This window comes from Accipiter gentilis, chromosome 4, assembly GCF_929443795.1.
Source record: "Accipiter gentilis chromosome 4, bAccGen1.1, whole genome shotgun sequence".
Lineage (NCBI taxonomy): Eukaryota > Metazoa > Chordata > Aves > Accipitriformes > Accipitridae > Astur > Astur gentilis.
The window spans coordinates 2,274,450-2,418,628 of NC_064883.1; the positions used below are offsets into that span (position 1 = coordinate 2,274,450).

The 144,179-nt window shown below is 41.2% G+C and overlaps 2 protein-coding genes across 4 annotated transcripts in view; one reads left to right on the forward strand and one right to left on the reverse strand.

Moving 5' to 3' along the window:
* Window positions 1–515: 515 nt before the first annotated feature.
* On the reverse strand, window positions 516–66,797 carry TGFBR2 (transforming growth factor beta receptor 2). Of its 2 annotated transcripts, none has more exons than XM_049798696.1 (7): window positions 66,644–66,797; window positions 39,080–39,251; window positions 37,214–37,404; window positions 18,203–19,002; window positions 13,794–13,935; window positions 6,453–6,580; window positions 516–2,912 (listed from the first exon to the last, which is right to left on the reverse strand). In XM_049798696.1, exons 1-7 carry the CDS (start codon window positions 66,735–66,737, stop codon window positions 2,733–2,735), a joined length of 1,707 nt encoding a protein of 568 aa, XP_049654653.1. In that variant the 5' UTR covers window positions 66,738–66,797; the 3' UTR covers window positions 516–2,732. The 2 variants fall into 2 exon arrangements, with proteins under 2 accessions (XP_049654653.1, XP_049654654.1); XM_049798697.1 differs by lacking the exon at window positions 66,644–66,797 and adding an exon at window positions 66,449–66,475.
* A 25,892-nt stretch (window positions 66,798–92,689) lies between these two features.
* Window positions 92,690–144,179, forward strand: part of AZI2 (5-azacytidine induced 2) — a 1,028,525-nt gene continuing 977,035 nt past the window's right edge. Inside the window, exon 1 of one of the 2 annotated variants that reach the window (XM_049799290.1) lies at window positions 92,690–92,693. The gene's annotated coding sequence lies outside the window, so the exon portion shown is untranslated. Of the gene's footprint in view, window positions 92,694–132,726; window positions 132,736–144,179 lie in introns of those variants that run through there. The other variant, XM_049799287.1, reaches the window with a different exon arrangement.

Consider the following 144,179-nt stretch of genomic DNA (forward strand, 5'->3'; position numbering starts at 1 on the left):
TTTAGTGGGCTGTCTTCTGGCTCACTTTAATACCTGCACCAAAATGACTGAGGTTTAACTAAAGCCTTATCTTAGAATCACAGAATCATTTAGGTTGGAAAAGACCTTTAAGATCATTGGGTCCAGCCATTAACATAACACTGCCAAGTCTACCACTTAACCATGTCCCTAAGTGCCACATCTACACTGAAAACTGTGTCACCTAAAAGTATGAGAGCTTCAGCTGTGAACCCTCTTCTCCCTTCCCTCCCCTGAGATGCGTGAAGGTTTCGCACTGCATGGGCTAATGGCCCAGCAAGTTTGGGTATCTGCTAGTGCTGTTCTGCTGAAGGGCAGGATGGAGGCTGGAGAAGGAGTCATTAGCAAAGAAGGACACATGCAAAGGCCATTGGCCACATTGAGCATGATGTTCAGGCCTCTGGTGGGAAGGAATGGGCCTGAAACATTTTAGGATAGGGTTCACTTGAGGAAGAGCCCTCTCCCTATTCTGGATGCTCCAGAGATGAAAGACAAACTTGAATGGGTGTTATTTTATTTGCTCCAGTAAACATTTGTTTTATACAAAACAAACCAAAAAAACCCCAAACTGTTTACAAAGCAAGTTAAGTGCTTGAAACTTTTGATATACAAGAGTATATATTGTTCACATTCCTATTTCATACATGATGTACAGGTGAAATATTCCTTAGAAGAATAAAAATTTTCCTTTACATGTAGTAGTAAACCTCCCCGCCCCCCCCCAACCATAAAAATGTCAGTATTGTCAGGAACTACCGGACGTCATTCCTTATCCTTCAGCTCCTGCTCCCCCCGCTCCTGCTCCTGGTCCTGCCACTCCTGCTCCCACCACCCGCAGCTCCTCAGCTCCCACTCCCACTGCCCGCTTTCCTCTTTTTTTTACAGAAAACAAATCCCCCCCTATAAAATTTGGCATAGTAGCCTCTGAATTCCACTATAGTTGTTGAGGTTTTGCCCCACTCTGTTTAAATATTTCTGAGCAGTTTGGTTAAAATTAAAAAAAAAAAATATAAAAGCAGATAGAAAACCATTTCAAATAAAATATTTGTCATCATAAATCTTAACTCCTATTTGAATAAGCATGACTCCTATTGACGTACACGGCAATGCCTTCTAGAGAAATATCGATGTTTATGTGTCAAAGGTGCTTAATAAATTGTACCAGATACATCTGTACAGGACTGGTTTGTGCTTGCTGAATTTCTAATTTCCAAGGCCTGCTCACGTGCCACGGGGAAGAAAAATAGTGGAAAAAATTCACTGCAAAACTCCTGAAGACAAAATTGTTAGCACTTGTTAAACACACTGCTGTCATTTATATAGGCCTAATGTGATGTCAACTGTCTTAAACATTTTGGAGAACTGAAAACATGTAAGCAATGTCTGAGGGATCCTTTTGGCATAAATCATCTTTCTTGGTTTTGGGTTTTTTTTCAGTTAATTGCTGACTTGCTGAGGGCAGCCCTATATGCAAGCAGTGATGAGGGCAGGATATGCCATTAACCTAATGCTACGGAGCTTTCCCTCACCTCCAAGGTCCTTTTGCAAAAGTAAAGGCACCAGCTGTTGTTTCTTACTTTTCTCTAGAAAGTGTGGAACAGAGTCAAACTGTGGTGTGTCAAGCAATTAGACATGCTATACAGGGAAAAAAATGTTTGTTCTTACAGTAACACAATCAAGGTAAAAGGAAGACAGAAAAATAGTACTGCCTGCACTCAGAATGCAGAGCAAATATAAAACATCTGCTTGAACTATTGGTGGCCCTGTCTTGTTTTGTATGGTTTGGGGGTGGGTATGGGAGGAGGGGAAAACTCATCCTGCTATACTTCACAACCTGCTTGCAAGCAGCATGAATTCAAAGCAATAAACAAACATATAACATTAATGACCTCTATACTGAAACACACGTGTGGGAGGGACCAAACCTCCTCGCGCTCCTGTTCTGGGGCACTGTGAGGATGTTGAGGTTAAAGGTGAGAGGGCAAAGGCATCCCTGAACCTTCCAAAATATGCTGCAGACAAGACTGCATAGGTACAACTGCAAAGCTGAATTGGTCTGTCTGCTGTGAGACTGCTCCTGCAACTGTGAACTGCCAAGCCACAGCCGGGTGGTTACAGCATATGCTTTGAAAGCCATATTCTTATTGCATATTATTCCTATCTTTTTGGCAGAGCATTTAGTGCACAATTGCTGGTGTCATGCTATGCCAGTCTCCCCAGGCTCCTTCCCTAAAGGGGAGGGATCTCTCATGCACCGGTAATTTTCTGGAAGCATTTTTTTTTTTAAACTCTTTTTCAGAGCATGGCTGTTTATAGATACATAGATAGATATATATACACATACACACACATTATATATATATATATGCATATATATATATATAAAAAAATAGCAATTTAATAGTCATATACAGGCATTAATAAAGTGCATAATGTTATTGGCTATTTTCAAATCTCATTTCCTGAGGAAGTGCTAACATACATAGCTCCTCCTATGACATGATGCTGGCAGCCAACGCTAGGGTATGACACCTACTCCCTGGCTTTTAATTCCCATGAATACATCTCCCTGTCCAGAACCGGAGCCTAAAGGGAGTGGTGACAGCCTCAGTCCTCCAGGAAGCAAGTCAAGGCACTGATCGAGACTTCTTCCTTTGCCAAGGTGAATGCATCTAGGAGCGACTTTCCTCCATTTTGGAGCTCTTGGGTGCACGCTACTTGGCAGTGGTCATGGAGCTGTCTTCGGGGATCTTCTCCTCTGAACAGCTTCTTCCCGAGAGCTTGTCGTGGTGCTTGAGCTCGCTAAAACGCTCTGCAACGCACTGTGCCGTGAGCCGGGCCTCAGGGTCGTGGTCCCAGCACTCAATAAGAGTTTCGCACACCATCTGGATGCCCTGCAGAGAGCACAGAGAGAGCAGCCATGATGGGGCCAGTCACCACCAAAACCCATGTGTCAGAGTTGCTTTAGTGCCCTCTGAAGTTCAGGGGTATATTCATGTGTTTCCTGGAGGTGCTTCATGGGCTCTGCTGCTACTGTTGGGGGGGTGCATGCTTTTCTTTTCTTTTTTTTTTTTAAAGAAACCCTACTACAATATTTTCAGCACTTTAATTGTTACTGTCATTTCTGAGCATGTGTTCTGATACCTTATAACAAGAAAAAGGATGCTTTGGACTACAGAATCAAGTAGTGGGTTTTTTTTAAGAAATATGATCGGAATTCCTGGATAACATGGCTTCCTGCTCAACCCATGCCTTTGCATGCCTGAATTCTGTTTGGGTTTTTTCGAACAAAACTCTGATTGCCACCAATATCAGGCCCTATATCAGCCCTTTATGGATTCCTTGCAGACTAACTAAACCTATGTGCAAATATCGGCCACAGACCCACAAACACTTAAACACATGTCACTCACAGTTATAACTAGTTAATCTTCATTTCAATGCTGATGCACATGTTTACAGGACAAAAAAACAGTTGCATCTCTGTAAAGCATTTTATAAACATGAGGTATTTGCCAGGAAATTGTGTGCTTTGCTTTATGACACTAAAAGCCCATTAAGTAGGATTTATCTTAAACTTCTTATTTAAAAAAATAACATTTCACAACACTGCATTAATTGCATAATTTACCTAATTGGTGATGTTGACTGATGTCAATGTTAATAGCAGAATCTCATTGTCTGTATACAAGTAACACTACTTTTCTGCTGGCATTGAAATTACAAGCAGTAAATTAAATTAAATATTAAACATTAACTTGAAATCAATAGTGCAACAAATCTCATTGGGGGGGGGGGGGGGGATTGTAATATGTAAATCCATTCCAGAATTTTATCACGATGAATAATGAGTTCATTCCAAAAACACGACTGCAGAGGAAGGAAATGAATATGGAACAGCCTTTACAGTAAGAGCAACTTCTATGGAGTTCAAAGCAGATCCTCAGCTGCTGCAAACTGTCACAGCCCCATGGAAGCTGATGCATCACTGCATTTTAGATAGCACAATGTGAAATGCTGAAGGGATTCAGATGAGGGGAATTAAATCCACCTTCATTAAATGTCCTGTGAGTGTGTTATCAGGCATCCATTTCCTGCCCTAGACTCTTAGCCGAACCCTGCTGGAGCCAGCTGTGCTCGTCCAGGTGACACACAAGCGCAGATGCATGGTCCTCCCAGTCAGTGGGGTGACCCGTACTGGGGGCAGACTGGGCAGACAGAAGTCTGGGTTTTACATAGGGAAGAAAACTGAAGTCAAATGCAGGACACCTAGGTCCAAATCTGCAATCATTCTACCTGCTACATAAACCCAGGTGACAAAATTCAGTGTATCTTAAAGCTCTACACCAGTACCTCGAGCTGCAGCCCTCCACACACTCAGGCTTGCTGCCATGAGAGCAGCTGTGGGCCTGCCCCATGCCTGAGCACCGCGGGGATCCCGAGCCTGGTGCTTCCTTGCCCAGGCACCCTGGGCATGCTGGCACACCTATGCTTGCCGCTATGCCTGGCTGTGCATGAAACAAGCTCCTGGACACCCCTCTCCAAGGCATAACCGTCAGTACTGCCCATTTCTACTGCCACATAGTGCAATGTTTTGCTGCAGTGCCTGTAGGACTAACCCTGTTCTGAAGGCAGACAAGTCTCAGGGCCACCTAACACTGCCCCAGGCCTACTTTAAGTGCCAATGACTCTTGCTTTATAGGAGCTTTCATCACCTTCTATTACATGTACATCATCTGACTCTTCCCAAATGCAGAACAGAAATATTTGCTGACCATGTCTGCTTTTGCATTAGCATAAGCAGTATCTTTCTTTCATAATGAGCAACAGATTGGTACTAAGTTAGATTTCCTTTTGCTCTTGAGAAAACTGTGATTATCCTCAAGCTTGCTGACCACAGATCTTCCTGTTGTTCTGTTTCCTTAATCAGTTCTCTACCCTTCTTTACTTTCATTTTTTTCACACATGAGATCATGACTTTTGAATATCCCAAGAAATGTTCTCACACTGTTCCTAATTTTAACCATTTTCTACTATTTAATTTTTACCTCCCAAATGATCTGGCTCAGGATTCTTTTCTACATTGTTAATTGGGCTGTTCTAAAGTACCACATATGTGTTACCAGTTTGGGCTTCATTTTGGCTTCATGGAAAACAAACAACTGCAGTCAACTCATGATTCCTTTTCCCAGGTCCTCCACAATTTTAATAAAATTTCTGCAACCAGTTCTTTTCTAGAAAGATGAGCATTAGTATAATCCCTCCATCCCAGCTCAACTTGTCATTTAGAAGATGATTGTATCTATGCCTCCTAGAAATGTCAAGGGCTTTTTAGTACTCGTTACATCAGCTATCTAGGCGCCCCTCAAAATACAGCTTGCCTCCCCAGTTAAAGCACCCCTCTTCAATTACCCTACTCATCACAGTTGACTACATAAGGAGCAAGTCCCTGTGGTCCAGAAAGGTGCTACACTCTGTCATAGTCATCAGGCAGCAGATGCGTCGCTCTTGGTTGGAAAGATGATTGATTTTGGCCACTCATTTGGCCTTTCCTAAGTAGGTGTTGGACTGTGATTTTAACATCTCTACTGGAATGAAAAAGGGAGTGTTACATTGCTCCTGATGGAAATACTAGCTGACCTTGGTTGCGTGGGCTTTTATAAATGTTTACAATGCTTTCCTGTCTGTAAAGACCGCTCAACATATTTCATTGACAAGTGGAATGACCAAGCCTCACTTTGTCTCTGATACGATTCTCATTTTATCTCTACTGATAAAACTACTCAGAACAAAGGTGAAGAAATGCATGCCTTTGGCTTGTTCCCATTCAGTTTCATCTACTGAGAAATCTACTATCGCCTAGGAAGGGCAACCATGGTGTCTGTGAATGGGGAAAGCTGACAGAGTGCTTCACGACATGCAAGGGAAACAGACTGCTAACGTGCAACCTGAATAAAACCAGACTGGCTTGCTGAAGACTCATTTCCTATTTTCTTAAACCTGTCAACAGCTGGGATACAACTATGACTGGTCTCCATGATAAAGTACTGAGATTTGTTTTCTCTGCTGAAGGGGCCCATGTGCGAAGTTGTTCTCTTCGACCTTTCAGAGCCTGCACACAGTGCGCTTTAAGGCCCTTATTATTCTGTGGCTGTCTGAATGATTGTTGGATCTCAGGTTTCCAATATTTTTGTTTTGATGACTTCTAGATTACACTCATAGGCAGCAGAAATCCCAGGGCTTTGGGGTAGGCATGGTACAGAGCACTGTGGTGTCTGAACCACGGCAGCACTGGTGTCACCATGTGACAGAGCTCTAATCTGTGCAAAAGAGAGGTCCAGCCTGTTGGACAGGACACTGCATTAAGGCTCAGGCTCCAGGCAGCAGCTAAATGTATAGTGCAGCTCCCTGCTGCTCACATTTGGTGCTCTTACCTGATGGTTAAGCCAGGAGCTGGGGATCTCGGGTCTCCCTCTGTCTCTTAGGACATTGTCCTTCATGCTTTCCACGCAGGGGTGTTCTCGCACTTTAGAGCCGAATGGGGGCTCGTACTCTTTCACTTCTGCCAAGAGAATAAGCAAACACAAGGGTATTCAGCTGGGCTGTGCTGGTGCCAAGTGTGAAGGGAGCTTACTGTTCTCTGGAGGAGTAGGAGCCACTGATTAGCTGCTCAGTGCCACTCTTCTGCTTGACCAGCTCCAAACAAAGCAAAGCCAGTTGGCATTTTCAAAAATGTTTCAAATGTGTTTCTCCCACACGCCCCCTCCATCCCCTTCTCTTTCCTAGCCAAACAAACAATTCTCATTTAAACTCTTTAGTACATAATCATATTAGCAACAGTCAGAGCAGCAAAGTAACCTATTATGGTTTGTAAGCCTTTCAATCTGTGCTGAGGGAAAACACACAGGAGCTTCAATGTGAGTTTTGCTTGAGCCAGGCCTGCAAGAACTGATCACCTTTAAGTCCCCTCGAGTCCCCACACACTTACTGGGTGAAATATAACCCAAAATCTATCATCTAGGTCACAACAGATGTTAATATGCCAGATTGCTAGGAGGAAACAGTTGCTTGAAAAGGACAAAGATACAGTAAGGAGCAGTGCTGGAAGCTGCCATGCTGTCCTTGTTTATTACTGAGCCACATTCCTTTGAAGAAAGTAGTAGTCTGCTCTTCTTTTAGGCCTCTTTCCCACAATGGGTCAGTTTTGGCCCATGATGCACAAGGACACAGCTTCCTGAAGGGGCTGCTGCCATTCTAGTTTTTGTTTGCATGTTGCATATTTTTCTTTGCTTTTCTTTGGAGCAAGAAATGAAGAGGCAGACATATGGAACCTTTGGAGAAAACTCAAGAAATCTCTGAGAGCGGAAATATTATAGTAGATGCTGACACAGTGTAGAAAATGCTGTGGTTTCTTTGGGAACAGATGGAGACTTTACTCACAGGCCTAATGAGTTGCTAGTATTAGATAAAGATTTATGAAGTTGGCCTGTTCTGCCTCTTATTTCTTTCTAGGAATTAATTGAGGGCAAGAAAAACTGAAGTGTAATCCACAAGGCAGTCTGAAGAATGCATGTGAGTGCCCAGAAGATGTGTGAAGAGAGATGAATGAGACAGGAGACACAGTACTATCGTGTAATATTACAACCTAAGTTCAAACGCAGTGTCCAGTGCTACTCCTCTCAAGGGGTAAAAAGAAGCTCCAAGAAGGGTGATAACAATGATTAAAGGCCCAGAAAAAATGGGAAGAACCTGTAAAGCTTGGCTTTGTTTCCTTTGGAGAGAAAGGTAAGAGTTCATATGGTAAAATACAAAAAGTAACTAATGATCAAGATAACACGTCAGATCCTTGTGATTGTCATGTCTCATGATAAAAACAAGGTAGTATTGAACATAACTAAAAGGTGGACTTTTATCCAAAACCTTAGAGTCAGGCTGTAGATCTCATTTCTAGGTGATGGCCAGCAGATGAAGACTATAGACTACAGAAAAAGAGAGGGAATTTCTAATGCTTAAAAAGAACAGCCAAGATAGATACAATAACAAACATTTTGGAAGGGATATTAAACCTTGTGCTTCAAAGTTCAGCGTTTAGAGATCCAGCTGCAAACAACTGTGTGTGCAATGCAGCACATCACCTTACAGATGCCTCCTGCAGAGCTCGCTCTCCTTCTCCTGAACCAGCTGGTGCTGGCCACTGTCCACACAATGCTCTGGAGAGTGGTTATAGTCCCAAAACACAACTCCTATCTTCTCATACATAAATAACTTTCTTTAAGACTCAAGGGCTTAAGCCTGCTTTGCTTTCTTTCCTCTGCAAGAAGTCATACCAGTTTCACCCGCATTAATCTGAGTTAGAGATTACTCAGCCAAAGTAAATTTACAAGACTTCAGCCTTAGGAGTTAGTTGGGAAGTTGCCATCTTGCTGGTCAGACCTGGATTCCTGTGCAGCAGATGCAGATGCACAATGATTACAAAGCAGATACCTCTACTTTCAAAGCAAACAAAAATATTGAAGTTCGCTGGGAAAATTTAAATAGCATGACCTAGACAGCCATTTCCTACACCATCTCCATCAGTCATGGTTTGATTACGGTAGTAGTCATGGACACCAGCCAAGGCTCTGAGACCTTCTTGCAGTATGAGGAGTCAGAGGAGCCTGAATGTCCAACAGAGGGAAGCTGGTGCTGTGGCGCTGACCTGTTCCCTCTCACTGAGCTTAATCTGAAGGCCATTCAGGTTCATGAGATGGTCCGAAGGGAAAGCCTTCCTGGGGAATTGATAGGTCTTTCTACGCTGTGAGCATGCTTCCAAATATAAAGACTGAATAGGTTTTTCAGGTTTGGGGTTTTGGTGGGGGCAAGGGGTTAATATTTATTTTTTTTTTAATGGGAAAGAAAGAGAAATTGAAGTCAGATGCCAATTTGCTGTAATAACTGCTGTAATATTTGCTGTAATAACTGTATAGTAGTGCCTTCCCTCAGTTTGAAAAGCATGCAACATCTTGTTATTTATTATCTTGCTTCTCTTTCCCTTAGAAAGAAAAGCCCACCGAATCCTCTTGCAGTAAATCATCCTTATACTGTGGAATCTCAGGTGTCAGGCACATTTTGCAGTGGGGTTATTCATGGATCATGTTGACGTGCTACAGGAGATGTAACAGATGTCAATTTGAGGCAGGTTAAGATGTTTGTGCCTGGCTGCTTGTGCATGGCTGTATACAAATGCTGAATCTTTTTCATGCCTTATATTTTTTTTTTATTGTTTTTAGACCAGTTATGCACTAAAAATGACAACTGACTGAAGTACCATAAATACCTAAGGTACCATGAACTACAGCACCTTTAGCATTCAGTAATGGCAGTGTTCCTTCAACTTTAACCTCCAGCATTTAATCTTCATGGTTGTGAGCTACCTTGCGCTAATAATCGCTGTACCTCTGGTTCCCTTTGACACTGGCCTGGCCAGAACTCTCAGAAAGGCTGGGACTAGAGTTTTAGCCCCAGAGATATTACTGAAAATCTATTTGCTGTTCCTAATGAATGATTTGGAAAGTTTGGCCGTGGGTTCCTCAAGAAAAATATGCCTTGCTCATGTGATCTTTTTCTACTCTAAGCTCTTTGCAGTGAGATTCTCTTCCTTTGGGTCACAACAGCATACCCGCAAACCCTGTCGACCCTCTCTCATGATCTTGAGGTGGGAAAATAGAGGAACACAGAGCACATGTGTACATCAGCACCCAGCATGGAGTGTAGTGCAGCGATCTTATCTACTGCTACCTGGGCTTGTTGAAGGAAAGCACTTGCTACCTTACATGTAGTACTGTGGTGATACACAGAGAATTTCTAGACATGAGTTACTGTCACAGGGTGACGCTGCACCATGTGGATGTACCAGCTCAGCGTTATATGCCACCACAAGCCGGTGAAGTGCAGATGTGTCTTAACTGGGCTCCGCTCCACGGAGGGAGAAGCTTAAATCAGGCCCCAGCTGCAGCCACCTCAGGGGCCAATGCACAGGCACAACCCCACTGTACAGGCTATCAAAATGCTCCCTGCTGCCAGAAACTGTCACCTCTCCATGACAACATGGTGAAAGCTGAGCATTTCACAAGGGAGGTACAAGATGCACAAATGTTTAGTTACCAAACTGTGGCTCTTGGCTGACTCTTTCCAAGTAAGCGTAAGATTAATTAGTGATTTTATTCACATTAAACACAGCTCTGGTAAAGCAAGGCTGCCATTTCAAAGCTCTGCTGCTATACCAAAGCCAGCCACCACTCCAGGCAGTACAATACTGCACAAGCAACGTCGCCATTTTCTGAGGGGTTTCTCTTCTCCCTCTTCACCAACCCCATGTATCCAGAAGTTCCCCTTCCTCTCCTTCTCCCCTGCCCCCCCCCAACAGTCCCCCACCCGTAGCAGCCCTGATACAAGATAGATGGTTTTCTTTTCTTTCTAGGAGGCTGTCAGAGAAATTACACTTGCCTCAGTCGACAAAGCTGTGTCGCTCTGAAAGCAAGTGGTTGAGATGAAAATTATATTTCTTGCAACGTGCAGCATCTGGTGCACAGCTGTTGCACTGAATGAAATACCAAGTTAACGGCAGCATGGAGCAGTTGAAGTTCTCCCCAAAGTAATATTGCTGAGTTTCTAAATATGCCTCTTAAATTATACTCCGGTGAAAAATCAGTCAAACTCGATCTCTGCCTCTGTCTCCCTTTCCCTTGTGCCCCATTTCTGCTTCTCCATATTTAGCACAACAAAGTAAGAATGAACAGCATGGCCTTTCTCAAAAGCAGATCCCCACCTGCTTATTTACTACGGCAACTTCACAGTATGGATTATGCTGCTGGGTATTTTTGTTTAAATGTCTGCTGACTGAAAAGGCCTGGCATAGCGTGGAGACTGTGTTTGATAAAGCTGCTGTAGTGAAAGGACCTGCCTCCATTGCCTCCCACAGTTGCTGAACACCTGCATGCTCACAAATGAATCCTGAGAGCTCCCTTCGTAAAAGAAATAAGTCACTGTACCTTTACACAGCTGAATGGCAATTAGCCCCTCCCCCCATGCTTCCCTCCCTAATTAAAGTTGCTAATGTGATGCCTCAGCTTAGACTACCACTCCTGCCCTCTAAACTGGCACAGGTTTCTCTAGCGACAGGGAGCTGACACCACAGTCAAGCCTGACCTGCAAAGACATTGCCTACGTCTTAGGCTCCTTTGGAAAGGCTGGCTGCAATCAGGTCAGCCTACTCCAGCTTATGCAGGAGGTCATTTCTCTTGGCACCTAACAGTTTAGGAAGAAAAGAGGGATTTGTGTGAGTGGAGGCAGCTCCTCGGGAAGGCTGCAAGGAGAGGAGGGAGTCTCACGAGTGACAGATGGAAAGAGAAAGCAGAGGGGGAGCTGTAGTCGTGAATCACTGTAAGGGTATTTCACCAGCTGGTTGCAAAGATAGCCAGACTGCACAAACCAGGGGAACATCTAAGAAGGAAATGAGAGCAACCGTGCAATGCTGCTGCAGCTCAGTACCCGTAACAAGTTAAGGGAGCTATGTCCTGGAAGTTTTATTTAACTGCTCTGGGTGAAGACACTAAGCCCAAGCTCCAACCCCCCCAAATCTGCCCAAGTACTCCTGTGATTTTGCTGGGGATTTCAGGCCCTGGAAAGATGACTGAAATAGGTAGACAAAATTCAAGGAAAGAGTTTCTGGAGATGAGGATGTCTGAGGGATGAAATTAATAGGGAAAATTAGGGTGTGGGTGGGATTAAGCTCCACCTTGAAAGCAAAGGTGATGCTGGGCCAGAGAAATCTTTCCTTTTCCTAAAATGACTTCAGCTCTTCTTCTCAAGGTTATTATGGGTCAGTCTCTTCTAGTTAAACACGCTGGTGATTTTCCTTCCCTATGAAACTCTTTATATCCTCTTTTAGGAAGTTGCCGTCTGAGAACAGCAGCAATAAAGTTTGCTCTTGCCACAATCTCCATTTCACTGTACTCAGCAAATATGAACAGGAAGGGACTCGGGCATCAGCAAAGATGAAAGACTCCACAGTGAACAGCTCATATTTATATTAATAAGGTGAGTTCCTAAATGCAAGAAACAGAGAGAGCTCAAGAGACGGGGCAAAGATCCTTTTTCTTGGGTTTTAAATCTCCTCAGCCACATTTACAAAGTGCTAATGAAAGGCTGAGGTTGTGCCAATTCATTTAGAAACAAGCATGACCACGACAGTTAAATGTGGATAGGTTTGCCTTGGAATATGCCAGACTGAGGTTTAGTTCCTGAAGCACCAAATGTTTTTTCCCTGAAATGTTTGACTAGAAAAGAATTTTTTTTCATGATTTTATGCTAGTACTAGCTGTTTGCACACATATTTGCTTTGTAGCTTTCCTGGCAGGGTGCAAACAGGGGCAAATCTGTTGCCTACAGTCCGGCCCACCCAGCCAGACTAAATGTTGGTCAGACATAGGAGAAGACTGAGGTGGAGGCATTCCTCCTGCCTGCACATGGACACCGTGATGCAGCCATACAGCCACTGTGTAGAGCAGCTTCAAAGGCCTCCATGGACACCCTTGTGGTATCCCACTGATGTTAGTAGAGAAACAAGGAGCAGCTATGCACATCTTCCCATGGAACATTCGTTTCCCTCCTGGACACTATGTTCCCCATACTGTAGTGCTCTGGCCTGCAAGATTGTCCTGTCTCTGTGGCAGCCCTTTGAGATGCAACCATGCAAAGTCTGATGAAAAGGGAGCCTCTTGGTTTTGGAAGAAGGGTAACAGATCAAATCATATTCACATATCTACTATAATATCCACATTAGTGATATCTTTTACAGCCCCACTCCTTAGACTGCCTGTGAGAGCCCTGGACTCTGCAGCAGTTTTTATTAGAATGAATGTTAGACAATACCAGTGGACTGAAGAATTTTATACATAACTTAGTCTCATTTTAGTCCCTGAAGTAAGGTGAGAATCTTCAAACATGGCAATATGTAATGGAGATATCTCAGCAGCAACTTTTCTGATTTTTAGCATATACCAGTGCTGCACACTGGGAATTCTGGGGCAGCTTTAAGCAAAGCAGAAATGGAGATTTTGTTTCAGTGAACAAACTCTGAATATGAACAAGCACAGCAGCTCTTCCTGGAGCTGTTCTGACAGTCAGTTCCGATCATATTTTTTTTTGTTACTGCACTTCATACAACAAACACCCCTTGATTTCGCATATGGATGATCTCTTGCAACATCACAAAAAATGGTGAGCCACAGCTGGGGATTTTGGGAAAGCAGGAAGGTTTCTGTATCACTATGATGGCTCTTACTGAAACGATCAATTAGTAATTGTGACACTTAACTAGCCCTTATTAGGTTTCAGAATTAACATTCCTTGAAAGTAAATGGGAGACAGTTATCACTTCTTGGTCTTAATATTTCAAATTGTCTTATGTTTCCAATCATTTTTGGGTGAGGTCAACCAGACTGAGTCAATCCATGGCTGCTCAAGATGTTACAGGAAAAAAAAGACATTAATTATCTTTAAAAGTGGTCCACCTAACAGCAGATTTATCCTTACACCATTCGAGAACCAATTTTCTTGTGCTCTTAGGTGCTTGCCCTTGAAGCCTGCTCATGCACATGTGCATCTCATACTACTAAAGGCCTGTTAATTCACAGCATCCAGGTACACTAGAACAACTGGTGAAAGTTAAAAAGAATCATCCCCTCCCCAGACAACCACAAGAGCATAGAGAGAAGAAAACTGATGGCACCTACCTCCAACACCGTTACAGCGAGATGTCATTTCCCAGAGGACCAAAGCCATGGAGTACACATCTGTTTGTTTGAAGGACTCCACGTTCTCCAGGTTCATCCTGGACTCCAGAACCTCAGGGGCCATGTACCTTGCTGTGCCAACCTACAGGAGAGGAGATTGGGGAGACCTCAGGAGCTGCAATTGTAATTCATGTTTTGGATTCTGCTGTGATTTAACTTCAGCTGTCACAGAAATGGTGCCATTTGACATGTATCCAAAAATTCAGGCCATACTTGGCACAGGTTGTATTTTCTGCCACCAGGGGAATCTGGCATTGTCCTGACTACCAATTTACTTGCACCTCCCTTGGTAAAAAAAAAAAAAAAGAAGCCCTTTTTTGTTCCTTAAGCAAATAATTTTGACACTAACAAGCTTTCTCACTCTTTGGCTGTTCACAGATAAACTCTGCCCTTTGGGCCTGAAGCAATTGCCACTAGCAAGAAACACATTGTATTCTTTTGCTCTGCATATTACAGTGTTAGCTGTTTCTTTTCATGCATGGTAGGCTTAAAAGGAAAGTGGTAAATGCAGGCCTGGCAGAAGAAAGCAAATACACAAATACTGAATGCAGAAGCACACATTTGAATTGAAACCAAAAATTGGCCCCTTTGTTTGAAAAGCCGTTCTCATAAACTTTATTCATGCTGAGCAATTTTCAGCAATGATTTTAGCAGCTTTGCTGAGATCTAGATTATGACCTTGCATTACAGAAGGCAAAGTTTAAATGTCTGGTTTTATCACAAGAAAGGATTTAAGGAAGAATTTTTGGATCACTCAGCAGTTGCTTTCAAATGACAAACTCTTCACAGGGTAGGTATTAAAAAATTATCCCCCTTGAAAAGCTGCAAACATAATAAGTCTTTGATCAGACACAGACAGTTTCAAATTGGAGACTGGTTAGTCACAGAGATGAACGAGCACAAGTGGGTGATGCAGTAGGATCTGTGATTCAAATGAGCAATTTCTAGACTGCACTACAGCAATCACTCCAGATCCCAGCGGCAAGCAGGACTGCAAAAGATCATTTCAGTTACTGGGTCTGCAACTGCAGGCAGCCACATAGTAAATGCACAGTTCCTGAGAGAGCCCTATGACATCCCTTTTACAAGCTTCTGTAAACATGTCTTATCACCCTGGGCTCAGGGCAAATGGGAAGAAGTTCCACAAAAAGTGCAATACACTGTAAGAAGACAGCAGGAAAGATCAGGGACATAGCTTTGTCATAGGACCCTGTAACAGCAGAGGATTTCTGTGTCAAAAATATCCAAATGGTTGTAGGATCAAAGCCTTTATAAATAGAGGACAGAAAAAACCCTGTGCTAACAGTCCCAAAGTTAAACTCCCTATTACGTGGACTGTATGATGAATTTAAGGCTAAGCATGACAGCCATATACTGAACAGGTATGTGGGGTAATCATGTCTCAGCACCACTGAGTTGACCAGCATCTCCCTCCCCTACAGAACATGAACGTACGGTAACTCCGCAGCAGAGGCTGTTCCTACCTCCCATCCCTTCCCCTACAAACAACTTCTTCCCCAAGCAGATCCCATCCAAAGCTTAAGAAGGGTTACCTGTAAACTATGGCACACAGGCCCACACTCCCAAATCCTGCTGATTTTAACAAGGCACAGTGGTGCCTAAATACAGATGCTTAACATTGTCACAAAGTGCTGTTCTGGTCTAGCATTTCATACCCTCTTTGCAGCAGTGAAAATTATTCTGCAACTTTGCTCAAGAATGGAGGATCAAACCCTATAACTAAAAAGTACAGTGGGAAATGCAGAGAAAATTCAAAATAATTTGAAGAATAGTATCAAATCAATCCCATTTCCGTCCTGCTTAGGATTTATCATGTGTTCCACACTGCTTGTGTCCTTTTATCTGCATTTAGATGTCTTTGGGTCAAAGATACTTTTCCTGTATCTCACAGAAACCTGCATCCTGAGTCTCAAAGGTGTTTTAGGTATCTAAACTCCAGCATTTCAGAGTTGGCTGTCCCTCTGGAGTCTGGACATGCTTTCTCTTTGCCAAAACCAGTCTGCTTTCAGTTCTTGCTTCTCCAAAGCTTCTAAGTGAGGGACCATCTCTCTTTCTGTGGTACATTATAATTTTTGTGACTTTTGGATTTTTTTTACTGGAGACCTTACATTTCTTTCAAGCTGTTGGGGGATGTTTTGTGCCCTGAGGTATGTCATTCAGAGGGGCAGTAGCTATCCCTCTTTATCTGATTAGGGAGACCATCTATTACAAGGTTGCTGATGCTGCTGAGGTGAGGAACTGCTGGCCTTGCTGGCACCTACTGCTCCTTTGAACACAATGGGACAAAGGTCCAGATTTATGTACTCATATTAAGTAATGTCTGCAAATATCAACCACTGTGGATGGCCAAACTGAAAAGACTGCAAAGATTCTAATGGGGAAAAAGATGGTTTCCAGCCAGTCACTAAGGGCACTGGTACTTTATGATCAAAAAATGGCTACATTTGCATATGGAAGATAGTTGGGTAGATGGAAAAGAAGATGGCTTTGTAACCCCAACAACTTGCTTGAATATTACTGTCTAAGGCTGAACAGAAAAAATCGTGAAACACTTAACACTCTTTTATTTATTTCACAGGAAGCTAGAGCTTTTCTTGAATTAAAATTTGGGTCAGCTCCATCATATACTTTAAAAAATTGGATCTCCTGGTTAGAAGGGTTTGAGTCAAAGGGTAAAGCTTAGAAATTATGCATAAGGCAAACCCTAGTGCAAGACCCTTTTAGCAAAAGCTACAGCACTAAAGTTGGCATGTTGGGGAATTTAAGTGGGTGGTGCTTGTGTCCCTAGAAGAATCAAGGTGGAGGCTGAAGTGCAGTCACTTCACACCATCATACTCCTTGTCACAGAGAAGAATGACACTAGCTGGGTCACCCTCAAACAGATTCACTGAAGCTAAACAAAATAAAACAGTGGGTTTCAACACCAGTGCCCAAGGACACTGACTCCAAAGCAGTAACCTGCTCTGGGTAGCAATGTACTTTGTCATCAGTGTTGGTGAGGGTTGTGGAAGTGGCAGTATCAACGCTATCCTTCTACTTCCAAGTGTCTGTGAGCAATGCCAGAGAAATCAGCTTGAAATAAGGGTCAGCTGCAAGCAATCAAAGTGTCTGTGGCATTCAGTTTCAGAACCCCTGCCTTACACTGCCAAATACTCTGTTTTGACTTTATTCCAAATGGGACCAGTCTTATGACTTGACAATATGGTATGACTTCACCGAAGTCCAAAAAGGTCTGGCGTGCTGGAGAGAAATGATATGTAACTGTGAGTGGTGTTTGTATTATTTTAAATACGGCTCCACTGGTTATCATTCACTTCCAGCTCTGGTTAATAAACCTTCTCAAAATGAGATCAGGACAGTTGCCTCTCACAGATCTTCATTAGATAAACAACAGAAAATCTCCCGTGAACTCAACAGAACACTACTGACTGAAGAGCTGTCCCTGAAAATGTTCTAAACCAAAACATTAGTTCCATGTGAAGTAAAAGTCAGTGTAAATGGACAGGCTTTGATGGGACCTATGTATAAAAATGTAAATTTAAAAATATACATGTAAATATATGTATAATTAAATAACTAGGAATTAATTAACTTAACAAATGGTCTGAATTTATACTAACGGAGTTTTAATTAGAAGAGCCAATATTTAGAGATGTACTTGAAAAATTTCATCTTGAAAGCATTCAGAAACATCCTCCTGGCATCCCTGTGAAGTAGATGAATATTATCCATGCTATTTAGTTGAGAAAGCACAACAGGGCAATTATTTTTATTTGACATTCTTTTATTTGCTTGCATGTGCAGAAGGTACCATAATCTTAAACAAGTTTATTTTTGGCCTTTTAAAGTTATTATTATCTATCACTCTAGCTATTTGCTTACACCTCTTGAGGACAGAAGATGGACTTCACATATGCTGGGGTACACCAGGAGTGGGTCTACTCACACAAAACTGTAATGTCATCAGGCATGACAACTGTGGCACAACCTCACAATGTGAAGCACCTCCTTATCATATGTGTGTGTCTGCATTGCAGCAGCACCACAAATGGTTGCTAACAAGCTGGTACATGCTTAGTATAAGTGTTTAGAGAGGATGGTTGCATCATATAGATATGCAGCTCTCCAATCATAAAAACTTATGTTGCACTTCTCTCACTGTTGCTTTAATATGAAGTTTAGAGCCTCTTTGTTTATGAACACTTCTATATTATTTTTAATGATTTTAAGTAAATATAGCAGCATAAGGTTTTTTTTCCTCTTAACACCCCTGGAACTGACACACCAACTAGTACAATACCACCCCGCCTTTCAAACTTTTCACTTACCTGTCCACTGTTAGCCAAGTCATCCACAGACAGAGAAGGGTCCAGCCTCAGGGACAGCCCAAAGTCACAGAGACAGCAGGTTAAATCATTTTTCACCAGGATGTTGGAACTCTTTAGGTCTCTGTGCACGATAGGTGTTTTGGGGCGACCACAGGGTGTGTGATCGCTGTGCAGATGGGCAATCCCTCGGGCCAAGGACCCACCCAGTTTCCAGAGGTCCTCCCAGCTGATAATGTGCCGTGTGAGATATTCCTGCAAGTTTCCTCTAGCATGGAAGGCAGTGATCAACCAGTACTGTTTACCAAGATCTGTCTTACGCTCCTCTGCTGTCAAGAATTGGAGGATGTTCTCGTGCTTGAGGTTTACATCTGAAAAAATGTCTTTCTCAGTTTTCCAGGATGCATATTCTTCATAGGGGAAAATCTTGACTGCCACAGTTTCATACTGCTCTGATGTGTTTTGCTTCAGTTTGGCTTTATACACTTCAGCAAACCTTCCTTTGCCAACAACAATGTCCAACTCAATGGGCAGCAATTCTGTGTTGTGGTTGATATTGTTGGCACAGGTAGAGCTGATGTCTGAGCGGTCATCATCTAACATAATGGCACAAACATCACTGCAGTCTTTATGTTTCCTGGGCTTAACATTCTTCTCCCATGCCTTGTTGAGCTTCCTCTTCTTATGAGTACGGTAGGCATAAAAGATAACAATCACAGCAACAGAAATCACCAGTAATGGGACAAGACTTATGATCGTGACTTTGTAAATTTCATCTTTCTCCTCCGGCTTATGAGGGTCATCTGTAGAGAAGAACAGAGGGAAGGCATGCATTAAATGATATCATAGTTTTATGTATACAGGAGGCTGTCAATAATTATAATTTTTATCCAGACTGCAATACATCATCTCCTCCACTAACAGTAAATAATAAAAATTGCCACTGCTTTCTTACTTCAAAATGTTGTTTGGCATATAGGCCTCCAATTACCAGGACTTCTCTGGCTGCTTATTTTACAAAAAGCCAGAACTGAATAATCAAGAACCTAATGTAATTTAATAGCTTTGTTCTTCTCTCAGGCTCTTAATACATTATGGATGAAAGCTTCATTTTCCTGAATACAATAGCCAAAGTCTCCTGCACTTACTTTGTCGATGTATTCTTGACAGATCTGCCCCTTTAACCAGAAATTACTAGAACACATTAATTTTTCTAAAATAAATAAATAGACAATGCAGCATGTGAACTCCCACTTGCCCAGTTATCACTCCAGATCCAGTATATTTCAGTGGGATCCATGTAAAGATATCTTCAGGAAGTCTGTCCACACACAACTACTGCATGTTAATATTCATGCACAATATGTATGCCTGCATACACCTGAAAAACAAAGCTCGCTCTCATACTTTGATGTATGTGAAAGTGTTGCTAGAACAAATTCAAATACCTGCATGTACACAGGTGTTTGAATCCTGCAGGCATAATCAGGCATGTATGACACATCAGAATTGTCCCCCCCACCCCCATGTACTTTTTGCATCCATTTATGTATCTGAAAACTTCCTCTATGTGTCACGTGCTAGCTGTACACTAGCTGTCCTGTTGTAAAGCAGTGGATGGTTCACTCCAAACTCCATAGCTGGTGCAGTCCACACACTAACACATTCTTAGGTGGAACGTATAGGGAACAGAAAAACAACAGGGACATACTCTAGAATAGGAGATGTTCTGGGAAGAATACAGATCATTATTCTAGAGGCGAGAGCTGCCCTGTCACCTCTAGAAGTGGCCTTCTAGTTCAGTATTTCTTAGGGAAGATAAACAGTTTAAAAGGGAACAGTTTTATTCTGAAAATAGATTAAAGAAGGAGGGTCAGAGTTTATCTGAACCTGATTTGATCGGACACATGGAAAGATATTATCTTTCCATGAGGGAAGGGATTGGTTGGAAGAAGCCCTGGGAGTCTAACCTGAATGGACTAAAACAACTGAAGCTGCAACCACACTTAAGCAAGTGGCTTGCGTTGGCAGCACGATGGTCTGGTGGATGCTTACAGAAATGTCACTGACTCAGGTTCTGTGTATCAGGCCAAATAAGTCAATATGGAAAGTTTAATAAGCTCTGAAGGGAAGTTGCCACTAACTACATTAGAGACAAGCCTCTGTTTCCCCTACTCTGTGCCTCTCAAGATGAAGGTGAGCAATGCTGAAAGGGGTGGCGGAACATAGTTTACTGTTAGAACAAGTAAGAACAACCCCTCTGACCCTCCAATTTCACTTGTAGTCACTTTTCTGTTGGAAACACAGTTAGTTGGCAAGCAGCAGGAGCCATCAGCTATTCAAAGGCAGGTGACAGAACATCTGAAGATTATATTTTTCTTTATTTGGAAGAAGGCCTGAATCCTGAACCAGGATGTGCTTCCTCTGTTTGAAAGGTTCACCAATCAGGTGTAGAGCAAGTAATTCAATCCTAGCCTCTCTCATAGAGTTTCAAGGAAGAGGAAGTACCTTTCCAGCACTGACACTCCCAGCTAGCACACAGTCAGTGGCATTCACTAGCAGCACCTACAAAGAACGTAATTCCTTCATTTATGCAAAAGAACGTTTTAAGCCAATCCCTTCTTCTACACCTATGCAAACCACAAATTGTTATTCTCAAGTGATTTCCCTTGGCGACAAAATGTTAGTAAGAGTTAACCTTTCTAAATTTTAAATAAAAAACATACTTAAAAGTTCATCACAGATTTACAGGTACCCCTTCTGCTTCTTAAGATGTTGAAAAGGGGAAAACCCCTCAATTTTTTTAATGACCCTTACTGGAGGAATATATTTAGAAAGTCCAATGTCACTGTCAGTAAATAGAAGATTTGCATTGCTTATGCCCATGTGCATTCTTCGATCTCAGAAAATCCGCTTTATAAAGAAACTTGGGAAACACCCTGGTGGAGGAGAACTGACTACATTGTGGGATGGCTGTTTCAGAGTTTTGGCTGCGAGCAGGCCACAACAGAATGAACGCAACTATGATCTGTAACAATCAGATAAAATAGTTTTGATGAATGTTTGGGCTTCTGTTTTGTTTTGTTTTGTTTTGTTTTGTTTTCTTGACCACAGAAAAGCATGCTTGAAGTTTGGACTCTGCTCTTGGAACTGAGTAGTATGTCATCTATATCATATGGTATACTTTTTAACAAAGAGGAACATGCCTCTTTAGAGCCCTTTTTCTTTACCACAGGGTTTTAATATGTAGCCCAGATATTTGAAATACAAATGTCTTTCTAAATGAGGAACAAAAATCCCAAGATGTATTAGTTCTCTGTGAAATTTCTCCCCATGAGTCCAAGCAATTGGAGGTAGCTGGGTGCATGTTCAGCTCTGAGAAAAAACTCACGCAAAGCCGCCACTCCTTGACTGTTATGGCTACCTGTGTGAGGGTCTCTGATCATTCCTATAGTGCCCTAGAGCAGGCTGTATTATTTTGGGCTATTGCCTCCAGCAGACTTCACAGCCCCTTTGGCTCTTCCTCTTTTTGCACAAGAGATTTCTGGGTGGAAGGGAGAAGCTGTTGGTGTTCCAAATGTCACTTGAAAAAGAATGAAAAAAAAATTTAATCAAAGCAGAAGCTGAGCAATTTGGCCACTTCCCCTGAGGGCTGTATGGTCCTGCCCCCCTGCTGCAAAGTGACACATCCGCTTTGGCACCGTCCCTTGGAGGAAGTAGAGAGGCAACGGGTGAAAAATATACAGCTGCACAGCCCCCCCCCTAATGCAGCACGGATGAAGGGTATGCTCATTTTCAGTTTTTAAGACACTAGACAAGTCCCACTCAAGGCTTGCGAGTGCAAGAATGGGCACCCAACAGGGAGAACTGAGTGTCAGGACTGACAAGGCTGAACCCTGAGCTTAGGAGGGCACTGAGCTGCCTGCCAGCAGAATCAAAGGGGACAGCAGCAGCAAAGAGCTGGTGGCCCTGAGGGCTGGTCCAAGCAAGGCAATTCTGGAACTGCCTTTGATTTTGACTGCTGATACGAGCAGAACAAAATCAGCCCTTCCAGCACAAGCTGAGGTTGGGGTACCTCTCTGCTGATTTTGTGTACAAAGTCAGGGCAGGATCAAAATTCAGAGCATATCTGTATGTTTGCATAGTGGCTAGCCAACATCTTCTGGCTTGACTACAGGAATCTAAGAATAAATATGTTCATTTGCGTATAAATAAATACCTATGACTCAAACCCCACAATTTCAAAAATGGGAGTGCTGCTTCCTCTTTCTGAGCACTGCAATGAGCAAAACCTGGCAGCACAGGCAGGCAAGGAAATGGTTAAATGAAACAGCCTTTCAGGTTTTGCAAACGTGCTTCTAAATAACTTTCCCCACCCAGAACTATTATTTAGGTGGATTAGTCCTTTCTTAAGCTTCAAAAGAGCCTATTAATATAGCATAACAATAGAGAAGTTGAGCTAAAAGAAACCTTCCTGTATGTGGTTTGAACTAAGCACAAGCCATCTGCACAACTCTTAACACCACCTAAGCCCTTAGGGAATAGGGCTCAGGTGCCAAGGAAAATGGAAACCCTGTACAGCCTCTGTTCTGTCAGGAAGCTTCAAATCACAACATTGCTTTGCGTGCAAATCCTTTAGGTTGGATCGGGTGCCTTTGATTGAACTTCAGTGTCACTGAACTTTGGAAACAAGAAATAAAACAATGGCAATAAAATTAGGACCCGCACTTTAACGCCCAGGGTAGCAGAAATGCCCAGCCAGTACCAGCAGAACTACTTTGGAGCTGTTTGCTGCTTGTGCAAGTTCTAAAGTTACTGTCTATTCAACTGCTAGTCAAAGCCACACAGCAGGGCAAGAATATATTTGATATTGGCAGAACTCAGGTTAAACGTATCGATGTGGATGTACTGTAAGCTTGTCTAATGTCTTAAAAACCCCCAGAAACACACAGTGACTAAATATGGGCCCAGACCTGGGACAGTGATCCAGTTATTTTGCAAGCTCTTGAAATACAAAGCAGCCCTTTGAGCTGACTGGAGGACAACTCCATTTTGCAGCAATTCTGAGGTTTCAAAGTTTGGTTTTAATTCCACACTGGAATGAAAACTAACACTTTTTGAATGTTTTTGCATAAACAGAGTTCTGTTCAAATGTTTCAATTTGCCAAGACATGTGAGTGCTGAATCCCCACCAGTGAGGGGACTAGTCTGGGGTATGGGAGCTCCAAGTTCCAGTTCTGCTCTGTTTGATTCAGGGAAGAGCTTTTCATCTCCGATTATTCTGAATCAAGAAAAATGTGAGTTTGAGCCTTACATATGTACCGATTTCTGGGGAAGACACTAGGCAATAAAATAAGGAAAAGTCTGCTCATCTCTTTAGCGCTACTTTCTGGATGAAAACTAATTCCATAAAATGCTTCATTTTCAGTGGAATGAAGTTTCACTCTGAGCAGCTGTTTGGGGTAATTTAGTTTATCTCTGTTGAAGAATCTTCAAGTGAAAATGAAATTCAGTAGATCAGTGTCTCATGTACCTTCCTGATTTTGGTCTTTTTAGAATTAAAATGGCTTGGAAATCTTCAGCAAAACATTTTTAGATGGGAAATGCTGATTTTCAAAACAGAAACTCTGCTCCTGACATTCCTCTACTTTTCCCTGAAACCCCTATCTTTAGGACAAAAGTGGTCTGAAAGTTGGTCCAACTTTTGTGTTTAAAAACTTCTGTTAATTTTACAGGCATTGTTTTTTGGTTTTTTGGGGGGCTTTGTGGATGGGTGTGAGGGAGATTTTTATATTGGGGGGAGGGGTCCGTATGACAATGGTTGATCCTGACACAAAATACTTGGAAATAATCAAACTCAAATGCTGCACCTCAGACTAACCTTCATTTTTTTAATCCTGACAGTTTCTTGGAAATATTTTAGTTTTCCATCCTTGCTGGAGATGAAGAATTTTTTTTCACCTTAATAGTTTTGTGGGGCAGGAAATCAGTTCCACCCCTCTACCCCTCCCTCTGTGCTGAACCATCTGATGGCAGAAGACAGAGATTACTAGATTTTAAAACCAGAGTGGACTCTGTCTTGCTATCCAGTGGAAAAAAAACCCTGACATTTCTTGTAGACTTTCCTGAAAGTTAAATTCCTGCAGCCAGTTCCTGAATTTGACAAGAGTTTTTTTGGACTAGGTAGACTGAGTCTGTCAAGGCCAGTAACTTGTGTTTGAGTTGTATGTCTTCATCTTTCAGTCTAAAGAGGATATTGCCAGGGTATCCAATACATAGTATGTGCTGAAGCAGCCTCCTGAAGAGACACTAGCTCTGGTAGTTGGCAGGTCTGCCTGGCCTGCTACAGGGGCTCAAATAGTAGAAGTAACAAGGTAAAGCCATCTCTAGAGCCTGTTTCTAAAGCTGTCTTTCTAAAGCACTGCCATCTGCATGGCTCAGAATTTGGGCCCTAAGGATGTTTGCTCAAATGTGTGGGAACTCAGTCACTTGACCTTTTGGTTATTTGCCAGCCTGAATGTTGCTCTGCAGTCAACATACAGCTGGCAAACCAGACCCAGCCCTCAGAGCACTTAATGCAGGCCATTGCCCGGTGCCACCACTTACCGCTTCTCCTGACAGGTAGTAAAGGCAAAAATATGAGCAGGTTTGGAGACCTGTGGCATACTCACTGCTGCTTTCCCCTGGGGACCAACAGTTTTGCCCTTGGCACATGACTACCCACAGTCTAGTGATCAGGACTCTGTTATGCCCAGGGGAAATCCCCAGTTACATGACTCAGTTATATGTGTTACATATTGGAAGAGTCATGCCTATGCATCCATGACCCAACGGGAATGGCTGCATCTTAGTCACGGGAGCAAGAAGCAGGCAATTTGATAGCCTCTGGGTGGCTTACTTCAGTGAAAAGGCTGGGCAGCAATGATGTAATGGATATTTTACCTATTGTAAGCAGAATTTCATTTTTCAACTGATTGCCAAGTATGCTATTCAGCGCCTAGAAGGTTTAAGAAACTCTTAAGCTCAAAGACAGAACAAATAGTTTGTCGCTGTTTTATTCCCTCACTGCTGGCTAGAAAGTGTAATTCCTTGGTTTGCTGGCACAGCACCCATTTGTTTAAAATCTCCCACCCCTGGATGCATTCCCTTCTTATCTCTCCCATTCTAACAGGTCACTTCACTGTGCGTACATGGCATATTTTACACATTTTGACTTTTATAGCTGAACTTCCTACTCAGCGATATGAAAGCCAACATATTCTAACTTTACATGATGTGGCTGTGTTTCTGTGATACATGCCTCAGTTATACAACTCAGCGTCTGCTGCTGTTTGCTGGTGGTTTTCTGGAACAAATCAATCTCTCTAGTTTCAGTATGTTCCAACAGATGCCACACATTAACCACTATTTTTATTCTCAGCCTGAGTTTCACCCCTCCAACCTTTCCCAAAATATTATGTTGCCAGTGTTAGTTACAGTTTGTTTCTGTCTGTAATTATTAAAGTCTCTTCCATGACAACCTGATAAAAGGTTGGCCACATTCCCACACTTATTAAGCTCTCAAGTGATGCAAATTGTAACAAATATGCCAACCAGACTGGAAGAGCTCTGCCTAGTTTGTTTTTACACAAATCTGTAACTGAGCTCTGCATGGCTATTTTCCTAGGAAGCAAACAATATAAATAATACAGAGCAAAACAAAATTTTGGCTTCTTTTGCCTCTTTCCATTCTATTTCCTTTCTATCCCACTGAGTGAATCAGACATTCAGTATTAGACAGCCTCTCCTTTGGTTACATACAGCTGCAGGCACTGGGTGGGACTCTGTGGCTGCAAATACCTAAGAGGAAACCATGAGAACAATGCCAATATACAAGCAGTGAGAGGCTCTGTGCAACGTTATGTAATGCTACTGACCTCTTTTATGGGGCAGCTGGAAGACAGTTACCTTCTGAACATGTTAGTTGGATAACAGAAAAACAGATTAATGAAAGCTTTTGTTAAAATCCACTTGGAAGCAGTCCAGCTGTAATGATCTCCCTTCTGCTGTTCCTTGAGCACTGGACAACTCATCACATGAGTATTTATGGCCTGGCGGCTGTTTGTGCACAGATCTTAAGTTTGCTCTTAAGTCTGAGATCCTCCTATGTAGGCAAGTAAAATCACTAACGCTTTGACTCTAGTAAGGAGAGGAAGAGGAGAGAAAGAAAGGAAAAGACAGGGGCAACATGTTAGAGACAAGTGAGAGATACCAAGTTAAGGAAACTCTAAAACATTATCCATATCTCCTACGATCTGGGCACAGGACAAGGCACCACACAGGCATGCTTTTGGTGGTTCAGGCAGCAGAATAATACCAGGTCTCCCAGGTAACAACCGTACACAGTGAGCAATCACAGCACTTGACACATTGCAATCCATAGGCTGTAATTCATTCAGGCAAATGACTCAGCCACAATCGATTAATCAAATACTTACGTCTCTTATGCTCTCAATTAGCAAACTCAGTAAAACCATGATCAATGTGAAGATTATTAGCAGCACAACACCCTCCCCTTCTCTGACACACTTCCCCAATTAGCTTCATTACTCTCATGAACCCTTGTTGACCTGTCAGTCATCTCTGTCACTGAATGATTCAGATAATCATTAAAATTTGTATACATTGTTGCTGCTAAAGGTTTCTCCCATATTATGACCGGGTGTGGTGGGAATGCCCAAAGTAATGACCTCATCTTGCACTACAGGAGTAGTAAACACAGTTAACCTGAACAATCCCGCAGCCACCTTGGTTGCAAGCTGCTTGGAGATCTGCATAGCATGGCAAGACAGGTGAGGATGAAAGATGATCACCATGTAAGTTATCAGAATGAAACAACTCTAAACCAAACAATAGAGCTGTGCTACAGGTCTGCAAATCCTACTTCCAAATGCTGAGATCTTTGCATTTCTGCTTGGATTTGAACTTGATGTCCACGATAACAACTGCATACATAACAACAGTACTTAAAGGATTTGTTTTCCTTGTCTGCAGTCTCCAGTGCTGGGGTCACCCTTTTGCACACTGCTGAATGAATGTGTCTGAATGAGCCTGCACAACAGGAAGAGGTTGCACTGCATAGCAGGTAGGTCGTGCACTGCGTAACATGCAGGTATCCCATTTCCTCAGCTACGATGAGTGTGTGGTCATCTCTGTGCACGGAGAATGGGTCAGACGTGAGGCTGCAAAGAACACAGTCCTACTTGGTCCCTTTGGGTAAACAAGCCGTGATCTTAGCCAAATAGCTTAGGATTCTTAATAAAGAAGAACTTTGTTAGGCATTTGTCATCCTCGCACTGACTGATGAATAGAGGCTGGGAGATGGTGTGGCAAATGGAAGGCTGAGGAACAAAGCTGCCCAAACACCAAGGGAGGCCTGGAACTGTACAAACAGCTACAGACAGACCTGGTTCATCACAACAGGTCAAATAAGAAGGCAAAGCAAGGTGCAGAAGATCCACCAGACACATCTAGACATCAGGGAGGAAAAACTCCTGATAGTCCAGTCCTGCACTCATCTTTTCCATGACAGCCGGACCAGGCCTCTGTCTGCCACCTAGCCAACTGCTAACCAGCCAGAGCCTTTTTTCCCCCAATTTTGTTTAATCTTTTCCAGTGTTTTTGCTCCCTGGCTTTGCCTTTTGGTAACACTGACATTAGACATTTGAATAAATAATAATTAAAACAGACTGGCATTGAGTTTTGCTGTGAGAAGCATTTTTCCACCACAGGGGTGTAAGCTGCTTGCCAGTCACCCACAACTTTGTTTGGCAGAAAAGAGAGGGAATAAAAAATAAACACGGAGTAGTCAGATTTGCAATGGCCACCTGTCTCCTGCATATTATTTCTCCAAGAACTACAGAACATTGTTTGGAGTGATTCTGTACACAGTGTTTTCCACCAGCTGCCCATGGCCTGAAATGCCAGGGATCTGAATCAGGGTCAGAAGCCCCCCTGACACAGCAGAACTACAGGCATGTTTTTGGCACGTCTGACTGTGTCTTGCTTATTTTGCAGATTGCCAATTTAAATGAGAGTCCACACAAGAAACAGGCATTTGATTTGGATGTGACTACTTCAAACATTTCCAAAGCCACCCCTGGGTGAGTCACAACACCTCCCACTGTTATCCCACAAGCGGGGTTTGTTTACCCAGTGTGCAAGCCAATAACACACAGAGTCGAGGTATTTTCACACTAATGTCATTGATGCACACGAATGGGTGCCTATCTAAAGACAGCACACCCTTGTCTCAAAAATTCCCACATTTATATACTTAAGTAATACATATTCATTATTATTTCTCTAAATGATTGGTTCTTTCTTCTTTGCCTCTCATGTAAATTAGTGTGCAGACTCTATCTTCTTCCTTCATTGTCTTCTTTTGAGTAGGTGGTATTATTTGAGTAGGTGGTCAATGAGTCGGTGGTTGCAATCTCCCCCTGTAGGAATTACCTTACTCTGTCTTACTTCTTACTCTGTCTTAGAAGTTCCAAGTGGTTCTTCAAGGGTTGTTGATCAGGCCACAATCTATTCTCTTTTCTGACATAAGCATTCTACCTATCTACAAAGCCCCATTGTCTAATAGTTAATTCCTAAACCCTAAATCCTGTCTAGTTATTGTTTCCCTGTTTTAAATATTAACCAATGGGGGCTGTACATGGACTTTACCAGCTCCCTGGTTATTTCAATCATATTATACACATTAATTGGTAACAACTTCCCCCCTTTAAGACTTGGGAAGTTTTAACATACTTCAATAAGTCTCATTTTCTATCTCTTATCATTAATACGTACAATTGAGATACCTGTCCCATGATGATACTCTTAAGACATTCAAGCAAAATACAAAGAAAAATCACTATAATAACCCAAATGATTAGATTCTGTAGTAAGCTTTGTAATCATCCAATCTGGGAGAATCCAAACCCATGCAGGATTTTATTTAACTACCCTGACTCCGTTGCCTTTCTTATATTCCTACACAATTACTTTGCCATTGGACTCTGGATTCCAAGGGGTATGTAAATTTCATTAAATACCCCAAAATCTAGAAACTCCCTGTACTATTTCTAGAATAAAATGGGGTCCTTTATTAGAAGAAATTCTTTCTGGAAAACCAAACCTAGCGATAATTTCTTTTAATAAGGCCTTAATTACTTCTGTAGCCTTGTTGGTATGACATGGAAAGGCCTCTGGCCAACCAGAAAGGTATTTGGTATCACCGGTAAGTATTTGTATAAATTACATCTTGGTAGTTCTGTAAAATCTATTTGCCAGTATTCCCCAGGAGCTATTCCTTGTTTCACAACTCCGCCTATAACCCTCTTGGTAATTTTTCGTTTATTAGGACAAGAAATAGCATATATTTTAACTATTATATCTGTTAGATTTTGCATTTTTGGTCCTACAACATATCTTTTTTGGCAGTCAATATTAATGCATCTCCCCCTTAATGTGTTTCCTGATGCAATCTTTTAAGCAGAATTTCCATCATCTTTATAGAAAGTAGCAAGCATCTTACAGGTGTTACCCACCATCTCTGATCATTTTTAGAACAATCTAATTGTTTTGCTAATTGATCTTCTCTCTCAGTATATTGTGGAAGTGATAATTCTAAATGAGGTACTGAAATTAAGGCTCCTTCAAATTTTGACTTAGAGTTGCTTCTTTTGCCACCTGATCTGCTTTTCAATTTCTCTATTTCACTGTTCCCTCTTTGATGGGCTTTACAGTGTATTATTGCAACTTCCTTGGTTTGAAGAACTGCCTGTAAAAGTTTTGTTATTTCTTCTCCATGTTTAATTGGGGTTCTTTGCGAGCTTAGAAGTTCTCCTTCTTTTCAAATCTCTCCATGTGCACAGACCACTCCAAAAGCTTATTTAGAATCAGTATAGTTATTGACTTTTTCCTTGGCCAAGTTCCAAGGTTTGTGTTAATTCTACCAATTCTGCCTTTTGGGCAGAAGTATTATTAGGCAGAGATTTAGCTTCTGAAGTTTGAGTAGATGTTACTACAGCATATCCAGCTTCTTGCTTTCCTTTCAAAACAAAACTGCTTCCATCAATGAACAGTTCCAACTCCGCATCAGGCAAGGGCTCATCCCGCAGGTCAGGTCTACCGGAATACACCTGTTCAACAATAGTCAAAGAGTCATGATGCAATTCGGTGGGTTCAGAAATTGGGAGTAAAGTAGCAGAATTCAGAGCAGAAGTCACTGAAATTGCTACATCATCTTGTTCCAGTAACACAGCTTGATATTTAGCTAACCTGCTTGGTGATATCCAATGATGTCCTTTGTTTTTGAGGATAAATGACATGGCATGTGATACAAACACAGTAACTGGTTGGCCTAATGTTAATTTCCACAATTCTTCAATCAATGTTACAGTAGCTGCTACTGCCCTCAGGCAGGCTGGCCATCCTTTGCTGACTTTATCTAATTGCTTGGAAAAGTATCCTACTGGTCTTTTCTAGCTTCCCAGTTTTTGTGTCAAAACTCCTAGTGCCACATGCTGTCTTTCATGTACATACAAATAAAAGGGCTTTCTTAAATTTGGAAGTCCTAAGGCAGGGGCTTCCATAAGCTTTCTCTTAATTTCATCAAAGCTTTTTCTATATTCTGGTGTCCATTCAAGGATCTTTATGGTGGCATACAATGGTTTGGCAACTAGTCCAAAAACGGGGATCCATAAACGACACCACCCAGCCATTTCCAGAAATCCTCTCAATTGTCTTTTTTATGCAGGCACAGCAATCCTACAAATCGCTTCTTTCCTTTCATTATTTAATTATCTTTGTCCTTTCATAATTTCAAACCCCATGTATTGGACCTCTTCTTTTCCAATCTGTGTCTTTTTCTTAGGAACTCCATATCCCACCAGGCCCAGGAAGTTAAGCAAACTAATGGTGGCTTCCAAGCATGCCTCATAACTATCAGAACCAATATTGCAACAATGTCGCAGCACCATTACCACTTTGCCATTGTTCCAGCTCTTTAGCGAGTATGTTACTGAACAAGGTGGGGCTATTCTTGAATCTTTGGGGAAGAACCGTCCAACATAGTTGCGACTTTTGCCCTGTAGTTGGATTTTCCCATTTGAAGGCAAAGATGATCGGGCTTTGCTTTTCCACAGGAATACAAAAGAAAGTATCTTTTAGGCCCAACACTGTAAAATAAGTATTACTGTTGTATTAATTTCTCGTAAATCCTGTACCAGTCTATATTCTGAAGAATGAGGTTTCTTTACAGGTAAAATTGGAGTGTTATATTTTGAACAGTCCATATTCCAAAAAGGAGCTTATCATAGGTTCTAAGCCCTTTTGGCTTCTGGTTTAATAGGATATTGTCTTTTTCTTACCGGCTGGGGTCCCAGTTTAAGTTCAATATTTACTGGAATCACATTCTTTGCTCATCCAAGTATCTTCAATGCCCGTACCAAAGGTGTAACTGCTTTTAGTACTTCTGGAATATTCATTTCTTCATCAGGATTTTCTTCAGTTATTAAACACATATGGGCTTTCCCAAGCTGTCTCTGCAGGCATATGCAACTGAACGGAGTCTTCAGAAAAGGTTAGTTGTGCATTTAACTTATAAAGTATGTCTCATCCAAGCAGTAGTAAGGGGCATTCTGGCATATAGAGAAATTAATGAGTTAATTTAGTATTACCAATTGAATACTTCATAGGTTTTTAAAACAGTCTTAAGGTCTTTTTCCCTGTCGCACCAAAAATATTTATTTTAGTTTTACTTAAGGGTCCATTACAACTAGTTACTACAGAATGTGTGGCTCCACTATCAACTAAAAAATCTATTATCTCATTCCCAGCTTAACTGGAACCAGAGGACTGGCTAGGGAGATTTTAATACGTACTTCCGGTCCCCTTCAGTCTAACCCAATTTCTGTCATTACTTCAATAGCCTCCTCTTTCCTCTTTCCCTTATCATTGGAGAGATTAGGGCATTCCCTTTTCCAATGTCCTTCCTGTCTACAATATGCACATTGATTTGTTCCTAAAGGGACATTGTAATTTTCTTTATCATAACTTCCCTGTCCTCTTCCCCTTCCTTGAAATCCGCCTCTTCCACATCCTATTCCTTGCCATCTACTTCTCCCATTATTTAGGGCAGCTACTAGGTATGCCTGAATTTTGGCCCATCCTCGTTTTTCCCTCTCAGCCTCCTCATCTCGATTATTATATACTTTATATGTAATGGATAATAACTGTGAAATTGTCATTCTATCTGCCCCTTCTACTTTTTGCAATTTTCTTCTAATATCTGTTGCAGCTTGACCAATAAACAACATGTTAAACAATTCAAATTGCTGGGATCTTCTGGATCTAAATCAGTCCATTTTCGTGTCACTTTGCACAATCTCTCACAGAAAGCAGAAGGGTTCTCTTTATCCCTTTGTCTTATTTCATATAATTAGGATAAATTTTTAGGTTGCCGTACACTGTGTTGAATTCCATATAAAATAAATTTTTGGTACCTGTGTTGAATACCATATAAAATAAATTTTTGGTACTCTTTTAGCCTTTTCATTCCTCCCCCCATATTAGGGTCCAAATGAAGATCTTCTTTTGGGAGGTAAATGTCCATATTAGGCACCCCGCCGTGCTGTTGGGTCATTCCTTTCCCAGCTTTTTCTAAAACTGTTATTCTTTCTTCAGTAGTGAACAAATATTCTAAAAGGGCCTGTATATCTCTTCAATCAGGGTTATGAGTCATCATCACAGTTTTGATAGTACTATGCATCCTTTCAGGATTGCTTCAATATGATCCAATCACCTGTTTCCAATTTAACAAATCAGAGGTGGTAAATGGTACATGTACACATACTGGTGTTCCTTCTGGTTCCACTGCTTGTCTAAGGGAAGCCTCCACTATAGGTTTCTGTTGTCTCATTCTTCCTGAGACTGGACTCATATTATCACTTTCTTCATCACTCAAACTATTTGCCTCTGAATTCTTAGAGGGGTATACTAGTAATTGTACATCCTCTTCATTTTCTCCAGTCTCAGTTTTTTCACCCCTACATCCTGTACAACAAGATTTAGTTCCTTTTTCCTTTTTCTTTTTTTTTTTTTATGCATATATATCAATTTGACATTTAGAATCTACTAAGCCACATTTTTTTTTGAACATTCCAATGATTCCTCAAAGTAAAGAATAAATCAACATAAGGTACCTCATCCCATTTTTCAGTCCTATGCATATTATATTTCAAAGATCCATTTTCTGGCCACTTCTCACCGTCCTCTAATTGGTATTGTGGCCACCACTGATTACAATAACGTTTTAATTTATCTTTTGTCAGGGGATCCCCACAAATTTATTCCAATTCTTTAGGATGCATCCTAAGGGAGAGCAGGAGGGCACTTCCTGAGAAGCAGTAGCATCCATTTTGGTACCAAAACCAGTTTACGAGGGACATCTCCCTTTGTCTTCTGCTGCGTATCCTCCTTGATACGTCTTATGCAGGATCCAAATGCTCACTGATTCTAAGTAGTTTTCCTTTCCCCCCATTTTCTAAAAAAAAAAAAAAAAAACCTCTTTTAAATAGCTTTGCACCGTTGTGTCGCTTACCGCCCAACAGCAGGAGAGGAGCTGATGGAATCCCCACTCAACAGGACAGTGCGTGCTGGAGTCCACTCAGTTCTTTTCTCCCCGTTGGGTGCAGGAAGATGATCCGGGCAAGGCTGTCAGCAAGGTCCCATCTGGGTCACCAGAAAACTGTTGTCCCACAAGCGGGGTTTGTTTACCCAGTGTGCAAGCCAATAACACACAGAGTCGAGGTATTTTCACACTAATTTCATTGATGCACACGAATGGGTGCCTGTCTAAAGACAGCACACCCTTGTCTCAAAAATTCCCACATTTATATACTTAAGTAATACATATTCATTATTATTTCTCTAAATGATTGGTTCTTTCTTCTTTGCCTCTCATGTAAATTAGTGTGCAGACTCTATCTTCTTCCTTCATTGTCTTCTTTTGAGTAGGTGGTATCATTTGAGTAGGTGGTCAATGAGTCGGTGGTTGCAATCTCCCCCTGTAGGAATTACCTCACTCTGTCTTAGAAGTTCCAAGTGGTTCTTCAAGGGTTGTTGATCAGGCCACAATCTATTCTCTTTTCTGACATAAGCATTCTACCTATCTACAAAGCCCCATTGTCTAATACTTTATTCCTAAACCCTAAATCCTGTCTAGTTATTGTTTCCCTGTTTTAAATATTAACCAATGGGGGCTGTACATGGACTTTACCAGCTCCCTGGTTATTTCAATCATATTATACACATTAATTGGTAACACCACTACCCAAAACCTTTAGCTGTTTGTGTCTAAAAATGGAGTCGGGAGATTTACTCTTCACAGTCAAAAGTGATACAAGCCAACAGTGCTATAAACCAATTCTTCTATAAGCAATAACAGCTCAGCTGTGAATCACTGGAACATATTGACTAACCTCTGGTGGAAATTAGAACTTGTTGCTTTACCAACAATTTTCTTTCTTACCTTAAAAACACCAGGAACAAACTAAATCTGGTCTGAATTAAGTGTCACCCAGGAGGAAGAGGAGCTAGAACACTGATCATTTATAGCAATAGCTTGAAAGGAAAGGCTGTGATTATCAGGTGAAAAATTACAATCTTCTTTATCATCTCAGTTTCTGCTAATAAATGAGTACAATCAATCACTTTTTGATCAGGCTTTTTAGACTAGATTTTGTCCACTCTCTAAAACTACAGGATGTGCAAAAACACTGCAAAAATTCTTGCTCTGGTGTATAAGAAATGGAGAGAGAAAAAAAAAGGCAAGAGATGTACAGAATAGATGTGAATGACAGTCATTCCAAAGGCAAAATTATTACAGGCTATTATCTAGTTGTCTGGAGGAGCCGTGGACCAGCTGGCTGTGATGTTCTGCTCAAAGTTAAACACAGACAGGAAACCGCATGTCTGATACTGTAAAAATCATTTGTCTTCCTGCCATGGCTAACCAGGCAAGCAACCCAAAGGGGCTGTTTTCATTTAAAAGAAACACTAATCCACAACAATAAAAAAGGAATGACAAAGCCTCAGTTCTCCCCCCCCAACTGGAGTTAATGCTTGTGTTTGTGAATGAACTGGAAATGTTACAAACTGAAGTTTTACATTAATTTTTATCTGTAGTTATTCACTTACTACATGTGAATGCAGGGCACAATTTTCAGGAGTCACCTAGAGTGCTTACAGCACACAACCTAGAAGGAAATGCTCCGCTCCAAAGAGTGAAAGAAATCAGGGTAAAAAGACTGGATTTTAATTTATACTACAGCTGCTTTTAGGCTGCTCTAGAAGGGTGAGGGGGGCTGCAGAGTTGACATGAATGAAGGCACTTGGTGTTGAATTTGTAGAACAGTTTTCATAAACATACACATAAAAGACACACATTTGTCAGAGCGATTGTATTCAGCTACGTAGCTCCAGGAGAAACAGCTATAACGTGACTAATTTGTAACAAAATTAGCCAAAATCCACAAGGGCGTGGTTTGCTTTGTATAAAAACTCCAGACAGTTGACACAGAGTAAAACCTTTTCACTGGGAACACATTCTCTTCAATAAAATCAAGGCAATCTGTTAGAATCAGGTCCTGGGTCTACCACCTGTGCTCACATCAATACCAGTATTTACTCCAACTCCTTTAAAGCCCACCCAAGCAAGGGTAGGTCATACAACCATGGATCAGCAGTCAGGTAGTCTGGTTTCAAATCAAGCATGGGGAGGGCATGAGGAAGAGGGGAGGAGGTGGCACCAGATATGGATAGCCTGGGCCAAGAGAGGCAAAGACTTTCTAGCTTGCTCTTGGCTACTCTGGTGTGGTTTTGCAACCTGAACTAGTTAGCCTTCTTGGAGGGCTGAGAAGTGAGAGCTAGAAGCCACTCACATAGTTGTCCGCCTCAGTGCAGTCACACACCATGTTTCACAGGAGTGGAAACAGTGTCCCAGCCCTTCATTATCTCAGATAACAAGGATCTGATTATATCCTTTCTGAGGAACTTGGAGGTGATAAGGATGGGTTCTGTGTGCCATACTCATTTAGATGTGTGTGTACACAAAGTTCTTCACAGTAGGCCTCATACTCGCTTGCAAGAGACCTGACTTAGTCTCAATAAAAGAATCATTGTGGGATCCAGCAGGCAGGAGAAAATAAAGTGAGGTGCATGCATGCACACATGCATATCTGTGTGTGCAAGATGAGGTCCACCAGCACTGCACACACCTGCACTACCTTTACTGTATTTGCAGTGGTGTATATAGGTATTTATGAAGTACAGTGGGGACAGGTTATGCACTTGTGATTTGGCCTATACTCAGATTTCAATAGCTTAACTGAATTCACGTACATGTCCTTGTGCCATAGTAAGCATGAGATAGCATATCCACTAGTGAAAGAACCTTCTAGCTACTTCATGCCCACCACAGAAGAAGTGCAGATGGTCAGTTACATCAGAGAAGTTGACTTTAAATTCACATCCTATCAAATTACTCAGTAGTATCTGTATATACAGATGTCACACTATGGCAATACAGCCTTTTAGAAGAGGCAAGACCTTAAATATGGCATTTGCCCCTTGTTTATATTTTATAATGTACTTAGCATATGTTGCATTTTGGTGTGTCAACAGAACAGCTCTAAACATCTTGCTTTCATCTTTCTTTTCATCAACTTTTAAGTGCAATGTCTTGAGCTGAGTATCAGACTTACTTCAAAAGGAAGACAGCCTGGCAGGAAGAAATAACCTCTGAACATAGAAAAGAAAGGTTGAGATTTTGCAAGACTCAGAAGAGATCAGAAGAGACCAAAATAGCTCTTGCCACTAGAAGGTTTCCTCCACAAAATGAGATCCCAAAGTCCATTGGTATGACACAGTTAATAGTACTTGCAAGGTATAGCTTAGGAATGCAGGGTAAATTATTAAACCTACCTGATGGAAACATGAGCATATCATTGCATTCTTCACCTGTACAGGAACACATGAACATCAGTCCCCCATCTTCCTTCTTTTCTCTCATCAAACACTGCTCTGAGCTGGAGTCATCCAACATGTGACCATACAGTGTTTTCTGGGGATCATGGCATATTGTTTCTAATGTCACATTTTCATCATTCTGTCTCCTAAAAATGAAAGGGAGAAAATTGAAATCAAAGAAGCAATATTTTACACAAGGGAGCAGACAGGACTGTGCCTGCCTGAAATTTGCCTCTTTTGAGAACTCAAATGGGATTTAAAGAGTATCATATGTTCTTCTTTCCTGAATGGGGTAAATTTGGCTGTGTCTGGGCTTCTCACACTGGGGCATTTGTACAATGGTACGGCTATTCCTGTATCATATTACCACTAAGCTCCAATAAGTGCCTTTGAAAATCTCACCCAGAATTATTCAGGCTAATGCTCAATGAACTGCTGTGAACTTCAGAACATACTTTTGGTTTTTGTGGTCACTGCGCAGACAGTAAAAATCTGTGGGAAATTATGTTTAAAACTGAATTATTTCCTCAAAATCTGAGGAATTTCTAGTGAGTTGGCCTTTTTGTTTTGCTTTTGAAGCCTACAATCCGCACAATTTCTGCACTGAAGGAGTTATCCTTATAATTAAAAAAAAAAACAACGCCAAAAAACCAAAAAAAAAGACCAACAATAGAACTGGTGCAAGCTAGTGTTGCCTTGCTGTCAGGGAAATATTTACAGCTGGTAACCTCGACCATATTCCCATGTTTTGTCCTGGTCCACAGATTTCAATTCATTGACACAAGACTCAGAGGCAAAGAGCACTTTAAATAAAGTTCTCAACTCATTTGCCTTTTGGATAAGTTGGCATTAAAAATCCAGAATGTATCTTAAATTGTACTACAGCCACTTTGTATGGCAATAGTAGGCACTGACCACTTACTAAAGGAGCACAGGACAAATATGGAACAGCACACTGGACTGATCCTGCATTTCAAGTGTCTACTTCCAATTATGATGAACATCTCTTCAAGTCAATGGACACAACTAATCCCTCAATAAATTAATTAATTATGCCTTTCTGTAAGTGGTTCTAATTATGTTCCTAAATCAGCAGCAATGTTGCAAATACTCAGTTTGGTTCCTTTTGTCCACTTATGAACTCATTAAGAGTGTTTCTGGTTTTCTTTGGTAGGATTGGCTTACCATTTACGGAAGGGCAAACCCCCAGTTTTTAGACTGGAATGCAAGTTTAGCATCAACAAATCCTAAAAAAAAATCCAACTCATTTTCATATACTCTTGATTTCTTTGAACCTAGACAGACGCTATATAAAAAGCACTATGCCTACATCAGAGTCACTATATACACAGAAGATTTTTTTTTACCATTAAGAGAAAGTATTTCTACCTATAACATGGTAAATAATCCTCCTGTGATAGATCTACATACTCTAGTTCACTCCAAAACCTGAGAGAGAATTGTCTTTCCTCAGCAAATGCCACCACAATCCTCTCTGAGTCTCAAATCTGTTTCTACTCTGAGTGCTGTGGGTGGATGCAGCTTAATGGTTTGAGCAAAAACATGCATCTTTTCCAATAACAGCATAAGCTGGAACAGAACTGCTTTAGAAAAAAAAATTCCCAGAACATTTCATATCAGAATTGTTGTTAACCTCAAGCAACTCTCAGTATGCTGAGCACAGATATGAGTTGGAAGCAAGAGAGCAAAGCCTGGTGAAATAGCAGGGACATTCTGAATATCAGAGCAATCAAGGAAAGTACTAAGTAATGATGAATGAGGGTGTGCTCCCCTCCCCACCTGTATGAAGAAATAACTTACCATATAGCGACACAGACTTCACTATTCTTCTCACAGATAGCAGTGATGTTGCAGTTGCTCTTGCACTGATGCTGGTTTGAGCAGGCTGTTACTTTAATGTCACAAAATTTGCATAGGTTTGGCATTTGCAATCCATTTTCCTTATTTCTGTCTACAGGTGACATAATTTCAGCTTAAGGAAAAAAAGAGAAGAAAACTCGATAATGGTAGATTATCAGATTGTGTTATTGCTCATTATGAAGATAAGGTTTTCAGCAGCAGCAAATATTCCCTCCCACCTTAAATGAGAAAATCTTTGATCTTTCACAGCTACCAATTTTCTTTACAACAGGACAAGTGCCACAGTGTAAAGACCAGGTTAACCAAAGTTAATTTGAAAAATGAAATCAAATTCTATTGACTTGAGGGACCAAAAGTTGCTTTGTAATTTGCAGAATCAAGCTTATTCTGAGTTCAGTTTGCACTGAAATAACTACTCTGCAGTCACCCATTTGCATTATTCACAGGCAACATATCTGTCCCCGCTGTACAATATATTGTGCCGTGGCCTGTGTGCCAAAATAACTATGGATATCATAGCGGGAATGCATGTTAGGTGGGTCACATCATTATGACATGGATCATGATGAGTTTTGCAAGTTTGTCTTTACTACTCTGAGGCATAACCTAGGTGTCATCCTTAATCTGATTACTGTTCACAATAATAAAACACAGAGCTGGAACTGACTTTCAACTTAAGGTGGATGGTCTGCCAGAGGTTGTGGGTGAAACTCAAGCTGGAAATGCAATAGGGCATCTATGCAGCCCATGTAATTTGCTACTGGAGTCCTCCTGGGCCAACTCAAGGGGACTTGAACTCAAATGAACTTGCAATGACAGTCTGCCTTACAGAAGTTTACTTTGACCCAACAGCTACATTTCTGCACCCAGGCATTGAAGAATTACTTGCTTACTGGTTTGGAGTGTTAGTACTCATGATCTGCTTCAGTGTGTGGCAGCAGTAAGGGAAGGGATATTTTTTGACCCAGTGTATGAATTTCAGGAAACATATGTTTAGTTTAAAAACTATTTTGAAAAGCCAGCGTGACTACAAGGAACAGAAAATGCCAACATAAACTTTTTTCTAAAGTTAAAATGAATATGCAACTATCTGAAGTGCAGCAGACTATCTACAACAGTTTCAGTCTGACTCACACCATAATATATTTAGAAAAGTAGGTTGAACCACTTTAAGGAGATACTGGGCTTCATATAGCACAGCCCTTCTCTTGTAGCCACCTGTGTGTTAAAACTATGTTCATACTGCTCTCTGTGGCCAAATGTTGCTAGTCAACCAATACAGGCAACCAGGGATTCGTAATTTCCCCCTCTCTCCTCCATTAGCTGAGAAATAATTTTTTTCCTTCTAGAACGTCACTATTTACTACCATTAGAATATTTTATTATGGGAATTAAATATACATGCTTTTTCCAGAAGGAAATAAAAAGGCCTCTTGCTAAGATTTTCAATGGATTTCTGAGCCATTGTGAGGGACTGAGAGAAAAGTCTTCTCTCTTCAGCCAAATCACAGATCCTTCTCATCACTAGCACACTCCAGTACTGACCTAAGGTCTCTGATCTTACTGTCATTGTAATCAGTGGCAAAACTCCCAATGATTTTAGTGGTATAGAAGAAGCTCCTACACAGGGGGGAGGGCTATGATGAGCTCACTGGCAGCACTTACTCAGGTGGAGAATGCTGGCAGTACGTTATGGGCTGGCTGAATTTTAAGCCCCAGGTAAACATTTCTTGTTCTTAATTATTTGTGTTGCAACAACTCCCAGAAGCCACGCAGAAGAACAAAGCCTCACTGAAGTAGGTGTGGTAGGAACTCGAAAAGGTCTTGAATCTAGTGTTCTATAAAATATGCATTAATATAATAATCATTATGGCAAATTGCTCCTCTTTTCTGGATAGTACCTCTTATTTACCACATGTTGAAGAGAAACTAATAGCTGTATCGATTTATCTAGGTTCCAGTAACGATCAAAACAACCTGATAATGAGGGACTGTCCCTCTACCCAGTAAGAGACAATCTATGCTCCTAAAAGCCTGGATGAACAATAAAGACAAATATCAAGGGAGAGATGAAGTGACTCATCCAAGTTCACACAGGAAACCTGTGGCAGGGTGCCAAGCTGCTCAGGGGAAAGACATCTGCTGTTCAGACTGCAAAGACTATAGCTGCATCTACACTGCTTTCAGCTATGAGCTCACACTGCTCCATGTTTCACTGGGCAGCCATGTTGCGATGGATGCCTCTGCCACAGACATGACTCAGTCCTCTCTAGTGCCCACAGCATTGGAGCCAAAAGCCACATGAAGGTGGGTCCTTAGGTAAACTGGTTCAAAACACATTATGTTTGCTGAGAGGCAGGGCTTGTTCCTGTGCCATCCCCGGACATGCCAGCTTCTGCCAAGGCTCACCCACTGGAACAAACATATGAAAATATATTTGGACTTCTTCCAACGAGGGATCTCCAAACCAAGCAACTTGATTTTTTTAAAAAAAGCTATCTGGAAAGCAGCAACCCACTGCAAGGTCACAAACCTTAAGTTTCTAAGTTAGAGTGGTAGGCCTTAATTCAATTACTAGCAAAAGGCTGAGTACTTAAGGCCAGCTAATTTCTGAACAGGTTAAATTAATGGCAAAAGCTAACAGGATCTGAGGACTTCCAGAACTGACTACACTTGAATTTTCTCCCCAGAATTCTTGTAATACAGGCTGACAGTGCAGTGCCCCTCTATTCATGCCTCTGGCAGTTCAAGGTACTGGATGAACTGCGCAGATGGACAAACTTTCTTTCATGCTTCAGCATCTGATTTAAAGTTAGACTGCAGTTTACTTTCCCTCATACTGTCACATTGCTCTAGCATGTGTTGGTGTGTTGTTCATGAATACAGCTCAGCCTTGCCCACTGTGATAACCCATCTAGTTCCCAAGTTTGCCCTTCTCCTATCAGGCTGATGCTGAAATTCTCCTATCAGACCGATACTGAAATCAACCTCTGCAAAGGGCCTGAAATTTGGAGTCAGATGTGAACCTCAACATCACTCTCTTCTGATCACAACCTGCTACTAGATTCTGAGGACTTAGAAATCCAGGGAAGATTGGTCTCCTTCCAAGTCACATGAACTCAAACCTATCTCTAATCAACAAAATCCTGCCTGGAGAATGACAAGTTGGTAGGGTTCTTCCCTAGGGAAGTATATTCACTCATTCCCTGAGGGGCTCACAAGCAATGAGTGGTTCATGACCAGCAAGATTGCTCCTCTTCTTGTAGTCACTTGAATGTCCATCTCTAAAAATGCTTGACTATCCTGCTGCGCACTTCATACCCCAAGAGCCAACTCCTCAAGGTTTTCTCCTGTTCAGACAACCAAAGTCACTCAAAGACTGTGGACAGAAGCAACCTTTCATTTTGCATGAAAAAAAAGAGTGGATATAATGGGAAAGTCAATGGAGAAAACACAGATTTGCACATCTGAAGGAAACCATCCTAAAATGTGTGCTTGTCTCCTAAAACTTGAGTTTTGCCATCCACTCTCTAATGTTAGTTTTCTTATTTTGACTTCTACAGGAAGCCTAATTCCAGCTTTCTGTGCTTCCTTGTCCATGGAGAGGGCTCCAAATAGAAGGCTGTGGTTTCTTGGCTATGAAGCTTTTAACCAACCAGTTCAGCATAGATCAGTCACTGTGGTTAAAATGCATGGAACATGCAAGCCAACATCTGGGCTGGATATTATGGAAGAGACACTAGAGCAGCCATGTAAGAAATATCAACTCCATAAATTCTGGCGGAGCCAGGCTTGCAGGACAACACTTTTAGTCTATGCTTATGTCTTTTTTAAGATTTCTCAGGACCTTATATACAGTACTCCTCACCCAAAGTCTATTGACTGTCTTGAAGTTGTTTGCTTTGTGTCTGTTGTTTGTAGATGTGTAACTTTCATTGAAGTATCAGCAGGCTACAGTTTACATTCCTCTTATTTTTTAGTATTGTTACAGAACTCTCAAAAGCCAACAACATTTAAATAAAGCCCAAACCAACATGCTGTCTTTGGGGGAATATCTACACTGGAAAACTTTATTTATGTCTTAGGATGCATTTCAGAAACAGCAGCCAATTTCTCTTACTCCTGTCTTGTAAAATACTGCTACTGCATTTCTGTTCTGTCATCCAGTGCCTCTGGCACATGTATACATATAAAATAGCATTGCTGAGCAGGTAGATTCCATGCCTTGAAAAAAAAAAACTTGCTGAGGGAGATGTTGGGATGGGAACTCAACTACTCAGCTGCTGTGAAATAATTCCACCTGATGGGAAAGACTTGAATTTAAGACTTTGCTCCACTACATCATGGAAATCTGCAAGGAAGAGGATGCCTTTATCAGACAGCCTAGAAGAAGATTGCCCTTATTCTCCCAAAGAGCACAGCTCCACAACACCATATCTCAGTGGCTGGAAAGCACAGTAGCAGCTATGAAGAACGTCCAAGCTGCATTACCTCCTCATCCAACAGAAAGACATCAGGTTTTGCCAGGAACAGTACTAAACACAGCATTTTTTCTATTTTGCCTATCACCCCCAGTACATAATCTGTAACCCCAGCAGAACTTTGATAGTGATGGGGACACTGCCAGCATCATGAAAGTGGAGAGGCATCGATGCAAAAGCACATTCTTTGCCTTACAAATATTGATGAATTAATTGCAGGAGGGAAGGAGCCAAGGCAAATGCAGGATCCGAGCTTTGCTTTTAAGACCTGATGGTTAATCTTAATTATACTGATTATGTTTAGTGCATTAATACAAGGAAGAAAAGATAGAACTATAATCAGCCCCAAAGATTCAAAAGTCATGAGTTACAAAATCACACAACTAGCCAGAGAGATCATGGAAATAAAGGAAAGGAAAAAAAAAACCCCAACAAAACCCAACCGAAAAACAACTGCTGGGTTCTCCTTTATTTGCGATTGCTGCCTGGACTCTTAGAGTGCATTTCAGTCACGTTTTGAAACTTTGGCCATAAGCAGGAGGGTTGGAATTACTGTCTAACTTACAAAATGAAAAGACAAAAAAGAAAATAAATCACTGGAATCCAGGAGCTTGATCTTCAAGAAAAATGTCAGCAATCATATGACTCATCATAAAATCACAGCAGCTGGCAACACTGCAGATCACCTAGTAACTCCCATGACATTATCTTCAGGAGTAACCCTATGAAATATGTATTTTCAAATTTTCAGTTACAGCTGCCAGTTCTGAGCTTAATGTCATCATGAGTTGAAATGGAGTGTCACTCTGTGATACATACTCCCATACTCACATAGTGAATATGAACTCACATAGTTCATACTGTTTTGGACGCTGCTTTGGGCTGCAGTCCTTTATCTCAACTATGATTTACCCCAGTAGGATTACCACGGACACAGGACTTCTGTGACTATTTCTATTAAGATTAACAACAATGATTATCAAGAGAGCTGAAACAGCCTCTGTAAAGCCAAATATGAGCTATCTTTTACATACAACTAAAATGTGTCAGAGGAAAACAGGTTGCATAAAAGTTTAGCTCACCAGATATTTAACTATCCCTGTGGCAGGACTCCAGAAAACCAAATTCTTACAGATTCTTTTGCAGAATCTCTCTGCCGTGATCTGTATCACGTATAGTCACAGATCACTGACTCCACCCTGGTCTGCCCCTAGCAACTTACTCCCTTTTTCCCCTTGGAAGCTGTTTCACCTCTTAGGTTTCCTTTTGATCTTTAGCCTTCCTGCCTACCACAACAGCTGCCTCTAGTCAATACTTAAAGACATGCCTTTAGGTGTACTGATTGCACTTTTGTTTGCAAAGTGGTTGGGAACCTTTGTGTTGCTTTTGTGCCTGATCAAACCTCATCGGGGCTCTGCAAAGGATAAAGACCAAAATAACTTCCTTTTTATGAATCCATTTCTTTGTGAAGTACTTGGAGAAGATGCATGTCATGGCTTCTGCCTATCACATTCTTGCCTGTCATATGAAAAAAATGCAAGTCACACCTATCAGGTGGCAACAATACAACTGTTAATGCAAATGAGACACACACAGGGCCCTGTAACCCATCCTACCACAAAGCAGCTGCTATGAGATGGGGGGGGAAAAATGGTCCGGTGGGGCTCACTGGCCTTTGAACCGTTTGTGTAGGCTACAACCTGCTCTTCAGCCATGACTGAGAAGTTTTCTAGGAAAGAAGAGGGCAGACTAGGTAGGCCATTCTGACAAGCTAGACCTTACCAGAAGTAGTTTGGCCACATCCAGCTGAAGGAAGGCCAAATCAGAAGAACCAGTTCACAGCAGGAAGGCCACCGATGAACCACACTGAAATGTGGGAAACCACTATATCCCACCTACCAGCAGGCAAGGAGCAGGGGAAGGCATGTGCAGAGGGAGAAGACAAAAAGAAAAGAAGCAGGAGTCAGAAAACTTTAACTTGTCTCTGCAGTGGAAGTGCCTGGCTTTTAACAGCAAGTGGAACTGGCAAAACTTTGCTTTAGGGATTGCTGCAGGCACTGACACAGAAACAGAATCAAATCTGGTAGGAGCTGGGGGGAGGGACAAAACCAGAGAAAATAAGGGAGGGAACAGCATACTAAGCTGGAGATCTTGAAGATAAAAATCATTCTTGTATTTAAAGCATTAAAATAACACTATTTTTATCCACTACTTCCAAAATGAGCTAGCATTGGCAGTTTTAATCATGGGCTGGGCTCTTCTCCCTGGTACAGGGCATGGCAGTGAACTGCCTCAAACACGCCTCAGAATGGAGCTCGCTGCCATGACTCCTGACTCACATTAGTGCGGGTGTGAGAAGACTCCAGCTCAGCACTTACAATAGAAGTATGAACATACTCTGAAAACAGGCAATAAAAATAACATTATTGTGATGCTTCAAATAATGAGATGGATTTTTACCTGCAGATTTTTAATTTGCTGTTCTCTTCCACATTTTCTGGCCACTGTTTAGCACTCCATGGTAGGCAGAACAAAAGAATACTGTCTCCAGGCAAAAAGGCTGAAAAAAATCTAAATGATGGCTTCCCATAGGGCACTCAGAGGGATGTTTCATCTTCTCTTGACTTTAACCCGCAGCCTCCCTAACACAGCCAGTAAACAGCACACAGCACTGGATAACCGTGTGTGATATAACAGGAAGATCAATTTATTCAACTGTGACTACAGGGTCTAGGTTTTTTTCTGCATAATGCATTAAATTTGGAATTTACTGGAAGCTGTCTTTGGTGGTTAACTCCTTCTGTGACTTCAGATATACAGTGAGTATCAAGTACAGCAATGCTCATCTGGTTCACAAGATTAGGGAAAACAGCTTTCCTGCCTTGTTGGAATGAGCATGATTCATGGTTCAGAACTGACATTTGCATAGCTAATTCTGACCTGTCCATTAAAAAGCATATCCTGTAACTTTGCCTCCTTTTGTATCCTTGCCTGCCCAGTGAAAGCTGCCATTACTTCACTTGAAGCAGAGCTGAAAGAGTATAAACACTTCAGCTTTGTACAAATATTATTTTTCCAACTTATATGCTCTGAAAATAGAGAGCAGCCATTCAAGCATTACACAGTTATTTCTGTGATATACAAGGAAGCAAAGATTTTTTCATGACAGAAGAGTCTCTGTGGCAAAACCCCCAACATCTAAACCATACACAATTAGGAACAATTCTGACTCAGAAAAACACAAATGCTGCTCCACTCTCAGCTACAGAGCCTCACCAGAACAAAACCATGCAATTGAATGTTATAAGTAGGTTGAATGGAGTTTCTGAACCCACTGTACCTTTCCCTTCAGCTAGTTAGGAAAGCCTGTTTATAGAAACATGCTTCTCTCCACTCCTGACCCCTCAACAGTCACACTACCACCAACAACCTGCTTCAAAATATCATAGGGCTCTTCATTCTTCATAAGGGTGTTGGGGAAGGTAAATCATTTCTCTTCAAAGAGGCACATACTGCCTCCAAAAGCTTAGTTTATACTTCTTTCCTTTATCTCTCTTACTACAACAGAAACGAGGAATGTCCACCTTTAAGAGTCATTCAACCCTATTTTCAACGGCCTATTTATTAAACTCCCAGTTTCCAACAGGGAAATTCAAGAGTCCACCCAGTACAGGTGGAACAGTACTTTAGGACATTTTCTAATAATGTTATGGCCAAGCTATTTCTGTTAGCCATGAAGTATTCCATAGAGACACATCCTGGCTCTTCAGTTTATCTGCAAGGCTACTGAATGTGCTCAGTGCCACATACAAACTAAAAAATCCATAAGATCATCAAAAAATGAATCATGTTCTTAAGGTATTAGCGCTGCTTATCTAAAGGCATCCCTCTATTGCTTACTAGCAGTCCTAAGTATCTGTCATGTCATATTTGCTTAACGCAAAGACAAATCTTGTCTGCTTTTTTAGGAGCATCCTCACTGGACAGGCTACGGGTGGGAGGAAGGCAGAGAAGTTTTGAAGTCTATGTCACAGGGCAAGTGACTGCCTCTTCTGCTAAATTTCTGGGCAGCAGAACACATTAGGATCTATGGTTGGGGCAACGAGGCTAACTTCAAAAGTGTTATGAGCTTCCTGCTATACTATATTGCCTAACCCTGCCATCCTTCCCATGGGGAATTGCAGTTGTGCTACCTGTGATGGACAGAGTAGGTGGGCACACGGGTAAAGTTCCTACTTCTCCCTTACACAGACAACTGTCGTGCTGGCTCATCACTGTGACACCAGAGCGGGCAGCCACACCACACGCTGTGCAGATAGAGCCCTGCCCTCAGCTCCCACAGACCACTGCACAAATCCACACAGAAATCAAAAATAGTAACATACTTGCTTGACCAAACACTCACAAATGACACTCCTACAGGGCTTTACTCATTATTTAGTATATGGCCTTGTCATGCTTAACTTCCAAATGGCTTCAAGTAACAAAGTGCTGGCCTGGCATACACACACCACCACATGAGTTTAACTGATTAAATTAAAGGGATGGAAGTTTTACAGTTTTGCATGTGGATCCTCAAATCCATTTAAAGCTGATTTACCTCAGCATAGGTTATATTAGGAACAAGTCTAGCCAGTGTCAGAATTGAGAATTACCGCACACAAAGTTGTTGTGGTTTACTCAATTACTTTTAAATCAACTATAAGCTCAAGAGGTGTGAACTCTGCATGTGGAAAAAGCTTTCGTGATACTTGACTGTCTACCTGCAGCATTTTCAACAGGAATAAGGAAGGCTAGATAGATGGCAGAAAATCATCTCTTCCAAATGCAAAATGGTAATGATTTAAAAACTGATCTCTATGCTGGCAGCATGCAGCAATTCAGGTGGCAAAAAGCCAAATCCTTCTCAAACTATAGTTAACTCTTGCTACAGTTAACCCTTGCTACAGTTAAACTCCTGCTAAATGTACATCCACTGGACTTCAGTGTATTCAAAAGAGCAGATTAAGACAACTAAAATGTAGGGGAAACTGTAGGAAATAACACCTAAAAGCAGCTGCTGTCCCTCACAAAGAGTTAATACAGATGAGCAGATGTTTATTAATACTGTTTGTTCACTAAGGAGACTGGCAGGCACTTGCAAACCCTCTCAGGTCTTGGAGAAGAACCTCCAGGAAAGGTCATGAATGATGTTAGTTTGGGGGGAGATTTTTGCTTGCTTTTTAAAGCAGTGAAAATGAAGTGCTGACATTAAGACTGTGACAAATCACACAAGACAGGAAATTCAAAGTTATGTCTGACTCCCCCAGGTTCCCTTTGATACAGCTAGGTTGCATGGTGAATCAGAAGAAGTATCCCTCCTGTATTTGCCATTTCATGCTTTTATTTTTCATTTTATTTGCTTTAGTAATATCCCCTTAAAGCTACTGACACACTTTCCTGACAGGTTTTGGAAGTCATAAGGCCATATCTATCTTCCTTTTTTGAAAGGCTCCTGCCACATGCAGCTTTCCAGACCACTCAGCAGACCCCTCATTTGGGGATGCCACTGGAGAGCTTCCTTCACACTCACACACCTTTTCTGACATCTTATTTTTAATGTTGTTCCTTTTTGATGCAATGAAACACATATTTTGAGAACAACAGTTGTCTGCCTCATGAAGAAGTCCTCAGACCAGTTTAAGAAAAAGGACTGATTTGTTTCTTAAGTATTGTGAACACAAAAGATCTTTCCTTTTCCTTTTCTCCCTAGTGAGGCCGTACAGAAAATACCTGCACAGTTTCAGTTTGCAAATAACAGCAGTTCTGCTCCCCTGCTCTGGTTATTTGTTCACATCCCTCATTGCACTTTCTCCTCCCTCAGAGAGGAATCAGACTGCACCTTTACCATCACCCCCCTCCCCCTCCAAAAGGCCAGTTTGACCCAGAACAGTTCTCCAGTCTAGACAACTATTTGACTACACAAACACAATAAAGAATGTGGTATGAGGAGTGGGAATCCACAGCTAGGGTAATGCAAAACTGCATATTTCGCCACCAGCAGCACTGCTGAGGGCAGAGAAAAGTCTCTGTGGATCTATGCCTGCAGTTACTTCTGGGGCAAGGTCAGGCTGCCCACTGTGCCGGGGACATGGGGGACATGCTCTCTGCTGCTGTCTCCAACCGGAGCGCAGTCTGCTTTCAAATGCCACTCGCCCTGAAACAGAAAATGTCACAGCCCTTCCAGGAGAGTAAACAAGGGCTCTGCAGTTATTTGTTTCTGCCAGGCATCGTCACTGCAAGGGCAGATGGGACTTGCCTAGGACTCATCTGCATGGGTTATGACACTTTGGGGAGCACTCCAAGGATTGATGTTTCTCCCCAGAATTATTTGCAGAGGCACCTCAGGATGGGCCCCATAGCTGTTTAAATCCACTATGAAAGTAGATGGGAGGTTATTTTGACTCCGAAGTGTAGAAAAAGAACTTCTGGTGTCTCAAGTCAGTTTACAACATTTATAGGAGGCATCTGAGAAGACCAGTATTACTCTCCGTGACTGTTTCCTCAGCAGTACACAGTCCTAGCAGATGTCTCCTCTTCATAGGATGCTGAAAGAGTCAGAGCAGTCTTGGTTTTAGAATACACTTTTTTTCAAGAGAAAGGACTACATAAAAGGGACTGATAGTACTGTGAAGCACAGATATCCTCTGTCTGAAGTGAAACGTCTGATTTTGCTGCAGATCTGTAATGTGAGCACAAAAATAAAATTCAGCCAGTCACCCCAATTCTGCTTTGTTTCAGAGGAAAAGTCTGATGACCATTTACCTGAAAATACCACTAGGCTGGGAAAATGCTCTGTAAACCCAGACAAAAGTATTGGTCGAGTTTCACCTTTTGCTCTGAAACTTCCGCTGAACTGTAATTCCCATCTATGATTTCAAAGGGCTTGATTCTGACTACACTTCCTTTCTGGTAAACTGGAAGCATGATCCAGCGGACCAAGGAACAGAACTTTAGTCAAATGAAGCCATACCTAAATAATGGATTCGGGATTTAAAAGAATAAATAAATCAAAAGCAGCCTCAAAATTGAACACAGTAATTGGAATGGGCTGCATCTGTTCAAATACCAGTTTAATTGTCACATTCACAAGTAGGAAATACTTCATAATTATGAAGCACAAAGGGAACAAACAGCATAAGAAAGACATCAAAAGATTTTAGGCACAATGGCATGGTGTGGAGTACGTACATAAATTGCAGCCCTTCTGTTCAGTGTTTTATTTTTACCTAGGTAGAGGAATTAAAACTAAAGTTCCTTGATCTTGTTCCATACACAGCTCTGTATTGTGCCTCTGTACTGGCCCTTCGGAAGTGCACTTTTTGTGTCAATTGCTGAAGTATGTTCAAGTCATGAGTTAGGGGGTGCTTTGTGCCTCTCACCAGGACCCCCACATTCTTTAAGCATGATCTCAGCAACCTATACAGCCAAGACTGGAAGTGACCAGGCAAACTGGCTTCAGCCACAGCTCTAAAGTCCACCTTAAGCAAGGGTGTGCTCCGCACAGGGAGAGTCTCTATCTTGTACAATAGAAAACTATATGCATGTACGCTGGTTGCTACTGAACCAAACCAGAATTTCCATGGTATTTTATAACGCACCAGTAAGTATGGGGAGAAGCTGTGTGTGCACAAAGACTCACAGCTGCCCATTCAAAATAAGCATTTAAATGGATTAACTAGACAACTGTGCTTTCAAACTTGCAATCATTACACAGTTACATGGTTCAGAGGGATTTATAAATATTTGGTTTTCTGGATAAAAGGAGGATATTAGCAGGATTTTTTTTAAGTGCATTCACTGCCACTCTCCCTCCCTCCCAGCCATAAACAAACAAACAAGGAAAGAAAACAAAAACAAGGATGTGTTTAGGGTGCAAAATTTCTAGTCACAATTTAAGACTTCAGGATTTGGGTTTAAGTTTAATATAAAAAGACAATTTAAGAATGCAAGGAGCATAAAAGACCTCATTTTGCTTAGCTTTTTGAAGACCTGTGAACTTGAGGAATATTTGAGGGATCTGGAATTTAAGTTAAAGCATGTACCCTGACCAAAGGATGCTCCTACTATGGTACTAGTTTACCATATAATCTACAGATTCCGGTAAAACAGAATTCTATGTAATTTCTTTCTCTAGACCTGAATATAACCCATCCTTCCGAGTCTGTTTGAAAAACTTTCCAAACAAGAAGTCTCATTTAACAAGTCCACATCTTTAACACACACAGTGGCTTCTCTGTCAGTCACTGATGGGCAAAACATGTTTACGGATAAGCTCTGTTCAGAGTTCCTTTTTACTGTGAGAAGCCATTTTCCTCAAGGAAAATAATATTTATGAACCATTCTGTCCCCACACAAGAAGTTTTGAATGGCAGGTTCAGGAAAACAGTATGAAAAAGAAATTACTCTCCTTCATAATCCATCAGCTCAGCTAAAATAGTAAATCAGAGGAAAGTTAGACTCAAATGTAATCCCTTGGGAGTAGAATCACTTTGAATGGATTTGAGGGAAAATACACATCCTTCTCAAATTCAGTAGCTTGGATGCTTATATTTGTCTCTGTCAAGTTACATGCAAAGAAGCAGAATAACAGAATTTAATACCCTGGGGATATGTTCTCTTGATAGATGCATCTAACTTCCACAACCGTTAATGGGAATTATATACCGAGTATTGAGAAAAGGGCACATGCATAAAAATACACACTTCTAATGATATTCAACCTTAGGAAAACTTTCTTTTGCTGATTTCTGTTGCAGTAATCCTACTGCTGTGGCATGCTGTTAGAGAGTTATCAGATTTCTTGCTAAAGAAATATCTCTACCAACAAAGCAACATCTCCTTTATCTGCCAAAGGTGTATTTGCTAACATATCCCCCAGGTATTAGCTGTTTCTTTTAATGCATTTGCAAATGACTCCCTCCAGTTACCTTTGAGACTATGAATCATTTGCTGGCAATACCATCCTGCTGAAATAAGGGAAAAAGTAATCAGCTTCTTCATTTCTATTTGAGGCTGAAATTCTACTGGGCTTAAAGGAAAATAAAAGCCATGGGTGGAACCTGCCCATTCTGAAATAAGTAGGTGTTTCACCCCTAAGTACATCCTTTGAAAGTTCACTGAAAGGTCCTTACCTTTGCCATTATTTCTAAATCACGTGCGAAGAATTAATTCACTATACTATAAAATTGAGCATTTTAAGGACAGTGTCTTCCGCATGCTTACATGGTCCAGCAGGTAAGCCCCCACATTAAAAAAATTAGACCTGGACACTAAAAAATCTGCATGTAGGAATACAACAATTCTCACTCCATAAAACTATACATGACTCACTGCTTGCAGCAGCCATTCCCCAGCAGGGTTGGCATTATAGCGTAAGGTGAGGACATTCCTACACTAGGTGCAGCTCAGTGGGAAGGAACTTGCCAGTCTAAAATGTTTAGTCTACCTGCCTGAAGATGTGTGAGAGACTGCAGGCTCTTACACTTCATTTATGATGAGGCAGAATAAAATTGTAAATGTGAAATATACACATGGAGTTGGATTTCTAGGGTTTTCCTCTCCCAGTTGCTCTAGATATGGTCATTGTTTCTGTAAACCCACTATTTCAGTTCTCAAACTATATCTTAAGTCATTCTCAAGACCATAATCTTTCACCGGCACTCCAAGACAGCATATATACTTACAAGCTAGTTTAAAAGAAACATTGCAAAGAAGAAACTAATTTAAGTGTCTACAAAACAATTACTTCTATTGAAGGAATTGTTTCAGGGAGAAAGCTGGGAAGACATAAGACAGAAACACAAGATCAAGCGTATCAAGAAGTAGTTCAGAAGCAAACCTTCCATTGCCTCTTAATTTTCATCTGAATATCTCAAATTTCATCCAATTACTTCAATGATTTTTTTCTAACAGCTGAGAATTATGAAAGGCAAATATGATGACACTTCATAAAAGTTTAAATGGTGCAGTTCATTTCTGGCAACAGCGTAACATTCTTCATCCTGCTACCACAGGACAGAAGATGTTTACTGTCACATGTATTAGTTAAATTTAATAGGATAAGATCTTCAGCAGATGCTAATCTGTGATTTTTGAGTGCTGCTATGTCAAATTATACTAGCTGATGTTTAACAGTTTAGAGTCACTGAATGTTTCTGGATATTGGTCATAGCACATCATCATCCTTCATCTGGAGGGCACTTGCTCAACTGTAGAAATCAGTAATAGTCTGCAGGACGTCTAAGGGCTTCTATGAAATGCCTTGATCATTTTAATCAGATGGCAAGTGGATTCATAATTATGTCATGAAAATACTATTTCAACAACTGTCATTGAGGAGGCTGTGCATAACATGGCCATAGTAGCTGAACCACTCAGCATCCTTTTAAACATCACGAGCCAGCTGCATGCTTTGTCATGGTTTCTGGTGTAACTGTTCAGTGACATGGGCAGCTCATTCTCTAAAGCTGTCACTTTGGCATTTTTCACAAATACTGCACTCATGTAGAACACAGTATGTTTTAAAAAGTGTTCTCACAAAACACAACAATTTCTAGCTTTCCAAATGCAGTAATAGCTTATCTTATACTAGAGGAAAGTGCCCCATAGGAATAGAGACATTTTTTTAATTCCTTGGATGCAAGATTTTATAACTCATGCATATTTGAAATATTCTTGCACAGGGCTAGTTAGCAGAGTAGCTTAAGTGTTTGTTACTTCTGGAGATGCTAGTCCTAATTCTGAGAGGGACTTGAGTGATACCAGCCTGGTGGTGGTAACCTGCTGCATCACAGATTCATAGCTTACAGCACCTCTATGCCAGGAAGAGCTGGGATGATATTCCCAGTTTGGCCTTCTGCAAGTAAAATCATTCTACTCAGCTAGTTTCGTAAAGCCCTAACTTCCCTGGGTATATGTTTAAAAAGCAAAACCCTGTCTTGATTTAGAGGGTCACATTGGGAAGTCCATCACATCCTTTGGCAGGGCTCTAACAATGAAATTATCCTGTTCATTAAAAATGCACACCTTGTTTTGGGAGTGATGTAGTTCACCTACAGCTTTCATTTGTTGGAATAGATGCTTGTTCACCTTTCATAATCTCATCCCCCACAGAGTCTAAAATACCAGGTTAGCACAGCTTAACACCTTATTCTCCATCAACTAACTGTGGTGAACTTCCACGTGAGCTCTCCTACCCACAGTTTAGCATTCAGGCAGAGCAGATTTAGCTACGTTGCACTACCTTACATTTGCCTTGAGGCAAATGCTCCCAGTTACTGGTGTTTATGTGATGTGTGGTATCTTATAAAGGCATGGCAAACTACCTGCATATTTGACCAAGTCTGAATCCAGCCAGGGAACAGCAGCTGTAGGTACTATTCCTAATTCTTTTGTTCTTCATATGTTCAAAACCACAACAGTCAGTCATTTTCAAAAGGCAGGCAACATTAATATTAAACTCTTATCTGGAAATGCTAAAAAGGCAGTATGGTTCCCTAAACAAACAGCACTACCTCCTTCCTAACCCACTGCAGGCCTAAGGATAATTGAGTGGAAATTACTGCTCTGGTCGAAGCTACCTACACCTCCATTTCAAAAGCACAAAATGGAAACTTAAAACAAAATCCACCTTTTAAATGGCAGAGTGATGATTGTATGGGTAGTCTAACTACTCATGCTAAGCAACAGCTTGGAAAGGTAGGTGTCAGTGTTTTGTATCTAGGTATGTAGTTACGATAGTGCCTTGTCATTAACTTTCAAGGGTAAGATACTTCAAATAATTAGTGGTTTGCTTCTAGCATTTGCTACCTACCTTCACCCATGAGAAGGCCAATATGTTTCTGACTTCAAACCACCAGTAGGTATGTGCCTGACAATCATACTACAAGTCACCAGAACAAAAAAGCCAAGTCAAGGCAAGTGCGAGTTGGCTGAACCATGAAAAATATATATGTAGACAACTGAGGGAAGAGTTAGACCTTAAATGGTCAAACTGAAGCAAGCTACCAAAGCTTCCCTGTGCCTCACCATTACCTGGCAGCTCCTAGCACACACCCTCTAACCTGAGAAAAATAGGGGAGAAAAAAGTGCTAATTGTATCTTATTGAACTTGGCAGGGTATTTGAGGCTGATGAAAATTTCTGGATGCTCCTAGGGCTTTAATCCAGAATTTCTGTTGAGAAATAACAGTGGTTATGACTCTCTTTGAACCTCAGTTTCCCAATCACAGTAGACCAGTGTTGAAACAATCTCAGTTCATTTCCCACAAGTTCTATAATTGTCTATAGAAACTGTAATTAACAGATCAGTGCATTAATTTTTTGCCACATGTTAAGCAGAACTAGTTGAAACTGTGGAAATTCTAATACAAATAACTGTACTGAAGTTTAATGGTGGCATCAAGAATAAAATGGAGGAAATCGTGGGAAGCTGGAGATCTGGGTTTGGGTCTCCAGAGACTAAGAGACTGAACCCAGGCGTCTCACGTCCTAGCTCACTGCTTTAACCATGGGCCAAGATACAAAAGCTGTTCTCAGTTCTAAGTCACCTCCTCCTCCTCCCACGTCAAAGAATGAGCCTCTAAACCCCTCCAACATGTATAGGAGGAGGTTTCATGCCTAATACAGATACATTAAAATCTTCCTTTTAGGGTCAAGTGCCTATTTTTTAAACAACTCAAAATCTACATGGGATATGCCTGAGTCCTCACTCTGAATCCCATGTTCCTGGATTTTGCTGATTTAATTTGAATTGCATTTTTAGCTTCCTTTATACACATTAAAAGCAGGGGACATGTACATACGAGAAGCTCTAGGCTGCTTCTTGTTGTGCTAATATTCATGGTACCAGTGTGGCCTCAGGGAAGAGTGGGAACAGCAAAGCCCCCAGCCAGGCAGAAACTTCAAGGCAAAAGTATAAAATGTGAGAAGTAAGGAGCGTGTGAAAAAGGAGTTGATGGAGAAAGAAAAACAAAGATGAAGAAACACTTTTCAGTTGTACTCCCTTTTCCAGAATAATTTACCAATCTCTTCCTGCTGAATGTCTTCCTATTTCTATTATCCAGAGGCAAAGAGAAAGCAGATATGGCTTTAGTTACAACCAGATAATGTGGTATTGCTGTTTACATGCAAACTTGGGCTATGCCAGCTTTGCAAGCCTGATGGCCTGGCACTGTACATACCAGATGAGAATACAACAAATGCAATAAAAGGATCAGCTTCCCAGATTTTTGCCTTAAGGCATTCCCTTGTGGTAAAGTTGGGTGAGGAAATGGAAGAACAGACTGAGTGGAAGAGGGGAAATTCAATAGCCCAGAAGCACATATCACTGACCTAGTTACTTTGTGAAAGCTTCACTAAAGAGGCTTACAAAGTCATGACTATTACATGGTCCTCTCTGATCTTTTCATGAGGATGAGAAACGGTTGTTTTCAGTTTAAAAAGGAAAAAAGATCCTGTATGTAAAGTCCCTCTTTGTTGTGCTGTGAACTCCCTGGAGAGAATATCAGTCACCCTGCAGGGGCTGGAATAATGAATGAATCCATCAGGGAACAGGCTTTCTTCTCCTCTGACATGCTTTGGGGGACCACCCGCACACACATCAAGCCTTTCTCTGCAGACTGCAGCCTCTAAAGCCCTGCCCAGTCTCAGCCAGCAAGGATCCTTCCTCTCAGAGCCCATCACTGATGGAGTTTAGATACTCAGCCTAAGGAGTGACATGACCGTGGGCCTCCCACTTTCCGGGCAAAGGCTCTAACCACTGTAGGAAAAGGAGACAATGCAACCATGAAAATCGGTAATGGTAACTGTGGGGAGGTAGAAGGTACACAGCAGGGCAGCTGGCCAACTGCCACAGCACAGTCACTGCAGAATCATAGATCTTGTATGCAGGAGACAAACGAGAAGGGTAATTGGTTGCATGCTTGGGGGCAGAACCAGCCAAAGGAAATAAAGGATCAACCACCTCCTGCATATGACAACTCTTCTCTTGAAATCTTCATGGGTTCCTGATCACAGACTGACAAATTTGTGCTGTTGAAAACCTCATTAAATTCTCCCCATTAGTGAAATACACAAATATATACTTCTTAATTCCTGCACTCTTTCTATGAATTTCTCAAGAAGAATGGGGCACCCTGGAGTCACTACACAGTCATGTTACAGGAAAGCTTAAGATAGCTATGGAGGTCAGGGGGGAGCATCCTGAGAGCAGGAAGCAACCAACTGTCATGTGAACTCCATAAGCAACTCAGTGCTGGTCAGATGCTGAACTCCTGCATGTGATTTTATTGTCTTTCCAGCTTAACACTATTGATAACATAATGAAGAAGATACATCCTTAATTGTGTGTATTTTTACAGTGCAGCCCATTTTAGGGTAAAAGGTAAAAAAAAAAAGCAGCCTATGTAAAGTCTTGCTCAGGATAACAGAGAAGTGCTACCCCATGTTAATTAATAGCTTTACAGTGAATTGAAAAAACTAACATGTAGCTACAGACTTCCCTTTAGCAGTGGCCTGAAATCAAATAATAGATACTAATTGTCTAATGAAGGAATATTTTAAGAGACTAGGCAGCTGGAGAAAAAAACTGGAAAGGGAAAAAGTGTAGTTACATCTACCATATTTCCCCAAGCATGCACTTTAAGGGACAGAAGATATTCACACATACTACTCTCCTGGGGCGTTCTTAAGCGCACAAGGTATGCTAAGTCCTGATGTAACTATGACTTCAGATTTGCTCCAGCCACAAAGCTCCCAAAGCATATGGAAGTTGGTCAGAACAGCCAGGTAACACTAAAAACAAGGGGAGCAGTCAAAATGGTAAGAAATTTCAGCTCCCTTTGAGCATGAAAACTTTTCTTAAACTGTTGCCTAAGCCATGCTATCAAAATCACTGCTGTTCTGCAGCTTTATATAGCAAGCGGTTAATAGTATCTGAGCTACTAATTAGACCTCAAGGATCACACTGGATCAGCATCTCAAGACACATAAGAGTCTTGGACAGCTGATTCTGCTTCCTTCCCTAAAAATAAGAAGTCATATTAGTCAATATCAGACAACTACCCATTAGTAATCGTCTGTGGTCTGTTTCAAAGTTCACCTCTTGTACAGCAACATTAAAAATGTGGTTCTATTAGTTAGTGAGATGAAATCTACAAAATTACTACATTATCATCCAAAAGCCCAAGGCACCACCTAACCATGCCAACAGGTGACGTATACGCATGATGTGCTTACTCCCATTCTGGGATGCAGAATCCCCAGAAGGATTAAAACCAGAGGGAGGTGGCTCACCTGCATCTCACATCTAAAATATTTAGACCCAGGAGAACTACAGGTTAACTCTTGGAAAATCTAACTGAACCCCCTTTTCTTTCTAAGTCAATAAAATGAGTACTAGCTCACTTATGACCCTTCTGGGTGAAACATTAAGCAAAATTAAAAACCAATACACATTCTGAGGAGGAGTTTGCCCCTTAGTCCTCATTTCCCATTCTTCACTTTGCTTCCTCATTAAATACACTAGCACTAGCAGCTTATCAGTGATGAGGAAGCTTCAGTTTTCATACAGCTTGGGAAACGTACACGACTGCTTTCGAAGGAAAGGCCTGGTCTCAATGAGAAATCATCCCTCTTACACATTTCTCTTTTTTTGCGACTACCTATCCCAAACCAATTAATCTCCATCATCCAAAATTCTCCTCCCATGATTCTTCCTGCACAAAAATCCTTATTGATACATTACAAGAAGTTTGGAAGCCTCTTCTTTCCCCTGATGGCCTGAAATCTCTCTTTCCTAATGTTCTGAGGACTTCAAAATACTGCAGTCAAATTACTATTTTGCTCCAAGAAAGAGAAACAGATCACTCTGGCTCCTGTAAGACTGATATCACAAAAGCCCCCTCAAGGGAATTACAGCTTCATAACATACAGTTGCCTACTATTTATTCCATGGCCAGATTCTCAGCTGGTATAAATCAGGGCAGGTTCCTTGCCTGCAACAGAGTAAAGCTGATTTATGCCAGCTGACAATCTGGCCCTGCATGTGTTCCACTTGCACAATGCTAGTTTTTAAAGAAAGAGGCCCATTAAAGTGCCCCAGGCACATAAGAACCACACTTGGGTATTTACTTGGAAAATGTTGCTCTGAAGAGTAAGACTGTGAAACCTTCCTGCTGCTCTCTGAGTATGTACTGTTCAAATTAACTCGCTTTTCTAACAGAAGGAAGTCTCTAAGCCCTGACAGCGCCAACATGACCTCAGGAACACAAGATAGATTTTCTAATGTCTTCTGCATAGAACAGTTTTTTAAACTGAGTGTAAATGCTGAATTAAATGAACCCCACAGGTATAACAATGCAATGTTTTGGAGGAACCGATCAACTGCACAGGGGGCAGAGGCTACCTTTCAAAACTTGTATTACTGGTGACTATAACCAAGCCAGAAAGAATGTGGTGTGACTTTCAAATCACTGGCTGAGTTTAGGCTTTGGCTGCTTGATAAGTTTTTCTTTTTTACCTTAAAACCTCAGGTGCCTACTTACAAAGCAGGGCAACAGTTCTTTTGAGGGTGTGGGCCAAAGTCGTTTTGTACAAACAGAAAGTATGTAGGAAATAGAAGACAGCTTTCTAATACCTCTGATTCCAGATTACCACTTCAAAGGCACAATGTTAATCCTAGGTGTCATTGTAGTGATGCATCTGCTGGGTTGTAAACTGAAGCATGCTTTAAGTGCCCGGAAGCAGACTCCTTTATCTGTTCCTGAATTTCAGTCAAATTTTTGTCAAAATACTACGCTGGGTGAGTGGAGAACTGGAATCCTGGAATCAGATCATCAGGACTGTTAGTAATAAAAATTGTGGTTCCTTTGTATGACAGAAATTTCTGAATACAGCTTGTTATTATGATACAAAACAAAGACTAGAAGACACCAGTTATTCAGAGCACTGCCATTCCCACTCAACAAGTAGAAAACGAACACAAGGCTACAGGTCAACCTAAAAAACAGTCAGGAAAATATTTTTCCTGCCCCACAAAGTGCGGTAACATTTCATACATTTTCATATTCACAACCAGAGTGACACTAAAATCATTCGAAGTGGTGGGTGTGGGGGTGTTGGTGCATGCATGCACAACGAGAGAGTGACAGCCCTCCAATATCCTGGGGAGAGTGGATAGGGGGAGCTCCAGATTCAAATGTGCATTCTATGAGTCAGACCAGGCAATTGGTGCTGCCTTTCTTCCATCCTTGACCAGTGATTATTCTATTTATTGATTAATGATGATTTCTCTTTCTCTCTCTATCTTTCTAGATCAGAAATTCCACCGTGGACTAAGGGGGGGGGGGGGGGGGGGGGGCGGGGAAGGCTTCCTGATGAAAGTTTAATGGAAACTGGTACATTTCCACAAATTGTTTCAGTTTTGACAAATCAGCATTTTCCTATGAAAAACATTGTCAAAAAACTCTCAACCAGCTCTAATTCTAACCAGATTAATGCAGGGATGAATGCCAGCAGGAAGTTCTTGCTAAAAACCAGTTGTCTGAGCAAAGGAAAACTACTCCTTCCCCAGATGATCTTCCCAGAGGTGAAAAGGCTTTAAAGCCCAGATGAAAAAAAGGACAGGTAGCTCCAGCTGTAACAACCACAATGGCTTTCAGAGCAAGAGAAAGAGCAAGGAAACGGCATATTAAAAAAAAAAAAAAGCACAAACACGGACAAATTGGCAACTAGTATTTCTCCTGCCGCTGCTAATGTTACTGTTCCTTAAAATCCGAAAGAGTTGCTAAACTTTGCAGCAATGCAAACAAATGGACATTAGTCCCTGACTCAGGAATTCCTATGTACTGTGGGGCAGACCCCTTAATACAGGCTCCAATTTAAATTCTGCTTAAATCCCTAGAAGTTAATGGACACAAACAGACAAGGGTATGCTGTCACCAGCAGAAATAGAATTAAGAAACTCCTGGTGAGATTTGTTAGTTCTAACTCCTACTTTGGACAAGTTTTTCATCACTGGATGGTGTTTGAAGTGGTTAGCTCTCTCTACATATCTTACCCTAAACATCTGTACAATAACTAAATCTCTGTTCTTTCAGGCAGTAGGATATAAATGGTTGTACTCAACCACTACCAGTGCTGCTGCTCTGTCTTTATGCCAGAATGAAGACATACTATGAAAAATAACTGTTGAAGACTTAGCTGGGTCACTGTGAACCCAATCTTGCAAGTATTTGGTATTAACTTATTGCATACAGTGGCATACAGATCAGCGGCATTTGCCTTAACTACAATGCCCTGCCCCAGGGTGTATGCCTGCTCCTTGCTGTAAAAGCAATCTATCCCCTGTAGTAAGAAGTTTCTCCACTGTTTCTTAATACAACTCTGACCACTTCCATCTGCCATTGACATTAAACTTCAAAAGGGCTTATAACTAGTCTGTTGAAAACCAGGCATAGTCTTTCTGATTTATTTTGGTCTATTTTAACCTTCCATAATTAGAGTTCATAAAAAAGCAGAAGTATTTTGTTGTGACCTTTTATTTTATTCTTGATTATAAGAGTTTAGAAAACAGTTCCCATTATCCTATAGGGAAAAAGACACCACCCCCCCCCCCGCCTCTAACCCCAACAAAATTTAAGGCTAAAGACCTATTAAGTAAACCAAAATCTCAGCACTAAATATCTTCGACTAGGACTCAGCCAGCTTTCTTTTTCATAACACGACTGGCTCTCCACTACTCCATGCTGGAAACCCCTTGTACTCTCCAACATCTGCACAGAACTAGTTGGTATCTCAGTCCATTTTACTGAGTTCACAATGTTCTGGCAATACAAACTATCTGATGTCCCTGGGATGTGCCTACCTGGTAATTTCCCCTGAGTCAAAGGGCTCCTATGTGGCACCACTGGTCTCCCATCTGCTTCAGGACATCCCTTTTGTTCCTCGGCTCACCAGGTGCCAGAGGGGCTGTGGGGACCACGGGCAGACCAGGACTGTAACAACTCACCTTCCTCCTGCTGGTCCCAGGACCATGGGGCCACAAAGGTGGCTGGAAGCCCTGACTTTCACTGCACCACCAACACTCAACTGTAGGCATGCCAGCCAGTGTGGAGACTGCACGGATCACTTTCAGACCAAAATCTGTCATAGCACTACTGATAATACTTCATACCTAGCTGATACTAATGCAGCCTATTATGCAAAATCCAAGAGAGTAACAAATTGGGCCCAACCAGTTGGTTTTGCTCATTCTTGCTATACTGTAAGTGAGCCACAGCTCTTCTGAGGTCAGAGGAGTGACAGTGATGCAAAGTGAATGCTAGCAAAGTGCATATAGCACAGACATACATTATTGAGAAAAAAAAAGCTCCTATGCCACAAATTCAAAAATATCATCTTAAAACTTTCCTGCAGAGGAAATACAAGCAAGCATGGGGAACTCCAACAACTGGTAGTACAGTGATACTACACTCTTTTTCCTCCCCTCAAAAGAGCAACTCCTTTCTAAAAGCCTAGTCCTAAAAAAACCCCAAAATGAAACAATGAAGAATTTTCCTTCTGATAAGAGCCTGACACCATCTTTGCTCCTAAGTTCAGAATTAACCTTGTCACAATGACAACTTTTATCAGCCACCTTTATAGCATACTGCATCTTTGAAACTGTAGCAATTCATCCCTGAAAGGACTATTTCATTTTGAAGCAATGCTGTTTGGCTAAATGTAGGCCACATAATAGTAAGTGTTTATAACATATAAGTGAAAAAATATCATTAATATGAAAAAAATCTGAATTATTCTAAAACGGTAACCTTTTTTTGAAATTACTTTTGAAACTGTTTCAGGAAACTTATACGCTATAACTCTATGTAACTCTACTAATGCTAATGGAACTACATTCACTTGCAGCTGCTTAAGATCTGGCTCATCATTTTTTATTAGAAACTATTCCTATATGGAATTCACCACCTGAATATTATAGAAGCGTCTTAATGCCAAGGAGCTCAAAGTAGCAATTAAATAAAAGTGATTTTCAAAGTCTTAGGTATAAAAGTCTTAGAATTCAAGGATACCCCATAAATAGAAGAAAATGCAATAATATCTATGTTCTGTTCTTAATTCCCTTCTGAAATAACTGGAAATTTGCCAGTTTTAATGGGGGGCAGAAATGCATTTTAGATTCGATCATGTTACAAACATGTTCCACCATGTTTATTCTCATACTTCCCTCTTGCAAATATCTGAAGCTCTAAATTTGATTCTGTTACTATAAAATTAACTGACTATGATATGGCTTTTAAAAAATAAGGAGACAATAATGCAAGTAGAGTTTGGCAGAATGGAGAAATTAAGTTCCTGATGTTCAGAAATGAACAATTATTACACAGATTATTCCAAGGAACAAATATCTGGTTTTGATACCCCAAAGATAAATTACCGATTCATATTCACTTGGATACAGCAGCGTTGACTTCTTATGTGGGCAACTGCTGGTTTGCACTGCCATTTATTGATTAAATGCTCAATACAGCATTCACAATCATTCAGAAAAATCACACCTTGTCCCTCCTTCATTCTATGGAAAAAAATTCAATTACTTGTGTGTAGTACAGGACATGACAGCATCTTTTTCAAAGTAGATAGTTCCTACTGGACCTGCTCATGAATTTGTGGTTTTGTCCAGAATCTTTATGGGAATGTGTCATTCCTGTCTAATATTTTGCTGTGAAGAATGTTAAAATGAAATTTTAGCTGGAGCTGTATTAACCTCTTCACCAAGAGCCAGCTGGTTAGTAGACATAGCTGGGAATTGAGCTTTCCTGAGTCTGGTATCTCTCCTGCCCCATCCTCACTGAACTGCTGAGCTATTGATTATTACAAAGTAGGTAGCTCTTTTTACTGTTTTGTTTTCCCCCAAACATTTGGCAGCTCTAGTTTTCATTTGGATGCCAAATGACAACCAATATCCAAACCTCACACTTTCTGTCCCCACAGAACTGTTGTCTTCTGACCAACTCTCCCTGTTACAGACACAATAGAATCCTATGGTGAATATTGAAACAACTTTTGGAGCTATAGGATAGATTATCTGACAACAGGTCTACTCAGTTTTGTAGGGTATAGATGATGATCAGTACGAAAAATACTGAATTGTAACCACTCTATACATTTTTTCCTCACTGGACCTATGACAAGAAAGAAGAACAAACTCTTAAGCTATCTCCATTTTTAAAATCTGCCTGTAGTTTGAGACTGTCTATACTGGCTGAGTGAAAAAAAGCTTAATAATAAATAACACAAGATTAACAAAAGTGGAGCTTTTTAATTTAAAGCTTTTTGTGATAGGAATCTGCAAAAAAATTGGGGCTGGGGTTGAAATAAAAGCCATCACTAGTTGAGTATGATTTATATTAATCAGAAATAATATGTATCAAAATCAACAAGAAGCTGCACACCTCAAATTTAAAATAATATCATTTTGAGCCCTGGGACGCCATAGTGTCTTATTCTTAAACTGTTTGGTTTTTTTTTTTTTCATTGGCCCTAAGCTTCCATGAGTAACTTTGCAGGTATGTAAAACCTGTTGACTTTGACAGGATTATTAATGAAGCGTGAAGTTATTCATACCGTACATAGCTATTGGCAGTAACTATACAAGAGCTATCTAGTTTATGTTATTATGTTTTAGGAACAATTTCGAGATCATTATTGACCGTGAATGGACCACAAGGGAGAATCAGAGGGCACAGAGCAAAGTTTGTAGAAGCCCAGATGTCTGCACATCTTATCTGAAGGCTAAAACTAGACGTGATATCACAAGACTTCTCAGAAATCTACTTAATTCTTCAAAACTGTTTCAGATGTAGTTTTGCTGTAACCTGATGTTCTCTTTTTAGGTTCACCAGTTGTGCTGCAACACGATTTAGGGCCTAACCTCGCAGTTACAGATGTTGGTTCACGTAGGTGGGTTAGTACCGGTAGGATGGAGACCAAAAGCTCCTCGGGGCAGAGACCTTGTTTTTGCAGCGGCGCCTTAAGCTCTCAGTACCTTCCAAATTATCCCATGAAGACTACTGCAAGCCACAGCCTCAAAAACCTATTTAAGGACGTCTTGGTAAAAACAGAATAAGGGATGTAAAGTGTCCCTAGAAGCAACACGAGCACTAAGCGCCACGAGAATGACTGCCACTCTCAGTCCAACTGCTCGCACTCGCGGCTTAATTCTGCTGCAGGCAGAAACTCACGTATCCAGCAACTCTGGTAAGCAGCCGCAGATCCACGCAGCAGCGAGCTCCGTGGCCACGCACAGGCCTTCAGCCCCGAGAGCCGGCACGGCACGCACCGCCTCAGGCCATGGCCCGCCCCGGGCACCTTCCAGCCCCGCGCCCCGCGGGTCCGCGGGCAGAGCTGGTCCCCGCCCCGCAGGACACGGCAGAAGCGGCGCCGGGGGCTGGATCCCGCACCCGCCAGCACGGGCCGAGGGGGGCGGCAGGCGCGGGCCGCGGCCGGCTGGTTGCCCCCGGGCCCGCCGCCCCCGGGCACGCGGTGCGGCCCGGCACCAGGTGCGGGAGCTGCGGCGGCGGCCGCAGGGCCAAGCGGCCGCTCCCCCGCCGCCCCGGGGACAGCGGTCAGCTCCCGAGCCGCCCTCTCCGGGCTCCTCCGGCCGGACCAGACCCTGCCGCATTTCCTGCCCCGTCCCCTCTTCTCTCCCCGCTTTTCCCTCCACGGACGAACCTCGGCTTTTGCCGCGACCCCCCCAGGTTCCCAGTCCTTTCTTCCCCGCTTACTTTGCAGCAGGGCAATACACAAGCACGCTCACCCCTCCCGAAATGCTCCCAGCCTCAAAACTTTCTTAGCAACCGCGTCCCCCCCTCCCCTTCCCGCGGCGGACGCCTGCCTCCTCCCTCCCTCCTGCCCCGCTCCGTTCCTGCCCGCGGCCCGAGCAACTGTCAAGCGGGAGCGCTGGGCCGGCGCACACTTACCCCGAAGCAGAGCGGGGACCCAGCTGCCCAGGAGGACCCAGAGGCAAACGCGCAGAAGCAGCCGCCGCAGGCTCCTCGGCAGACGGGGAGTCATCGCGGAGCCCGATCGGCATAGACGGCGAGCCGCGGGCGGGGCGCGGGGGGCCGCCGGGCCGGGCCGGGCCGGGGCGGGGCGGGCAGCGGGGGGAGGCGGCGGCAGCGGCGGCGGGGCTGGCAGGGCGGCGGGGGAGCGGGCTGCGCGGCTCCGCTGCTCGGGACTGCGGGTGACTCACTGAAAACTTCACTTCGGCGCTGCAGGGGAAACAGGAAATCTTAAACTTCGCAAACAGCTGGGCAGGACTTCTTACTCTTACAGTAGTTCCTTCTCCCCCTTCCCACAGTCACCCCCTCCCCTGTGCTCGCCCTTTTTTTTTTTTTTTTTTTTTTTTTTTTTAACATGAAACCTCACCCAGTTTGGTGTCAATCATCTGCCAGAGGCCAGCCCCTCTCAGGTCTGGCTCTCCCACCACAAGCGCGGCGGGGCCAGCCCCGACGTGCAGCCCAGATCCCGGAGCCTGCCTCCCTCCCGAGGCGGGGACCGGGGACGGCCGCCCGCCCGCGCTGCCGGGCCCCGGAGCGGCGGCGTGGCTTCCGAGGGGGCTCAAGGTCGACGGGAGACCGCCAGCTCGAACGGTTCCATCTCCCCACGAGTTGACAAGGGCCCAGTCCTGTCGTCTGGGACACGGGGGCTTCCCAGAGCTCCTCCTTGCATCCGTATCCCTGACCTTATCGATGCTGCCGCAGCCCATTTCCCCTGCTGCAGACCTGGTATTGGGCAGACGGACATAAGGCCCAGATGAACCAAAGCAGGGGGGCAGGGGAGGTTGAAGTCAGGGTAATAACAGGAGACCTTCACACTGACTAGCGGGGCGCTCAGCTCGCAGATGTCAAAGCTGACAGACGATTTGTCACCTGCCTCTTTTCTTGCATTTTGATCCCAAATGGGCTGGACGCGCACCACTTGGTCCCAAATTGCTGCATAGGTGACACAGATGAAGTTCTTCTCCATCACTCTCTGAAGCAGGTTTAGCTTTTACCAGAGATTTTCCCTTCTCCGAAAGGGAGAAATCACACATTGGATTCAGGGAATAGGACCACACTGGTGATGCCAGCTTTGCATGGCCCAAGCAGAGACCGTAAGAACCTGAATAAAGCCTGACCTTTCTGCCAATATGAACCCAGCCATTGCATAGCCAGCAGTTGCCTTGAGAGTCATTTTTGGTTCACAGTCTTCCTTCCTCTCTGAGTTAAATGGCTGGGCATTGATTGAAAGATAAACTGATGCACATGGGGTTAATCTGAGGGTGTCTGTTCAAATTTTGGTGATTTGCTTTTGTCTTGGTTACAGCACTAGTTAGAGATACAGATCTGGGTATTTCAGAAAAAGGGCTAAGCCCTCAGGGGCAATATATGTAACCATGCTCTGAATGTCCCAGATCAACTCTGTATGAATTTGGAAATGTTTGCATAATGCATTTAATTGGCCTATAACAGACATAAAAAATCTCATTGTGATTTTATGTAAATTTAGTTTTAAAAACTCCCTAAATGCATATTTTCACAGTGCAGTCCCAGTTTATGATGCAAATTCTCATAAACCTCTCCAAAAGCATTTTCCACCCTGCACCCCCTTTAAATACAGTCAAGATTCACTCAAACACAGTCACCACCTTCCAGAGGTAAGAAAAATGTTGGACTCCCTTTTGAGTGCAGACTGGAGTGTTCTTATCAGTTCCTGTGCACCAGCCCTGTGCTAGAAGTTGGCTGTGTTTTCAGTAATCCACTTAAACGAAAACATTTCTCAAGCCTCATCAGTATATACTGTATACTGTATGCACTTCTCTCTCCTTGTAGCTGTCAAGCTGGAGGTGCCGAAGAGTTGCTGTTTTCTTACAAAGTTGGCTGTGTATACTGTTATCTCCTGTTAGTTTTTGGTGACTAACTTCCAATATGAAAAGACGCTTAAAAGCCATTAAATACAGATTTAATGTTACTGTTCAAACCTGTTACAATGCAGGCGTGACTTGGAAAGCTGGCCTCTGCCTCACTTGCATCCCTCTTCCTCGCACGAGTGCCATGGTTCTTCTCCCACATGGGCACCTTCTGACCAGTCTCTCTCATCCGGGCTCTGGCAGTAGAAGAGGGGCTTGCAGGAGATGGAGGCCTTGGGGAGGGATGTACTCCGTTCCCCAATAGTCTTGCATCCCTGACTACAGCCTGGCATCACAGCCCCTCTCTCTCACATGAGGTGATAACATTGCCTGTTACCCAGTAAGTGACGAGTCTGCTACAAGTGGATTTCAGAGGTCTGATATTTCCACATAAGCATTGTTTTTATTTCCACAAACACATCATGCAGTGAGGATTGTGCTAACAGCTGCATTTTGGATGTTCAGAGAGTCTGTGAGAGTGGTAGGTGCTACTAGGACGTTTTTGGTTGGAAAGAATATATCTTACCTGGATATCCTCAGTGCAGGAGTAGCTTTGTCACCAAAAGTCAACATGGAAGTTGAAGTAAACCCCAGTTTGGTTTACAGATTCATCCCAGACAGGCGCATTAGCAAAAGCTCAGGTCCTGCCTTTTTGAGTACTATAAGCTTCCCCGTTAGGGTCCAAATGCAGCTTAATCAGGATTTCCTGGACAACCAAATATATAAAACAAGACTAAGCTGGTCATTTCTTTCCATTTCCTTGTTCATAGTTCCCAGTTCCCTATTTGCAGTTGGCAGTTTATTACTTACTTCTAGATTGAAACTGTGAATACTTAACCTCAGCCTGACTGAGGTAAGAAAGAGCCTACTTCGAAGAGCCACAGATTAAAGCTGTAAATAATTAACTCCAGCCTGACAGGGTAAGGAGGAGTCAGCTAATTTCAGTTTGTTATTCAGAAAGACAAAATATTGAAGTACTGAGTATTGTGTTTTCTTTCTGAGCCGTAAAAAGAGACAACCAGAACACAAACAAGCTAGTACTTCTTGTATCTGAGAGCCTCCTAGTGAAGACAAGCTAAGTGCTTCTTGCTGCAGTTTTAGATGTAATTTTTAAAACAGTCCATAAAAACTACTGAGTATAAATGATTTCTCCTTAGTATGCCAACCATTTTTCAGCTTGCAGTATCATATTTCTGTCAAAATCCCATGCGAACTACCGTGTTATTCTCATATGAAGAACACTTTCAAGCTTCTGCAAAACTTGCATTGTTACTAAAAACTGTCATTTCACTGTACGCAACGCTTTTAACCCCAAATCATTCTACCCGCAGCCAAGAACTGCTGATGGGCCCAGTAAAGCCATTATTTTGATTAGTTTATTAGCTCCAGTGTTGCTTTGTTTAAGAATCCCACAAGAAGGTACTTCCCAGATCCACTGACTCAGAAATAAATAAGGCCTATACAGCTGCACTAAGACAACTTAATGTTCATGCCTATATAAAGCTGACATGTGTTGCTTAGTGTGAAAACACCTTACCTTACTTTAGCTGTCTAAAAGTTAGCCTCAGAGTGAAGTACCAGGAGATGGCTGAGACACTAGCACCTTTCCTGCCACCTAAAGGAGCAGTCTCATTTAGTTGAATGTAGTGGGTAGTCCCAGATCAGGTTCAAGGACCAAAGGACGGAGGACAAAAGCTGGATGAACAGAACTGCCATTATGGTGGCAGCAAGCTATATTAGGTCACCTACATTGTCTCAGTCATCAAAGGATGGAGAGGAGTCTAGATATTTTGAAAACCTCTAGCCACATGAGCTGATGACAGAGAGCACAGTTAGCCCAGACACCTACTTTTTAGGTATCTGATGTTAGATGGCATGAATCCTAAAGAAAATGTTCTTTGAATTGTATACATCATATAATGTAAACTACAAGATGCTTTACTGACTGGCAATCATTGGAATTACTGCCTGTGATTTGTCTGGAATGAAACAAAGCAATCAGGTACATAGTACGCTGATACTGCCTTGACAAAACTACTGATGACGTAACTGGAATAAGTAGTTTGACCAAAATATAAACATTTATGACTGAATAAGTTTTGTCATAACTGCTTTCAAAAGAAAAAATAGGAAATCTGCTTTCAAAAGTTGACAGGTCCCATTTTGATTTTTTGGCATGACACAGATTGTTTTTTATTTTGAAGCAGCCGATTATTTTTGAAATGTTTTTGCTCTCTCCATGTTACATATAAAAACAAAACATGGGAGCAACACAGACCACTTTCATTTCACTGCAGTGAAGTAAGAGGTTTATTTTCAGGGAAATGTTGGCATTTCAGTTCAAATCAAAGTCAAATTTTGTAACCCTGTATTATTTACAACCCCAAACTTCTGTCCCCTGCAGTGCTCTGTTCACAAAGCTGACATATGCCTGCTAATTTTCAAATTGAGGGTGCTTGGCATGGACTATTGGCCTTTCAGCATTCTTGATAAAAGCTCTGCCTGTCTTGTGCATCATTTGCTGAAGAACACATCGTCCTCTTTGGAGTAGTGTTAAAATAATTGTGCCTTGTATCACTGCTTGCATCATATTTCTCTCTTAATTTAGGTTATCGTAGAGCACGGAATTGCAGCTACTATTAAAAGCAGTTTTCTACTTTTGCATAATCACTGGTTTCAACTTGTTACTAATAATTTGCACCATTATGAGAACACACGCAGCCTCAAGCAAGGACATTTATAAAAGGTTACATTCACTGCAAAATGTTTTGAAAGACTCATAAAAATGTTTGGACTTAACGCAGCATTATGCTTATCTCACAGATATAATCAAATTAAAACATCTGTTGTGTGTAATCATCTGTCAGAAGGAGGCAATCAGCTTGTTATCAACCGCTGCATACATCAGAGGCAACAAGAATAATGTTATCTTCAAGATTTATCTTAGTAATGCTTTCTGTACAAATCTCCTGAATGACACTTAGCAAAATAAAGTTTCGAAATGTTATTCAAATTAGCACTAGACTCTCAGGGCACTGCTGTTCACATGATCTCTGACTTTTAGCTATAATGCAAATCAACCACTTTTAAGCTTCACTGAATTGGCTTGTTCTGTGTTTACTGTGTATGTATAAATACCCCCAACAGTAAAAGCAGAAGTACGTTAGTGTCAGAAGAGGTATCGTTCCCAGAGTGCTTCTGGCCCTGCCAGAATCAAGAAGCACCATTAATCTCACCACACAACCTTTTACATGACAAATCCCATTCTATTTTTCCAAAAGCAAAGGACATTTGGAGAATTTGATACTGTTTTCTTCAGTTTCTTGTATGTCTCACAATGCGTATCATCAGAGCTGGGGAAAAACCTTGCACATTTTCATAAGCATCTTCTATCTTTTGTCTTAACTCTTTTACATGTACAAACAACTAGTAAAACAGTTAAAAGTAAAAGTCTAGATGAAATGGCATTTTTAAAAGACATGGAAACAAATTATTACAGATATACTTGGGAGATAATTTAAAAATTTCGTTACCTGTGGAACCTGTCTCCATTACCACATAATTTGTAGTATTTATTATCATCAAAGCTTGTCATTTTAGGCTCTTCATTAGAAAGAATTTGAACATTAGATGTCAAGCCTCAGAAAATATCAGAAGCTATCAAAGAACCTAAGTAGCATAACACAGAGGCCCTTCTGTTTCATTTTTCCCACTGGAACAAAAGGGAGTTGTGAATCTATGATAGAGTATATCCCTAAATCTAATCTGAAAGAATCCCAATACTTCAACCGCAAAGCCCCAAAACCAAGGAAAGTATCCTCCCACCCCACCAAACAGAAGATCATGTCTGTGTTATTCAGGAATGCAGTACACTGATGATGTTAAGCTGACTCATTTGACCAGGATCTTTAAAAAAATTTATTTGCAATAGCACAGCTGTTCCTTTCAGGAAGGAAATGCATGGTTCCATAATTTTTATCTGCAAGGCAACTTTATGATCTGTGGTCACAGGAGGTGGCTACTGTGCTTTAGAGGTCAGAAGCAAGCAGTACGGGAGGATCCAGAATGCCTTGGGAGTTGCATATTGTTCCAACAGAGCTGACCTGGAACAAATGGCCTAACTGTGGCTTGTAAATCACACAGCTAATATAATTCACTTTTGTTATTTTCCTTTTTTGTGGCTGAGACCATCACCAAACTAACCTGGGAGCCCCATTTTCAGGCTGTGCATACACAGTCTCCCACATCTTCCAGCTGGTATGACATCTCCCCAGTTGGATGATGCTCTCCGTGCAATCCTACCAGCCCTGAATGTTGGGCAGGCATTTCCCTTCACAACTCAGGCCATACTCACTGGACTACCGTCAATAGTTTCAATTCTTGGCTGGAGCTGTCTAATACTGGGCAGTGAAAATTACATAGTGCTCACCTGAAACTCTCAATGGGTGTGAAGGATACAAACTCCAGCTGGTAGATGGGGACAAGACTTGGGGGCATTAAAGACTTCTGCAAGGCTCAGGGAGAGCTTGTTAATCCACAGCCTCAGTGATATTCAAGGCTCTCTGCATCACTATAACAATACAGGGGCTATTAGAGAAAGCTTTAGTGCAATTTACACCCGTTTTATTACCCGTTTACAATATTAAAGTGTAATAAATAGTCCTTACGGTAACTGAGAATTAGATGCTTTGCAGTTAATAAAAGATGCATGATTGACTTCACTGTCTATGGAGACACATCTCCATGCATTTTCTGTCAATTTGGTATTTCTGGAGTGTCAGTTCCCCAGGTTCTACATCCAGATATTGACTGCAGTGAGGGAACAAATGAGCATTGCCGGTTTAAAGTCAGTCTTCCCCTCTATACAAAGGTACATAACATTTCTTGCTCAACTTTGTCCTGCCTGTAAGAACATTTTTGTGTCTCTGGTGACCTATGGCCGGAGAAAGTGATTTGGTAATTCTGCCTACTACAAATTTAGGGGCAGTTGAGACTGATGAGGGATGAGTGTGACTGACTATCTGTTGTCTCTTCACATGCTTTGAAGAATTGGTAAGGACACATCTTGTCCAGGGCTACCACAGTTTGATTTCTGAACCATGCAGCAGTTGGACCCCTCCTGTCCTGAGGGACCACTGCCCATCTAATATAAAAACTGCTTAGAAATTGAAGTTTGTAGGCTTTATGGTGAGGTAAACAAGACAGCCAGGCAACGGGGTGGGATGTTGTACAGAAAAGTGTAGTGATGCTCATTAGTGAGTGAGGAGACCCTGTTGAAGTCAGACTGAATTTTCTGAAGAGCTTTTATAGTACTTATTATTTGATGCATGTATTTGCTTGCCATAAATATTAGCCTGTTTTTCATCTCTACCTTTCTTTGATGATTTTCTACCGTGATTCAAAAATAAGAAAAGATTGAAAAATCAGCTTCAGTAATCTCCATCACAAATGAAGAGTAATTTACAGCTGTCTGCATGATGTTACTCTTGTATGATTTCAATGTTTTTCCTTTGAAGGGCATGCTGTTCTGAATTGGCATATCTTTCTTTTCTTCATTTTGTTGCCTTTTTTTGCCTCCTTTCCTTGGGTTCCTTTCCCTTATTTCTCCTAATGTCTAATATTTCTTTCCTTCTTTTCTTTCTGTTTATTTGTTCTGAGTGTTTTAATCTATCCCCATTGACTTTTCCTTTGGGTGTCGATTACAGACTGCTATTTTAAAAAGAAATCCTTTTTTTAACATCTTTGCAATTACAGACTGCTATTTTAAAAATAAATCCTTTTTTAAACATCTTTGCAATTACTGCTATTTCAAACTATGGTACTGTTAGACTTAACAAGCTGCTTCTTCAAAAGTGTTTCTGCTTATGTGTTCGTGTGTGCACATTAACATTTCATTCAGAAGAAATTCCTGACTATTAGTTTCACAACTAGCAACAAACACATTCAGTTAGTTTATCAGTGGTAAAACTTCTGGGTCTCATATAGTGTCTTTTAGTCAAAACCCAGTATAAAGGCCATTGTGAAATGAGAGTGGCATAATATACTTTGCAGGTCTTTTATTTGTCCTGTTAACCACAATGAAGAGTCCCAGCCCAGGGTAGTCTCCATTCCATTACCGCCCTCAACAATTTCTTCTAGTTATTCTCAGATGTGCTGATAAGATGATACTTAAAGCCCTGGAAAAAAGCCATTGCACTGAGGTCCACTTTTTCTACCAGTGCAATCATATATATGTGTGTGTGGTTCTAGCAGGGTGTAGCTGAACTGGGGTTGGTGTTGCAGAATGAGCTTGGCCTCCTATACAGAACGTGTTTCCACTCCTCTCTGATCTGCTCATGAAGCTTAGTGGCACGTTGGGGAGTATAGACCCTATTTTCACTGCAAAAATGTGCTTAATTTGCAGCAAGGACACAAATTGACTCATGAGAGTGCTGAACATCTTCCAGTACTGTCCCACAGTTTGCCCTGGTTGTGAGCTCTTCCACCCTTCCCAGGGACTGGATCATTAGCTCAGATGCATGCTGCACTGATACGCACTGCTGGATTTGCTTGACACACCCTCCCTGGGAGACCCTGAGGGGACAAAGGTAGATTAGGCTAATTTACACACTTGGATCCAGGTTACTAGAGCCTATGCTGACTGCAGTGAAGATCTATCTTCCATGTAACTAAACTGGAAGCTAAAACACCAGCAGACATTTACCATAACCCAGAGCTGTGGCAGGATGTTTCAGCCTTAGAGCACCTCCTTTCTGTCCTGCCTTCCCCACTGCCATCAGCGCATTCTCTCACCTGCTCCTTCCAGTTCCTGAGTCCCCTCTCTCAGTCTCCCCACTGCTATTTCTCTAAGTTTCTGCCAGCTGCTACTGACTGCTCGACCCACTCAGCCCACTGCCCAGCTTGCTGGGAGCAGCCCCAGCTGGCAGGGTTTGATATACTTGCTTTGGGATGCTGTGCCCCTCGAAGGGATGCTGGGGTATGTGTCCCTGCTCATCCTCCATGGTTCTTGTGGAAGCTTTTACATGGTATTTCATTTAAAGTTTCTTAAAACCAATAAAGATTCAAGAAAAAAAAGCAATCAAGAAAAAAAACCCCACCTACTAGGCCATTGTTGAATTTCTTTCCTTGCTTAGCTGCAGCGGGCAAAAGAATTTAAAAGGTAAACATGATTTTTAGCACTGAATTGCCTTTAATACTGTGATTAAAGTTTGCTGGTGCCACAGTCATTTAATCATTGACAAGAGGCTTTTCATCACTGCCTTTCTACACCAAAAACATTGAGTAAGTGCTGTCTTGGACTCTTTAAGAACTTGGGTATCTAGCTGCTGCTTATTGATTAGTTTTGATGTTGTTCATTCTCTTGGGTGTCAGTGAGAACAATAAGAATCTGGCAAAGAATGAATACACAGAGACAGCGCAAGTATTGTTCTCTTCCTTCCCCATACCAAACCAGACATGGCTGTCAGCCCAATCATTTAGTACACAGGCTCCAGAAGTCTTCAGTCATGCAGAACATCCCTTGAAAGTCACAATTCCATCCACGTGCCATGACAAATGGCGCCAGCTGTGGTCATATTGCGTGATACAGCTGGAGCATGGAGCCACGCTCCATTGCCTTCCTGTTTTCTGCTTACTGTCCACCTACCTCATGGCAAAGGAAGCTTTTGCCTTTGAAGGGGCTTCACTAGCAACCAGAAGGCAGGCAGCTCATGGAGGTGAGGAAGGGAGCAAGGTACCATTTTGCCTGTTCTACTTAGACATGTAGACCTTCATGTCACTGAACTGCAGTGAAGTAGCCATAAGTGTAACTCATCTTACAATCTTCCACTGGAGACCACAGCTGGAGGAAACCACTAGAAGGAGCTGAGTCTTTTTTTGCCCTGCTATTTTTTGCAAAAAACCTATTTTTTTTCATTGGAATAAATGACTCAAGCTACAAATTATCACAGTTGCACCATGTATGCTGACAGCCTGCACCTCTCTCCAGGGAGCCATATGAGCTTTCAGAGGAAACCCAATGGTTCTCATAGACTAAGAGACACACTACTCCCTATGAAGTGCTCAAAGATCCTCAGCTGGAATGCATGGTGGAGAATAAAGCCCCTGGGAAACACAGGTAAGTTTCTTTCCTCATGAGTGATCATTATGACCTAAAAAAAAATAGTCCCTTTTCTTACAGAACTGAGCAGATTTTTAGACAAGGATGTATATCTATTCTTATATCTGTTGTTGACTTTTGTGTGTGGCACATGAAGGGACAAGATGAGAGATAACATACCTCTGTGGACATGTTTTCTCAAGTGCTTCCACACATGGAAGTAATAATTACTACCCCACAGTGTGGGTGGGACATATATTAGGGTATATAAAGCATACTTTCCTTCCCAGGTGAAAAGTACCATAAATGATATATGTACTTCATAACTCTAGTGTGTTTTCTTCTACATAGCCTTTCAGGTGCAAACATCATTGTCTTTGCAGTGTTCATGTTGATGACTCTTAAGAAGACATCTGCAGTATCAAATGTGATTCATCTGGGACATGCTAACATCACCACTTAATACTTGTAACTTGGTGCCAATCATAGACCAGCAACTTGAGCTTCCAGGTGTGAAAGAAGTGGTGACAAGTGAGAACTGGCAGGTGCAGATAGAGTGTGCAAGCCAATGTGCAATAAGCAGGAACCAGTCTGTACCTTGGTTTCAAAGGCTAATGCATATTTTGCAAAGGCTGCCTTTGCAGCCCTAGACAGGAATTAGAGGTTGTTTTGCAGCAGCCACAGAATAACCTTCTGCTATTGTGCTACAAAGGATGCACACCACTTTCAGCTTTTGCAAACACATTTACCACAGAGACTTCCTTGTGGGCCTACCCCTGCCGTGTTGATACTATTGTACGCAGGCAGCTAGGCTGCTCAGAGGATGCAGCTGGCGGGGGCTTTCTGCCTCCTTTTACAGCAGGCAGCCATTTCTGGCCTTCATTGACACCATTTCAGGAGATGGGCCCCAAGTTGTAAAGTCTGAATTTGGATCCAAACACAATTTTCTTCAGCTTTCACAGGAGATCACCTCCTAGGTTTGGGCTTGCTCCATTCAGATCAAAGCCCAGCTGCAAAACTTGTCTTCCAACCAAAACTTCCTCAAAGCTTTGGGGTCTGGGGTTGTAGTTCTGGTTTAGCTCCATTTCTAGATATTTTTGAAAACTCTATATGTAGAAAATGGGACCTTTGTCCCACTGAAGTCAGCAGAGCCTTGCTTTCTTGACACTGATTTAAAAAAGGGATTTAGGTCATATAGGTAAGATCAATGCCAACCAGACTTTCCAGGAATTTTCCTACATGCCTAACATTTTGTTGCTAATCAGACATCTCAGGTCTGTAGAAATCTCCATTTTGTGATCATATTTTATTTCATTACACACATGGCCTTCTATATTTAATATTAACTCAACAAACACGTCCAAAAAAAAAAAAGTCCTCGTTTGGTTTGACCTCATACATTTTAATAGTTGCTTCTGGGGTGGTAGGTTGTTTCCTCTAACAGATTTAGCACTGAGATAGGATAACATATGAGAGTGGATTGCTAAGCCATTCCAAGGCAATGATTTTTATGTTTCTGCCATTGTGTAAAGCCAAGGTCCAACCCAAGCAGGTGAGAGCTGACAGTGTGCTGAATGGCTCAGAACACTGGTTGTCTGGAGGAGAGGACAGCAATGTACACAAAGCACAGCACTCCCCAGGCTCTCACAGGAGTTTTTAGAACAGCTTTTGCTCTTAGCTCTATGTTGGAAAGGGTTTTGGAAAACATTTTGCTCTAGGAAAAATAGTCTTTCTACAGTGTATGTTGTTAGTTATCTTTCTTTGTTTGTAACAAAAAGTTGAATAGATTGTGCTCATTGAGCAGCACAGAAACAGCAGTAGGCTAGAAATGAAATGAGCTCAACTTGAACATGCTCAGCTTCAGATACATGTTAAGCAATTTCCTGGTAAAAGTGTGATAAAGATTATTTGTATAAACAGTCGCTTCTCCAGCCACGTAGAAAGAAACACTATCAGTAGCAGGGGGTGGCTGTGGTCACTGTTAAGCTGTCTCAGGGACCTCTGATCACTAACCTAGTACTCCTCCACAATGCTGTATGGTGCTCCAGGGCTGTTGTCAGCCTCTGAAACACACCAGTGGTTTCTGTTCAGAGTCTGTGTGAAACTTCATTGTGTTGGATGAAGAAAATCTTCATATATCTGAATTTCATTTCAGACGCCTGATAATGACAGCTGGTTTTCAAGTGCTTAGAAAAGCAGCAAGATCAAATAGAGCCTATCAGACTTTACAGATCAGAACAGAGCCCTGGGAAAATCTGCAGTTGCAGCAGCACCTGTCACGTCAAGCTACTATGCATGTAGGTTGGGCTGTGAAAGGAAGGAAAGAGGAATAAACCGATGTGGTTACTTATGGTCACGTCTCAGTTCTATTACTGCTCTTACCATGTCAGTATAGGCAAGAGATTTAGGATTTCAACACACAAAAAAAAGGTTCTGCAAGGAACAAGCTACTAAGTGTCCATGTTGCTGGAAAATAAGACACTTAGAATACTTTCACATTTATGAAAGGGGCAGGGAGCATTTTTGAAGGGGTCAGCCTCACAATACAACAGCACTGTAAGGCTCACATAAGTATGTGGGATGCCTTCCAGCAGTTGGGATGTGGGCAGAGAAGTGCCTTGATAAAGTGAAGTCCTTTGCTACCAAAGTCATGTTTTTAACTCTTTCCACATATCAGGTTTTCTATAAGCAGAAGTTCCCTAGCACTGCACCACAGGGAAATGCTTCAAGCTTTTATCTAGAAAACAGCTTCATTACAGTACACTCACAAGTGATCTAAATATTTATCACAGTGCATGAGAACTCTCTTTGCCATTCAAGTGACTAGTATATTTACTGTCTAGATGAAGTAGTCCTTAAATAAGGGAAGAATTGAATTCTGTGAGAAACCATGATGGTGAACTGTTCCCTCAAGAGAAACAGCAGCTCAGCCCTATGCATGTCTTCCAGAGCCATCAGAACAGCCCTCTGGGGAGGCCTCTGCAAAACAACCCTCAGCACCACAGGGCAGAGGGAGAGGTGAGCCCCTCCAGTCAGTGAAGCTTGTCCTTCAGCTGTACATTGCCTTTTCTAGGAGAGTTAGTGTCTCTCCACCTACTGCAAAAAGACTGTTCAAGATGATCGCAATACTTCAGCATGCATACAATTAATGGAAAAAATCTTTCCCTCCCTTAAAATGGAAAGAAAAAAAAAAGCAGATTTTACAGCTCTGTGAACTGCTGGATATTTGGGAACAAGCTGATATTTAGCTCATTTTCACAAACCACACCTTGTCCTGCCTTTGACATCGCATGTCTTTTCTTTCCTGTACAGTACCTTCCAAATGTGCTTTAAAACTCTTAGTATGTATAATTTCTTTCAGTAAAATAAGTTCAGGCAAAATAATCTGCAATGGAATTGTTTTAACTAGGGAGAGAGTTGTAGAGAGACTGCCAAGGGAAATGAGAGAAAAAGTCCCACCCCTTTTTAACTGGGTGGAAGGATGTTCCTGGAGAGTTATGTGCTGAGAATTCATTCGTAGCATAATATCTTGGCACTGTGCAATATTTTGTTTGATTGCTGTTGCAGCAGACTTACCTACCATGCTTTCACAGAGAGATTAAAGCCAGGAAGGCAATTTTTACTGATGAGAACTAGAAAGAAATGGCTCACCAGTGACAATAAGCAGTTCTTCAAGGACTACTAGTTTACACATGCAGGTTAGCAGAGTTAGCAAGAGTTTTTGCAACAGTGCCATTGGCCTTCCTTTGGAGAAGAGTGCTGTACATATATGACTTGTTCAGATGGCACGCTGCACAAATGCATTGTTTAAAACTGACTAATGAGGTTAGTGTTCAAGTTCAAGCATTTCTGCAATTTGGTTAGCACAGTTAATTCTGCAGGTGACTGGGTCTCCCTCTGAGCTGTGGCAAAGAATTAAATATGGGCAGTCAAATTCAAAGGTGTTCAACCTTCTTCCTTGAACAAACCATTCCTTTTTCAGAGGTTCTTGAATTGTAATTAGAACCAAATAAATTAAATCAGTGTCTTAAGAGAGAGATCTGTGGATTTATTTATCTTTGCTAATGTCAATCTGCATTGGACAATCAGGATTCAGTGTGAATCTTTCTGGAAAGGGTGAAGGCGTTAGCCATCCTTCAGCTCAACTAGCAAGGTGCTGCTTTTAATAGTAAAGCGAAATACTAAACCTTTTCCCAGAGACTGTAACTATTTTACTGTTATTTACTCTGGGTGATTTTATAATTTCTAATGTCAGCGATCCTGAAGTCTTACCAGGTAGCAAGAACTGTCACACTGGGAGCATAAGCAATTCATATTGTTCAGCCGATCAGGAATGCTGTCTTCTTTCACTGCGAGCTATAGCCATTGGATCCATGCATTCATTTGTTGTGACACCCCTGAGAAACTACTCCTCTGTGTTGCTGTTCCACAAAGGAAGGAAAACAGGGAAGCAGCAAATACAGCAGGTTTCCCTGATCTGAGGAAGTTGCAGAAGAAACATTCTTTATGATTTCCCTAAGAGGATCTGTTGGATCAACCAGCTTAGTCCCATATGCCCCAGGAGTTCCCCTTATCCATGACATTAGAAAGGACTGAGATTTGTTGAAGACTTTTTAGGAAATTTAAAGAAATAAATATTTTGTATGCTTTGAAAGGGAACAGCATTTCATTTCCTAACCATCTTCCATTAAAATATTTTTAAAATATTTAGAATTTTCTCAAGTGTTTATCTTTCTGTTTTTCCTGCCACTCCTCTTCCCCCTGCACACCCCATTTTGCCCTTAAAATGATAAAATGGAAGAATAATTAGAAAAACACTAAAGTTTAATTTCAGACTGCCCTGAAGAATCTTCTCCAGATTTGAATAAAAAAAGAATATAATTTTCAAAATAATGTAACTTTCTCATTAAAGAAAACATGCAAATTATTTTTTCATTAACTTTTTGGGGTTTTAGAAGCACTGGCAATAACGATGGTGACTGTTATTACTATCCTGCTATAAAGAACACAGCAGCTTTTGTGGCAGGGTTCAAAAGATTAATCAGAACAGCTGGAGATGGAAAGAATGACATAGGTAACTGTAAACAACTTGTCACATTAGCTTGTTTTTTAATTTTTCTTGTTGGTGTTTTCTACATGCAATAAAAGTGATGATATGTAAATGAAAAGTATGGCCAGTGGTTAGATTTGAAGAGCTTATAAAGCACTGGAACTGCCATATACTCCCACATGCAGAGACTGAAGAACAGTGGCATTTCCTTGTTCTCATCAGAGCTTTCTCATCAATTATTAGTGTTCACTGTTACAAAGACATACAAATGAGATCAGGACATTCGTGCTAGCTATTGTACAAAAATAAATGTAAGTACAATGAAAGTACAGCTACCATCTGAAAGAGTTATAGTCTTACAAGGCTGGATGAATGGTGAGGGACAGAATGACATGTCCATGGTCATACATTAACTGTATCGTAGCAATGCCCAAGGTCCCTACAGAAGGATGGTGATGGGGGAGAGTCTTCTGTGCTAAGCAAAATACAAAGCTAAAATTAATTATTTGAGTTAAACCAATGTTGTGTCTCCATGGACACTGTTAGATAGCTTTATTCATGGCTTATGTTGTCATAGATTAATTCAGGTGGGAAGTCACCTTCACAAGTAGGAGAGGATTATCTAGAACAAGACTGAGATATCTCCATTTATTACCCTCATTTGGTGAAAATACCAGAAAAAACCCCATACATAACCAGTGACCAGAAGCTTAAAGGAGATGCCTTTGAAATAGATATTTTTTAAAAATTGTGAGGATGACTGATCATTGGACAAACTGGTGCAGGCAGGGGTGGATTCTGCATTCCTTGATGTCTTCAGATTGAGAAGATGTGTTGTAACTAAACACAAGTTACTGGAGTAAGAATAAAAAAATGTGGGCCAGACTAAATTAATAGTCCTTTCTGGCCATAAATTCCAGGAATCTCTGAAAAAGTGTGAGAATAATAGGAAAAGCATGGGCAGCAGCTCTATCTGTCTAGCTCCAGCTGCTTCATCTCACTGGCTGCGGACTCAGAGCAGAACACTTCTCTAATCCATGGCTACTAGGAGAGTGACATTCTTTAGCTTTCTTGTTTTGGACTAATCTTTCCTTCTCTCTGAGCTTCTCTGCCATTTGTACCAGGCTCTCTTTACTTGTATACATTTGGATTTCTTGCAGAAATTTCTCCATGTATGGCAGAAAGGAAGAGCCATGGCTTCATCTCCATGGGGTCTGCCTTGCGACAAACAATTTCAGTCTGGCAGGGATGTAGAAATTTATGCTGAAGTATTTGTGTGAATTCTATTAACCTCACACCAAATGCCTTGTCTAAACTCTCTGGGCTGCCCATTCTCCCTAGCAATAATCACTATGAATGGGAAAATGGCTCTTGCCATGAATGGCTCCCACAAGTAATGTCTGTGCCAGATGTGCCTGCCTGCCTACCTACACAGTTTTTTACAACAGTGGCAGTTTGGAATTATTATCTCCTTTTTGGAATTATTATTTCCTTTTTCTTGCAGCTGTGACATACATGAGATAGAGCAAACCATTCACTGAATTATGGAATCACAGAATAGCCCAGGATGCAAGGGACCTCGAAGGATCATCTGGCCCAACTCACTGAATGCACAGAACCAAAAGGCAGGCCCTATTGCCAAAGCATTGACAGTCATATGCAAATATACATTTTCTACCAGCCTCTACTTTGTCTACTTTGTGAACTAATTACATTCATCAGATATTCAGTTTAGGCTGTGAGGTTGTCCCAAAGCATAGCAAGGCTTTGTTTTGCCAATATATGTCCCTTAGCCAAGAAATTAATGCAGCCAGAATGGTGATGGAAAGGGAAACTGAGGGAGAACTTTACAGTCACACAACGGCTCTCTTGCTATATGAACAACCAAGGCAACAACCCCTGATTGGTGTAAATGAGCTTTTAATCCTCTTTTCCATAGAAATCTGTGTTAGCCACAAATTTACAGCTGGCTTTGTGTCATATGAATTCCAGTCATGTCTATTGCTCGGTTTAATTCAAAGCAGCTCCCTGTTTCCCAACTGGTGCTTCACAACTAAGGCTCAAGCACATCTCCAAAATCTGAGTCTGGTCCATAGAGCCAGGTAAATCTAGATCTACGAGACATTCTAAAATGAAAAAGGATGGAGGCAAGCCAGTTTGCCCATGAATTTTCCTTGTGATGGGAATACTGACTCAAGGGTGATTTATACTTTGAAGACCAAAGGCACTTTTGCTATGCAATTTACATACTCTTGCATGCATTTTGAATTCTTGGCCTCAGTGCAGTAACAGTCTGTGTATCCTCACTTCCATCTAAGCCTTCTGCATCAACCCTTACTGTTCTGCTCTTCCAAAGAAAAACATGCATTTTGATGGAGTATTCCTTTCAGTTTAGTTTACTTTTATTCACATTCTTTACTATCATATAAAAACCACCCTCTCTATAGTGGTTTGACCTGTACTCCCTTGGATTTAGCCACTTGTCAAAATAACCCTAAATATTAAACTAATTCACTGTTTTAGAAGCAAGTGCTAAATACTACTTCCTTCCACCCTCCTGTGTTTTCATTCTAAATGAAACAGTTGCCTTTACTTGACTAATTCCAACATTTTTGTTATCACATCAGAAACACAATATCTTAACAACCTCAAATCGTGTTTGAAGCAGAAGAGAACATCAGTGTTTAAGCATCTTGAAACAAATTGTATTCCACAGATAGCCAAGTGAATAAACCACATGAACTGACTTTTGCCCTCAGAAGGTCTCACTCATGGAAGTTCAGAATTCAAATTGTTTTAAAACTCAGAGTACGTGAAAACCTCTACGGCCTCCTTTGAAATAAAAGTAACCAAAGCTGGAAAGAGCCTGAAGGTGAAAACATGAGCTACTATGACTTAAATACTAAACAGAACAAGGTACTATCTGAGTACCTTCCACAGGACATCAAAAGAAATAGTAAAGTCCTTCATTGCCTGGATGGGATTATTTTCCATATGCTTTGTGGTATCAACATTCAGTAAGGTGTTTTTTTTTGGTGGGAGAAAGCTAGGAGAAAGAAGGAAGGGATTATGGAATATAAACAGCTGTTGAATTGCGTCATATATGGTAATAAGCTCCCCCTCTTCCCCACCCAATCACATAGGGAAAACTGCAATATTTCATGAAGACGATCAGAATCCAGCAGAGCATTCCACAGCAGGATTTCCTTGGCAAGAGGTGCAGACATAGCAAAGGAAAACCAGATTCATATTGTGAGTAGTTGTCACACATTTTTTCCTGAACCTCCTGATCTAAAGCACATCAGAGGTATTCAGCTGTCCCTGACATTTCTTCAGCTGCTTTGAAAATTATGGCCAAGGCTGTAAACTGGTACTGAGAGAAAGTGGAAGCCTGCTGAGGGACTTGAGTTCAGACATACTGTGCTAAAAGCACCTTACATTATGGAAAAAGTCAGCAGTCACCTTCTGGATCCATTCACAGGTTTCAGATTCCACTCTTGTTACAGGAGTTCAGGCTGGAGGTGACAACTGCATGAATCACTGGGGTGAGATGCCCATCTACAAGGAAATGACAGAGTTTCCTAGTGAGCTGAAGGTGAGAGAAAGCACTTCGGGGACGTGCTGCAAATTTGATCATCTTGCAAGTCTAGTGAGGAGTCAGCCATAACTTTAATCAATAAGGGCTGTATATCTTTGAGGAGAGGTGGTGACAATGTCTTGGCCAGCTCTTCAAATTCTTTCCCCTTTCAGCCAGACACACTTCAATCTTGCCTGGATTCAGCCTGAGCTGACTGTTCTTCATCTAGATAGTTCCTAGTAGGCATATTGACATGGTATAAGTGATGGTGGCTGCATTGCTCGACAGTGGGTGTACAGGAAGACAAACAACATGAGGTAAGCTTGGGCGGACACACTTTGCAGTAACCGTAAGGTAACTTATATTAAGCCAGAATTCCCTTCTGGGTATTTCACTAACACCCTAGCAAAATCTATAGCCATGCCATGTACTCTGAACACTTGGCAAAAGGTGCCAACCCTCGTCTCCTGGGAGGAACTCATCTGCAAGACAGAACTGATCCAGAGGAGTTGGGCTAATGGGGATTAATTGGCAGAGCCTCCTAGAGGAGACCTGCCGTATAATGCCTCATGACACGGAATACATCAGAAGACACCCTTTTCTTTGGCATAGCTGTGCCTACCTACCCTGTGCTGTTGGTAGGGTTTTAACAGGCTGTGCTGGCTAAGAGAGATTTTCCCCACACTTCTGCCCTGTATGAATATGCTTGCAGAAACACTGCAGTACAAGCTTGCCTTTCAGAAGGGCTGAACATCTCAAATAAATGACCAGATTTTCAAAAGCCCCAGCACCCATGCAGGAACCAGAAAGAAGGTTTCCAAACTGAATAAAACAAAACCCACTTTGGCACCCATGAGAGCAATAGGGATCTTGGAGAGTCTGTGACTGAAATGGCCCAAAGGAACTGAGCTCCAAGAATCTGTCCCTGCACGGGGCTACCAAGTCCTTCCAGAACATCTCCTTCATTGCTGCAGCCCCATACTTAGGTATGACAAAATCACCACTAGATGCATTTAGCTATTTATATGGTATTGATGAAACGAGTGGATTGTCAGGTTGTAAATCTGAGACTGCCATCTGCTCAGTGTTCCTGCGTTCTGAGTACTTGCTTGCTGTTCTTTGCCTAACACACATTCTTGCTGTCATTGAGGTCAAGAGGAGTTTATTGTTATAGGTGGCCACAGAGATTGTACCTACAGAAGATGGTAAGTAAGTTGAGCACCAATAGTGCAAAGCTGCTTCATAATGAATCAAAGAAGAAAAGCAAGTTCTAAAAACAACAAAATATATGCTGGTCAGTATTTCTCTGCATTATAATATTGCTGAGAGGATGTATGTGAAATACATATAACAGCATTCGTGAGTGATAAATAAACTCTTCTTTTGCTTTAGCTAAAGATTTGCAAACCGAAAATAGTGTCCCTTTTGTGTGAGAAAAAATGATCTAGAATGGGATGGTTCAAGAAAATCTGTACAAACTCAAACTGTTCTCAAAGACAGAAAGCAAGTCCCTGAAAAATTTGCCCCTAAAATCACTATTCTGATTGCACTTGCCTACTACTTCATTTTGTCTTCCTGTAGTTCATCCATATTCTTCAAACTTGCAGTCCCAGGATAATCAGTGTTTGCTGCTCAAGAAGCTGCTCATTCCACAGTGCACATAAGCAGTATTCTGTGTGAGACTTAGGAGTGTGCCTTGGTGGGCTGAAAATCAGTCAAAGGCTGCTGTGCATTTCCAGTTTTGGAGGTTTACTTTCTGTCTTTGTTTCACAACACTGCCTGGAATTACTGGATTCAAATAGGTACCCATACTTTATGGGTTCTTAAAGAACAGTTTAATACTTAAAGATGAGACATCCAACCCCTAAGATAAGGAGCTCTACTTTTATTTATTGATAGATTTTTTGCATGTATCAGATAATATATATTGGAAACCAGAACTATACCATATCAGTAATTTCTTTTACTTGGTATTTAAGACATATGTAGGCAAGAAAGGGAGAGAGATGGGGGGACTGGACAGATGATGGGGACTTTAAATATCTGTTACATTTCCAGAATTCCTTTCCTGGTAAGACTTTGAAATCTCACATCTGCTGCCCTTTGGCTTGTATGATTATTTCTCCAGCTGTGTGGAAATACTGCAAAACCATTTTGCGACCTGTCATAGAAAATATTTTGACTAAACAATTAATGACGTAGAAGTTCCTGCTGAATGGTATTGCTTAACTCTGGCATTGAAGTGGATAAAACAATATTGTTGATTCTTAATCATTGTATTTGGAACTGAGGTATTTAGGATGATTTTCCCCAGCAAAGTTACATTCTTTATTCTTCTAAGAGTTTTGAACCTGGTTCTTCCTATCTCCTCTATGCTTTAAAGCCCTAGTTAAGGAAAGGGTTAAAAGGCAGTTAAGGGGGAGTCTTTCTCCTTCAGTGAAGACTGATTTCTGGCCCTGTACTATGTGCAGGGATAAAACCCCTGCAAATCAGGAACAATTTTTTTGAACAATAGACTCTAGGGTGGCTATCAAAGTATCTGAGAAAATGAAGACGGAGGAAAGGTAAAAGCGATCTAGGAGAGCTGCAAAGCAGGAAAAGTCTGGGAAAATACTACAGAGAAATAGATGATTCCAGTTGCTTTATAAATGCTTCCCCTGACAGTTCTGGCTTCTTTTGCAAAATGTCTCAGTTATCAAACCCTGCAAAGAGATGCAGTTCAGCCATTCCTCAGACAGGGCTGACTGACTGCTGGCCACCTGGTAAACTGGGGACATGCTCAGTGATGGTGAGTGGCTGCTGAGCTGCCAAATAAGGCCCATGGTCTGCAGCATGGCAGGGGGCAGAGGCAGGCTCACTTCAGCTCCCCGTGTTGCTGTGAGAGGACACCAGAACTCTTTCTAAGTCTTTTTTTGTTCAAAGTTCTTTTTTAAACACTTCTTGTTTTGGAACCAGTAGGCTGTTACGTTAAAAAAAGATCTACTTTCTCATGCTTGCCCTGTGTTAAAAGAGCCAAGCTCCCAGACCCTCTGGCACAAATGTGTATCATAGACCTTGACAACGCTTGATGAAACAGTAATTAAACCTTCACAATTACACACACACACAAAAAAAAAAGAAACCTAGAAAGAAGCCTGACTACTTGTCTCCACAGCCAAGTATTTGTTTTCTACCATCTTGTGATACTGCCCCACAAGATCAGGCTATGACCTAAAAATGTTGCTTCTCTTCATAATAAGTCTTCAGGGCAAAAGCTAATGGTTGGAGAGATCAAGAGGGAATCCTGTTGCACACACAAGAACAACATTATATACCTGGCTAAGTGAACAGCAATGGTCATTATCTTAACTTATATCTCAAAATGTTGGCTGTGTCTGAAGGCAGGAAACTAGGCTAAAATGGATAGGATTTTTGGAGAGGAAATTAGGCAAAACTACTGCTGGTAACAACTGCCCCCAGATTTCCCAGCCTGCCTTTACAAAGATATTGAAGAGGAGATATAAAATTTGGCAAAAGGACTGATTTTCAGACAGATGCTTTCCCACCTCGCTTAAGAATGTCTTTAAGAAGCACCATTTGATCCTCTCAGAAAAATGGTGTTGCCTGGCTTTTGTTTCCCATAAGAAAGGCCTCCCAAGGGTCACTTCTTTTGACTCCTTCCAGTAATAGTTGCACATATAAGAAAATCCCAGGGTGAGAGAGTCCAGACTGACAAGGCACATTCTATGGTTACATTGGATTTATTTCTTAGAAAAATATCATATTTTCTGTAATTTGTTTCATAACCTGGCATTTAAGGTCAAATATTTACCCTGAAAAAAAAGAAAAAGGAGCAGCCAAATTAGTGAATGAATTATACTGAATTCATTGGGGTTTCTCAAGATATTAGTGGGCACAGAATTAGGCTGTTGCCACCATTTTCAAAGCCCTATTTATTTGAAGTAGTGCTAAGCTTTGTAGTTACTCTAGGACAAGCCCTACAGAAGACGGCCAGAGTATACTCACAACAGTCTCTTCTAGAAAACCCACAGGATTAAACAGCATCTTATAGGAAAGAAAAGACAAGATAACAGTGGAGAAGATGAAGAGGGGAAAAAGAGATGAAGAACTTTGTTCAGAATATGGACAATCTAGCAAAGGGCAATAACAGGCACTAGAGAAACATGTCCTGGAAAGGGGATATGAAGGGCGAGGAGCAAAGAGAGAGGGTAGATCTAATTTGGAGAAACATGTACAATCCACCAAGTTCAAAACAGATGAAGTAATACATCCTGCTCCATAAAATTAGTTTCAAGTACTTTCTAAACAATTTCCCTTGAAAATGATTAATCACTAATTTCTACAGCGATGCAGAGAATGCTCTCTTAAAACTTTTCCTAATTCTTCCATAAGATTTCGGAAACCCTCAATTTCACTTTGTCACTTCCATACCACAGCTAAGATGTTCCCAGGCAATGAAATTAAAAGGACGTGAACCTGATGGTCTTTAGGATAAAGGAAGAAAGCACACAAGAGGGAAATGGACAAAAAAATTATAGGTTTTTAATTTTTTTCCCGAGCAATCCAGTGGGCAAAATTCTCCCAGGAGTTTTCTCGCCGAAGCAAGGACAATTGCAGTGCTGTAATTAAGACAGAAAGATTACCAGTTGCCTCTAATTACATTTTGATTTCTACTATTTTTTATGGCTCATTTTTCTTTGAAAGCTATTATTCACTGGAATGAGCCTGAACAGCTGTGAGCTTTTCTTGGTGGTGTGGGTTAGGAAATGCTAGCATTTGAACTGATTAAGTGTGCACATTCCACTTGTTTTTATCTCATTAAATTGTAACTCAGAATACACTGTACACACTGGAAAACACACAGATCACACATGTACTTGTAGGAGACTAGCACTTGATAACTAGAGACACCAGGCTTGCCTAGCTGTCACCTGGGATTAATTCCCACATTGCACAATACGTATCAGTTTCATAGACCTCATAAAACTGGGATTAAGATTTCAATTGTATATTAAGGTACATGACATATTTTCAGCTGTTTAAAAAATCAAAGAGAGAGAGAGTGAGGAAAACTTTCTTACAAGAAACTATGGGGCAAAATTTACACTACAGAAACCTCCTTATCTAGGCAATATGTATTTTGGCCAGTGCTCTATGTCAGGAGGCAGCAACCTATCTGAAAGGGTTGCATCAGGATGTTAGTTTTCTTCCCCCAAAATAGAGATTAAAACTTGCCTAGTAAACCAGAATCCAGGACATGTTGCACCTCCAAGAGAGAAAGTTTTACTGATGGCATCTCAATTGTTTATGAGACAATTGTTTATGGACAATTTAGATTTAAACAGAAGCAGGGAGGTGTTGCTTTTTACAGATCTGTCTTTTACGATGTTGCTCCTAGTTCTAGACCACATAGCATGAAAAAATGCCTGTGTGCCATCTTTGCCTTTCCTGTCTTTCTTGCTGATCTCTCTTGTGAACTATTGCAGCAGCTCTTAGATCTATTCTTGGTAAATGCAATGACTCAGAATAAAGTTTTATTATGCACTGTATGTTTCCTAGATGAATATCAGAAAAAGACAAACTCCTAATACACTCTGTATCCCTTATGCTATTCCTATGCTCTGTTTGCTGAAGTGATAGGGACTAGTCAGATATTAACAACCTTTAGAGGCTTTGCAAATGCCAAGGCTGTTTTGCCTCAGGCCAGAAATTATACAAAAACATTTTCTTAATGAACCCCCCCCCCCAACTTTAAAAGCCTGATTGAGTGCCACATATATGGAGGTCAGGTTATTCTCCAGTGAACTGCACTAAAAAGCTCAAAGCCTCATTTAGTAATGTCCAGACTGCCTCTCTTAGCAGGGTCAGTTGCCATGGCATCTGCACAGCTCTTTAAAAAGAACCAAAAGCCAATGTAAGCTGCATCTGAGTCAGCTCAGTGCCTGACTTAACAAAAATACTGTTGCCTAAAACTGGGCGCTCCTACTTGCTTTTACATGAAGCGTACTAGTTTAAGCCAGATGATAACACTACCAAGGCAAGATGGTGCATGTGACAGTTATGAGCAATAAAATAATTCATTTAGCCACTGGGGTTGTCAAAGAATTAGAAGGTGCCTCTGTGTCATAACACCAGGTGTCAGAGAAGCTGGCAACTAAAGACAAAATAATACACCCATGCTCAAACAAGCACCAAGTACCCAGGGTAAAAGGACTCCACAGCTTTTTTGTATTGGGCAAGGGTTAAAACTCCGGTTTTGTCTTCACTCTGATGTTTCCAAAAATACATGGATAGGAAGCATAGGTCTGCTAGGAAGGAAGGAGGTGACAGAGACTGTGGTCACGCGATTAGTGCTGATGTGGCACATTTACCTCCGGTCAAGTGATGGAGAGATGCCTGTTCAGGATAGGACCCTGTTCACCTCCAAAGGGACATCTGGGGTCTCTTTCTGTTAGCTGTTCATTTCTCAGCATGTGTGGGATCTCATTCAATGCCCAGGCTTATTATAGATTTTGTGAGGGCAGGAAAAACAGCAGGAGAAACAGAGGCCAACAGTTTTGTTTCTCAAGCCTCTGATCAGCCCCTGTCAAACTCATTTTCCTGCCAATAATAGCAAAAGAGTGTAGTGCTTGTGTGTGCGTAGTAGTGGGAGCCAGAATTCATAAGCACATGGAGAAATTCCTCCTAAACTTTTAGGAGCTACTAAAGATTTTGAACACCATCTTCCATGCAAAATACTGGACATCTATTTTAGTGCCACACACTACTTCTTCCTAAAGCTATCACTGTTAAACCTTCTTTGCAATACATGAAAGAGAAGGGGCATTTTGTCTTGTAAATTGTCATTTTTTTTAACACTATAATTAGGGGTTTTTTAAATCTACCTGAACTAATGCCTTTAGTCATTCATAACTCCTACAAAAACAATAAAAAGTGTACATGGTTACTAAATGGAAGTACTAGGGAGTGGCCTTCAGTCATTTGTCCATGCTCCAGACTCCAGTTTTACAAAACGGGGACTGGACATCTCCTGCTGCTAATTCTGCTTCTGTTACCATTTGGCTCTACAGAGCTAGAGGTGAGTGATTGCATTTGATAAGGAACTTTATTTTGCTCCCCAAACCCTCAAAACCACAGAAAATGCTCCTAGCCTTACAGCCAGGGCTCAAGCGGGAAAAATATCTCAGATGCAATCTAACAGGTTCGTAATCTAGGACAAAGATACACACATTATGTGAACCAAACCCTGCCATTTGGCCCTGCAATACCCAAGCTGTTTGCACACCTGCTAATGGAAAGAGCACAAAGGCAGATGCATGCAGGTTCCTTTGGAACATTCTGCCCACTGGAAGAGAAGAAATCCGCTTTTCACATGAAGTCATTTTGCCAGTGTTTTGAGTAGTATTTTCCGCATGTTTTTTCTATGAGATCAGCAGTCATGCCCTACTGTTCCACATTATCAGCCTTTTTTTTCCACCCTGTGTTTTACATTAGCAAATCAGCCAGCTCTGAGATCATATTACATAAGTTTCTTGTTTTCTTTTTTCAGTTTCTGTGTTTCTCTAATTAATAGGAAGTAGCTTTCCATTATGGCCTAGAGATGATAAATGGCTTCCTTTCCTCATTTGTGCGCGGCTCAGCTACGAGCCTATTGTTCCTTGAGCCACTCTTTCCCAGTGCTGCCAGCCCCAGGGCTGTTGTGCTTTGCAGAGCAAAGTCACTCCAGAGACAGGACAACCATGTCACGAATTCGTTTGGCCCTCACCAGCAGGAGGGCCTTGCGACAAAGGACTGTTTGCATAATGTAAATGTGTTCACTGCACATGATAAACTCTGACCTGTAATTTTGGCTCTGACTGGAAGTTAGGCCCTCCTGTAAGTAGCATTTGCCTCACCTAACATTAACCTACTGAAAGATAGTTGTCTGAGCTACTGAGCTGGTTACTGAGGCTTCCTCTGCAATCAGTGTGGAGGAGTATTCAACCCATCTGAAGTGGACAACTTTTCTCAGGAGGTGCCTACTCGCCACTGGCTATAGAGTGAACTGAGACTGCTACTAAATTAAACATCTACTTTCCAGATGACTGAAGTGATATGATATGAATTCCATCTTACATGGTTTGCTGCACCAGTTGAAGCCTGACCTGTGTGCACAAATCTCTTCCTTACACTGTAGGCTAAGACATTCAATGCTACTTCCATTTTCTATTTTGAAGCTGTTGTACAACTTTGCTTTTCTTCTTTCTCTCTCTCATTAGTGGTACTGGTAAATAATTTGCAAAAAATCATATACTTCATTGAAATAAAATTTTTCAAAAAAAATCTGTGAGCACCTTCCAATTTTCCTCCAATGCATATGCTTTTCAAAGTTGAGTTACTGCATCGTTTGCAGACAGCTGGGTAAGGATATTCAATACTTAAAATTCAAAGACTGTGGGTTAGTCTGGCTTGGATACATTGACCACAGCGTGTTTTTCCTGTTCTGTGGCAGAATAACAACTAGCAGTTATTTGCAGTAACTCATTTGACTCTGCTCAGCACAGGTTTAAAAGCATGGCGATGGTCTGTTACAATAACTCAGTTGCATGGCAATAATTTTGAGCTGAGATGGAATTATTTAAGATGCTGAATCATGATTGCTTGAGATTATCTTGTCTAAAAATCAGGTTTCATGAGTCGAAAATTTGTTTTCTGCAGATGAACCCTAATATGCACTTAAAATTCATAGTTTCTAAGAAAGCTATTAGTGAATTTATTTGCTACAATATTTCTGAAAAAATATGTAAAGGAGAAGAATATATTGGAAATACACTCACTACTTCTGTTTAGTAAGTTAGAAGCTGAGAATTAACACTGAACTAGTAACAGTTTTACAAAACAAAGGGAAATGTTGAATCGTTATTGCCTTATAATCATTACATTTCTTCTCAAAGAAAATGTGGACAATCATTTAGCTGTCTCTGGTATTTAAGATGTTACGAGGGAGCAGTCATTTCAAGCCTAGCAATTCTTGCTTGCATATAGAAGTCTGAAGATAATTTCAGATTTTGACTTGAGAAACAAATTCTTGAGTCCTGCAGTTATTTTTAAAACAAGGCTGGAATAGTTAGAACTAGGTGATGTCACAGAACAGAACACAATTGTAACAATGGTTCAAATGAGATGCCATACTGACAAAGCTCAGGAGACAACAGCCCGTAAGAAAACAGTCGACATTACATACATGGTCTTCTCTTAGTGTCTTCACTGAGAATCCTTTCCTCAGAGCCCTGATCACAGCACCCTTCCAAAGAACCTGGAATCTCTTTTACCTTCCTATCCTTGTCCTCATGTCTGGCTAGAAAGTGAGTTGCCTTCCAATAGGCAGTTCTAATGTATTACTTCTTTCTTGTCCTTCCTATGTTTAAATTTTGTTACTCCATATTTCTGTCCTCCATGGGCTGGGACTTCCAAGTCTGTGTTCCTTGCAATGGAACAGACTACTCAGCCAGCTGATATTCTCTATCCCCTATATTAATTGGTCATAAAATCCAAAGGGCAGACCTCTGGACATATTTCAGTTAGTGAGATGAGTAAAGGAAATGGGATGTGTCAGAACTAATACTTGGTTCTCCGGCAGCAGAATGCTACTGCAGCACATGCTGATGAGAGCTACTAGACAGAGGATCTGTTCCATGGAGGCATGCTGGTTAGCTGATTTAGAAGCCGTGCCTAGACACAGCTCCAAACAGACAGGGATCTGAAAGCTGGCTCCAACTCAGCAACCTGGTGACCATTCAGCTAGGCTTAGAAAACATTTTGTTCTGATGCTTTTAGTGTTTTCTATTTTCTACAGGAAAATGTCCACTGAATTATTATTATGCACCTTGCACTTAACAGAGGCAAAGATGTGGTGATTTCTTTGCAGTCTGAACAGTTACTTAATACTGAATCCTTGTTGGTAATTTGGCACTGCTACTGATAAACTCCCACAAATTTCAGAAGTGATTGTTCAAAGAGAATGACAGGCATTAACATGCTTGGAAAAAAAGCCCTCACACTGATTGCTCAGCACATTCTTCCCTGTTTTCCTTGTCAGGTTGTCTGGAGGAAGCATGTTGTAATCACACTCACAGAAATTCCATATTGGTTGCAAGACCTGCCCACTCCAGAGAAAGCTAAGCCAGCACTGGGGTACAGTTACATCCAGAACTGCAAGGGAAGTAAAATATTCAGGAACATTCTTCTTTCAAAAAATATCTGTAAGAATGGCAATCAGTATCACCTAAGGTTTGGAAAACTTCTGAAATGCCTTCTTCCAAAATTTCTATTGCAGTTTCCAAAGCTCTATCTCCAAGGCCCTGTCTGACTGGTGCAAATCTGTGAGATCACATATGTTTAAAGATTTTCCTTGAGAAAAACTATACCAGCAATGCACTTTCCCCAAAAGGAGCAGAACTAGCTAAAAGAAGCTTCTTCAGAAGTAATAGCTTTCAGGAAACCCCAGAAATGAACAGTAATGTCCATCAGCCTGACCTTCTGGTTGAGGAATCCAGAGATTTACAGGATTAATAAAGTAATTCTGGGGTTTTTAGGTCACTACCCTTTATCTGGCCTACTTTGGTAATGACTAGAAAGCATTATTATCACTGAAAGTCATTGTGTTAACATTGATGTACATGGCGGGTTTATGCAACTTGAATGGAATAAGGTTTTTTTGTGGAAAATGGTGATGGTCTTACTCCATTATCTGGAGAAGGCAGACAGCTCCAACATAAAGAAATTAAGTCAAACAAGAAATATAATCGTAGGTCAGAGTGGAAAAGCCCAAACATCCGGAGTGTATATGACCTGTGGCAAGACAAATGAGTATTCTCTAGGCTACTCAGTCTAGTATCCTTCACAAGTGTAGAAGTCATCAAAACAAAAAGGAAAAGGAGGCTGGGAAAATCTTCATCGTTACTATTGTAAACCATGCACAACACCTGGAAATGCTTAGGATTCCAATAACAACTCAGAATATAGCTTTTTTTATCATCAGTGCTAGTACTAGCATTCTTCACTTTATTGTTAATCTGAGCAACATGGACTGGCAAATACTATAAACATTTCTGGAGATACTCAAATTTTGCTTCACTCAGACTTAAAGCATTTCTATTTATTTTCTTGGGTTACTTTCTTCCCTGGGGACAGAGACAGCATCAGAATGAATGTCACCCTCTGAGAATATTAAATGATTGTTAACTAGGTTATGTCTACAAAGCAAGAGAAAAGGATGCTTAGCTATTGCGGCTATAATGCCCCAGTAATACTCAAGTATCTATGTGTACCACTGAGAAGTGATTTTTGTAAGTCAAACACCAAAACTAGGAATTGAATATCTGATTTCCCTGGATCCATTGCACATTTTCTTTGTTTCATGTTTCTTTGTCTCACTCTTTAAAACAGTTATTACTCAAAGTAATATCAAACAATTTATTAAGGACTTCTTAGAAAAAAAATGTACTGTTGTAGACTCAACCCCAAAATAATAGTATTTAAATATCTTATCTGGGCTGGGCTCCACTGAAGTGATGACTTGTGCGTTGTTTTGGACAGTCAGTTTTCCTTCTGAAGCCTGCTGAAAATTTTCTTTGCTGCAATGCCCATAATGGTACGGTGTAGTAAGAGCAGGGCTGCTCAGACCTACCGTGCCATCCTGTAGTGTTTAGTTGTGTCCTCGTGCTCTCCTGCTCATCCACCCCTTATACCTAGACAAGGAGGTGTCTGATGCCAGGCTGCCTGTGTTTGTGTTGGGTTCACACAGTGCCTAGTCCCACAGCAACCCTGTCCATATGCATACACCTAGGCTCTCTAACTTATGTAAGATACAATAATAAAAACAAGCTCCCCCTTCTACTTACACATAAAAGGCAAAGAAGAGTAATGGAAAAAGTCACCTAAAAAATATTCACAACAGGAGAGCTTTGAAGTTAGTTTTGAAGACAGAAGGAGTTACAACTCCCTAGAGAAGCCTAGCCCCTAGGGAAGAGCCTGCCTCTAGCTCAGGCCAAGGTGATTTTTGGGTGGGAAACAGGACAAGCTCAGTGAAACAGGAAAGTTGGCGGTTACAAAGGACAACGGATGGTCCTTGCCTCTCCACACATTTTGTAGCCAGGCCAGCTGGATTTGACAGCAGCCTGCTCCAGGAACCTGAAAATTCTGTGCCAGACAATTTCAACAGAGAAATGGAGGTTTTTACAAAATGAAACAGAAAAAAGTAACCACCCACATTTTTTGTCTTCCTGCAGTATTTACCACATGATATTCTCATTCACACCTTATACAGGGCTACAGGTTTCTGCACCTATGCCAACTTGCAGAAGTTACAAATGAGAGAGGTGAAGGTATTGGTAGCTCACTGTATAGCTGGTGGGGCAGGTGAGTAAGGGGGTGAGTAAGGGGGTGAGTAAGAAGGCAGTATGGAGTTGTGTGACATGCACAGAAACAGCTCAAGTGAAAGAACCGGCAGTATAGATGCTTACACAGTTGCTTCAATGGTGAAAGCTTCTGAAGTGGTTGGAGTAGGTCACATTTTAAACTTTTGTGCTAGCCTGTCTACACACCCAGGAAAATGCAAGTGCTTTGGTTTGGCCCAGTTTTTTTTCTTTATAACCAAGAGTTAGAATCGGATTTGAGCTGAAAGCCCCAAAACCAGTTTTGTGCCATAGAGCACTCTCCATAACCTGTGCCAAGGCTGCATGCGTGCAGGTCACCAGCAGCTGCAGCTCTGGTATTGGACTAAGTACTTGTTTAACGGCCAAACATGCTGTGACCATGTCTTTGAACAAGGCATATTTCAGCATAGCATTAAAGTTTAAATTTCAAAACAGCATATCCCTCAGTTAATGTTTCCTTTAGCCTTTGATGTCTGTTTACTGTTCCACATACCTGTTTCTATTTTAGGTTAGAGAGTGTTTTTATGTATCTAAGAATATACATATCTAAGAAACTACTTCTGCACGGACAATAAGGAGGGTAATTTTAGGTCTAGAACACATACAGAGAGGTGGATGGGCTGCCAGAAGGATTATAAAACCAATTGTGTGTTTTTCAAATCTGAAGGACAGGTTTCAATTAAGCAAAGCTAGGTTCAGCTGTAACAGAAATCAGTGCCAGGTAGACAAGGCTTCTCTGATCCCTCTCCCGCCTCACCCACCCTTCCCATTTTGTTCTTTTTGCCAGCTATGAAATGAACATTTGTTCTGAACTTGCAGAAACCCTTGCAGCATGATGGTCTATGGTAAGGAGTCCTAAGGTCAAGGGTTTCTATGTAGCTGACGGACTAGATGAGTGCAAGAGGCATGTCAGAGGCTGGCCCATTGCCAGGAAGATAACCTACCAGTTGGTATTCTTGAACTCACTTGTATTAAACAGGCAGGAAGCTGCTGTGTATTTTACCATTGTATAGGCTCTGACTTTGTGCCAAAATAAGCTCCTGAAATGGATGCACAGTGCAGCATCCAAAACACTGCACTGTCCCAACTGCAGTAAAAGGAAAACACTTTTTTCCCTGTTGCTATGTACTTTGGCAGATATCCCATCCAAAGAATTGTGCTCAAAGTACTCTGGAAACACCTGCCAGGAGACTACTTGGGAATGTTGTTTAAACAAGCATACCTGCCAACTTTCCAGCACTGTTGACTTTGCAGTACCAAAAACGCGTCCTATTTTGAAACAGACTTGATGGATAACAGGAACTGGGCCATAAGGATGAAGCACAGAATGTGCTTAAAAATTTCCTTGTAATTTTTGAAGCTGCTCAAAGTAAGTAACTGTCTAATGTACAGACATTTCAATATGTAGCAGTACACATGGTTGGACTCCAGACAGGAACACATACGTAATAATGGTATGTGTTGATGTTGTGTGAGGAAAGGAAGGATATGTTTTTTCCTACAGTAATTTACTCTAAAAGGGCTTCCAAATTATTTTATGCTGATAAGACATCTTTTTAAGTGTGTGTGTGCAATATTTTTAGTAGAACTATAAAAATTTGGAGGAGAAAGCTTTCACATACAGTGTTTGTTCTCAGGAGAGGTCATGCAGAAGCAGAGGTAAAGGCAGCAACCACCTGCCAGATTTGTCCACTGAAGGGAAGAGAAGGTGAAGAAAAATGTCCGTTTTACACACACAGACTTAGCATGCACAAATACACTGGCAGGGCCAGAGCTACTGGGCAATGATGAAAATAATAGTCTGCTTCATTAACATCAGTCAACGCATGACACATGCCAGATCTTCTAATGGGGAAACTGAATTTCCTGCCATCCCCACCATGCACATACTTCTATTCCTCCATAGGGTGTGTTTATTTCCAGACATGGGTAGCTCAGTGTCCATTTACTTAAATCCCATCTGGTCCCTTTGAGGATTTCATGTATCTGTTCACACTTTTGTTCTTGGCCCACACCTAACACATTCTTGTGCTGGAGAACTTGAATCCCATAGCAATTTTCTGGGTGTAAAGATCTGTGAGGTTCTCCCCCCCACTTTTCACTAGTTCTAGTAATAGCGTCACTCCACAAATTTAATCTCTGCAGGAAACTTGAGCAAACATGGAAAATGGCTCTCTACAGGTTCCTCTCAGACACAGGGAGGAGGCTCAGCCTCTCTGAACCAATCATTCACTCTACAGAAGTCCAGTCATGCAATAACTCCAAGAAAGGCTGCATTAGCGTTCTGCTGACCCATGGATGTGCCAAAATGCTCAAATCCAAAGTTGCAGTTAACCCTCAAGAACATGCAGTCATTCAGTGAATGATCATCAACATGGCAGATGGCAAGTTCTCTCAAGCTGTTTTACTTTCCCACTGTTTCATTGGCCCACAGTAGTGAGGGATATATCTGCTACTTGTAATGCGGTATTTTGTGAATTTTAAAACTCTTCTCTAATCAGCTAAAATCCAGAAGTTGGCTGAAAAGCTCTTTCTGTGCAGATGAAAAGAACCTGTCTGCTGTGTCAGCACAAGTATATAACTCCATCCCAAAATATTTACAGTCTTTTTGGGCTGCTTTTTCTCCAGCTGAAGCCAAAGGAGTTTTGCCCAAAGACTACTGACTTTGTAGGTCTACCTATATCCAGCTTCTCTTGAATGTCAGTGGAAAGACTCTTGTTGACTTCAGTAGGAGCTGGATCAAACCTGAAGACATAATTCATGAGACAAAAGGCTCACAAAATTTAGCTGCAGCTATTTCTGTGCTAATCAAATATTGTTTTGGGTAACATTTATTGCTGATCTTTCCACTGCAAAGGCACTTGCGCCATCAGAACAGAGTCTCAGCTGTTATTCAACAATTTAGAAAACATTCACTAATATTAGACATCTTTTCTTCACGTAAGGTGCTATGGATCTACCACTCTATCTATCTGCCTTGTTGCACAGGCATAGATATCACTAACTATTAGAGCAGGAGGAGTATTGTAGAACCAGCTCCATGGACACCACTGCAATGCAGAGCTTTAAGCTTGGCTTGAGGATGTTTGGCATTTCTTTTTGCAAGCATCCATCTTTCATATGCAGTATTCTGTCAAGGGGAGAGTTTATATCCCCAAGAAACCAGCAGACCCATGAAAATGTAAAAAACCTCCCAAATCCTTAATCAACCACTGAAATCCATAGATGTGCGGCAGGGACAATTAAAGCCAACAGAATGCATGAGTATGCTTAGATTATCTTTTTTATTCTATGTAGTGGGATTGACTTAACTTTACATGTGGTTTCCCTTTCCTAATGTGGCATATGGGATTCCCTTTACTTGCATTACAATCTTGCCCTGGATAGCTCAGTACATCTCCCCCATAGTGGATTTTTTTGTTTGTTTGTTTGTCTACTTTTCTACAGGAATACTACAGCATTTGCTCTGTTTTCTGGCTTCTGCTTCTTTTCTTCTTTTGAACAATATAGAAACCAAAACCACAATTGTGTTTCTTATAAATATTTTTAGGAGAAATGGTGCTCTCAGTAAAGTATTTATTTTTAAAAGCCTCCATGGTATTTTAAAATATTTGGTTTAGTGCACAGAAAATATATGCAATACTTTGATATTCCTGCAACATTCAGATCTCTGACTTCATAGGAGGAAATTTTGTTTTAGTTATTATGAGCTCTTTTATCCCTTGTCTAATTCTTGTTTCCTGTATTTTTAAGTATAGAAGATTGAAGAATTAAGCTGATTAAAATCGGAAAACTGTTATTTTGAAAAGCTAAACATAATTTCTGAGGTGAACTGTCCTATGCATAACATTCTTAGGCATATTTTTGCAGCACTCTGACAACTGAAATGCTTTCTATTACAAGGTATTGTGCTTACAAACTCTGAAAGATACTTGAGATACTTGGCTCAGATTTGTCTTCTATGTGTATCTAAATTACTTCAGCAAATATGACTGAAAGGTGGAGGCTGTCTTCAGTTCTGTTTGCAATGAAGATCAGAAAGTCACCATTCATATTGTGCCTATCAAGAACTCAAAAAGCTATTATGTTTCTCTTATTAAATTTTGCATTTAAAATTCTCTTTTCTATGTCTGAACCTGAACAACTGTGTTGCAGTCGTATGCAAAGCTGTTTCCTTAAAAATGGGGCCTTTTTTTTTCCCCCTGAGGAACAATATTTTGCAAGCAGTAATTGAAGGTAGTTGTAATCTTTCTTGATAATCTAGTCAGGAAAACTTCAGTCTTTCACAGAATAGCACACTGAATTTTCTGAGCAGGGTTTTGAAGAAAGAGGAGCTTGGGAACTAAAGGCATCTAACCAAAAAGCCTCTCTAACCTTACCAGATGTTTGGGGAGACCAGTTTAAGAACTACAAAAGGTTCCTCCACTTTATTTCTGGGGTGACAGTTTTGGTCCATCACAAATGCTTTTATTTTCCTTCCCTCTTCCTTCTTTCTTTCTCTACCTTTAATAGTTGAGATGGAACTACTAAAGATCCAGCGACTTTGTTTAAGCAGCAACTAGCCCCTAGTTGCTTTCAGAATTGACTGTACTTGACTTTAGCCACAAACCCTAAGTCTGAAATGCTGGCTGAGCTCAGCATCTTAGAAACCCTAATAATAGGAAAAAACAGATTTAGCTAGAAATTACAGACCAAGTTGCTGGAACTTCACCAGAAAATAGTGTCAGACCTGTCTGTGCTGGGCAAATGTCAGTGCAAGAGACTGTAGAGCCCTTTGGGGTAAGTGGGTCAGAGCAGGGTTGCTGCCAGTCTAGTGAGAACTGGTAGCTCTACGACAACTTGCTCAGCATGGCAAGAAGGAAAGAATACAGAGAGTATCGTAAGGAAGTGTGACATATTGCTGATGCACAGGCTTTTCTAATCCTAAACCAAAAATTTGTTGGACTTGCTCCAGTGTACACTATTGGTTGGTGTCTAATATTCACCCTATATAATTTGACAGATCTTTGAAGGACAGGAAAAATCTGCACTGGACTTCATATCTCCATAGCAAAGAATTAAGCTGAGCGGGTGTAAGAACCAGCTACCTTGGTCTTATGCCATCTGAGGACTTCTGGATATTATATACAATTTTGGCTGGACAGCTTGAGCCAATTCCAGCCCCCTCAGTAGTAAAAAAGAAAAACAGCAGTGGAAAAGAACCTGGTAGTGTTTTTCACTAGGAATAATAATAATAATGAAAAAATGGTATGTAATATAGCCCACAGAAATACAGTGATAAACAGCAGGGAACTGTATGTAGACAGCAAAATTAACTCTCTCCTACACCATTACTGACCTAGTGTTTTTCTACTACGGCCAAGAAGCAAAGCAGCAAAGCATCAAGCCCAAGCCCAATCCCAAGCAGACATCTAAGGAGCATTCTGGGACTAGAGCAATATCCCCAGCCAGCCAAATCAGGTGAGAAGACCATACATGTGAAGGGACCAGCTCTCACCCCCTCCATGTACCATGCTCCTCCCCATCACCTGCCTCTGCTACTGCTTATGCTCATGGCAGGGTGGCTGTGGCATCTCTAAATGGCAGGAGAAGAGAGGGAAAGAGGGTGAGGGAGAAGAAGAGCATGCAGCAGTACCAGCAGCAGATGCCCTGTGGGTCCAGGATTCCCTGGATGGCATCCAGATGGGACACTCCTGTCTCTCTCATTGTGGCATGTAGCCCAGGTGACATTTTGGTGACTCCTTACATGCCTGATAGTTTTAAAGAGTTTTGCTGAAGTCACAACAGTTTGTTCTTCTATTGAAAAGTGTTAATCAGGTTCTTTTCCAGCAACTAGCTCCAACAGCATCGACAATCACCTTTTCATTTATGGCCACTAACCTGCTTTCTTAAAGTACATTTTATTTAGCAACCTGCTGTTTTGTAATGGCATCTGTTCCATTCTAATACAGGTGCAGATGCAAAATTTAACAGTTTTACGTATTCACAGATTTTACATCCTTCCTGCACTCCGACAGGCAACATTATCACAGTTTACTGGGCATAAAATATCAGTCTTGAACCAATTCTGCCTTTTTTTTTTAATGAAGATACTAATGAACGTGGAAAATGTCTCAAGTTAATTGGTTCTTCTCAGAGGGACTGGAATGGGAAAAGGAAATTACAAGGGATATAGGTATAAAAATAAACCATTCTTGTGCTCTAAATTTCCTGATCTCCCAGAATTTTTCATAAGTTGAAGTAAAGGAAAAAAACCTCACAGCTGGTGCATTTATGCATTTTTGATGCATATGAATAGGAATATTTATGCTTTAAAATACTGTCATAATTTTAATCCACCATTTTCTAATTGCAGCTGATATATGCTCCATGTGTTTCTTGGCGGCTCCATTTGGAAAAGACACAGGGACCTCAAAAAGTGTAGGATTTCATTAGGAAAAAAAAAGCAGCAGACTGCTGTATATATTGAGGAGCTTGCCAAGGCCATGGGAAATCAGAGGAACAGATAGGCCAGCCTCCTTCCCCCAAGCTCCACCTCTATGAACTGAAACCAGGAACATTTGCTGCCTAGGACAGCACTACTTCATTGAAGAAAGCAGTATGTGCCTAGGTAAAAAAGAACAGTATGTGCTTAGGCTAAGCCGATCGCCCAAACTCATTTTCCATAAACAAGGCTCTGCTACAGAGACATAACTCTGTTTAATCCTGTCTGGATGACTTCATTTGCTAAGCACTCCAGAGCTTGCCATAGACCATGTGATTTGCCCAGCTCCATTCACCCTGGAAAGTGGCTCTCCCTTTGCCTCTAAAGAAGCAAAAAAGGTCATTTATCAAAGCAGTAGAAGGAGCACTTGTCCCACTGGATCACAAATACCCTAAAAGGTATACCCCTCTTCCAGGAAAAGTCTTTCTAAACCATTGTATTTTGTTGATTTTTATTCTTTTCTCGTTGTTAAAATAACTTCAAAACCACTTCCAACATGGATTCACAGGTATTTAGTGATTCCAGCTACTGGATACTGTAGTGAATGTAATGAACGGGTTAACTTTGTTCATGAAATCGCACATGGGGGTAGAGACATTTTCCACAATTACCCCTGAAAGTCTTACTGCTAATCTTGACCTTTGGTCCGTGTATTTTAGATAAAAGTTGTAGCCCTTGTTCAAAGCAGAATAGAATCAATTCGGCTAATGGTGTTAAAACAACAATATGATAATTTACTTACATACTAATCGGGAAGGGGGAAGACACACATTGTGATTAAACGAATGCTTTGTGTAAAAAAAAAAGAAAACCCAAGTGCTTACTTAAATGTTGCATAAAAGTCGAGGAAAATAACAAATATAACTTACTAGATAAGGAAGAGAAAGACAACAGCTATAATTTACTGGATAAGGGGATTAACTCTACCACGACTACATATCTCCACAACAAAAGACATTCTACATCAAAAAGACACTTCCCCTTGAGAAGATGGACCGAATCCGCCCAATAATGAACCTACACGAGCAAAGAAAAAAAAAAAGGGAGAAACAAGACAAGGTGAAGATTGACAAGGGAGGGGTGCATAAACTATAAAAGGAATGTAACTATAACAGAAAGTTGCAAGCTTTTGGCGGAGCACTGCCTCCCCGGCCGCCCAGTGCTGTTTTGCTCTCTTATCGCTTGCTAATAAATTCAATCCTTTATTTAATACAAATTGGCTCCTCCAATTTGTCACGAGCGTCTATAACAGTGAAGACTTTAATTCTGAATATAAGAGAAATCCATGTTTTGATTTCTTACCAATGTTATATTTTAGGTGCATATTACATAACTGCTTCATGCATCAAATAATTTTTAATTAATTTTTATGCATTTGGGGTTTTTTTGCCACTTTTCTGCACCCCCTTACTCACAGCACTCTCTTTCTTAAAAAAATTATTTAAACACTTTTGAAGTGAATGTAATGCTTGCTGGCTTGAGGCAGAACTACAGACCAAAGCCCTTTTTCTGTAGCAAATGTTGAGTTCTGGCCGCATTGCAGCAAGTTTTCCTGATGCTGTTCCTCAGGCTGTCTTGGGGTGCAGTGGGTTGGGGATGAGCCTAGGAAGCAGTGACTTCTCCATCTTAGCTCCCCAGGTGACTGCTCTTAGCTGCCCCACTATGTGTCCAGTAGCAAAGCAGAACAAGCTAGATTTTGAGTGCCTTTATGCCTTACATCCTAACTCTCTGTGAGCTAGCTCTAGCATGCGGACAATCTCAGCTGAGAGGTCAGGACTGACTCTAGGACAGTGCAGGTTTGGGCCTCAAAGGTGAGACTTTCAAAGCTGCCAACAAATGTAAGATGCCACATGGGCTTCTTGGGCTGAACTTCTTTCCACCATGTCCTTGAGCTAGAAAAGCAGGCCAGGGAATAATAATCCCTTGAGTCTAGTTAAATGATCCCAGCTTGTAGTGTGGCAAATGCCTCAGTGCATCATTAATAGCACTTCACTGGGCTGAATAATCTGTTCTTAAAATAAAAAATGGATGTGCTGATCATAAATTGTGGGTCTGTTTTTATTTTATTTTTACTGAACTAAGGAGTTGGCTACATGATTATGAATAGGGACTGGGCAAATCACTAGAACTACGCAAGAATGGGCTCCAGCAGTAACCAGAGGGCAGTGACTATTAATGTGAAAACAAATCTGATCTGGAACATAATTGATGTGAAACTCAGCTAAACCTTCAAAGCCTGAATTTGTCATATCTTTGCTGTACAACAGAATGCAGTGCAGGGGGGCCAGAGCTAGAACAGCATAAGGTAGCTCAGAAATAACCACCATGGTGCTGCACCAAATATTGCTTTGGATGGCTTGACTGCGTTTTGCTAATATAAATTCATTCATGTTCACAGTTCACACCAAGAAGCCTAGAGTAAGTTTTCTGTTAGTCCTAATCCATGGTCAGGTTCTTTTAACAGACCAGGAAACCCAAAGAGATACCATGCCTTAAATCTGGAAAAAACCGTGACCTCTTCCAGACAGGAGATTCTAAAACCTAGACTGAAACAATTTGTTACTCTCACACTTGGACCACAAATTTCTGGAACTGAAAAACATTTTCCAATTAATATTTTGTCATAAGTGATACATCATCATTAATAATACTGTTAGTTTCAGTATTTTTTTGACCAAGAAGGAAAAAAAAAAAAAAAAGAAAAAAAAATCAGTGGAAGATTCCAAACCACCTTCGAGAGCTGACTGGAGTGTGTGGATTTGGGAGCCACGTTTCTCAGGAAGGGACGAGGATGGAGAGCAAATACAGGCATTGACTATTAGAAATAGCTGAACAGAAACAAGGCCCAGCATGTGAGGTGCTTTGCAAAAATACCAAGATATGGTCAGCCAGTGCTAAGGAGTTTTTGTAACATAATGTATATTCATGTTAGATATTGGGAGGGGGAAGGGGATGGAAATTTTCTTACAAGGTGCAGTATACTGTAGATTACTCAGAAGTTTTGTTGTTTCTCCTGTTGGCTTTGTATTAATCTGGCTTTCAGAATGGTTTTAAGTTTTTTAGGTTCCCAACTATTGTAAGCTTTGTTGGTTTTTGTTTGTTTGTTTATTGCTGCTCAGTTGAGCTGATCCCAAATTCTGGGACAGTGTCTCTTGCAGAGAGATCAGTATCTCGTTTCTGCATTGCCTCCTTTTGTAGACTTGGCTTTTATTCCATTTGCTAATCTCACTGAGATTGCCTGTAAATCATTCCCATTGGGGCTGTTTTTCTCATTTTCTTCTTTTGTTTCTAGGGTATTTTGCTGGCTGCCTTCCTCTAAGGAACAATCCCTGCAGCCAGGCCAAAGAAACTTCTTCAAAAGAGAGTTATTTAAATGCCTCTAAAAACTGAAAGGAAGATGACAAAATATTTAAACTTGAAACTATTTTACTCAAGGAAAGGGAATGAGAGGTGAGGATGCCTTAGGAACTAAGCAACACCACCACAGGGTCCTACTCAGTCTCACAGCACACCAGCCCTGCTGCCCTTGTACAGGTTGGCATGCAAAGAAGTACTTAGTTATTCAGCTGCCAACTCTCCCTCAGTGTCACAATAGTTACTTTCTTTTCAGCTTTTACATTGCAGACATCAGTACCTTCAGATAGCATATATAGTCTATTACCTCCATAAAGCACCATGCTCTCTCTCACACTAGAATTACATGCATATACATATGTGTATACATAGGTACATGAGTACTGCATATATTTCTTTTGATGAAAAATGCTGTCAACAAACTTATTATAAAATGCTACAGCGTGGAAAGAAATATAAGTTACATACTAAAATGTGAATTATGTACTACATCTACCTCTTGTTACATGAGGATTTGGAAGAGTTCCCCACCCACAGTGTCAAAGGCTCAGTGTATTCTGTGCAGAAAGATGTTTTTTAATCAAGGTTCTGCAGGTGAAAAAAACCAATAAAATCTGTTTGTCTTTTTCACACCTCAAAAAATGAAATATGTTAAAAAAGTTAGTAACAGATGGAAAAATAAAAGACCAGATTTCTGAACCTAATAAAAAGTAGTTACGATTCCCAGTTAACCCTGCATTTCAGTGGCAGGAAGTATCAGACTTGCCTAGGCATTTTGAAACTCCCAACCAAAAATACCACAAACAAAATATGGGCTACAATCAAGTCATCATCACAAAATGGATATTAGGAAGAAGGGAGAGAGAAATAGTTTTTTTGTTATTCAGATGAAGTGTTTAGATATCATGTGCATGAGTCAATCCCACTCCTCGCTGGATACTGAGACAGGGACTCTGGTCATGATGAACTGTTCTTCAGAACAAATTAATTGGAGTTACTGGACTGGACCTTGAAGGACTTGCAGGAAAAAAATCTTAACGGTTTGTCCCCCAATTAACACTCCCAAATATGTTATCCAAAATCCAAATTTTACGAACTTGGCCTACTTTATAGATTAGGTCTTTTCTCCCATCCAACTTCTCTTACTGCTTGAATAAGAAAAAGAAAGCAAAAGTCACTCTTTGGGCTAATGATATGTCTTTAGGACAAAGGGGGAAAGAGAAAGACCTGCATCTTGATTAAAATTTAATTGTCACTGGGGTTGTCTCTCTGCAACTCTTGTGAGTCTACCATGAATCAGCCCAGTGAAAATATGCTATACATCTCATTCCTTGCTGCTGCGATGATGATTTTGGGAAGGATGTCAACCCATGTCAGCTGGGTTTGCTTGGTAATTTCTTTTTTCCTTTTTGGTCTGTGTCTCTCTCACTTTCCCAGTGTCTTGCTGATGGAAACTCTTGTACTTTTGTCTTTTCCCCTAATACTTCCTGTAAGTCTCTTTTTTTTAATGACAGTTGATGTTGCAAAATAAATGAGAAAAGGATAACATTTTGGTTAAAATCACTTGCCTGGGAAGAGCTAAGACCATTTCATATGAAAAGTGAAACTGTCTCAGACCCACAGCTGGACTGAGCTCTGGTGAGACACAGAGCTCTTAGCAATTGCTGGGGTAAGAGTAGGTGTGATCCTTAGATGTCTTCCTAGATAACTAGAATGGACAGCATTGTAAGTCAGAGATACCCCCATCCTTACCTCTCCAGTTTGCTTCATCTAAAACTAATTGTATTGCCCACAGCATGGGTCTTTTATCAAAAGGATTGAGCAGAGACAGGGTGGGGATCCTGTTATGGCAGGGTGTGGTTTTTCTGTAGTTGAAAAGACTCATCCCTCCATTGTATTTACAGGAAAAGAAAATCAATCTTTTGAGCCTGTCCTCATCCTAACCCAGTTGCTGCACACACAGATAAGAATGAAATCCAATCTCCCCACCTCCCCTAGGCTTCATCTAATTGACTGTAAACGTCTAGATCTGCTGTATACTCTAATACTGAGATACTACTTGTAGTTTGGGCAGAGAATTCTCAAGGAAGCAAAAACTTTATAAAACCATGGATAAATCTGGATCAAAGTATTATAACAGATTCTAAAACAGGCATTTGAAATAGGTAATAGTAGAAATCTATTTAACTCCTAGACACTATTGAAGGCCCATAAGTTAAAAAACAAATCAAAACCCTACAGTAAATTTTATTCTAACTCTAAACAGTCCTTATTAGGAACATGGAAAGCTCTATCATCTGCAAAGCTGTTCCTTTCTCTCAGCTTTGACATGGGACTCATGCCCAGACCTTTCCTGACTTTTGCTTGGCTTCCTGCTATAGATGTAGAGGAAAAGACTCGAGAGCCACACAGCAGAGGGGAGGGGGCAAGGAGCACGCACTGGGACTAAGCTGCAGTCCAGGTTCATCCTCTGGCAAAGGGAGATGCCTAATGAATAAATTGGATGCACATGAGCTTTAAGGGAGTGGAGCGCTCCCCCAGTCCCAGCCCCCAACAAAATTTTTCAAATTTTTTACTGCTAGCCATAATTGACAAACTGATCCCAGTTTGTCCATGGACTACACCTCCAAAGCTCCTTTATCCAGTTCCACCAGACTTCCTTCTCCTCATGTGTCACCCCAGATGACCCAAGGGGAGGAATCACATTTTCTGTGCCAGTCAGGGCAAGGAGGACCACAGGACTCCTCCACAGGCAACAGGGCTTTCTGCTGTGCCCCTACAGCATGAGCTCCACTGAAGGGTTGGAGCACACTAAGGGACCCGCGTGGCTCAGCAGCCACAGGACCAGGCTGCGTCCCTGCAGCGTTGCTCAGATTTGAGAATGCAGCTTGATTTCTGTACTCCCATGTGACTTGCCCTGCAGAAAACCTTTTCTGTCATGGGGGCCCAGATTACACAGACTCAGAGAGAAACAGAAACCAGAAAATATGGAAAGAGCAGTATGATTCTTACTCTACAAAAGATGTAAGAATACAGTTCTCGTCTGTCATACAGCCACCACAGCACAGGGGTTAACATTGCTCCTTGTTGACAAATTTTCTTGTCTTTAGGCTTGTTATTTTAGGGTACTAAAAATAGTTTCTGTCCTAAAAATAAGTTTTAAAGTGTTCTTAGCTTATCCTTAACACTTAAAACGTTATTTGAGTAATTTTTTATTTTTTTTTTAAAACAGACAAGGAAACCAAAAAGTGAAACAGTCCAGGTATTTTTCTTAAAATGGAGGAAGAATTGTGGGGAAAGCTCTTATATGAACTATGTAATAGTAGGTGTATCAACACAGATATGGAATAAAGTAGATAGCTATGACCATTTTTGACAGGATATTTTGAAAACAAAGTTGTATCATTATTTTCCTTCTAATTTTTTTATTTTTTTTTAATTTTTTTTTTTTTTAGAAATTAAAATGATGCCTTTTTTGTATGCCCCCCCTGACCCTCTTTTCCTTTCCAAAATGAATGATTTTGATCAAAATATACTTTTCCCATGAAAAAAATTCCTTTGGTCAAAAAGGCATTTTTGCTTTTATTGAAAAAAATGTTTCACAAACACCTGCAGAATAGCTCCAGTCAAGAATTTGGTTTCACTCTTACAGTTAATGCTACCGCATTAGTTCCCCTCACACATAGTGAGTACAACCATTAACAGCATAGTTATGCTATATGGAAGGTGTAGTTTCATCCTGTTTCATAGAGCAGCATTCCTTGCCAGAACATTACTGCCCAGAATATTAAAAATTAAGGCAAGATAAGGTAGAAACAGCCAGGTAAATGCTACAGAGCCAGAGAACAAAGCTGGGAGGACTTTTTTTCCTGACGCACTTGTGCAGATGGAGGACAGGCAATGTGCTTGGCAGAAATGAAGTGGTTGCATTTTTTAAAGTGTGGGAGGAAGCTTATGTGAAGGTACACAGCCAAAAGGGGGATGAGAAGATGGAGGGAGTTGTCCTGGAAAACAAACATTTCTGAAAGCTTTTAGCAGAGCTGCCTGACTTGCAAACTCAGCAGCCCACTGTATAGCCCATCTATAGTGCACCTAATAGCATTGGTGTATACATTAGTGGCAGACCCTGGAATACAACCTCTTTTCTGCTCTGCTGTCATGTTAAGGCACTGGATGGACATATTTTCATAAAAATGACATTAAAATACAGCATTGCAAACATGCAGTATTTACCAGGAACTGTCAGTTCTCTATCTCCTACAGCCATTTTGATTCCTCACATATACATGTATTTACATCATTTTCAAAATGCATATTATTAAGCTGACTGTTATGGCTCCTCTGGAGTGGTTACCGTCTATTATGTAAATATATCACTTCTACAATTTATAACACTCCTGTTATTTACCCAATAGAATGTGTAACTGTTCCAAGCACGCCATTACCATCTGCCACGTAAAGTAAATCCACCTTCAGCTGCTTTTGCAAGCATGAGTTATAACCACACTTAACATTTCAGTAGTGTCACACACGTTGGAAGATCTCAGTGTGCCTTATAAACATTAATGAATGATCTTAGATTTAAAAGCAGTCCCATGTGGCAAGAATTAGAACTAAGCCAATAATTCACAACCAGGTCCCGATTCAGGAAGAGGCTTAATCGCGGGCACTGACTTCAGCGCGGCTGCTTATGTGTGGGAAGCTTCACATGTGCCCAAGTTCCCAGGTGACTACAAATCTGCGGGGTCCACAGCACTCATTTTTCACCTCTTTCTGTTTGCAGAGCATGATCAACTTACAGTCTTAACACAGGAGGTCTCTCTGCAAACCGGTCTTAATTCTGTAAGACATTTGGTTTGAATTTCATGCACACTCCCCCTCCCAATCACACAGTGAGTTCATTCTTTTCAGGTTCCTTGTATTTTGCGCTAACTCTTCCCAGAAGAGCGTTTCACCCGTTAGTCACCCCACTGCACGGAGTTCTTAGAAGTGCTGGGGGGAGGCAGACGGTAAAGTCAAACAGAGATTTCCCCAGCTGGGCAGCAAGGACACAGCTCTGCAATCAGACATTTCTGCTTGCTGGAGGTTTAGAGTCTTGAAAGCTGTTAACAGAGAGAGGAACTGCAGGTGTCCAGACCAGAATGTTAAAAAAACCACAGATGTCCTCTCCAGGACAGTGACATAGTAGGTAGCAGTAAACAAAAATCACCTCTGGTTACTGATTTTTTTTCCTCTGAAATCCAAGTTTTTGGATTTCTTAGATATGCCATGACCAAATGGTATTGCCCTGAACTTACTTTCTCATGACAGCTCATCTGGGAATAAGGGAAATGAAATTTCATATTAACTTCATTATGAACATAAATTAAAAAAATCACATTGTCCTCTGAATTGCACCAGCTGCTGGAACACGAAAAGCAATGGAGTTACAGCAGCACAAATAAGAAGAAAATCCTATCTTTTTATTTAACTAGAAAGTCCAAAACGCTTGATAAAATGTCTTAATAAATACAGTCCCTATAATAAATAGCAATAAATTCATTCAAAAGGGCTCATAAGAGACACCAATTTTTTAAGGATACCTACTGTTGATGTATATCTATGCATGCTCCCTTAACTGTGAGCTGAGGTAGTACAACCTCTGCATGACAGCATTTCTCCACGAGAGAAGGCATTCTGAAGTGAGTCAAGACTTTGCACTTTAAGAAATGGAAGAAGTGTACTGGCTTATATTTTGTTCTGACAATCTGTTTCTAAACTGCATCAAAAGCATGTAAATGTTCTTTAGAGCATATAGGCTGCGCAACTACTCGTAAGTAGCAGACATTGTACAAGCCCACTTCTGATCACAGACAAATTTTAGAACTGAAACTCTGGTACCAAAACTATTTTCAGGAACAAATTCCTACACAATTTGGTGCACAGATATCAGATAATTTACTGTGTTTCCAAAGGTGCCAGATTGCCAAAAGTCTCCATGAACAACATTTCAGGTTCATATGCATATATACATGCCTTCTTAGATGGCATGTGGAAGCCAGGTTGCATGTATACAGTGCATCAAGTAAACATTGGTTGGAAAATTGACAGATGTGCTAAAACAGTGTGTCTTGCAACAGATTGACATTCTGTGGGCTGGCAAACCAACTGCAGGGAAAAACAATGCATGGCAGGAAGACAACTCACAGGAAGGTTACAGTTAATGCTCCCCCCCACCCTTTATCATATCCTCTTCTGTTATTTACTGCTGCTTATAGCTTCCCATTCACCCTGCAATGATACGGGAAAATGCAACGTCTGGAAAATTGGCGGAAGTCACTCCCTTAGCACTTAATGAACCTGATTCTTGTCTGGCAGCTGATCGACCTTGCCGCACCTCCATTTAAATCCAAGGAGCTTAGTTTTGATTAACACTTGTGTAACTAAGGCGAACATAGTCTCTCACACCTGATACTTAAATTTTCTTTAGTGACTGAGCAGAGACTTCCATATAAGTAGCATTCCTTGCATTAAAAGTTGCATTCTGGGCTCTGTGAAGTTGATAACAAAATGCTCACTGTTTCTGATTTTTTTTCTGGCTTTTCAAGGATATCTAGGCAATTTAGAGTGGACAAGTGCACAGTCCTACAGTACAGAGAGACAGTAATGTGACAGATGAAGATGAATGATACACTCATAAAAATAGAGAACTTTGAATATCCCTTCTTCTGTAGATTTAATTTAAGTCAGATCCTTCAATATTGTATGGATGTGGTTTATATTAAAGAGTTTGAGAACAATCCCTAAGCAGTGAATTGAACACTTTATCATTCGAAAACGTAATACAAAAGTGAGTTAAAAAATACAAGATATGAAAGACCTGAGAAAAAATTAATGGTCATGCTCTCATAGCTCCTAGTAATAAATGATGTCTCACATGCAGATTGAAAATCACTTGCCTTTTGCTTATGATGAGTTTTTCCATTTTAGATTACTGAAATAGAAAAAGAGGACTTGAAATATTTCTAATTACAGGGAAAATCTGAACTGGAAAATGTATCTCGTTTCTTTACATGCCTCTTATTGGTTTTCTGAGAGATACATCAAGTGCCAATTTGAAATCCAGCAGATGTGGATGGATTCCAACTCTCTCCAGATAGCAGAGGTTTGTATGCAGCTGAGCCCTGTGTATTACCAAACACGGTTATTTGAAACCTAAATGTATGGGTCCTTTGTACTATCTTTTTGGGTACAGCAAAAGACGTAAGAAAGGTTTACATTTGATCATTCAGCATGAAAGGTACTGTAGGACTAGGCGAAGGAGCCCCCCCCCCCCCCCCCCCCCAACAGCCCAGGTTGTGGGAATGACCCTATTCCAGCTCTTCTCTCAGCTCCCACTGTAATGGCACTCCTCTAAAATGGGAACAAAAGACACAGGCAGAGTAGGGAATGCTAAAACTGTATTTTCTTTCTCAGGGCCCATTAACAAAACATACTTTAGAGAGGTCTCAATTTACAGTGGGAGCCAGGCAGACCTAAGAGCACAAAAATACAGGAAAATCAAAGAGGTGGTTTAAAATCTCTCTCTCTTTCCCCCATCTCTCCACTACCCACAGTGACCGAAATCAAACAACACCATTTATGCCACTGCCAGCAAAGATTTTGAAGTTAGAAATTCTGAACTTTTTCAGTAGCTGTCTTTGAGCAGTAGTTAAATCAGTTATCAGTTGACTTCCAAGGGTCCCTTCCCAATTAATTTTTTCTGTGTTCCTATGATGATTATGTAACAATAGATCTACCAGTGAAAAGCATCAAGAAATATCAGCCTTTGGACCTTTTAATCCATCTTCTATTTAGGAAACTAACTTCATGCATTTCAGGAAGCAAAGGAGAAGTAAAGTTCAAATGAGAAGACACAGATCAGAATGACTTTCCAATAATCAGCTTCCAGAAAACTGACCTCCCCTTACATGTGTTCCCATCATAGTGAAGAGATTTACAGAGTCTATTTTCCTTCCTTTTGCGATTGTAAAACTTCAAACTTAACACTAGGCCATCCCTGAGTGGTGCCTTTCCATTTTATTCTTTCCCAAATGCCTTTCAGGCCACACAGGAATTTAAATTCTTCCTTTAGCTATGTAGTTTTGCAGCCTTGCTTCCCAGCACTATCCCCCTCTTCAAAAACAGATCGTGTTTCTGGATGAGAAATTTCAAGGGCCTGTCACATGCACTGATGATATCTCATTGTGCTTTCCACACTTATTTTGGGCACCATCAGATTTGCCCCTTGCCTACATGTAATCGGCTTTTGATATCCTCCTGAAAAGACTATGGTTGGCAATATTTCCATCCAAATCCTGGCATTTAAGTGAGGGCCCAGAATTAGGAGCATATTCACCACCTGTATTCAGTGAATGGCCTTCTGGAAGGCCTTGACCACCTCCACACACAGAGGCACACAAAACTGTAGTCAGGTGCAAAGTGTCAGCCAGTAAAGAAACTGCGAGTTTAGACTTGATTATCCATTTGAAGAAAACGCAATGGAACTAATAATTCCATGTGACTACTCAGATGCTTGCAGCTGGGTTTATTTGCATGTTGCATGGGATTAGAGTGCTTGAAATTTAACAAGAGTAGTATTGAGCAGGGGATATGTCGTAGTTTCAGCCCGGCCGGTAACAAAGGACCACGCAGCCGCTCGCTCACTCCTCCGCCCCCCGCCGGTGGGATGGGGAGGAGACGGAGGAGAGAAAAGGAAAAAGAAACTGGAACTTCGAGGGTTGAGATAAAGGCAGTTTACTGGGACAAACACAAAGAGATTACAACAACAACAACGGCAATAATGAAAAAAAGTATACAAAAAGAGTGATGCACAGTGCAACTGCTCACCACCCGGGACCCGACGCTCCGCCACTTCCCCCACCGAAAACAGAGACCACCCCCCGGCCTGCTCCCCATTTCTATACTGAGCATGATGACACATGGTATGGAATAGCTCCTTGGCTAGTTCAGGTCAGCTGCCCCGGCTATGCCCCCACCTCCCAGGTTCCTGTAAAAGTTAACTCTATCCCAGCTGAACCCAGGACAGGATAACAGGGGATATCTCAGGGGATAACATTTTTCTTCCATTTCTGTTGCTGCACAACTACTGGGTATAACAAACATTACTGTTAATTTACCAGAATTTGGATTTCTTATTCCTAGTAATCACACCTTGCCAGTATAAGGTGCAATTGTTTGTGCTGAACCATGCATATGTTAGCCTACTAGTCTTGCTCACTTAAGCACACTACTGAATTTTTCTACCAAGACATCGGCTTTATCAGTATACATTAAATCAGCATGCTTTGGATTTGTTGCCTGTAGTCTTGGCTTGAAAGCATAGGTTGAGCTTCTATCAACTCCATCTCTTTTCACATCAAATCCGTTAGAGTGAATAGAATGCCATGAGGTAATCACTGAAGATGAGATTTGGTCCCAAACTCGTGAATGGTCCAATCACTCCATCCAGCTGCATAGTATTTCTGTATGACAGTTTTCTTTTTGGCTGAATGGAGATGACTGTAAGGAGAAGTGTCTTCCTGGCAAAATTTGAAGCAAAGGCCAAAGTCTAATGACTTTGTATTTGTAGAAGTGGCTCCAGGTAAATTTATTCTTAAAAGCATTGGTTTCATTATTGCAGTTACAGACTTTTCTAAGGAAAAGAGAAATACAAAGGTAGAGTGGTAGAGTAGAATAACCAATGAGAAGTGGCACTTTTATTTTGGGGAAAAACATCTGTTTCAAAATACCCAGATTAAGGTTTACCCAGAAATGACTTCTGTGGGTTTTGAGGCTCCTAGAAAGTGGTTAGGTGCCTGTGAGATGCAGAGTAGGCTCTACTTCAATACTGAAATAAGTTACTCCCCAGTTCTGATAAAGGCTGAAGGAAAGGGTCTTTTGATGGGATTTGCAAGGCTGCATTCTTCCCCAGCAAAGGTTGTCACTGTGTATTGACTGGAGACATTTTTGCAGAGTCCCATGGCTAGGTGGTAATGAGATCTGCATTGGAGAGAGCACCCCATACAGGAACTCTACACAGGGGGTCACCACACAGTCTGAAGAGCCACTGCTCCCCAGCTCACCTTAGGATCAGGCCACACCATGGTAAATATTTTTGGAACTTAAAGACCCCCCTCAAAGTGGGCAGTTCTGGTCATATTTTGCTGGCCTTAAAAAGGAAGTTTATCTCATACCATTTCCTTTATAAACTAGAACTACTGATAAGAGACTGATCCTGCAAAATACAAGCCTCCCTGTGCCCCATGGGTTCTGTCAGCATGGAGAATGCTCTTCCAGGCTTTAAAACAAATACAAATCACTCCAGCCATATTGCCTTTACCACTAGGATTCCCAGGATTAACCTATCCAAACCTCCTTGTGGAACAATGATCCCCGCTTTCCCCTCTTTATCAAAGTTACCACAGACACAGGATTGTATAGCCATTGAGTCTGGCTCTGCTTTACACCATGTCTCCTAGAATGCCGCTTTGGCTGTATAAACTGTTGATTATGGCAGCTCTAGGGCCCTTTGCAATATAGGGATAAATGCTTTGCATTTTATTTCTGCCAAATGTAGACAACTCTTTACAGATTGTACAATATCAGTGCAGATTATTTTATTTTTTTTAAATATATATATGATAAGAAGAGAGGCATCATTCTGCAAGGATCATGCCAACTGATTTTATATCCACTTTTTTTTCCTTTAGTCCTTCTGAGAAAAACAGATCAATTGATAGGAAGGGGGGACAGGGAAAAATCTAAGGTTTCACTTTGGCAGAAAGGGCTCATCTCACCTAGCTTCAGCTGTCTTGAAGAAAGGTGATCCAAGACAATCACACAGGACTATTCATCCTCTCTTAAGAACAGTGGGTTGAATTACTCTCGGGAGCTGTCTGCCTCTGTTCCTCTGTCTCCAGACATGACTAAGATAATTCATGTAGATTAAGGGGCAAGCCTTAAGATGGCTGAAGTCAAGATATAATTAATATGACCCATGTATTGAAGCCCACTTCTTGCATGAGAGGAAAAAAAGTAAATTCCAGTGAGTAAATGACAGGCTCTATTTTCCTTTTAATGCAGGATACACTTTCAAGCAGCTTTTTATACCCACTGTTTCTAATCTGGAATTTAAATGATGAATTCTTGCTTCCTTGCTTGCCTAATAGATTTTGCTTTTATTTACAAACTTCAAGGTCTCATGCTTGGTCCTTAATATTTTGTAAATGTAAAGGCACTGTTATGGATATGAATAGACACCAGAGAACCAGCCTTCAGGCTGGAAGGAAAATGAAGCCTGCAGGGCTGAGGGAATATGGCCTGGCAATTGAAACAAGGTGGAAGAAAGGAAGGCAACCTTAAAGATGCCTGCTGATAAATAGTTTTGTGACCCTGTTAAGCGATCATATTCGCTCTGGAGTCCTACTTGTGCAAGTAAAAATCTAGGAAAAAGTGCCAAACAAAATAATTTCAGTTTGAGGAACTGTTTCTTGTGCAGAATACTAAAAATTTAAAGTACACACTTCCCCCCAGCTTTCTATTTTCTGTTTCTCTAGCATTTTTACAGAAAGCATTACAATACAATAGTAGCAGTGTTTTTGTAGCCATGATGGCTGAGCAATATTAGTTAGTGTGATCCTGCCTGCTGCTTCTCCCTCAGACCAGAAGAAAAGTTTGCATGTGTGAAGACTTGTCTCTGTTCTCCAAGTGTTTCAGCTGGTCTAGTGCAGCTATTCCCTCTCCCTTCAAGCTTATAGTTGCTTCAAAGAGAACATGCAGACACCTTTAGTGTCTGAGGTTACTAAACAAGACCAGGATCAATGCTTCCCTGCAACAAAGGCCTCACAAGAATTGAATGCATGTTTCAATCTAGCAAGCAAAAAGGCAGGAGCAGGGCTGGGTGTACACAACAGCAAGCACAGAATGTGAAGAGGACTTTGGGAATAACACCCGACACCTCCAGCCTCACTAGCAGACAGATACTCAGCTCTCTGCAAAAATGACTCGTACTAATTTGAAAGTGTAGAGGAAAAGCTTTGGCAGCACAGTGAAAGAGGCAACTCTTCTTCCATGGAACCTAAAGGCTGTTCTTTAGAAAACAGCATATTCGATGCCATATTAATCTCACCAGGATCATTTCCCAAGATCGAGAATGAAAAGAAACTGTGGGTAATTGGCTAATCAACATTCCCCTGCTGACAAGCGCTATTGAGGAGCTACAGTGTCACTCACTGATAAACAGATAATTTCAGATTTGTTAAAACGCTCTAATTATTACAAGTCATTTACAGAAAGAAAAGGTGACAACAGGCTGTTGGGGAGGGAGTGGCAGAGATGAGATTTCAGAAATGCTCTGCTTTTTCCTAAAATTCTTTTCGCTAATTTCCAAGAGTGATGTTATTTCTTAATAGACCTGACAGTTGAAAAATCCCAATGTGAGAACAGCACAACATGTGGGCAAAATTTGGCAGTACAGATGACTGCATCCAAAACTCATACCTCTTATGATTTGCAGGCAAGTCTGCAACCCTACATTCATTACAGCTAGAGCTTACTGTGATTTTGGCTGTCACGGCATTAGCACTCTGTTGTTGATAAAAGTAAAATGACATCACAGAAAATGGACACTTCATATTGCCTCCAGGTATTCTATCCAGCTCCCATTGTTCCTAAGGCTGCAATGCTGTGGCCTCTAGCAAGGATATTCCTGAGAAGACCACATTAAAAGTTGACATTTCTTCTCTGTAGGAAATTCTAGACTTCTTTTCTTCCTTCTTTGGAATAAAGAACAGAAATTTCAAGAGTTTCCCATGAAAGTGAAAAGTTTCCAAACATTTTGTTTCCAAATAGTTAAAATTACTGTTTTTTCAAGAGTGTTGAAGAAATTGAAACCGGAGACTATGACAGACTCTTGCTTAATGCCCAGCTCCTAGAGTAACAACAGGGAGACAGAAGCAGCAAAGCCCGGAAGTCCATGGGTGAGGCAGCAGACTGGGAGTGTGGGAATCAGTGTTCCAGCTCACTGGCAATGGTGTCCAGAGTAGGGTCTTTACACAGAGCAGGCTTTTTGGTTGACTTAAATAAGTCCTGCTTTCCACAGGAGCCACCATCAAAAAACAGAGAACAACATCTCACCCTTTCTTTCTTTCTCCCAAATATGGAAGGGAGACTGTTCTGGGCAGAATGAAATGTTGGAGTTTGAGAATTTGTGGGGTTTTTTGCTTCTTTTTTTTAACTTTAAATTTAGGTCAATTTAAGAAAGAAATGTATTGAATCTCTTTTTCACTCAAAGTATCTGTAAATTACTTGTATGGATATAAATAGCTATTTTTTTCAGGAAAAATAAAAGGCAGTTTATATGTAGAAAATTTCAGCAGTGTCTACATGAAAGTCCTGAGAGAGACCCCCAGCATGAGCTCTCAGCTGTACAACAGTGGGCCAAACTCCAAGTGGACCAAAGGCTCATTGGGCTTCTGGCCTCCAAATGCCTGAGAGAGCTCCCAGCAGCTATAAAAACCCATAGAAGTCCCATGGTACTGAAGAAGAGACTGTTGCTGGGGTCTACAACCTCCTGCCAGGCAAACAAGTGTGAAATGATGAAAACCTCCTTATGGTTTGCTGTCAGTTTGCTAAAATTGACAGAGTTCCACAAATCATTCCAGATGTGATGAGTCACCATTTTCTGACAGAAAAAATTGGTTTGACTGGAGAACATCCAACCCATTCTATTCTTGGGATGGCTAGAAATTCCGTTGTACTAGACTTCCTCTTGTTCTTTGACCTACGACAAAACATGACCACAGCTAATGGAGCCCAGAGCAGCATGCTTCAGTCAGTCAGGCTTCCAAGCACATTTCCCACGAGTATCTCATTTCAAGGAGTACCACTAGTTTCAAGCTAAAAGCACCTCCAGCACTGCCACAAAATGTGCTATCCCTTTCACTGTGATTGCCAAAAATCTTTGCCCTCAGAAAGAATGTTAAAGAGCAGAGATAACAGGAAGACCATTTTATACTAAGAAAATTCAGCCAAGTGCAGTTTACTTTTCAGAATGAGTGATTTTTTTAAAATATCCCTAAATTTGTTCTGCAATTGAATTTTGACAGATGGAGAGGCATGTATCAGTCTTACAGTAAGCTGGAAGAAAGTTAACGATCCCCTGAAAATCAGGTTGGTATGTCCTGAAATGTGAGTTTGACTAGCCTAGCTACAAGCAACACTGTTTTCTACCCTTGTTAGCAAGGTACCTACCCTCATGTGACTTGTTAAGTGCTGCGACTATCTGTCCATCCAGTTCCCAATAATATGCTTAAGCAAGCATGGCAGAGTGATGGCAGTGTCAGAGACACTAAGCTCCTAGCAGTTTCATGAAGGCTGGGTAGAGTCAGGCTATCAGTGCCTCCCATGAGGAAAAAAGGTGCAGTGTTTATTAGATACCAGAAAGTCTGCAATATCCAAAGCCCCTCTGAACAACCCACTGTTGGTAAGGCTTGAGCAAGACCTTGCAACTTAAGCTGTGAAGTCAATCACCAAAGAAATTCATAGGAGAGTAAGTTTCCTTCCCTTTGATGCTTACAGAAAAACTGGATTTTTCTAATAGAAAGCAAGACAATGTTAGTAGGAGATAAGATTTTTTTCCCAACTTTTAGCAAACTAGTCTTAGTTGTTTGCTGCTGCTTCTTTAGTACAAGGATTAATGCAATTAGTAGTTTGTTAGTTTGGGATAGTTACAGAATTGGAGTCAATCTGGCTGTGATAGTCCCTGTGAGACAAGGTGAAAACAGCTTGCACAGGCAAAAACTTGGCTATCTTTTAACAACTCTGTCAGTCAGTCTAACAAAATACCTAACACCTCCATTCAGAGAATGCTTCATCAGTCATTACATTGGCATAGCTTGCAGTGATTTTGAAGCAAGCTTTGTAAAAACAATAGATGGCAGAATAGCTGTATGATTTTGCATGAACAGCAATATTGTAACCTGTGTTGACTCTTGTTTTGGTAAAACAAAAAATTATATGAATAATGAACATTTTGTCATTTTTTGAAAGACCGTTGCCACAAAGTGCCCTCTATATTTTAGATTAAGTGATGGCCATACTCATACATTGCACAAAGGAGAAATGGGGAAACCTGGAACCTCCTGCAGTAAGTGAGAAGCGGCCCAGAGCGGAAGTTGAAAAGACCATTATGATTTAAATAATTTTATCTAATTTGGAGAGCAGAATGTTTGAATTGCTAAACGTTAAGAAAGCAAGCAAACCATTCCAAGATCCTTAAGTGAATTTTTGACACACAGTGTAAAATCTGCAAGGACTCAGCAGCAGTGTAAATTTGCATTTCCATAGTCATCCCTGCTGAGATGATCTCAGATGAAACAGTGGGATCCACATATGTAATTTAGCGCAGGAACTATTCAAGCCTTCTCTAGTGAAACATATAGTATATTCAATTATTTTTATGCATCCTTATTTGCCAAATGCTGATGTTCCTTAAAAAAATTCTAACCAATTTAGCTTCATTCCTGTCAGGAAATTAGTACAAAATGACAACTGGCTTTTTTAAAGAAGTGTTGTCTCGACTGTTCTGATGTGTTTACCAGGATGATGCAGTGCAGCACATGTTGTTAGGGCCAAAGCAAAGATAAAAAAGTAACAAAATGGGCACTCTGACCTTATTCTTATATTTAAATCCATCCTTGTTTAGCAGAACATTTAAACACCTGCCTTGCTGAATCAAGGGCCAAAGCATATCCGCTGCGTACCTAGTACTTGCTTACACAAGCCTCTTTTATAATGTCAAAGTGCCTCTGAATTATTCACTTCACAACACACTTGATAGCAAAATATTCATTCTATCACTGGGGAACTGAAGTATTTAAGTTTCCCCTTTCTGCAGTATCCCTCTATGGGTGGGCCCATTGCCTTGGCCAAGGGGTCCAGAGCAGCTCGTGTTGTCACTGCTTTTGCTGCACCCAGTACCAGGCAGCCAGTTCCATGCTGCATACCACTTCATGGAAACCCTGGCTCCACAGCTCTCCCATATACCTCCATTTTTCCTCTGTCAAAGGCATTTCTAGCACACAGCTCATGCCGCGTACAATACTTGTCTGCCTTGTGCTTGACATGGCAGTTTACCTCCTTGGACCTTAGTATAGATCACATTTAGTTTTAGTGCTGTTTTTAAACTCCTCTAGATGAAGCCACTCCACATCCCTGTAGGTGACCAATATCACAGTCATAAACTCTCCTATCTCATGTGGCACAGCTTGAGGTACATTGGTATAAAGATCCCATCTCTCCTCCAGGTCCCTCATGGTCCCTCTTTTGGGTTGAGACATCTTAAAAACCTTTTAAAGGTTCTCTAAGCATTAATCTCTATGCTAGTGCAGGAGGTCATGTGCTGATATGATACTTTTTGCAATGGCAGTGGATGACCAGACTGGTTGGAGGACCAATACCAGAGGAACTTCCTGCCCAGTGGAGCAATGTTTGTTCAAACCCTACATAGCTGTTAATTTTTGTCCAGAAAGAGACCTAGTTACTCCATTCCAGGTGAAATCTCAGGATTGGTCTAGCAAGCAGCCAGCACATACAGTCAGGAAAATGAGATACTGAAGCATAGCCAGGTGTCAATCACTAGTAAGTGTAGTGAAATAAAAGCAGATCAAGCAGTTGGTACTGAGGATCCTGTGCAAGTCATTTTGTGTGTTTTACTTCAGACTTGAGTTAGCCTGATTTGCCAGATTGAATGTTCCCACATTTCAAAGTGGGTCTCTCTAGGTAAGGTGTCCCACAAGCCCAACTAGGCATGATAAGTCTGCACAAGCCAGACACCACCATGACAGATCTAAACATTGCAGCATTTCTGCCCTTTGTTTGCGTATTGCAATAAGGGATTTGTGGCAGGTCACCAGATATAGGTCCGTGGCAAAGCTGCTCATCAAATTCAAATTTCAGCCTAACCACTGGATTATTCTGGGTTAGAAGAAGGGGGCTTAAAGCTTTATCAGTGTGTAGGTGGCAAATAGAACAAGTGGTTATCTACACACATAGAGCAAGGGTAGAAAATATGGTTAGCAATGGCTTTTTAAGCCTTTCTGTGAAATGATCCATTACTAAATATATCTTTTCTTTTACATACCATATCTGAAAGGGGGATTATGATCAAAATGTCATTTTTAATTGTATTTTCTATCCTTGACTTTGTAACATTTAGAATAAACTCCAACTCTTTTCCCCTCAAAAAAGAGAGACTGTACTCTTCCCAACCATATAACATAAAATGAATTATTTACAGTTCCAGGAGAGAGATTTCTTTTTAATCAGTTGTATAATTAATGAATCCTTAGTGTCTGTTTTACCAAATGGTTAGTATTTTGTAAATTCTTAGAAAACTGATTTTTACATGATGATATGAATGGTAGCTACGTAAACCTGAGCAAAAATGAGCTGGTTTACAAGACAGACAGAAAGTCAGGAGGAAAACATATACAAACTTTGCCATTACTTCATTTAGGATTTGGTACATGGAGTTTAGTACACAAATAAAAAGCAGCTTAAGATACTACTTTTACCAATGCACATATAAACCACAGAAAGCATGAACAGGAAGAGATGTATATGCTGTGTGGCAGACAGTGTGAACAGAAGGTGAATTGCAGAAAAAATCTTTTAAAGGAAATGTGTCACTTTCTGCCATTCAAGTATGTTTATTTTGACCCTAGGAAACTTATAGCTGATGTAATTTTATCAGATTTTTTTATTTTTAGTAACCTGAAAACCAGAATCCCTAATTTCAGCACTAATTTTACTGTAAACAAACAGAATTAGACACAAAGACCAGAATATTTTTATCTTCTGACATAAGGACAGAAGCTGCAGCTGTTTCAAAGGTACTAAAGCTTTTGCATGTCTAATCAAGGGCAATGGTGTAGGTGTAAGAGATTAAGAACTCAAAACGTGAAACAACAATCAGCTGCATTTGGACTGCTTATATGAGAAAGGGATTCTGTTATGTTCATCCGCATTTTGAACTTCTTGATTAAGAAAATTTTAGGGCAGACTCCTGGCCTCCTCAAAGTCATCGCATAGCTGCCTGGACCCACCATGTATCAGAAGTGCTGGCACAGTACAGTCTGGTAGCACCAGATTATATATTAGGGAGTAAAATCAGGGAAGGGAACTATGGCTACAACCTGTGCTCCTAAATAAATCAGAAGATAGGAACTTTTGCAAATATTCTTCATAGTAATCTGTAGTGTGCAAAGCAATCAAATAATCTCCTTTAGCACTGAGACTGATTTGAGAGGGAATCAGCAATCTTGTAAAGCTTTTTATATTGAGACCTCTGTGATTTTGTTTGGATTTGCTGAAAAAGCCTGACTGAAAAAAGCACCAAGGTTACTGACACTGTCTTCCCTCCTTTGCCACTGGCAGGAAGTCTAGGGCAATGAAGCATTTTAAATTTCAAATCTTAACATTTGCATGAAGCGGGATTATGTCAAGACACTGGGGAGAAAGCAGTTCATACAACAGAAGTAGTCTTTGAGGCAGACCAGTGACTATTATACATCTGAAGTTAACCATTTCAGAACATGCAACTATCTCCTCCAAGCACAGAGCAGCTGTCTTCATTTTATGCCATCCTAAACGTCTAAAGAACAGGCACAGCAAGGCAAGCATGGCCTGCAACAAAGAACCAAAAGGAAAAACATTTGCAGGAAAAAGAGGAAGCAGCAAATTGACAAAGATCTGATAGTTTTAGGCTCCTAAGGCTTGAGGATGTGTTGAATTATAATTTTTTTTCTAATTTACCAGACATGGCCAGATGTTTGAAGCCACCCTCCATGTCAGCAGGAGTTTTGTTATTCACTTGCAGAGGATAAGGAACTCAGAACCTCATCACTTTAATTCTTCTGGTTCTTTAGATGCAAACTTCTGGTTTGATGTCTTTGCATTGCATTGCCTAGAAAGGCAAATTCTTTTTCAAGTCCAGAGACTATTGTCGAGACAGTGCAAAAGCAATAATGCTACACTAAGTTTATATATTTTTAAAATTTCCAGATGGAGCTAACAGCCCAATCTACTGATTCCGAACACAACAGAAAACAAAACAGCTTTTATTTGTATCATTATTTTTAATAGTGACCCGGGAATCTGGAGAGATGGGCATCTACTTATAATTTTATGTGGTGTCAAATATTATTAAGGAAATACTAATGCTTGCTGCTTTGCACCTGCAAAAGTCTCTATTTTGAAAAAAGACTTTTTCCTCTGTCCTTTTACCAGCCAAAATGTTCACTCGTAAAATTACCATTTATGTGACCATAAAATCAGAATCAGAATCAGGATGCAATTCATAAATTCCTTTGAGGTAGGTAAATATTTCTTCCATTACATAGAAAAGCTAATGAGTTGTGTAAGCTGAGCAATTTTCCCTTAAAGGCACATCATTAGAACTGGAGAATTCTTATATTTAATTTCGTTCATTTCTCTACCATGTTGTCTTTCGAACTGGAATTCTTTGAGGATTTACACTAGGTCACGTGTGGACAACATGACGATTTGAGGGTGAATTTTTTAATTTTCTTTCTTGATTTTTTCCTATCTCAATTCATACACAGTGGGTTTTATAGCTTTCTAATAAGGAAGGCCAAGCAATTGCTTGATGGCTATGAAAAAAATAGAAATCAAGATTTCAACATCAATTGAAATTGAATTTTCTCAAGTTATCTTGTCTTCAGTAACTTAATTTTATTGAGAAATATATGCGCAGTTGCCTTCTTCCTTCCCCTCCCCATCTCAGTCTATTCTTGTCTTTTCAGATATTTGAAATTTATGTGACAGGAAGAGAAAAGAACACATGGATGCTTAAGGTCATCTTCATAATTTTGTACTTTGACCACATCTCCATCTACTTTCTCCTTGTCCTCTACAGAACTGACTGAGAACAACTCACTTGGTTATGACCAAGATGAACAGAGACATGTCACGTTCAGGATCACACCAACTGTCTGTGGTGAAAGCCAGTTTTCTTCCCTACCACAACACTGAGTCCACCTTCTCTGACTACTGACCGTAGAGCTGAGGTAACTACACAGTTTTGGTAAATCAAAGTGAATAATCAAAACTGAATAGGTATTTCTTATTGAAATATAGGCTTGCTATGTTCTTCCAGCTAACCTTACCATCTCAACATCATCAGATGAAACTTTCTGAAGCTGGTCTATATTAATTTCAACACCCTCATTTATTTCCCCCATTCTGGTAATAAGAGCATCTAAAAAGATTTTCCCTTACAAACTACCCACTAATTGGAGACTGCTCTTTGCCCTAAGGTGTCTTTGTATTCTCCCCTCCCCTTGGACACAAGAATGCAGCTTCAAGAGCCTGGCCATTCACTTGTCTCTTCCATCTGAAAAAAACCCCCATCTGTTCCAACATCCCTTTTTAAAGATATTTCTGCCGTTTGCTGGCCATCTTATTCCATTTGGAAATGGAGGAATGTGGCAAATATCATTTACATCAGTAAGTTGTGCTTTGGATACTCTGCAGCTGACTTAGATTTTAATTTTCTTAATGCTTACGAAGTTTTATCTCTGGAAGTTAGAGCCTTTTTGAACATGTTAAGCACTTGGTTATTTCCACTGACAAGATCAATTCAGTACCAAATTAGAAACTGTCTAAACTTTGGTACTTTGAACAAAATGAGTGTAAAAGAGACAGAGCCTGTATTTGTTGAACTCAAAGTGAAAAAATTTCTAAACTCCAAGTAACATTCCTGAGCTCACTTTTACTCACATTAGCATCAAGCATCATGGGTCAGATTTTGAACTTGTTCAACAATGTGTATTGGGTCTGGCTGAGATGGAGTTAGTACTCCCTATAGCAGCCCTCATAGCACTGTGCTCTGCAGCTCTGTAGCTAGAAAGGTGTTGATAACACACCAGTGTTTTGGCTACTGCTGAGCAGTGCTGGCACAGCATCAAGGCTGTCTCTCCAACATTTTTGCCCTCCCCTCAATGGCAGGCTGGGGCAGGGCAAGATCTTGGGACGGGACATAACCAGGACAGCTGACCTAAACTAACCAAACAGATATTCCATACCATATGACGTCAGCTCAGATATAAAAGCTAAGTGAAGGGAGACGGAGGGGGGGGCATTTTTGTCTTCCGGAGCAAGCACTACGCGTACTGGAGCCCTGCTTCCCAGGAAGTGGCCAGACATCGCCTGCTGATGGGAAGTAGAGAGTAACATCATTTGTTTTTTCTTTGCTTTCGCGCGCGACCTTTGCTATCATTTTATTAAACTGCCCTTATCTTGACCCACGAGCCTGTCATTATATTTTTCTCTCCCCCGTTCCAGCTGAGGAGGGTGAGTGATAGAGCGGCTTTGGTGGGCACCTGGCATCCAGCCAGGGTCAACCCACCACAGTCCTTTTTGGCGCCCAACGTGGGGCACGACAACGGCAGTTTTGCATTAAGCGTTCTATAGCTAGTTATTAAGTGGCAAGCTCCTGTGCAGGTCACAGAGCTTGTTAGCTGCTTGCTTATCTCTAGCTTGCTGAGTTTGGGAACATGTTAATGCAAATAATGGCTGTGTGCTTTGTCCTGGCACTGATGGCTTTGCTGTGCTGTGGGAGCTATCTTGTGTGGAGAATGAAGGAACGTGGGAACGTGCTAATACAAATAGTGTCTATGTGCTTTGTCCTGGCAGTGATGGCTTTGCTGTGTTGTGGGAGCTATCTTGTGGAGGAGATGAGGGAACACATCTCCCTCTCCCTACCAGGCATTGATGTGAATGGTTTTATTATGCAGGCTCCCGAGGTCCTTGTTCACCCTTGCGTGAGCTGTTCAATACTAATAATTAATACTGGTGGCATATTATGGGTATTGTGGAACCTGGTCTCTTCCTGGTATAAGAGGAGGCAAGTTTTAGGTGAGGCAATATTGAAATGTGCCCTCAAGCGACCAGTCCCTTGGTGGCAGGGTATATGGAAGGATTTGGGCAGATTCCTAGGACGGTTATCACCTCCCATAATCTGGGATTTTACATCCGAACAGGCAAGTAACCCTGGCAAACTGACACACCACCTGATAGAAGGGTGCCTTGCCTATCCCAATGAAAACCAGCAGCTTCTCGCACTGTACTGGGGCCTGGCCTATGCCTACCGAGCCACAGTTCAATACTCTCAGAGGACCATGGTTGAGGCAGGGACCCAGACTGCATCTAAGGACACGATGCTTGAGATAGGGACCCAAACAACAACTACAGTAATTGCCCCAGTAGTGAAACGGAAACAGTGGACAAGGAGATCAACGGGTCCATACCATCGATTAGTGAGGGAAGAAGAAGAAGAGGAAAGGCTTGATTTAGAAGCTGGTCCTTCGATAAGGAAATTGGAGGAAGGAGTGAGGGAACTTAAACAAGAAGCAGAAACTACCCGGTCCCTGACGTCCTCAGAACTTCGGGACTTGCGGAAAGATTACAGCCGCCAGCCAGGTGAGCGGATTGCTGCCTGGCTGCTCCGATGCTGGGATAACGGGGCTTATAGTCAGCTACTGGAAGGCAAGGAAGCGCAACAGCTGGGATCCCTCACTAGAAACCGGGGAATTGAAAGAGGAATTGGGAAAGAGGCAGCAATTTGCAGTCTCTGGAGCCGGCTCCTCTCAAGTGTGAAGGCAAGATATCCATTCAAGGAAGATCTTGTAAATTCATCAGAAAAGTGGACTACTGCAGATGAAGGCATTCAGTACCTGAGAGAGTTAGCAGTGGTGGAAGTCATCTACAGTGATCTAGATGACGAGGAAGTTTCCAAAGACCCAGAGGATGTCCTGTGCACACGAGCCATGTGGCGAAAGGTGATTCAAGGTGCCCCAGCGTCGTATTCTAACAGCTTGGCAGCAATGTATTGTCCAGATATGGAAACACCAACTGTGGAGAAAGTGTCGTCTTGGCTCCAAAACTTTGAGGAAAATCTCTGTGTCTCCTCATCCCTACAGGACAGTGCCTTGGCTGTTAGGGATGCTCCAAGAAATCAGTTCTCCCCTGCCCCAGTCAGAGGGAAAGGGAGCCCAAGGCGTATGCCACGTGGTACACTCTGGTTCTTCCTGCGTGACCAAGGGGAGGACATGAGGAAGTGGGATGGTGAACCCACCTTTAAGCTGGAAGCCCGCGTACGTGAACTGAGAGGGAAGACAGCTGTTAAGAAGGGGTCACCCAAGAAGAAGGCTGTCAGCGTAGTTGCTGTAGAGGCCCAAGAAGGCACTCAGCGATCCTCCAGGCACAGAAGAACTGAAACCACCTCCCTTGATTCTGGTGAGGGGACTTCTGGTCTGGTACCGCAAGGATCGGACAGTGAATATTCTGATGAGGAACAGCAATAGAGGGTCCCTGCCTTCGGCCAGGAGAAGGAAAGGGATGATCGGATATACTGGACTGTGTGGATTCGATGGCCTGGCACATCAGACCCACAGAAGTATAAGGCTTTGGTAGACACTGGTGCACAATGTACACTGATGCCATCAGGATACAGGGGCACAGAATCCATCTGGATCTCTGGAGTGACAGGGGGATGCCAAGAATTGACTATACTGGAGGCTGAAGTGAGCTTGACAGGGGACAAGTGGGAAAAGCACCCCATTGTGACCGGTCCAGAGGCCCCTTGTATCCTTGACATAGACTACCTCAAGAGAGGGTACTTCAAGGACCCAAAGGGGTGCCGGTGGGCTTTTGGTGTAGCCACTGTAAATGCAGAGAAGATCAAACAGCTATCTACCCTGCCTGGCCTCTCGGAAGATCCCTTTACTGTGGGATTGCTGCAAGTTGAAGAACAGCAGGTGCCTATCGCTACCAGGACAGTGCACCGTCGGCAATACCGGACAAACCGAGACTCCCTGGCTCCCATCCATGAGCTGATTCATCACCTAGAGAGCCAAGGAGTCATCAGCAAGACTCATTCACCTTTTAATAGTCCTATATGGCCAGTGCAGAAGTCTGATGGAGGATGGAGGTTAACAGTAGATTATCGCAGCCTGAATGAAGTGACACCGCCATTGAGTGCTGCTGTACCAGACATGTTAGAGCTTCAATATGAACTGGCATCAAAGGCAGCCACATGGTATGCTACAATTGATATTGCCAATGCATTTTTCTCCATTCCTTTGGCAGCAGAGTGCAGGCCACAGTTTGCTTTCACATGGAGAGGTGTCCAATACACCTGGAATCGGCTGCCCCAGGGGTGGAAGCACAGCCCTACCATTTGTCACGGATTAATCCAAATGGCACTGGAACAAGGCGATGCCCCTGAACATTTACAATACATAGATGACATCATCGTATGGGGCAACAAGGCAGAAGAAGTGTTTGAGAAGGGAAAAAGAATAATTCAGATTCTTCTGAAAGCTGGTTTCGCCATAAAGAAAAGTAAGGTCAAGGGACCTGCACAGGAGATTCAGTTCTTGGGAATAAAATGGCAGGATGGTCGCCGTCATGTCCCTATGGATGTGGTTAACAAGATAGCAACTATGTCTCCACCAGCTAACAAGAAAGAAACACAAGCTTTCCTAGGCCTTGTGGGGTTCTGGAGAATGCATATTCCAGGTTATAGTCAGCTTGTGAGCCCTCTCTATCGAGTAACGCGGAAAAAGAACTATTTTGAATGGGGCCCTGAACAACAACAAGCCTTTGAGCATATCAGACAGGAAATAGCTCGTGCAGTAGCTCTTGGGCCCGTCCGAACAGGACCAGATGTACAAAATGTACTCTACACTGCAGCTGGGGAACATGGTCTCACCTGGAGCCTGTGGCAGAAAACACCAGGAGAAACCCGAGGTCGACCATTAGGGTTTTGGAGTCGGGGGTACCGAGGATCAGAAGCTCACTATACTCCGACTGAAAAAGAGATCTTAGCAGCATATGAGGGGGTTCGAGCCGCTTCAGAAGTTGTTGGTACAGAAACATATCTCCTCTTGGCACCACGATTGCCCGTGCTACACTGGATGTTCAAAGGAAACATCCCCTCTACACATCATGCAACCAGCGCTACATGGAGTAAGTGGATAGCATTGATCACGCAACGGGCTCGACTGGGGAAATCTAACCGCCCAGGAATTCTGGAAGAGATCATGGAATGGCCAGAAGGCAGAGATTTTGGAGCATCACCTGAGGAGGTGACTCGTGCCCAAGAGGCACCACCATATAATGAGTTATCAGAAGATGAAAGGTGTTATGCTTTGTTTACTGATGGATCCTGTCGTGTGGTAGGGAACCATCGGAAGTGGAAAGCTGCTGTGTGGAGTCCCACACGACAAGTCATTGAGGCCACTGAAGGAGAAGGCGAGTCAAGTCAGTTTGCAGAAGTGAAAGCCATCCAACTGGCTCTAGACATTGCTGAACGAGAAAAGTGGCCGGTACTCTACCTCTATACCGACTCCTGGATGGTGGCTAATGCCCTATGGGGGTGGCTACAGCAGTGGAAGAAGACCAATTGGCAACGCAAGGGTAAACCCATCTGGGCAGCAGCATTGTGGCAGGACATTGCTGCCCGTGTAGAACACATGACTCTAAAGGTACGTCATGTAGATGCTCACGTGCCCAAAAGCCGTGCCACTGAAGAACATCGAAATAATGAACAGGTAGACAAGGCTGCCAAAATAGATATAGCTCAGGTGGACCTGGACTGGGAGCGTAAGGGTGAGCTATTTGTAGCTCGATGGGCCCATGAGACATCGGGACATCTAGGGAGAGATGCAACATGTAGATGGGCTCGTGATCGAGGGGTGGACCTGACCATGGAGGCCATCACACAGGTCACTCATGAATGTGAAACATGTGCTGCAATCAAAAGAGCCACCAGAGTAAAGTCTCCCTGGAACAGAGGGCGGTGGTTGGGTTTTCAATATGGCGAGGCCTGGCAAATTGACTACATTGGACCACTGCCACGAACACGCCAAGGCAAGTGCTACGTACTCACCATGGTGGAAGCAACTACTGGTTGGCTAGAAACATATCCTGTAAACCATGCCACTGCCCGAAACACCATCTTAGGCCTCGAAAGTCAAATTTTATGGCGACACGGTACCCCAGAAAGAATTGAATCAGACAATGGGACTCATTTCCGAAATAACCTTATAAGCTCCTGGGCAAAGAAACATGGCATTGAGTGGGTATACCACATACCCTATCACCCGCAGGCATCTGGAAAAATTGAGAGATATAATGGACTGTTGAAGAGTATGTTGAGAGCGCTAGGCAATGGGACATGGAAGCATTGGGATGCAAATTTAGCAGAAGCCACTTGGCTAGTTAACTCTAGAGGATCTGCTAACCGTCCTGGTCCTGCCCAAACAAAACCCCTACATACTGTGGGAGGAGATAAGGTCCCCGTGGTGCACATGGGGAAGTGGCTGGGGAAGGCAGTGTGGATTGCACCTCCCATGGGAAAAGGCAAACCCATTCGTGGGATTGTCTTTGCTCAGGGACCTGGGTGTACTTGGTGGGTAATGCGGAAGGATGGGGAGACCCAGTGTGTGCCTCAAGGACATTTAACCTTGGGGGAAAAATAATCTGTGATGTGAGTTGTATGTTGCAGGAAGTAATGTAGCAGGAATGACCTGAACTGCAGAGGAGTGAACTTCGCAAGGAACCAGACAAGTGCATCGGTGACCCAAACCAAGCCGACGTTGGTGCCCAACGATTGAACGTACTGCTTCTCCTGTCCTGACCACTCATCTTGATGGATGGGGCCCAAGTCATAACCTGTGTGTGAACATCTGAAGGAGTGGAAGAAGCCCCTGGAATATCTATCTCTTAAAGGACAAGGGATAGTAATTAATAAGAATGTATAAATCTGTACGTTGGGTATAAAAGTTGTTTAAGTATGTAGTTTCAGTTGTAAGTGTTGGTAAGAAAGGATTTCAGTAATGAGAATTAAATACAATAGTATGGTTAGAAGATATCTGTATTAAATTATGTGGGACCTGAGCAGGACGCAAATGGTATGGAATAAGGGGTGGAGATTGTATTGGGTCTGGCTGAGATGGAGTTAGTACTCCCTATAGCAGCCCTCATAGCACTGTGCTCTGCAGCTCTGTAGCTAGAAAGGTGTTGATAACACACCAGTGTTTTGGCTACTGCTGAGCAGTGCTGGCACAGCATCAAGGCTGTCTCTCCAACATTTTTGCCCTCCCCTCAATGGCAGGCTGGGGCAGGGCAAGATCTTGGGACGGGACATAACCAGGACAGCTGACCTAAACTAACCAAACAGATATTCCATACCATATGACGTCAGCTCAGATATAAAAGCTAAGTGAAGGGAGACGGAGGGGGGGGCATTTTTGTCTTCCGGAGCAAGCACTACGCGTACTGGAGCCCTGCTTCCCAGGAAGTGGCCAGACATCGCCTGCTGATGGGAAGTAGAGAGTAACATCATTTGTTTTTTCTTTGCTTTCGCGCGCGACCTTTGCTATCATTTTATTAAACTGCCCTTATCTTGACCCACGAGCCTGTCATTATATTTTTCTCTCCCCCGTTCCAGCTGAGGAGGGTGAGTGATAGAGCGGCTTTGGTGGGCACCTGGCATCCAGCCAGGGTCAACCCACCACACAATGTAAGAGAATCTCAGTAGCCTCTTAGAGAATTTTCCATAATGCAAGATTAATGCTAAACTTGTACGTGAAACCTTAAGCTGCTCCCTTAGAAGACTAGCACAGGAATGAGGCCAAAGAAGTTGCAAAACTTCAACCATTCTGGGTCTCAGGGTTGTTTCTAAACACCAAGTAAAAAATAGCAGAAGTTACTGTCTCCATTGGGCTGCTTTAACTTTCAGTGCTGGTAACATTATCACTAGGCTAGGCAAGGTGCTTGGTGTGTCCCAAGTCAGAACATCATAAAAAAGCAAAAACCAAGACAAAAAGTGAATTTTTAATTAACCAGGAATATTTGCAAATGGAGGGTGGCGCGGGGAGGAATCTGCTTTTTGTGGAGCATGGCTATTTTTCTTAAAATATTTCTTAAAACATTTCTTCTTTTAGATGACAAACTCTCCCCTCCTTTCAAGAATATTCTGGACAAGAAACTCCAATATTTTTGTGCTCAAGTCAACATTTATTAAAACGGCATTTTGATGAGCTGTACATACAACTATAGCTCTGTTCCCAAGAGGTCAAGTGTGATAAACATCTTAGAGTGATTTTTTAGCCAGTGCACATCCTGTATCTTTCAGCACAATCAAGCAAGCACAACTCATTTTTTATCAATATGATTTAGCTGAATGTTTCTGGAGCAATACTGTAAGAATGTGCCCATATCCTCAAGAGCCTGGGCTTTAACATAATTTGATTTCTGAGAAAGTATGGCTGAGATTGATGTAAACTGCACCACTGTTCTTGCTGAGCGATTTCTGCAAAGTAGCTTTCCTCATGCATTCTGACTTCACCCTGAACTATTCTTCAGGAAGGGGCCTCATTCAGAGGTGCTGAGAATCCTCACTTCCTCTGAAAGTTAGTGAGCGAGTGAGTATTTTGCACATTGTTTCAGGATGCTAACATTTTGAATGCTGCTTCAAAACATACCTATCTCAGCTGACTGTGTTTTCTGCTCTAATTTGGGATTTGGCCAGAGCACAACATTCACATCAGTCCTATCTTGACATCAACAGTTACTTACATTTCTTCATTATTCCACTTTTACCAGCTGGCCTATTACATTATAACAAGTCACAAGGGACCGTATCAATTACATGACGTTATACTACATTCTGTGAGCATAATGTAAAACTGGGGTTGGGAGAATGGGGTTTTCTCACAACTGTGGGTAAGCAAAATGGCAGCTGTACAAGAATGGGTGCTAAACAGTAAATTAGAAACCTAAAGATCTCCTGATTTATGAGGTACTGTTACATGAATGAGTTATGTTACCACAAACCTATACCAAGCAAATATGTAGTTAAACTGCTTGAGCAAGTCAAGGACTCTCTTTGCTTATCTATCCAGAGGCGCTCTGGAAGCTTATGCTTAATGTTTGAAGTTGAAAAAAGTAATCCTTAAATGCACTTCAAATACTCTATTGTGTAAACTCCAGTGAAAAGAAGTCTACTTCTAAACAAGAGCACCCTGATGGGGTGGGGGGAAAAGTGCTCAACTTCTATATGGATTTTATATCACTGAAGAGGCTATCAGAATCTCTAGGTAGATGAATCCTGAGCCAGGATAAAATGAATGTGCCAAAATGTTTCCCTTAAACCATATGGTGGCATATGACAAAAGAAAGACTTCAACACATCTGAGTTACTTGATACCAGCTGGGAGTTTGCTCCAAAAATCACTGTTTTCATTCTATTTTACAAATCATGAAGCTGTATTCACATTTTGTGAAGGTATATTTCATGCAGTAACACTTTCATGCCTGTGGATATTATGAAGCAATATAGATTTGGTGAGAGAAACCAACACCTGCATCTATGTCCACGGGTGCAGAAGAATATTGTACAACACATAGGACTGTACTGTGGCATTTAGTCTGCTACTATTCAACTACTGCTGTGAAGAGAGCTTTTGAGAAACTAAAACAATAATGTTATTATCGTCACCAAACAATACTGCTCAAAGAATCAGTGCTATATATAAACTCCTAAGAATGTTTTCATCAGGTTGGGAAGCCAAGTCTTTGTGAGGCTGAAAAGAAGTTCTAGTAACTAAACAAGTGTCCATTCTGCACTGCATTCCCCAAGGGTTAGAAAAATGGCAAAAGGCTACATAGTTTATGGCATATCAGCATCTTTTTCATATGCAGAACTAGAAAAATGAAAATATATCTTTGTTTTATATGGGTTTTCTTTAGACCTCAGACTACTGAGCTGTTCTTCAAATGCCTTTCACTAACAAAGACTTAACATTTACCAGAGGATTGGGCAAATTCCTCAGGCATTAGAAGCATGGTTGATTAAAAAAGCCTGCATTTAGTAATTAAAACAGTGCAACTAATCCACAATTTGAAATATTTTGGAAGCATATCATAGGGTGAATAATGCAGCTGTCAAGTAAAGAAGAGCTTTTCTCATAAAGGATCACTTCACAATATGAGCATCTCCAGATCTCCCCCAGCTATAGTCCACTTTTGCATAGTTGGAGATTTTTAATATTTCTTAATAGCCAATATAAATCACAAAATTTCATAACAGTGCAAGAATTCCTAGGGTTGGTTTAACACTTAGAGAGCATCAATTTGCTGTATTATCCAGCTAATGCTTACATGCAAGTGGTTTTGATTCAAGCAATGTAATTAAGATGGGTTTTATGTATTGCTGGTCATCCTTTTGTAAGAGCTTTGCCATTCCATATACTAAGTGGCTTAAAACTTTAGATTATGTAATTAGTCACGATGGACACATCAGGAGGACTGTGGAACCCCCAAACTTATGTGAAACAAGCCTCAAGGAACCAAACACTGTGAACTTAATAGCAGGAAGGCCCCTTTTTCTTTTCTGTTATCTTGGTGATGGACACTGTCTGCTTTCCTCACATCTGTACTGCTTTATCAGAACATGCAAGTCTCAGAGAACATTTGTGGCAGCCTCAGTAAGAGCACCTGCTATTTTTCAAGCCTGAGCAAAGTCAAGGTATTTTCTTATGTAGGTTTTCAGTCAATAAAGTAGTAAGGGAATGTTATTCACAATATTTTTTACCCCAAATTTCTGTTACTTCAGTCAACAAATATGTTAATCTCTCTCAATTATGTTCCTCTCTATCAATTATGGAGGAAAAAAAGTCTTGTTTGCTGTAGAGGAAAATAATGAGGATACTTATTCTGTGTCAGGCATTTCAGAAACCATGACTGGGGCCACAATCACCAGCAAACCCACTTTGCTTGTGGCTACCATCAACCATAGCTGTCTCTCTTCATACTGCGTAGATCCTCAGTCACAAGAGGAGGAATACAAGAGGGTCTTAAGGCTCACATGGAATTCAGTCCAAGAGATAAATAACACATAACTAGGTATCTTGTCTAGGCCTGGCTGGGAGGAGAACAAATTACTCGTTTGTGAACTGGAAAAAGGTTACAATGCATTTTTGGGAGATTTCACTTTCAATATCTTTAGTCATTAAGACTAAAGAAAGAAAAAATATGGGAGATTTCATTTCTATTATCTCAGTACTATGCATAGTTGTGTAATAAACTAGAACTGACAGGTAGTATCTGCTAGCACCTTCCTATTTAAACCAATCACACTGAAACTGATGATGTAAATTATACAGCCTCTTAACAAAGGGTGCATTACTGCTTACTTTTACCTCCTACAAAAACATCTCTGCAGATATTCTCAAGTCACACAAGAATACAAATGCACACAGTCAAATTGGATCAAACTAAGGTGATTATTTCTGCATTGATTGAAAGCCACTACTAAATCCCTCCAACATTCTTACAACCCTCCAAAAGAGGTGAACAGTTTCTCTGAGAAATTTTCCCTGCACTCCCAGTTGTCTTCTTGGTACTCAAGATTACAAAACCATTAATGCGTAACATAGAGCTGATGGGATATGGAACTATAACACAGTGGTTATTTCTAAAGGAATAATACAGATGAATCAAGAGGCTCTTAATTGCTATTAAATTTAACCTGGAGTTTTAAGAATAAAAAAATAATCTTTTCCTCAAGATTACTTTTAGCCAATTCAAAGCCTTAACTCTGTTACAGTATCACAAGAGAAACACAAATTGCATTGCAGTTTGTCAGTAGAAACGTGGGCATGGGAGGTCCTAGCTAGTAACAGACAGTGGAAAACCTTAATTGGTATTTATAACTGCAGTAGAAGATGATTGTTGATCCTGGATATTGCAGAGTACAAAATGAACATTTCCTTCCTCCGCATATAATTGTGCATATGCATGTTTCTGCATATATTCTGTTGATGACACTAAATAAGAAATCCTTGTTTCAGAAAAAGAAGTATGAATACATAGATACATCTGGGAGACAATCTCAAGAGGTTGGTGGTTGTGGGTCATCTTTGTATATGTTCCCTCACAACCAAACAAACTGCATCATGATATGCCTGCTTTCAATTCACTATGGAGGCTACAGAGCTGAACTCAGGCATCCACATTTTCTGTTCCTCAAAAGGGGTGGCATGGGAAGAGGCTCTGTTGGCTTTAACCCAGGTAAGGACTGCTTACCTCCAGGCAAACAGTTGGCTGGCTGGCCAGGTTCAGAGGTTGATTCTTTGTTCTTAGTGACTTGATTCAGGACTTGGCTATTACGCAGCCCTTGTATTCTCTCCCTTGTCTTTTCATGGCATTTTTTTCAGAAGCTGGGACTGAATCCTTCATGTATATGAAGTCACAGCAAGCTTTGCTTTTGGCTTTGGTGGGAGCAGTATTCTGTGTGAGCACACTGTGAGCTCTGTCTCCCTTTAACTTACAACATGTCAACACATTTTTGCAGCTCTATAGAAAGTACTGTAATCTTAAAACAGATGCTTGTTGCAGATAAGCAGGGAATGGCATACTCTGTGCTGATTCTAAATCAAAACAGTGCTATCTCTGTGAGCTATTAAAAACACTTTGGTGTTCTTCACTAGCCAGCAGCAGTGTAAGGGATACTCTGCTGCTAGGCTGGAAAACTGTCAGCCATTTGTTTCCTACAGCCAATATTACCTGTGGTTATTGTATAATAGTGTTTGCAATACACAAGAAGGAGGTACAGGAAACTGAGACTTCTCCAAACATTTCCGCTATGTGCTCCTTTTAATCCCTGGGAACCATCAAATAAAGAGAGGATTTTATTTTTCACTCTGAGTCCCAACTTGCTTTGTTTTTAAATCAAAATTGTCACTATCTCGTCACTCTGTGTTCAAATCTAGTGACAGCTTTCAATACATTATTTTAATTAGGCTTCCAAATTTGTTCATAAGCTGTCCAGGTCACAAGGAGAATTAAAAACAAACACTGGTAATGTATTTCTGCACTACTTCTACAGGCAGCTATATTTGACTTGTATCCAGAAGCAAAGCTAGCAGGATCCACATGACTGGAAAGGGCATCAGTGAAGTTTGACATTGTTTAAGCCTCTGGAAGCTTTGCTCTGAACTCTGCAGTGCCTCTCTTACTTTGGGATTTGTACAAGAGATACAGGCTTAGTAACTCTCAAACACCACACAGGTATTAGAAATGAAAAGCTTACCACTAAATTGCATAAATTATTTATGCGGTGATAACAGTTGTGTTTTCAATACACATAATAGATTCCTCAGTCATATATACTCCTGGAGACTATACATTAATAATGCCTCATCTACAATTTTCATGATTATCAGTAATTTTGCCCTCATTCTAAAATTTGCCCCCCCCTACTTCCTCCCCACCCCCCAAAGTCAAGTTTCAAAGCAAGGGTTTAAGATATAATTTCCCCTAAGCTTGTGGTTACGTAGAAAAGATAATTTTATAATTATTACAATATTCAGTGCCTTCCAGGAATTCAAAGAGTTTTTCAGCATTTATGAGACAAAACAGAAAACCCACGTTCCTTTCTCAGTTTTCACCATCTCACAGCAAAAACATGACAAAAAACCCGAGATACATCATGATTCAATCGATATATCAGTCAGAGCTAAACACACAGAAACAGAGTTGTAGTGATTAGTTCCCAGCAACCCATCCTGACATTCTAATTTTAGCTCATCAGTAGCTCAGGGACAGAGAAGAGCCAGCAAAAAATACAAACACACACACACTCTTTGATCCCTTCCTGGATTTTCTGTGGAAGTACAATGTTTTCTTCAAATTCACTGACTTCTTAAAGTATTTTAAAAATGCTTGGTCAAAAAATACCATTTACTACAATGTAGATAAAGAAGAATTTTTTGAGGCTGCTGTCATCCATGGGAGTGAGCCAAGTAAGTTTGTGGACCTTAACTATGAATTTTCAAACTTTCAATTGTTCAATGGCTTGTGAATTTAATCTTAACTCCACATTCCCTGGGCTTTAAAAATCCATATGTAAATACCTTTCTGCTAACTACAACATTCTTGTAGGAGTCTTGTGCTGTAATTTACTACTGTTCACACTGAAGCCAAACTGTTTTCGCTTAAAAAGCAGGTTTGTTAAGGCATATACCATTTCTGGTACCTTTTGCTTTAGTGCTTTGGTCTCCTTTTATGCACACTGAAGATTTTTACACAACGGTGATTATCAATACCTTTAATCCTAGTGATGCTACATGCAGAGAAATTAGATTCTTCCTCCTGCTCCCCCATGCAGTTCTGTAGGGTGGCAGTTTGACATGTGGAGACCTTGCACCAGCTGCTGCAAATTTTCTGTGGACCGAGTAACAGAAGACCACTGTACAGAGCTGTCAGTCGAGATCTCTTCACAAGTGCTACAACAAACTTCTGAAAATGACTATCCAAACTAAGCTATTATAAAGACAAATATTGCATGAAGTCTGGTAGATGCTAGTAGAGTAGCAGACTATGTTTCAGATGCTGGCTAGGGGTTCTGAGGTGAGACTGAAGGACAATCATTTGCCTTTTTTGCTCTCTCCATTTTGCAGATGCTATTTACCTAAATGCAAAAGAAACTGAACACACAACTATACTCCACTGGAAATTACAGCCGTGGTTGTGGTTTTTTTTTGTTGGTTTTTTTTTTTTTTTTTTTTTTTAGTTTACAGTCAGTCTGCACATCATGCACCAGCAAACAAGTTGACTACATTTGTTAATCACCTTAAAATTCATTTTCTTATTCAAGTGGCCATGATAACCCTGTGTGTAACCAGGGGAAAACATATTCCTTTAGGAGACACCTGAAAAATATTTTTTTTCTTGTTTTCAAGCCTGCAAAGTAAGCGGTGAATGCTTGCATTTCCAAGTTATATACAGATACAGTCTGTACAGTCTTTTCTGTGGTATTGACTGCAAACCAGTAACCACAACATTCGATTTAAAAAAAAAAAAGGAATACTTCAAAATGTATTCAGCCTCATCATTCCATTGCAGTGAAACATTCCTGCCTTGACTTATCATTTGTCTGCATGATTTCTCATTTCCTACAGTGGTATTTCCTTTTGTGATGAAATAATATTGCTATTATTTTCTCACTGTAACATAGAGATCCATTTTACATATAGCCCACTGAAACAATTCAGGTCTTTATGCTCCCTTGTTAATGGACATTCAGGATCACAAAGTTCACCCCAATTGTTCTCTGCATTTCTGTAGTATTATCTACAATGTAGTCTTTGTAAAGAACTCGGAAACAACTTTTTTGTGAATAATGAATTTATCAAAGAAAAATAATGATGAGGCAACTGAAAGTATTCTACTAGTCACAAAGTTTGGCAAATACTTTTGATTAAAAACTTGCACATTTAGTTAAAAAAATTAGAGAACAAAGCAAAGTAGAAGGGCTAAAAAGTGATTAAGAAACATTGAGAACACTTAAAGACTTTAAGACCTACCCTATAAGCATGGGAAATTCTAATATAAGAATGCATCCTGAATAAAAGTCCATAAAAGGAAGTAGTAGTCAAAGAGTGTTACTTAAATACAATTGTTAAGTATAAAATGAATATCTTTGTTAAATATCATACATTGTTTAAATAAGTTTTGGGGGTTTTTTTTAAGTAAAAATTTATATCTGACAATTCACAGCTATTACGAAATATTTGTCTTGCTGTATTACCAGAAGTATTTAGTTATTCATCTTATAAAAATGGTTTTTATTTTTTATTATTTTAGTTTGAGACAACAGAAATAACTAAGCATCACTGTAGCTGAAGGAGCTACAGGTTTTTCATGTTTTATTAAATGAAAGTTCATAAGAAAGAACACAGATTTGGAAATTCAGAGAAGGGAATTAGAAATATAAAGTTAATGATTTTTAATTTTAGTGCTATCAGGAAGAAATAAAAATTTAATTTTCATAAAGCTACATGTTGCCTTTCAATTTTGAGATCTCATTCATCTTTTAATCTTCCCCATCCTGGAAAAAAATAGTATAAGAGCAGGAATAGAAACAGAACATTTTGAACAGCAGGAGGTTTGAGAGTCATACCTTTTTACTGTATTCAGTTGCAATCAGAGTATCTTAAATGAAGATTAGCCTTTAGCAGCCAATATACCAGCTGTTCCTGGGATACTCAGTGTTTGATGGTCTGGTCATATATTTAGAGATGTACTAACTTACAAGGGCCACTAAGAGTTTCACATCTGCAATAAGAAATGTCTTAAAAAATTACACTTGTCCTTCCTACTTTCATGTTAGATAGCATAATGATGAAAAGAATTAAATGAAATAGGTATCTTTTAGGGCAGAAATCTATTGGGAGATAGTTGCATATACTACATCTCTCAGCAGGCAGCCAAATCATTAAGTCTGCATAGAGCTCTGCTGCTGGAAAGAAATTGGTGCAGAGAAATCTATCCTGTTTGCATTTTGACTCAAATCTTAGTATAAGGGAAAGTAGCCTAATGATTTGCCTGTGCCCTTGTTTCCCTCCAAGACAACAAGTCCTCCTGTGATAGCATCTTCTGGGGTGACAGGGTGAAAGTGCTGTGGATCCTTTTGG

Excerpts from the sequence above, each read along its gene's own strand:
- TGFBR2 (XM_049798696.1), bottom strand. The coding sequence starts at position 66,737 with ATGACTCCCCGTCTGCCGAGGAGCCTGCGGCGGCTGCTTCTGCGCGTT. Across the intron at positions 39,252-66,643 it reads GGTCCCCGCTCTGCTTCGGG|CTGAAATTATGTCACCTGTA; the intron begins GTAAGTGTGCGC and ends TTTTTCCTTAAG. Across the intron at positions 13,936-18,202 it reads ACTTGGCTAACAGTGGACAG|GTTGGCACAGCAAGGTACAT; the intron begins GTAAGTGAAAAG and ends CCTCTCCTGTAG.